This window comes from Oncorhynchus tshawytscha, linkage group LG13, assembly GCF_018296145.1.
Source record: "Oncorhynchus tshawytscha isolate Ot180627B linkage group LG13, Otsh_v2.0, whole genome shotgun sequence".
NCBI classification, from domain to species: Eukaryota; Metazoa; Chordata; class Actinopteri; order Salmoniformes; family Salmonidae; genus Oncorhynchus; species Oncorhynchus tshawytscha.
In genome coordinates, this window is record NC_056441.1 from 66778139 (window position 1) to 66922317 (window position 144179).

Below are 144179 nucleotides of genomic sequence, written 5' to 3' on the forward strand. Positions count from 1 at the left end.
CAGATCTGAACCCAATCAAACACTTATAGGAGATTCTGGAGCGCCTGAGACAGTGTTTTCCACCACCATCAACAAAACATCAAATTATGGAATTTCTCGTGTGAGAATGGTGTCACATTCCTCCAATAGAGTTCCAGACACTTAGAATCTATGCCAAGGGGCACTGAAGCTGTTCTGGCTCATGGTGACCCAACGCCCTATTAAGACACTTTATGTTGGCGTTTCCTTTATTTTGGCAGTTACCTGTATGTGAGTCATGGTTGACTGTGGGTGTTACATGTCTTTTTCATGGATCGTTTGAATGATTTTGCTTAGACTGCCCCGCTGTGTTGTAGCCTACATTAAGAGCAGAGGGTCCTGTACAGTACTGAAGGAAAAGGGGCCACTGTGTATTTGATAGACAATATCATTGTCATGCCCTTACCTGTTCTTAGCCGATTGGTCTAGAGGTGTGTCCACTTCATCTGGGAACATCTCATTGGCCCGAGCCTCCCGGTAGCGTTTTAACCCCCCCCCTTCCTCTGCCTCATCCATCCACTCATCATAGCGCTGGTCTGATCCACCCTTGTTTGATGTGGAATTCAGCTCCTCCTCCTCCTCCGAACCACCACCTGAGGCAGCATCTACTAGGGCTGAGAATTGTATTGCGATTCTCACAATTCTATATGTATTGCGATTAGATACTGTGATTTTATTATGACTCGATGTTACAAACATATTGCTCACTATATGTCTGCTGCAGAGGGACAAGAGACAGCCATGAGAAAACAAGTTTTGTTCAGACATTGAAATAAAAGTGCTGAAAACAAAATTCGCTCCCTATTAAACAAGCTATGAAGGAAATATGCTGGAATTTTGGTGAAAGTACAGCCATCTGGCGTAAAAATAATATTGCGATAATGTCAATACTATATATCGTCAAAAATAATATCCCGACGATATGCAACTGTATCGATCCCCCCCATCACTAGTTTCTACTGTAGAGCTACTGTACATACTACATCATATACACCAGACTTTTTCCACATTTTGTTAGGTTACAGCCTTATTCTAAAATTTATCAAATTTGTTTTTCTTCAATCTACTCACAATATCCCATAACGACAGAGCAAAAATTGGTTTAGAAATGTTTGTTAATTTATTAAAAATAAAAAAAACTTAAATATCACATTTATATAAGTCGTCAGACCCTTTCCTCAGTACTTTGTTGAAGCACCTTTGACAGCGATTACAGCCTCGAGTCTTCTTGGGTATGACGCTACAAGCTTGGCACACCTGTATTTAGGGAGTTTCTTCCATTCTTCTCTGCAGAGCCTCTCAAGCTTTTTCAGGTTGGATGGGAGCGTTGCTGCACAGCTATTTTCAGGTTTCTCCAGAAATGTTCGGTCGGGTTCAAGTCCGGGCTCTGCCTGGGCCACTCAAGGACATTCAGACTTGTCCCGTAGCCACTCCTGCGTTGTCTTGGCTGTGTGCTTAGGGTCGTTGTCATGTTGGAAGGTGAACCTTCGCCCCAGTCTGAGGTTCTGGGCGCTCTGGAGCAGGTTTTCATCAAGGATCTCTATGTATTTTGCTTCGTTCATCTTTGCCTCGATCCTGACTAGTCTCCCAGTCCCTGCCGCTGAAAAATATACCCACAACATGATGCTGCCACCACAATTCTTCACTGTAGGGATGGTGCCAGGTTTGCTCCAGACGTGACACTTAGCATTCAGGCCAAAGAGCTCAATCTTGGTTTCATCAGATAGGAGAATCTTGTTTCTCATGATCTGAAAGTCTTTAGTTGCCTTTTGGCAAACTCCAAGCGGGCTGTCATGTGCCTTTTACTGAGGAGTGGCTTCAGTCTGGTCACTCTACCATAAAGGCCTGATTGGTGGAGTGCTGCACAGATGCACCAAGACCTGCACCAAGACCCCCATTTGGGAAGGGAAAGGGGATACCTAGCCAGTTGTACAACAGAATGCATTCAAATGAAATGTGTCTTCCGCATTTAACCCAACCCCTCAGAGAGGTGCGGGGGGCTACCTTAATCTCAGATTGGCCAGGCTGACAGCTCTAGGAAGAGTCTTGGTGGTTCCAAACTTCTTCCATTTAAGAATGATGGAAGCCATTGTGTTCTTGGGGACCTTCAATGCTGCAGAAATGTTTTGGTACCCTTCCCCTGATCTGTGCCTTGACACAATCCTGTCTCGGAGCTCTAAGGACAATTTCTTCGACCTCATGGCTTGATTTTTGCTCTGACATGCACTGTCAACTGTGGGACCTTATATAGACAGGTGTGTGCCTTTCCAAATCATGTCCAATCAATTGAATTTACCACAGGTGAACTCCAATCAAGTTGTAGAAACATCAAGGATGATGAATGGAAACAGGAGGCACCTGAGCTCAATTTCAAGTCTCATAGCAAAGGGCCTGAGTACTTATGTAAATAAGGCATTTCTGTTTTTTCACTTTGTCATTATGGGGCATTGTGTGTAGATTGCTGAGTATTTTTATTTATTTAATATATTTTAGAATAAGGCTGTAACAAAATGTGGAAAAAGTCAAGGGGTCTGAATCCTTTTCGAAGGCACCGTATGTAATGTGAACTACTGGTGTTAATGAGGTTCAAGCCAAGGGCATTATACTATTTATTAGAGGTCGACTGATTAATCGGAATGGCCGATTTCAAGTTTTCATAACAATCGGAAATCTGTATTTTTGGACACCGATTTGGGCAATTTAAAAAATATATATTTTATTTTTTACACACCTTTATTTAATCTTTATTTAACTAGGCAAGTCAGTTATGAACACATTCTTATTTTCAATGACGGCCTAGGAACAGTGTGTTAACTGCCTCGTTCAGGGGCAGAACGACAGATTTTCACTTTGTCAGCTCGGGGGATTCAATCTTGCAACCTTACAGTTAACTAGTCCAACACTCTAACCACCTGCCTCTCATTGCACTCCGCGATGAGACTGCCTGTTACGCGAATGCAGTAAGCCAAGGTAAGTTGCTAGCAAGCATTAAACTTATCTTATAAAAAACAATCAATCAATCAATCAATCATAATCACTAGTTAACTACACATGGTTGATGATATTACTAGTTTATCTAGCGTGTCCTGCGTTGGATATAATCGATGCGGTGCGTATCATTGCTCCAATGTGTACCCAACCATGAACATCAATGCCTTTCTTAAAATCAATACACAGAAGTGTATATTTTTAAACCTGCATATTTAGCTAAAAGAAATCCAGGTTAGCAGGCAATATTAACCAGGTGAAATTGTGTCACTTCTCTTGCGTTCATTGCACGCAGAGTCAGTATATATGCAACAGTTTGGGCCGCCTAATTTGCCAGAATTTTACGTAATTATGACATAACATTGAAGGTTGTGCAATGTGACAGGAATATTTAGACTAATGGATGCCACCCCTTAGATAAAATACAGAACGGTTCCGTAATTCACTGAAAGAATAAATGTCTTGTTTTCGAGATGATAGTTTCCGGATTTGACCATATTAATGACCTAAGGCTCGTATTTATGTGTGTTATTATGTTATAACTAAGTCTATGATTTGATAGAGCAGTCTGACTGAGCGGGGGTGGGCAGCAGCAGGCTCAAATCAAATCAAATCAAATTTATTTATATAGCCCTTCGTACATCAGCTGATATCTCAAAGTGCTGTACAGAAACCCAGCCTAAAACCCCAAACAGCAAGCAATGCAGGTGTAGAAGCACGGTGGCTAGGAAAAACTCCCTAGAAAGGCCAAAACCTAGGAAGAAACCTAGAGAGGAACCAGGCTATGTGGGGTGGCCAGTCCTCTTCTGGCTGTGCCGGGTGGAGATTATAACAGAACATGGCCAAGATGTTCAAATGCTCGTAAGCATTCATTCAAACAGCACTTTCATGCGTATTGCCAGCAGCTCTTTGTTGTGCATCAAGCATTGCGCTGTTTATGACTTCAAGCCTATCTTGTTCTGCATGGGTAACGCTGCTTCGAGGGTGGCTGTTGTCGTTGTGTTCCTGGTTCAAGCCCAGGGAGGAGCGAGGAGAGGGACGGAAGCTATACTGTTACACTGGCAATACTAAAGTGCCTATAAGAACATCCAATAGTCAAAGGTTAATGAAATACAAATGGTATAGAGAGAAACAGTCCTATAATTCCTATAATAACTACAACCTAAAACTTCTAACCTGGGAATATTGAAGACTCATGTTAAAAGGAACCACCAGCTATCATATGTTCTCATGTTCTGAGCAAGGAACTTAAACGTTAGCTTTCTTACATGGCACATATTACACTTTTACTTTCTTTTCCAACACTTTGTTTTTGCATTTATTTAAACCAAATTGAACATGTTTCATTATTTATTTGAGGCTAAATTGATTTTATTGATGTATTACATTACAAGTTAAAATAAGTGTTCATTCAGTATTGTTGTAATTGTCATTATTACAAATACATTTCAAACTTTTTTTGGTCCTCCAATAATCAGTATCGGCGTTGAAAAATCATAATTGGTCGACCTCTACTATATATAAACCTAATGGTGTTGGCCCAAGGAAGTTAGAAGAAGTGTAAAAGTGGTTCTCACAGAAGTGGCATTACAGTAAGCAAGAGATACATGGGGGGGGATCCACACTGCATGGGGTCGATTCACAACCTTCAGAACAACTCCAGCTGTAATAACAATAATAATCATGATCATCCCCAGCACCCTTTCCTCCATTGTTAACATCTCCTAGTCTAACCCCAACATCAAACACATTCTAATAACGATTAAAGAAAATAAATGGAGCTGAACCTTTTCTCCAAAGACGAATTTCCCCCTTTCTTTCAAGCAAGGCTGTTATAAATAAATGGCCGTCCCTCCCTTGGTCCAGACGGGAAGTTGTGTCCACGGAGCAGGAAATCAGGTGGCTTCTCTCGGGACCCTTGCTCCAAACACTATTGTTGCCACGGTGAGCAGCCTGGCACTACAGCCCAGAGGCAGACACTGAGAAAACAAACAGTGGTGCTGCGCCGCAGACCAACCACGGGTTACGTATACACTGTTTTGTTCCACCCCCAACCACACCGTCCGGCGCCGCAACTTTTTTTCTCCACCAATCACTGTCCTGTCTGAGCTGCTTCCCCCTGCGTTCTTCCGCATCACCCCATATCAGCTCAGACGTCTCAACAATCAACTCAGACTGTAGGATCACCCTCTTCTCCTTACACTACTCTGTCTGCTTACGCTTTCCTTTAGTGGTTTCACTATCGCAACAGACAGAGGGTAAACAAACATGTAAACAAACACCTTAGCAGTGCACCCAATGCCCTGGGACAGGACGAGGTCAGTGTAACAGTTGTCACTCTTTCTTCTGTAGTAATGGCTACACCAACTGAGTTGACCCTCACATTCATTTATGCACTGTCTCTATGAACACTCACAGGACTCCACACACTCACACTGACACCACAACACACACATAACATGCATACACATTTACACTAACAATCTTCATTTACACTGCTACTACTCTGTCATACATCCTGATGCCTAGTCACCTTATCCCTATACATATCTACCTCTATCACTCCAGTATCCCTGCACATTGTTTAAAATGGTACTGGAACTGACCCTGTATATAGCTTCTTACTTTCTCGTGTTCTAATTTCTAGTGTCTTTGCTCTTCCTTATGTTATTGTTTATGAATACTGCATTATTGGGTTTAGAGCTTGCAAGAAAAGCACTGTACTTGGGCACGTAACAATAAAACTTGAAACTGATGTATGTGCTGGAAAAATACATACATAACTATTATTCTGTGCAGACTTTTCCGTTTCCCAGGCTGTGGATTGTATTCAATACACACCACCTGAGAGTCAAGGTCCTCTTCATCTATGGATTCGTCCATCATCGCGTCATCATCCTCCTCATCGTCCGTGCTCACTTCATCCTCCTCACCATTCTCATCCTCCTCATCCACAATCCATGTGGCCTGGTAGTCTGATGTCCCCTTAGGCACCTTCATAGCACGCTTGCTCTTTCTGGCCTCTGAGGGGAGGACGAGGGGGGAAGGAGAACATTTATTAAAGAAGTTCATTACATTGTAAACCCAGAGACAATAATAAACTCAATGTGTTGACATGAACCAGTTCAAAGTACCCATACAATGGATGCCAACAACAGCACTGCAACCATAGTTCTAACATGTAATTCAACATAACGACCCTCTATAACTCTGCCCTCTCTCTCCCTTTACCTTCAGCCTCCAGCAGTTCAGTATCAGTGGGCCAGGTCTGCTCTCCATCCATGGGGCCTACCTCTGCCTCAGCCTGCAGACTCTCCCTGCGAGCTGGGTCTGCCTTCATCAGCACCCGCACTGACTCCATTTCATCAACACCACCATCCTGAAACACATAGAGAGCACAGTTAGCACGTACTGCCAACAAGCAGAAGCAGCACTGATAAATGCCTTCACTATAGTTTGTAAATTATTAATTAAATCACTGTCAATTTTGTATGTAATGATATCAGCCCGTGATAAGCTGTGACCATCTTCGTAACATTGTTAAAATCAGAAATATTGTGCACAAAAATGCAGAATAGCTAAACAATGCCTTTGTCAATTCTAGATTAGACTAGTGCAATGCTATACTCTCCTGCTAAACTGATAAATAAACTTCAGTTAGTGCTAAATACGGCTGCTAGAATCTTGACTTGAACCAAAAAATTGTATCATGTTACTCCAGTAATATTACTGACTTCCTGTTAAGGCTAATTTCAAGGTTTTTCTGTTAACCTACAAAGTATTACATGGACTTGCTCCTACCCATCTCTCCGATTTGGTACATACCTACACGTACGCTACGGTCACAAGATGCAGGCCTCCTTATTGTCCCTAGAATTTCTAAGCAAACAGCTGGAGGCAGGGCTATAGATCTTTGAGGGCTATACTCAGCCTCGTCTGAGGGTAGTAAGTTGGTGGTCTGTTGATATCCCTCTAGAGGTGTGGGGGCTGTGCTTTGGCAAAGTGTGTGGGGTTATATCCTGTCTGGTTGACCCTGTCCAGGGGTATCATTGGACAGGGCCACAGTGTCCCCCAACCCCCGCGTCTCAGCCTCCAGTATCTATGCTGCAATAGTCGACAGTTGAAGTCGGATGTTTACATACACCTTAGCCAAATACATTTAAACTCAGTTCTTCACAATTCCTGACATGTAATCCAAGTAAACATTCCCAGTCTTAGGTCAGTTAGTCTTAGATCAGTTAAGAATGTGAAATGTTAGAATAATAGTAGAGAGAATGATTTATTACAGCTTTTATTTCTTTCATCACATTCCAGTGGGTCAGAAGTTTACATACACTCAATTAGTATTTGGTAGCCTTGCCTTTAAATTGTTTAACTTGGGTCAAACGTTTTGGGTAGCCTTTGTCACACCCTGACCATAGAGAGCTGTTTATTCTCTATGTTGGTTAGGTCGGGGTGTGACTAAGGCTGGGTTATTTAGGGGAATTGTATATCTATGTTGGCCTGGTATGGTTCCCAATCAGAGGCAGCTGTTTATCGTTGTCTCTGATTGGGGATCATATGTAGGTAGCCATTTCCCCATTGTGCTTGGTGGGATCTTGTCTATGCATAGTTGCCTGTGAGCATTATTATAGCTTCACGTTTCGTTTGTTCGCTTTCTTGTTTTGTTCTTTGAAGGTTTCTATTCCAAAATAAAGGATGGAAACATATCACGCTGCATCTTGGTCTACTCCTTATGACGAACGTGACAGAAGATCCCACCACAAACGGACCAAGCTGCGTGGCCAGGAGGAGCAGGTATCCTGGGCCTGGGAGGAGATAATGGCAGGAGACGAAAGCCTTCCATGGAAGCAGACGCAAGAGGTGAAGGAAGGACAACGACGACACCGGGGTTTGCGGCCACGACGGAAGGGAGCCTCAAAAAGTACATTTGGGGGAGGCACACGGAGTGGTCGGCGAAGCCGAGGGGCGAGTCTGAGAGCGAAGAAGAATATTGGGATAGACTGAGCGAGGAGTATTGTGAGATAGTTGAGGGGAGGTAGAGTGGATGGTTTGGTGTCTGGAGCGAGACAGTCGCCGTGAGGAGTGTGGGACCAGTCAGGCACCATGTTTTGCAGAGATACGCAATGTGCCTCCAGTACGCATCCACAGCCCGGTGCGTTCTGTGCCAGCTCCTCGCACTTGCCGTGCGAAAGTGAGCTTCTAGCCGGGACGGGTTGTGCCGGCTCAGCGCTCCTGGTCTCCAGTACCCCTCCTCGGTCCAGGATATCCTGCGCCGGCTCTACGCACTGTGTTGCCAGTGCGCCTCCACAGCCCAGTGCGTCCTGTGCCAGCACCCCGAACTTGCCGGGCTAAAGTGAGCATCCAGCCAGGATGGGTTGTGCCAGCTCTACGCTCTAGACCTCCAGTGCGCCTCCACAGTCCAGCACATCCTGTGCCTCCTCCCCACACTCGCCCTGAGGTGCGTGTCATCAGCCCGGTGCCACCTGTACCGGTCCCACGCATCAGGCCTCCAGTGCGCCTCCACAGTCCAGTACGTCCTGTGCCTCCTCCCCGCACTCGCCCTGAGGTGCATGTCATCAGCCCGGTGCCACCTGTACCGGTCCCACGCATCAGGCCTCCTGTGTGCCTCCACAGTCCAGAGCTTCCGGCGACAGTTCCCAGTCCAGAGCTTCCAGCGACAGTTCCCAGTCCAGAGCTCCCGGCAACAGTTCCCAGTCCAGAGCTTCCGGCGACGTTTCACAGTCCGGAACCTCCAACGACGGTCCACGGTCCGGAACCTCCTGAGACGGTCCACGGTCCGGAACCTCCTGAGACGGTCCACGGTCCGGAACCTCCTGAGACGGTCCACGGTCCGGAACCTTCTGAGATGGTCCACGGTCCGGAACATCCAGCGACGGTCCGCCATCCAGAGCCTCCAGCGACAGTCTGCGGTCCAGAGTCCCCAGCGACAGTCTGCGGTCCAGAGTCCCCGGAGACGAACCGCGGTCCGGAGTCCTTGGCGACGATCTACGGTCCGGAATCCCCGGCGACGATCCACAGTCTGGAGCCTGCGGCAACGATCCACGGTCCAGAACCTCCGGTGACGATCCAAGGTCCGGTGCCTCCGGTGACGATCCAGAGTCCCCGGCGACGATCTACGGTCCAGTTAGTCCGATGACGTATCCACGAGCGGAGTGGGGACTTTGCCCCGCACCGGAGCTGCCCCCGACGGTAGATGGCCAACCGGGCCCTCTCCTATTGAGTCAGGTTTTGCGGTCGGAGTCCGCACCTTTGGGGAGGAGGGGGGTACTGTCACGCTCTGACCATAAAGAGCTGTTTATTCTCTATGTTGGTTAGGTCGGGGTGTGATTAAGGTTGGGTTATCTAGGGGAATTGTATATCTATGTTGGCCTCGTATGGTTCCCAATCAGAGGCAGCTGTTTATTCTGTATGTTGGTTAGGTCGGGGTGTGATTAAGGTTGGGTTATCTAGGGGAATTGTATATCTATGTTGGCCTCGTATGGTTCCCAATTAGAGGCAGCTGTTTATCGTTGTCTCTGATTGGGGATTATATTTAGGTAGCCATTTCCCCATTGTGCTTGGTGGGATCTTGTCTATGTATAGTTGCCTGTGAGCATTATTATAGCTTCACGTTTCCTTTGTTCGCTTTGTTGTTTTGAAGTTTTCTATTCCAAAATAAAGGATGGAAACATACCATGCTGCATCTTGGTCTACTCCTTATGACGAACTTGACAGCCTTCCACAAGCTTCCCACAATAAGTTGGGTGAATTTTGGCCCATTCCTCCTGACAGAGCTGGTGTAACGGAATCAGATTTGTAGGCCTCCCTGCTTGCACACATTTTGAGTTTCCCACAAATTTTCTATAGGATTGAGGTCAGGGCTTTGTCCTTTGTTATCCTTAAGCCATTTTGCCACAACTTTGGAAGTATGCTTGGGGTCATTGTCCATTTGGAAGACCCATTTGCGACCAAGCTTTAACTTACTGATTGATGTCTTGAGACGTTGTTTCAATATATCCACATAATTTTCCTCCCTCATGATGCCATCTATTTTGTGAAGTGCACCGGTCACTCCTGCAGCAAAGTACCCCCACAACATGATGCTGCCACCCCCGTGCTTCACGGTTGTGATGGTGTTCTTCGGCTTGCAAGCCTCCCCCGTTTTCCTCCAAAATAACGATAACCATGTGTAGTTTCAAACCGTATGCTAGCTTTTTTTATGGCGGTTTTGGAGCAGTAGCTTCTTCCTTGCTGATAACCTTTCAGGTTATGCCGATATAGGACTCGTTTTACTGTAGATATAGATACTTTTGTACCTGTTTCCTCCAGCATCTTCACAAGGTCCTTTGCTGTTGTTCTGGGATTGATTTGCACTTTTCACACCAAAGTACGTTCATCTCCAGGAGACAGAACGAGTCTCCTTCCTGAGCGGTATGACGGCTGAGGGCTCCCATGGTGTTTATACTAGCGTACTATTGTTTGTACAGATGAACGTGGTACCTTCAGACGTTTGGAAATTGCTCCCAAGGATGAACCAGGTTTGTGGAGGTCTAAAATTAGTTTTCTGAGGTCTTGGCTGATTTATTTTGATTTTCCCATGATGTCAAGCAAAGAGGCACTGAGTTTGAAGGTAGGCCTCCAATTGACTCAAATGATGTCAATTAACTTATCAGAAGATTCTAAAGCCATGACATCCTTTACTGGAATTTTCCAAGCTGTTTAAAGGCACAGTCAACTAAGTGTATGTAAACTTCTGACCCACTGGAATTGTGATACAGTGAAGTTATTAGTTAAATAATCTGTCAGTAAACAATTGTTGGAAAAATGACTTGTGTCATGCACAAAGTAGATGTCCTAACCTACTTGCCAAAACTATAGTTTGTTAACAAGAAATTTGTGAAGTGGTTGAAAATCTAGTTTTAATGACTCCAACTTGGGTGTATGTAAACTTCCAACTTCACCTGTATGTGCCGGGGAGCTAGGTTCAGTCTATCCTATCTTTTGTCCTGTGTGAACTTAAATACGTTCCCTCTAATCCTCCCATTTCTCTCCCCTCCCGGGGGAACTGAGCCTTAAGAGAGAGAGAGAGGGAGAAACTGACCCACCTGCATGCCTACGTCTCCTTCCTTCCCAGGCTTGGCAGGACGGGCGGTCATAGTTGAGGGGAAGGGGGTCTATGGGTGATTCGATCTGACTGAGCTGGAAGTTTCCAAACCCAGAGATGTGCACCAGCCTGTCCACCTGCAGAGGGCAGCCTCAGACATACCCAGACACACGCAGGGTCCCCAGGCCCGTGGGGGCTTCCCCTCTCTCTTTCTCAGAGCTGTTGGGGGTGTAGGGCCTGCTGACCCAGGAGGTGAGGCCGACGGGAGCAGAAGCCCAACCTCCTCTGCCTCTGTGCTCCCAGGTGTCTGAAGTCAGTGTGGCGTCCTGGTCTGAGTCCAGAGGGAAGAGGCGAGCCCCAGGGAAGCGGATTTTGGATATCTTGGCTAGCGCCTGCCGTGAGTCCACACGCTTCTTCACTGCCAGGTCTGAAACACCCTGACACACCAGAGCTGGGGGAGAGAGAAATGGAGGTTATATAGGATAGAGATGACAGTGGATGCAGAGAAATCGATGGGGTAGTTGAGATTTGGAGTAAAGGAATCAGTATAATATCTACAGTATGTCATCTGCTAAACATTTATCTAATCTGCAAGGGGAGAGGACAAGTTGAAAAAAATCCAGCGCACTGTGAGCATCTTTTTTGGATAGCTTGTATGGAAGCTTACAATGGGCTGGTAGCCCTTGTGCAAAGAGACCAAGGCAGTAGTCTCCATAACTGTCCCAGCCTTCTGTAGAGTCCAGCACAAACACCAGACTATCTGCTACCATCACCACATCCAGTAGAGAGTGCATGTCAACTAGAGAGAGAAGGGAGAGAATAGAGTCAGAGATTATGTTATCGGATTAGTACTAGCATCAGCATCGAATGAAGGCAGGTAGCCTAGCGGATATGAGCGTTAGGCCAGCAACCGAAAGGTAGCTGGTTCGAATCCCCGAGCAGACTAGGTGAAATATCTGTCGATGTGGCCTTGAGCAAGGCACTTAACCCTAATTGCTCCTGTAAAGGAGTCAGCATGCTTCAGTTCGGCTGGTACCTAGCCAAACCCGGCTAGCCGAACCGAATTAGTGCGCTTGCATACTCCCTTAGAAAACCTCTGCTTAATTTTAAAAAAATATAACGACAATAGTACTGTTTGTCCATTTTGAGACAGCATAGCAAGTATACACTTCCTCAAAATAGTCAGAATTGATCTAAGATATCTCAAGGAATCTATAATTAAATGATGTTTTTGCAGAGATCTAATTTAACATCTAACTAAGATGTTTGGTGCAGTATTTTTCAATGAAAAAAATGTACATCAAAGTGAGTTGTCTCTCGTTGAATGACAGAGTTTATAGAATAATCTCTACTGTTGACCAATCACCAACGAAGGAGCGTAGACTTCGGCTCCGAACTTCAGCTTGCCCCCAGAAAATGCACCCCAAGTCCAAAACTAACATAAACGTCATCATAATATATGCACAAACACTTCTAAACTGTTTCAGATGGGAAGCATGCGGACAACTTCAGACGCTCTGTATAAGAGCGTCCCCTAAATGAATAAAAATATCCAATGTAAATGAATGACTCAGAATGCCCCTTATAATTGTTGAGTACATCCAGACATGGATTATACTTTCATTTACGTAAACTATAGTCAGTATCTATATAACTTTAGTTTCGACAACATAAACAAATTGTTGTAGCCAAGTCGGTGAGCTACCTGGGTCTGGGTGGAGGAAGGTGAACCTCTGAAGCGGGCCATGACCAGGCTAAAGCTGTCACTGACCTCATACACACTGTTCTCCTCACACACCAGCCAGCCAGCCTCCTCACACCACAGCAGCCTGGTCACAGCCTCAGCATCTACACCTGCATGGAGGGCCAACCACAGCCACCAGGTGTGGGGGACCATCCCTGCTGCCCAGATGACATTTCTCTGCCAGGACCTGGACAGGACAGACACGTAGCATTTAAGGTAGACTCAGCAATGTACGAAGTAATAGTAATATCGTGCTGATTTCCACAACAACTAGAGAGTGTATTGATGCTGAACTTCTCCTCTGTTATGGTCCCATAGCTACCACATTGTAGCATATACTCTGTGTGACTGCAAAGTCTTGCATCGTGTTCATCTCAATATGTGCGGTGCTGCTCGTTGCAATGTCATAAAGCTGACTCTACTTTTAACTTGCCTGATTTATACCGCTGTGGTTCCAAAGTGACATTGTGTCAAATGCAAGAGCATCTTACCAGGTCCTTCTTATTTTGCCGCAGCTGGTTGGCTTTGTGTCGTCTGTCCAGCTTTCTCGCCTCTTTCTTCTGTTTTTTGGTAAGAGCAGTCATCGACGTCATCGACTGTTGGGGATGACATCATTCAAAGGTGAATACAGATCAGGATGGAAACAAATGAAAGGGCATGGCTACCAACATGTGCACTAGCAGATAGACAATTACAGTTGATGTAAGGGTAATGGACTAAACGCCTCTCCATGGTGAAGGAGGTTTCTGATGATCTACCAAAGGTGAGGGGCAGAGACCAGGCTTTTTTTGGAATCTAGCTCCTACTACATGGACCAAGGTCAATACTTCAAAAATGTAAATTGTGAAACGCCTACCATGTACCCATGTTCGTCCTCTGTAGTTGCGTGCCTTTCATTGTTTGCTGAAATCTATACATTTTCAATAAGCATTCATCAAATACAACCACTGTTTGCTCATTGCTGTTGCTCCCGAGTGGTGTAGCGGTCTAAGTCACTGCATCTCAGTGCAAGAGGTGTCACCTACAGTCCCTGGTTTGAATCCAGGCTGTAGCACATCTGGCTACAGCCATAGCCGGATGTGAACATAGCCGGATGTGAACAAAGAACATTCTTATTTACAATGACGGCAAACCCCGGCCAAACCTGATACTCCGGCCAAACCCAGACAACGCTGGGCCAATTGTGCGCCGCCCTATGGTACTCCCAATCACAGCCGGATGTGATGCAGCCTGGTTCAATGTTTTTTTCATTAATACATGTGACATATTTTACTATTTTCACAGTACCAGTCAAAAGTTTGGACACATCTACTCATCATTCAATGTTTTTTCTTAATTTTTACTATTTTCTACATTGTAGATGTCACGACTTCCGCCGAAGTCGGCTCCTCTCCTTGTTCGGGCAGCATTCGGCGGTCGACGTTGCCGGCTTTCTAGCCATTGCCGCTCCATTTTTCCATTGTTCCATTTGTTTTGTCTTGTTCCCTGCACACCTGGTTTTCATTCCCTAATCACACTGCATGTATTTATTCCTCTGTTCCCCTCCATGTATTTGTGTGAAATTGTTTTTGTTACATGTTCGTGTGTACGCGCCAGGCTGGGTTTTTCCCCGTTATTCCGTGGCTTTTCACGAGGGATGTTTATTGTACAACATTTGCTCAATTTTTGTGACTGTTTCGCGCATAGCACTTTTACCTTTGGCTGGAGGTTTTGACGCAGTGGCGTCTGTCTGTTTTATTGCCTCTGCCTTAATAAAGTGTGCTCCTGTTCACAACTCTGCTCTCCTGCACCTGACTTCTCCACCAGTAGCGTACAGTGTGACAGTAGAATAGTCACCAACTTGTCTAAATTGTCCACTCCTCCTTTTGTGGCATTGTAATCCATTATGATTTCTGGTTTTTGATGTTCCTGGCCACAGATTCTCCCATCCCTATGCAGCGTACTCATGAGTACCACAGTTTTGCCTTTCTTTGGCACGTAGACCACTAGGGATGTGTCGGCCGTGAACACAAACTTAGAGGAATTGATAGGCCTGTTACGTGTATTCAACAGCTAAGGTGGGAGCTCTGGCTTGGTTTTTCACACTGTTCCTATCATCAGCTTCCTCTTGAGGAGCTCCTGTCCCAGCTTGTGCGAAGTAAAAAAATTATCCCATGTGATGTTGTGGCCTCAGAGTCCCTGTGTCAAGTCCAGGACAACCCACATCCCTTGTTTTTTTCTCAGGGCCTCCTCTATATGGCTTCTCTGTATACACTTGCAAGTTCCACCCATATGATGAAGCAGCATCACAGCAGCCCAGATCTTGATTCCATATTTTGCGGGTTTAGACGGTATGTACTGCCTGAAGGGGCAGCAGCCCCTAAATGGCATAAGCTGTTCATCAACAGTAACGTTGGGCCCAGGTGTCACGTCCTGACCTTAGTTCCTTTTTAAGGTCTCTGTTTTAGTTTGGTCAGGGCGTGAGTTGGGGTGGACATTCTATGTTTTGTGTTCTATGTTTTCCATTTCTATGTATTTGGCCTGGTATGGTTCCCAATCAGAGGCAGCTGGCAATCGTTGTCTCTGATTGAGAACCACACTTAGGCAGCCTGTTTTTCCCACTTGAGTTGTGGGTAGTTATTTCCTGTTTAGTGTTTTGTGTGTTTCGTTCACTCTCTTTGTTGTTTTGTTATTCAGTGTTCAGTTGATTTATTAAATATTAACATGGACACATACCACGCTGCGCATTGGTCCGATCTTGACTACTCTTCCTCAGATGACGAGGAGAACCGTTACACCAGGGTTGTAAAACAGGGGAAGGCGGACCACTCACTTGTCCCACACTGACCTGATTGCAGCTAGCTTGTCTCTCTGCAGCCAAGCTGGTCTGGTGTCTCAGTTATCAAAGCAGATAAAAGAAGCAGGAAAAGTTCTCTGCCAGTTTCTTCATCCCACAGGGATTCTGTTGATTCCCTATTGGATCTGAACACCAGCAAGGATAAGAACTCCAAAGTATGCATGTAAATGAGTTTGGTCCATCTCCTTCCATCTCTCTCTCCAAAAACACACCTTCCCTCCAAATTAGTGAAGTCCAGAATGATTTTCTGGATGGTGTCTGGGATGAACAGTTCAAAAGAAGACATGAGGAACCGCCATCCGCATCTGCCCTGGTTGCATCCTTATCACATTGGAAGCCATGCGGGGTGGCTCATTCCTTGGGCAAGAAGACCATTTAATTTCAGAATTCTTTGATGTCCACATTTCTTCTCCTGCAGGCTGTTGATGAGCTGGTTGCCAACGGGTTGGTCCTGGGCTGGCTGCTGACGGGCTGACTGAGGGTCAATCTCATCCTCTTCTTCCAACTCACTGTCAGACTCCGAATTGACAGAGACATGATCCTCATATTCAGAAAATTCTTCATCTTCCAAAATGGAAGATGCTCCTTCCACACTAGCTCACACCAGCTCTCTCTGCAAAAATGATTTCTTAGGCCCTCTGAGGAGAGATTACTTTTGCCATACTGATTGATTGTGGTAAGGAGCCACACATGCAAAGCTATATATTTGTTGTGTCCCTCCCCCAATTTGCACCTGGCTGGTGTAGAGTGTGGGAAAATACTGAATTTTGTACAATGTATCAAAATAATGTACTGTAATAACATTGTGCAGGTTCCCACAAGACATTGTGTAGTTTCACACACTACAAAGGGTAAAGTGTGTGAGAAAAGCAGGAGACAGGTTATTGGTGATATGTTGAAACAGCAGGCCCAGGGAGGAGGAAGACAGAATGAAGGTACACAGCAAACCTTACTTACTGTTTTTCACCCACTTTTATTACCCTCAGGTCCACATATGTAATATACAATAGTAGGGTGTGCACAGCACTCAATGGAAATGTGTTATGTTGTTAGCCTGGTGCGGCAGTGGTAAGGTGTTGGGACAGTACGCCCTAACAGTATGTGGGCACCGTTTGTCACCGTCATAGCGCAATTATTATTGTTATTATTTCACCTTTATTTAACCAGGTAGGCCAGTTGAGAACAAGTTCTCATTTACAACTGTGACCTGTCCAAGATAAAGCAGTGCGACAAAAACAACAACACGGAGTTACACAGAAACAAACGTACAGTCAAAAACACAATAGAACAAATCTGTACAGTGTGTGCAAATGTAGAAGAGTAGGGAGGTGGGCAATAAATATGCCATAGAGGCTAAATAATTACAATTTAGCATTATCACTGGAGGGATAGATGTACAATTAATGTATTATTTAGTGTTGTGCCTTTGCTGTCATGTATTTTTTGTGTGTTTGCCCCACCAAGCTGTACATGCTAAAATCGACCACTGAAAGTATGGAGTTCCCACATCTGATAATATTCATTTGTCACAGCTAACGTTACGTTCGAAACAGAATTTGAAGCACGTGTTTCGGCAGCACAGCAGCAGCACGTCCATGGCTACAACCAGCGACAGAAAGGGACACATTCCTCCGTCACAAACGTACCCTTGTTCTCCCGTTCGATTTCTCCTTTCCTCCGATGCTTGCCACGTTTATGTTCTTTGTTTTTCTGTTTAAAAACACTGGCTCTGTGGCCCTGTTGTTGTTCTCCACCAGACACCATTTTCGCCACGCTCGTGTGACGGCATGCCAACTTTGATGACGTAGTTTACTTGCTATTGAGAAAGGCCGCCGTAGGCAGACATGGCTCTCAAGAGAAGACAGGCTATGTGCACACTGTCCACAAAATGAGGTGGAAATTGAGCTGCACTTCCTTACCTCCTGCCAAATGTATGACCATATTAGAGACACATATTTCCCACAGATTACACAGATCCACAAAGAATTCGAAAACAAACCCCATATCTACTGGGTGAAATACCACAGTGTACAATCACAGCAGCAAGACGTGTGACCTGTTGCCACAATAAAAGGGCAACCAGTGAAGTGAACAAACACCATTGCAAATACAACCCATATTTATGTTTATTTATTTTCCCTTTTGCACTTTAACTATTTGCACATTGTTACAACACTGCATATAGACATAATATGACTTTTGAACTGTGTAATGTTTACTTGTAATTGTTATTGTTTATTTCACTTTCATTTATTATCTACTCACTTGCTTTGGAAATGTTAACATATGTTTCCCATGCCAATAAAGCCCTTAAATAGGGCAGAGGCAGCACACTCAGACCTATCTCAGGAAATGCCTAGAGGCAGAGATAGGATGAAGGAAGTTCTAGGCAGGATAGCACTACTGAGCTCACAGTTTTCTTCTTCTTAGCAAACACTTGAACAGCTTTGGGATAGGCTACATCTAGCGCCCTATCATCCAGCCTCTTTCTAAATGGTGTCCTCTTGTAAAAGGGTACATTTCATAAGATTATCTTTCAAAATCCTCTTTATCTTAATCTGGATGCACCTTTCATATACAGCATTGTATTCTTCATGATCACCTTTTTTTCTTTGGCATCAGAATTTTTACTTGCAGTACAGCACTTTTGTATCTCCCATTCATGACATGGCCTGAAAGGCTTCCTGTTCATTTGGATAAAGAGAGGCTGCAGCCTTATTGGTAGGGCTGGCCATTTGGATGGGAGCCAAACAAGAGTATAAACTGCTTATTTGGAGCACCGATTGGTTCACTGTAGTTTAGAAGAGAAAGTTGTCACCAGCTTTTTTTTACTATTTCACATTCCGTATAATCATGAATTAGTCAAAGGTTTTCTTCATGTAGGATCAACTGGATTAGCCTGTAATGCAATTAATTCTAATTTGCTATGTTATAACTAGTGTGATTACAGTGTTATTACACAAGTCCCTAATATTCCATTAGGGTGTTTTCTTGTAAAATGTTACAGACATTGACTTCACTTTACAAACCTAATTTGTGAAGGCTGATGTTCAAGGATGGAATAATGTGTTATAATATGGTCATATGATCATAACTCATTATAAGTTGTTGTAGACATGTATAAACATGATATGCGCTACACATGAAAAAAAGAGCAGCAAACCAAGAAAAAGTCTTACCTGGGGGTGGCCCGTCAGAAAGTCCAGGACCCAGTTGCATAGGGTGTCCTGACCCAGGGTCTCGAGCTTAATGACGAGTTGTGAGGGTACTATTGTGTTAAATGCTGAGCTGTAATCGATCAACAGCATTCTTACATAGGTATTCCTCTTGTCCAGATGGGTTGGGGCAGTGTGTAGTGTAACTGCAATGGCGTCGTCTGTGGACCTATTGGGGCGGTAAGGAAATTGGAGTGGGTCTAGGGTGTCAGGTAGGGTGGAGGTGATATGGGACTTGACGAGTCTCTCAAAGCACTTCGTATTAGACCTACTAATATCACTGATACAATACATTGTCTGTTTTCCTTTTCTTTGGGTTGTCGAAATAGAATAGTAGGACTCACAATTGGTCAATCTGTAATAGCCTAGTTATGACCATCGGCATAATTTGTTAGATATTCCAATAATGTATCTGTCTGAAACTAAATTGCACTAATTGAACCCAACTTCAGTGATGTTCATGGAAATGCCTTTCCCTTAACATGACTCCAACTGTATCACATTTGGGACCGGCTGTAAACCACCTTTGGTCTGCTTGGGTTCTCGAGAGCTATGCTATGTTGTTGTCTTAGGTCTCTTTATGTAGTGTTGTGGTGTCTCTTTTTAAATTTGATTTAACCTTTATTTAACTAGGCAAGTCATTTAAGAACAAATTCTTATTTACAATGACGGCCTACCAAAAGGCAGTCTCTCTTGTCATTTTTATTTTTAATCCCAGCCCCCGTCCCCGCAGGAAGTCTTTTGCCTTTTGGTAGGCCGTCATTGTAAATAAGAATTTGTTAAATAAAGATGAAATAAAATAAAAATTTAAAAGAGCTACATCATGCTAAGCAATGCTGGGGAAAAGTTGTAAAAACAATGTACATAGCTTCAATAACTTGTTATGCTATATGGGCATGCCATTTTATTTTGTCCATAGTAATTAGAGAAACTATTTAGTCTGCAGACCAGTAACTGCATTGTCACCGCTCATAGGGGTTTTGGTAGCTGTCCCATGCGTTTAGGCCAAAGTATTGGGTCAGAGCAATGACTGTATAATTATGAATGGGTCAGAGGGAGTTTACAGCGATAGGGCGGAACTGGCGTTCCAGAAACAGACTGATTTGAAAGAGGACGGGAGAGAATCCCAGCATAAACACTGTAAAATATTGAACATATTCCTACTCTCATTCAAAGAAAAGGCCTCTCCAATTTTCCGACGATATCAAGGGTGCGGTCGCTTTCAGTGTAGTTGTTTTCGTGGTGCTCCTTGAGCTTCCCTCACATTTTTCCCCACCGTATTTGTCACGGAGGGAGGCGGTGGAAAGCACGGCCGCCATCTTTGGGATCTGCCTGTAGTACGGGATTCGACAATCTGGGCCCCCGTTAGTCCAAGGCAAGGGTGGAGATTTTTTGCCAACTCTACACAGCCAATCTAAATCAACAAATCGGTTGACAACTTTGAAAAACATCAGAAATCAGTGTAAGGAAAATATAATAGAGGAAAAAACACACGTCCAGTACTCTTCCTGTCCACAATTGGTTGAACCACACGACATTCTCTGCTCGGCTCAAACCAGCCAGGCCCGTCGGAAGGGTGAGTTTAAACTGGCTAGCAGCAGCTAATGATAGCTAGCCTCACATTTTTAACGGGTTAAAATGTGAATGATACGGTGGTAAACAGTACTTGCAACGTAGCCCTAAAATACACGTATACCTACAACACTTGTCATATCACCATGTATTGCTTGCACACCACGTAAGAAACTAAGTTGGCTTCTACGGCTAGCTAACGTTACTAGTAACATCGTTAGCTAACAGTAGTACTAGTTAGCTGCTTCACGTTTTCTTGGCTGCATCGACCGAACTAGCTAGGTAACTAGCTACCGGTAACTTTCCAGTTTGTTGACATTAATAAAGCAATTACATAGCTTGCTACTAAAGTTGGCAGCATTGTCTCGTAGTAATGTTATATGTTTTGGGGAGTTCTGACAGAACTTCGAGTAATGTCCTGGCTATAGCTAGCTAGGTATGTGTTAGCTATGCCACTACTAGCATTTGCTGGGCAGCTTGCCAGTGAGCAAGCAAATGGGAGTCTAGGGACGTTTCTCAATGATGAGTTTGCCTTGAACGTCATTCGTCAATTTACAATCTTGCTACTGTACTGTCACATTAACTAGGGTACATATTAGGTGTATGTTGCATCTATTGCAAAGATCAGAAGGTAAACAATAGTGTGTTTTGTTATGTAATCTGTTTCTTTGATCCACACAAAATTGGTTTACAAATGCTGGGTGTTCCAGTCCTTGTGCAATAGGTACACATCATTAATAAGAACAGAACACTACTAAATGCATTTGAATAAACCTACAAGTGCACAAGCCTGGCTATTATTATTTTTAAGAATGAAACGGCACTTGGCAACAGCTTGCATTCCCATCTAGCTGCTATTACCCTAGTTTAGACCCCTCTATGATTGGATTTGTTAGCTGTGACATTCATATGCCCCAATCCGTTAACGTTGGCCTAAAAGGCTCCATGAATGCTGGAAGGCACATTAAATATGATGTCCTCCTTGCATATTGATTAATAATTGTTATTTCCCTGGTTCAGTTTGTGTGTGGGGGGTTGGTCAATTAAGTGGGTGCCACTTCACCGTGTGAACTGAAATGAGTTGGCTATGTGTTCATACTCATTTCATTTGTTTATGGGGCTCTTACATAATCATGAAAACAAAGGGGTTGGGTCAATTCAGTTTTCAAATCAGGAAGTTAATTGAATATTGCTAATTGTTTTCTACTATGAGGATTTATCAATTCATGAATTGCATTTCAATTCACTTCAAAAACAGTGTACTGGATACTCCAGAGAGAGACACAAATAGGTCCCAGGGATAGACAATAAGGATGGCCATGTTTGTATCCACAGCCTTGCATTGTGAATACATGATACATTGATTAGCCTATCACAGACCACATTACACCTCCACAGATAATACAATAGTTTTCCCCTCTAAGAGCTCCAAAGCAACACCATTGCTAGGGCTGTATAAGCTACGATAGAATAGTCTTACTGCCTGAAACAATTCCCAGCAGGGCCTATAGCTGAGCGAACAGGAAATGCTGAGAAATGCAGTGCAGTGACAGCATGCAGAGGGAATTCCATCCCTCCAGCTTTGTTGTCCTGTCCGGTTGTATTCTTGCAGTCCCTCTCTTTCTCCCTCTGTCTCTCTCTCTCTGTGTCTGTCTGTCTGTGTGGCACATCAAAGTGTTTCATTAAATGTATCAGTTACCATCGCTGTCACTGCTCTCACATGCACCCTGCCGTTCAAAACGTCATCATCAAGAGAGATAGGCTACAACAACAAGGCTCATTCATGAACAACAATGTAGTAAACAACAATGGCAATTAAGCCACAGTCCCATGCCGTTAATGAGACTTTATTTCAGGGCTGTGGCTGCATCTGTACAGCAGGGTAGTGAGTGAGTCGTCCAGTGGGACAAAGGATGTCTGCCTGCTGTGCCTGAGGGACTGGAGTCCGGCTGTGCTGTTCCTACCAGGCCGAGAAGGAAAGGAACAGTCTTGTGACTCTGGCGTCAGAGGGAGAGTGTTGCTCAGTGTGTCTGTGTGCAGCTGATCATCTGAGCTGGCTGGGCACAGTCAACCTTCCTCAGATAACTAGTTAGCTATCAACAATTACATCATGTTTAAGAGCCAGAGATAAGTTACATGTTTATTGAGACATACAGACAGTGACATATTGTGTTACTGCCAGAAATGTTTTTGAATTACAAAAACAAATTGGCACTGTAGCCTAGTCAATTTTCTGGTGTTGTCGAGGAGTGGCTATGTTACACAGGCAGCTATGAACCATAGGAGCAACATGTTACTACCACACTTGTTGGTCTTCCTCTGGCAATATTGGAATTGGCCTAGTAAAAACAGTTTCTTTTTTTTCTTTTCTTTTTTGAGGATGGAAAATACCCCCTAAATATATATTTGAATCAATTGACTGAGGAAATGTCTGTCTTGACCATACAGGTCTAACAACTAGCCAGTTTTATGTTATGGATGGTATGGTGCATAGCTCATATCATCCATTCCTTAGTCACCTACTGTGTTGTAATGTTGGGTTTTCTTTGTGTGAGGTTATCAGCTGCAGGGCTATTTTCTTTGTTTCCCCCTTACATCTGTCTGTCTGCATACCTCTGTCTATCAGCCAGGACACAGCCCACTGGCTTTCTTACAGTAGTTGCTGTTTCTATGGAAACAGGAGACTGTGGTCTCTTCCTACTTCGTTTGCCGGAATGGACCGAGAGCTATAACTGGCCACTCTCCAGAGCTCAGCCTGACGTCACTGGCCAGTGTGCCCATCCCTCGCTCCTATTATTAGGCTCTCCTGTGGCAGCCAGGGATGCTCAGAGGGCCATGATCCTACAGTAATGGGCTGGACATGGCAGGAACACTAGTTTCTTTCTCATCGTCTGCCTAAAGCAGCCCATGGCGTGTGTCATATCCGAGGGAGAGAATACTGGACTGAGCCAAAAAAGTTGAAAGCACAGCACTGGTGTTTTTTTTCTTCTCTCAAACCATTGATGACACAACTGAATTTTTACACCTGAGGAAACCTTTGAGACCGAAGACTGCACACAACTCTGCCACTCGAGGGTGTCTCCTTTAGAGGTCGACCTATTATGATTTTTCAATGCCGATACCGATTATTGGAGGACCAAAAAAAGCCGATACTGATTAATCGGCCAATTTTTAAAAATATATTTGTAATAATGATAATTACAACAATACTGAATGAACACTTATTTTAACTTAATATAATACATCAATAAAATCAATTTAGCCTCAAATAAATAATGAAACATGTTCAATTTGGTTTAAATAATGCAAAAACAAAGTGTTGGAAAAGAAAGTAAAAGTGTAATATGTGCCATGTAAGAAAGCTAACGTTTAAGTTCCTTGCTCAGAACATGAGAACATATGAAAGCTGGTGGTTCCTTTTAACATGAGTCTTCAATATTCCCAGGTAAGAAGTTTTAGGTTGTAGTTATTATAGGAATTATAGGACTGTTTCTCTCTATACCATTTGTATTTCATTAACCTTTGACTATTGGATGTTCTTATAGGCACTTTAGTATTACCAGTGTAACATTATAGCTTCCGTCCCTCTCCTCGCTCTTACCTGGGCTCGAACCAGGAACACAACGACAACAGCCACCCTCGAAGCAGCGTTACCCATCACTCCACAAAAGCTGCGGCCCTTGCAGAGCAAGGGGAACAACTACTTCAAGTCTCAGAGCGAGTGACGTTCGAAACGCTATTAGCGTGCACCCCTCTAACTAGCTAGCCATTTCACATCGGTTACACGAGCCTAATCTTGTGAGTTGATAGGCTTGAAGTCATAAACAGCTGCTGGAAAACGCACGAAAGTGCTGTTTGAATGAATGCTTATGAGCCTGCTGGTGCCTACCATCGCTCAGACAGACTGCTCTATCAAATCATAGACTTAGTTATAACATAATAACACACAGAAATACGAGCCTTAGGTCATTAATATGGTCAAATCCGGAAACTATCATCTCAAAAACAAGACGTTTATTCTTTCAGTGAAATACGGAAGCATTCCGTATTTTATCTAACCGGTGGCATCCATAAATCTAAATATTCCTGTTACATTGCACAACCTTCAATGTTATGTCATAATTACGTAAAATTCTGGCAAATTAGGCGGTCCAAACTGTTGCATATACACTGACTCTGCGTGCAATGAACGCAAGAGAAGTGACACAATTTAACCTGGTTAATATTGCCTGCTAACCTGGATTTCTTTTAGCTAAATATGCAGGTAAAAAAATATTTTCTTCTGTGTATTGATTTTAAGAAAGGCATTGATGTTTATGGTTAGGTACACATTGGAGCAACTATATGCAACGCAGGACACGCTAGATAAACTAGTAATATCATCAACCATGTGTAGTGATTATGATGGATGGATTGATTGATTGTTTTTGTAAGATAAGTTTAATGCTAGCTAGTAACTTACCTTGGCTTACTGCATTCGCGTAACAGGCAGTCTCCTCGTTGGACTAGTTAACTGTAAGGTTGCAAGATTGAATCCCCCGAGCTGACAAGGTAAAAATCTGTCGTTCTGCCCCTGAACAAGGCAGTTAAGCCACCATTGAAAATAAGAATGTGTTCTTAACTGACTTGCCTAGTTAAATAAAGATTAAATAAGGGTGTAAAAAAAAATAGGCCAAATTGGTGTCCAAAAATACAGATTTCCAATTGTTATGAAAACATGAAATCGGCCATTCCGATTAATCGGTCGACCTCTAGTCTCCTTTGCACTTCCTCTCCCTCATGCAAAAATAATAATGATATGAACCATGTTTCCATATACAGTTTTTATGCGAGTAAAGTCATACCATATATATAATTATATATTATTTTTACGACAGCTGTGATGGGAACAGGAAGTTTCGGTACAATTTTATAAATGCAGACATAATTTGTTTGTTTGACATGGTGGGATCTTTTTGTGTCAGTGAAATATATTATATGAGAGATGATGGTGGAAACACCTTTTTAAGGGCAATATTAACCATCATATCGAAGTAATCTTGGAGTTGAGCGATGATATGATGTCGAGTCGTAGTTTTTATTAGGCTACAGATGAAAAAATGTATGAACTTCACAGGGTCGTGAAAGTGCACAATGATCTTGATGCTCCTTTCCAATAAGTATCGAGGGTCTGATTCTGGTGACATGAGGATCGATGCATGACTGCAGTTTGACTAATAAATATTCTTGCTTGTATCCCCAATAATCTCATGTAGACTAGCCTACCGTGCTGTATCTGCGAGCTGTTGGTTTAAACACAAGTGACAAGACCAGAGTAACAAAACTATTGGTAGAGTTGAAAATGCGATGGAAACACATTCAACTTTAGATTTTTATTCGGTAGACGAAAACATAAGCAAAAAGTACATTTTGTGTGCATTATCATCACGCACTGATTTTTATCCTCAATAAGTCCGTTGGATGGAGACACCACTGGTGGGAAAATGCATATTTTCTTTATGCAGATTTTAGAATATTCGCATGAAAATCTGTCGCCAATTGGATGGAAGCCTAGCTAGAGACAGTGTTTTTTTTCCAGAATAGTGCCTCTTTAGTTATCATGGTTACATGGCCCGATACTGACTGTGCAGGAAAAGGTTTGAAAGGAGGCTTATTCTGAGCTTAGGGCTGCCCCGTCCCCTATGTAGGCTTTTCAGCATTAGTTAATCAGTATTAAAAGTCCTATTCACTCTCTCTGTTTAGGCTGTTATTCTTCTATGTCCCGGAGAATCAATTTTACCATTCACCCCCTCTCAATATCATAACGTGATTGATTTTGGGTCCCAGTTGGTAGAGCATGTTGCAATGCCAGGGTTGTGGGTTTGATTCCCACAGGGAAAAATAATGAAAAATCTGCTAAATAACTGAAATGGGGGAGTATGATATTGATGTGCTAGTTCTCGCTCTCTGTCCTCTCCATCCCCCCCAGGTGTGTACACGTATGAGGCCACTGTCCTGCAGATGAACCGTCGGTGGGGGCTGTCACGTCGCTGTCGCATATCCAGATAATCCCTGGCCGCGGCGGTGGCGGCACTGGCACGTCCCCCCCTCAGCATGCCCAACACTAGTCGGGCGGGGAGCCTGAAAGACCCCGATGTTGCTGAGCTCTTCTTCAAGGAGGACCCTGAGAAACTGTTCTCAGACCTGCGAGAGATCGGACATGGCAGCTTCGGTGCAGTCTACTTTGTGAGTACTTGGACCCGCCACTCTGTGCTCAGTAACAGAGCTGGACTTACATTCAGAACGGTTTAAGATATAGGGCAGGGTGTTGACTGTATTTTTCTTCAGGCACGAGATGTGCGGACCACTGAGGTGGTGGCCATCAAGAAGATGTCGTACAGTGGAAAACAATCCAACGAGGTAAGAGACTGACTGTGCATCAAATGCCGTTGGTGTTCCATCAAACAGTTATAACCAGTGTTGTACGGTATACCGGTAATATCACTGCACCAAAACGTTATGATACCTCAATTTAGAATACCGTAGTGCTGTTTCATGAGATACTACTAGTCCAATGATATCCACTTCACTTTCAAGCGCATATCACATGTGGCAGCTGTAATCAGCCAGTCACATCCCCTACCAGCCCTGTCACCTGCTTCTCTCAGTCCGCCCTCCATGTACATCTATTCCTCCGTCAGGATTTTCAAATAGAATTTAGCCATGATGGCGAGCGGGGATGCAGACCCAGACCCTGATGAGTCTCCTGTTGTTAGATTTGTACGTTTGTTACATTGGAGCAGTGTGCTAAGCGAGCAATTTTGGCACATTACATAATTTCATCGCATGTTTTGACCAAGAGCACACAGACCAGTCTGAGTAGTCTTTGCAAGTTCACTGTCATGCAGCCTCTGAGTGTCAGAGAGGGGAATGGAGCAGCGCTTCGCCCCAGGCATGGTTGCAGCTTTACAGCAACGAATACGGCTTGTTTCTAGCCTAAACAGTTAAAAAATATCACCCATATTTCCAGTTTTTCTTTCTTTCAGGATTCACGCTCATTTTAAATTATTAAATAAACCATGTCGCGGGCTGTTTACTAATCCTGGGTTTCTAATTATTGGTTTGATAACGAACAACGTTGTTCAGTCATGTTACCTAGCTAGCTAACAACCTGGTAACTTGACTAGGTTTAAGCAAATTTGATTGGCACATGAAGAAAGGGTCTGCTACTCATGAGGTGTGCTTCAAAGGTAGGATTCATATAGGCCTAGTGTAAGAATAAACTATATCAACAATCTATTTCTTTCTGGTGCTCCTTAAATTCTGTTTGGTGCCTAGTGCTTTAAAAGTTGGGAGCAGTGTGTTTGGGAGAGGGAGAGAGTGGTGTGTGTTTTGTTTGGGCTCCAAGTGGCGCAGTGGTCTATGGCACTGTATCTCAGTGCTAGAGGCATCACTACAGACACCCTGGTTCGAATCCAGGCTGTATCACAACCGGACGTGATTTGGAGTCCCGCTCAATTGGCCCAGCGTCGTCCGGGTTTTGCCGTGTAGGCCGTCATTGTAAATAAGAATTTGTTCTTAACTGACTTGCCTAGTTAAAATAAAGGTTAGATAATACAATAAAACAATTACAAGAGTAAGGGAGAGAGAGTGTGTGTGTGTGTTTGTGAGGAAGGGGGAGAGAGAGTGTGTGTGTGTGTTTATGAGAGCGAAGGAGACTGTGAGGAAGGGAGAGAGTGTGTGTGTTTGTGTTAACCGAAGTCTGTGTTAACAGATGCAGTGTTTTCCCCTTACTGACACAATAACAAGCAGATCATTATGCAGTGTTTTCCCCTTACTGACACAGTGACATGCAGATCATTATGCAGTGTTTTCCCCTTACTGACACAGTGACATGCAGATCATTATGCAGTGTTTTCCCCTTACTGACACAGTGACATGCAGATCATTATGCAGTGTTTTCCCCTTACTGACACAGTTACATGCAGATCATTATGCATTTGTATTCCTTCCTCCAGATAAATCACAGGTAGGCCTTTGCAAATATGAGCAAATCAAACAGTCTATGCAGTATTCTATTATACACTGAACGTGTTGACATTAAATTCAATATGTGTTGTATTGAGTAGAAGTGTGCATTTCAGTGAAACCGTGAACAAGGGGCTGGGGTACAGGGGGAAACAGGATGCTAGGCCACAGATTTTTTTTTCTCCACATGGTATCGTCACAACACTAGTTATAACACAACAGATTCAGCCAAAATTGTCACACTTGTTATCAGTTACCACGTTAAGCTTACTTTGTTACAGCACCTTTCATAATTCTAGTTTTGTAAGTTAGCATCTCTCACTTACTTGCAAATAGCATTATTTTTTCTAAAAATACACAGTTAGCTCATAAATATGTAAATCAGATAATTGTGTGACAATGTAGGCATGGAGTACAAACAATATGATCTATTAATCCCATGACATTTGATTTAATCAGTGGTGTGATGATACAACATGTTCTCCAGGAAACGGTTACCTCGTTTTAAAGGTTACCCAATTTCAATGAGTTGAGACAGTGCAGGGCTGTTACAGATGTTTTGTTTGTTGTCTCAATATTGGTTTACAGTGAAAAGGCTCAATAGCATCTAATCTAACAAGGCCTATTCCTTCAAGATCCTTTCCTCATTGAGTTTGGAGCTTTAGGCCTATAGTTTCTCTACATTTTGGTCTTCAAGGGGATTTGTTGTGTTTCTCAGCAGTTAAAACATCTAGCTTATTTGCTTAAAGTAGTGGAATTGCAAATCAGTGGCCTGTTCCCTGAAGCGCAGTCTAAAAACAGTTGATAATCGGATTTGAATCTGGCAAAATGACTGGATTGGGTAATTCATTAACCCAAAGAAGTAGAGTGGAACTCAAAGGGAAGTAACTAAAGTTCCATGTAGAACACATAGTTCCAGCCTGCATCTCTGTCCTTATTGTTTAAAGGGGCAATCTGCAGTTGTTAGATCCATTTTTTTGACTTATAAAGAATGATATACCTATTGATTCTTGAAGAATATAACTTTTATAAATACTTAATGAGCTTAGTTTAACTGTCGTACCCCATCAGAACTCCAAATATAACCTTGTTTTACTCCAGTATTTGTATGCATCGTAATTGTAAACAAACTGTATAGCGTCAAAACATTCTTAAAACTATAAATGTGATATCTTGGATGGTCAGTACATTTCTCCAGGCGCATCCCTCAGCTTTTTACCCAAACAAGAGGATGGGTGAATGCGAATTGCTTCAACTGCAGATTGGCCCTTTTAGAGCTTGTTACGCAAGCATGATGTAGTCGTTCCACTGTTTTACCTTACAGAAATGGCAAGACATAATCAAGGAGGTGAAGTTTCTGCAGAGAATACAGCACCCAAACAGCATAGAGTATAAGGGATGCTATCTGCGAGAGCACACTGCCTGGGTAAGAGTGTTATCTGAATGGAAAATATAAACAATAGGTCAAAATGCTATGGTGAATACTCTGAAACGGGTACATTAGTTAACCCTGTATAACACTCTCTTTCTGTCTCTGTAGCTGGTGATGGAATACTGTCTAGGCTCTGCCTCTGATGTCCTGGAAGGTAAGATGGGAGTTTTTATGACACAGTGATGATTTATAAGATGAGTTCTTCTTTGTGGTTTTTGCCATGATTTGCAGCACTCTCATCCCATCTATCTCTGCATATTCTGTAGTTCACAAGAAACCTCTACAAGAAATGGAAATAGCAGCGATTACCCACGGTGCTCTACAGGGGTTGGCTTACCTTCATTCCCACAACATGATTCACCGGTGAGTAGTGCTAGTAGCTGTATATGTGGATGTGCTAGACTGACTTCTTTGTGCCCTTAGGGGGGAGTTTGCCTGTGCCAGTGGAACAAAGCTCTAATGCCATAATCACTCTCCTCTGTTTGTCTGTCTGACAGAGATATTAAGGCAGGGAACGTCTTGCTGACAGAGCCTGGCCAGGTGAAACTTGCAGATTTTGGTTCTGCCTCCATTGTCTCTCCAGCCAACTCTTTTGTGGGGACGCCATATTGGTGAGTGGCAGAATTCCAATGTACAAGAAAAATGGATGGTGTTTGAAACATGGGGAAGAATTTTGAAATGGGGCACTCTCTATTGTCTCATTCAAAATGTTCCATCAAATCAAAAGCGGTGTAACGGTCATTAAAATGGGTATGTTTCCTCAGGATGGCCCCAGAGGTAATCCTGGCTATGGACGAGGGTCAATATGATGGGAAGATTGACATCTGGTCTTTGGGGATAACTTGCATTGAATTAGGTAAACTCTTTAGTCCATGTACTCTGCTCTGGTTCAACTCTAGCTCTTCTGTTGTTTTAATGTTCTCCTCTGTTCATTCCATATCTCAAACCAATATCTGGCCAGTAAAGAAAGTATACCTATTTTTCATTTTTTCATACTGGTTGAAATAATACATGTGCTAGGTTTTGTCTGTCTTCCTAGTTCTTCTCCTCCCCACTGTCCTCCTTGTTATGTTTGGCTGTTAGTGGATCCTGGTAACCTATTGTTTTCTCTGATCTTTTTTTCTAGCTGAGAGAAAACCTCCACTGTTCAATATGAATGCGATGAGTGCCTTGTATCACATAGCGCAGAATGAAAGCCCCACACTGCAGTCAAGTGAATGGTACGTCATGTAGCTTCATCAGAGTTGATTATTTTAGGAGAAGGAATTTGTCCGCTTTTAAAGTGTGTCATGGTGAGAACGAAACTAACTCTTCCCTCTTTTCCCCCATCTCTCACTTCAGGACGGATTACTTCCGAAACTTTGTAGATTCTTGCCTTCAGAAATTCCCCCAAGACAGGCCCAACTCTGAGGAACTTTTAAATGTAAGACCTCCGATATACACTACATGAACAAAAGTATCTGGACACCTGCTCGTCATTCTAAAAATCATGGGCATTAATATGGAGTTGGTCCCCCCTTTGCTGCTTTAACAGCCTGCACTCTTCTGAGAAGGCTTTCAACTAGATGTTGTAACATTGCTGCAGGGACTTGCTTCTATTCAGCCACAAGAGCATTAGTGAGGTTGGCCACTGATGTTGGGCGATTAGGCCTGGCTTGCAGTCGGTATTCCAATTCATCCCAAAGGTGTTTGATGGGGTTGAAGTTAGGGCTCTGTGCAGGCCTGTCAAGTACTTCCACACCAATCTCGACAAACCATTTCTGTATGGACCTCGCATTGTGCACAGGGGCATTGTCATGCAGAAACAGGTAACGGCCTTACCCAAACTGTTTCCACAAAGTTGGAAGCACAGAATGGTCTAGAATGTCATTGTATGCTGTAGCGTTAAGATTTCCCTTCGTTGGAACTAAGGAACCTAGCCCAAACAATTATTCCTCCTCCACCAGACTTTACAGTTGGCACGATGCATTGGGGCTGGTAGCGTTCTCCTGGCATCTGCCAAACCCAGATTTGTCAGTCGGACTGACAAAGAAAGCGTTTCCACTGCTCCAGAGTCCAATGGCGGTGAGCTTTACGCCACTTCAGCCGACGCTTGACATTGCATATGGGGATGCTGGGCTTGTGTGCAGCTGTTTGGCCATGGAAACACATTTCATGAAGCTACCAATGAACAGTTATCGTGCTGACGTTGCTTCCAGCGGCAGTTTAGAACTCGGTATTGAGTGTTGCAACCGATGACAGACCATTTTTACTCGCTAGTCCTGGCAGTCCCGTTATGTGAGCTTGTGTGTCTTACCACTTCGCGGTTGAGTTGTTGTTGCTTCTAGACGTTTCCACTTCACAATACCTGCACTTATAGTTGACCGGAGCTGCTCTAGCAGGGCAGACATTTTACGAACTGACTTGTTGGAAAGGTAGCAACATGGTACCAACCTATGTTGGTGCCATGTTGAAAGTCACTGAGCTCTTCAGTGAGGCCATTCTATTGCCAATGTTTGTCTGTGAATATTGCATGGCTGTGTGCTCGATTTTATACACCTGTCAGCAACGAGTGTCTGAAATGTCAAAATCCACTAATTTGAAGGGGTGTCCGCATACTTTTGTTTATACAGTGCATTCGGAAACTATTCAGATCCCATGACGTTTTCCAAATTTTGTTACGTTACAGCCTTATTCTGAAATAGATTCAATAGTTTTTTTCCCTCATCAGTCTATATACAATACCCCATAATGACGAAGTGAAAACTGTTTTTTTTCGCCATTTTTACTAACTTATACAAAATTAAAAACAGAAATCAAAGTTTATCATGTCAAATCAAAGTTTATTTGTCACGTGCGCTGAATAGACCTTACAGGGAAATGCTTACTTACAGGCTTTAACCATTCGTGCTAAAAAAGTATTCGGTGAACAATAGGTAGGTAAAGAAATAAAACAACAGTAAAAAGACAGGCTCTATACAGTAGTGAGGCTATAAAAGTAGCGAGGCTACATACAGACACCGGTTAGTCAGGCTGATTGAGGTAGTATGTACATATGGTTAAAGGGACTATGCATATTTGATGAACAGAGAGTAGCAGTTGCGTAAAAGAGGGGGTGGTGGGTGGCGGGACACAATGCAGATAGCCCGGTTTGGAACTGTGCGGGAGCACTGGTTGGTCGGCCCAATTGAGGTATGTACATGAATGTATAGTTAAAGTTACTATGCATATATGATAAACAGAGAGTAGCAGCAGTGTAAAAAGAGGGGTTGGGGGGGGCACACAATGCAAATAGTCCAGGTAAACATTTGGTGACCTGTTCAGTAGTCTTATGGCTTGGGGGTAAAAACTGTTGAAGCCTTTTTGTCCTAGACTTGGCACTCTGGTACCGCTTGCCATGCGGTAGTAGAGAGAACAGTCTATGGCTGGGGTCTTTGACAATTTTTAGGGCCTTCCTCTGTCACCGCCTGGTGTAGAGGTCCTGGATGGCAGGCAGCTTAGCCCCAGTGATGTACTGGGCCGTACGCATTACCCTCTGTAGTGCCTTGCAGTCAGAGGTCGAGCAGTTGCCGTACCAGGCAGTGATGCAACCGGTCAGGATGCTCTCGATGTTGCAGCTGTAGAATCTTTTGAAGATCTTAGGACCCATGCCAAATCTTTTTAGTTTCCTGAGGGGGAATAGGCTTTGTCGTGCCCTCTTCACAACTGTCTTGGTGTGTTTGGACCATTCTAGTTTGTTGTTGATGTGGACACCAAGGAACTTGAAGCTCTCAACCTGCTCTACTACAGCCCCGTCGATGAGAATGGACGCGTGCTCGGTCCTCCTTTTCCTGTAGTCCACAATAATCTCCTTAGTCTTGGTTACGTTGAGGGAGAGGTTGTTATTCTGGCACCACCTGGCCAGGTCTCTGACTTCCTCCCTATAGGCTGTCTCGTCGTTGTCGGTGATCAGGCCTACTACTGTTGTGTCGTCTGCAAACTTAATGATGGTGTTGGAGTCGTGCCTGGCCATGCAGTCTTGGGTGAACAGGGAGTACAGGAGGGGACTGAGCACGCATCCCTGGGGAGCTCCAGCGTTGAGGTTCGGCGTGGCAGATGTGTTGCTACCTACCCTCACCCCCGGGGGGCAGCCCGTCAGGGAGTCCAGGATCCAGTTGCAGAGGCAGGCGTTTAGTCCCAGGATCCTTAGCTTAGTGATGAGCTTTGAGGGTACTATGGTGTTGAACGCTGAGCTGTAGTCAATGAATAGCATTATCACGTAAGTGTTCCTTTTGTCCAGGTGGGAAAGGGCAGTGTGGAGTGCAATAGAGATTGCATCATCTGTGGATCTGTTTGGACGGTATGCAAATTGGAGTGGGTCTAGGGTTTCTGGGATAATGGTGTTGATGTGAGCCATTACCAACCTTTCAAAGCACTTCATGGCTACAGACTTGAGTGCTATGGGTCTGTAGTCATTCAGGCAGGTTGCCTTTGTGTTCTTGGGCACAGGGACTATGGAGGTCTGCTTGAAACATGTTGGTATTACAGACTTAATCAGGGACATGTTGAAAATGTCAGTGAAGACACCTGCCAGTTGGTCAGCACATGCCCGGAGCACACGTCCTGGTAATCCGTCTGGCCCCGCAGCCATGTGTATGTTGACCTGTTTATTAAAGGTCTTACTCACGTCAGCTACGGAGAGCGTGATCACACAGTCGCCTGGAACAGCTGATGCTCTTATGCATGCCTCGGTGTTGCTTGCCTCGAAGCGAGCATAGAAGGGATTTAACTCGTCTGGTAGGCTCGTGTCACTGGGCAGCTCGTGGCTGTGCTTCCCTTTTGTAGTCTGTAATATTTAGACCCTTTGCTTTGAGTCTAGAAACTGAACTCAGGTGCATTTCCATTGATCATTTGGGGCGGCAGGTAGCCTAGTGGTTAGAGCATCGGACCAGTAACCGAAAGGTTGCTAGATTGAATCCCCGAGATCGAATCCCCGAGCTGGCAAGGTAAGAATCTGTCGTTCTGCCCCTGAACAAGGCAGTTAACCCACTGTTCCTAGGCCGTCATTGTAAATAAGAAATTGTTCTTAACTGACTTGCCTAGTTAAATATAGGTTTAAAAAATGTTAAATCATTTATCCTTGATGTTACTACAACTTGATTTGTCCCCAAGAACTGAATGGTCACAATAACAGAGCTCCAGAATTCCTCTTTGGAGATAGGAGAACATTCCAGAAGTACAACCATCTCTGCATCACTCCACCAATCAGGCCTTTATGTTAGAGTGCCCAGATGGAAACCACTCCTCAGTAAAATGACACTCCTCAGGCACATGACAGCCCGCTGACCATGAGAAACAAGATTCTCTGTTCTGATGAAACCAAAATTGAACTTTGGCCTGAATTCCAAGCGTTACTTCTGGAGGAAACCTGGCACCACCCCTACGGTGAAGCATGGTGGTGGCAGCATCATGCTGTGGGGATGTTTGGAAAGATGAACGGAGCAAAGTACAGAGAGATTTTTGGTGAAAACCTGCTCCAGAGCTCTCAGGACCTCAGACTGGGGCGAAGGTTCACCTTCCAACAGGACAACGACCCTAAGCACGCAGCCAAGACAACGCAGGAGTGACTTCGGGACACGTCTCTGAATGTCCTTGAGTGGTCCAGCCAGAGCCTGGACTTGAACCCGATTGAACATCTCTGGAGAGACCTGAAAATAGCTGTGCATCAACGCCATCCATCCAACCTGGCAGAGCTTGAGAGGCTCTGCAGTGAAGAATGAGAGAAACTCCCAAAATACAGGTGTGCCAAGCTTGTCGTGTAATACCCAAGCAGACTCTAGGCTGTAATAGCTTCCAAAGCTGCTTCACCAAAGCACTGCATAAAGGGTCTGAATTCTTATGTAAATGCAATGTTTTATTTTTAATACATTTGCAAAAATATCTTACCCTGTTTTTTCTTTGTCATTATGGGTCTTTGTGTGTAGATTGATGAGAAAAAAAATATATTTAATCAATTTTAGAACAAGGCTGTAATGTAACCACAATGTGGGAAAGCGGTCTAAATACTTCCCCAATTCATTGTATAGGTAGTCTATCTTATTTATGATTATCATGATCTACCAATGCCAAGACAGATACAGAGCTCTGTTCACTTGATTTTGAGTTTACCTTAAATTAACATGAATCATACCCACCCTCAACTCAAAAGAAAATGATTGTCCCTCTGCCTCCCCCTTTTTTAGCATGCGTTTGTGCAGCGCGAGCGGCCCGACTCTGTCCTGATGGACCTGATCCTGAGGACCAAGGTTGCGGTGCGGGAGTTGGACAACCTGCAGTACCGCAAGATGAAGAAGATCCTCTTCCAGGAGGCTCACAACGGCCCTGCAGCCGAGGCACAGGACGGAGACGAGGAGGTCAGTCTCCCAATCTGGCTCTGCTCTCCTGTGGAGCTTAGTTTGAGAGCATGGTTTATACCAGAACCATCGTACTCTTTTGAAAAAAGCCTAGGTAGGATAATAATAATATTAATAATAATTATATTTAATTTGTAAAAGTGTATTTCCCACACTCAATAAGGTAGAAAACAAGACACAAACAAAATTCATCAACAAAAAGAAGAAAAAACAGGAAAAAACATTCACAATACATCAAACCACTTTAAGCGATCAAACATTAAAAACCTGCTTGAATAGTTAGCTCTTCAGTTGTGTTTAAAACAAGTAAATTGTTCAATAGAAGTTTCTCTAAATGCACTCTTAACCTTATAATATTACAGTTAATTATTTTATTAAGGTGGGTCTTTAAAGATTTTCTCAATATTCAGTTGTTCGTTTTTATCTTCTGTTCATAACCTGCTGTAGTTGATGCACTGTCATTCAGAAAGTATTTCACTCACCTGTGTCTTGCTGTTGTTATGATGTTGTCCCCAGGAACCGGAGAACAGTGGCAGGACAGGCACAGTGAGCAGCGTTGGCAGTAACCAGTCTATCCCCAGTATGTCGATCAGCGCCAGCTCCCAGAGCAGCTCTGTCAACAGCTTGACCGACGCCGGAGATGACAAGAGTGAACTGGACATGATGGAGGGAGACCACACGGTCATGTCCAACAGCTCCGTCATTCACCTCAAACCGGTGGGTAGAGATGATCTTAGAGCTGGACCCGCAGGCAATGTTCCCTCAATTTATCTGGGGTACTAAACACATTTCTGGTCTGCTGAGCGCAAACTTGAACGTTGTGAAAATTCTGTGCAACTTCTGGCACACGTTTACTGTGAACACTGAGGCTGTACCCGCATTAAGTTACAGTGATGATAGTGACCAATTAGGCTACTGTGGCTGTTTATCATAATGTAGGCCTATCAGAGTGGCCTGCCATAAAAAAACAGTTGAGAAAATGCATCTTATAACATTTTAACATGGAAATAGCTGTTCCATCATTCAGCCTACAGTAGCAGCTGATGTGTGGTGTTCAATGTAGGCCTACATTCCATGAGATTTATTTAAAAAACAGGTAGGGATTGACAACCTGTTTATCCACTTGTCCTTCACACAAGGAGGTAACTGAAAATGTTGTTTTGATGCAAGAAACCACTTTTCAAAATAAAATGCATTATTATTCTCATACCATTATTAGAGATTCAGACAAATGATGCTACCCTCTGTCTATTGGCTGCTTAGCTTATTCAAGCCTGTCTCAAAATACAACACTGCCCCTTTAACTCCCGAGTGGCTCAGTGCTAGAGGCGTCACTACAGACCCTGGTTCGATCCCGGGCTGTATCACAACCGGCCGTGATTGGTAGTCCCATAGGGCGGCGCACAATTGGCCCAGCGTCATCCGGGTTAGGGGAGGGTTTGGCCGGGGTAGGCCATCATTGTAAATAAGAATTTGTTCTTAACTGACTTGCCTAGTTAAATAAAGGTTAAATACAAATGATTTGCAAATAGGGATACTGCAGCTCTGATTGGTTATGGTGCACCGGTCTGTGTAGAGTATCTCTTGCATAGTTTGTTTTGGGAATGTTGTGTTGAAAGTGGCTAATGTTGCGTTGATTTGATCACATTTCGCACAATAGAGGGAAACGTTGATAGTGTTAACTAAAGGGGAACACCAGAAAGTTGAGTGAAGTTCACTCTTGTGCTTCTCGGTGCAGGCTGATATTTCTTCTGCGCTGCAGGCCCAGGGGATCTTAGAGGGAACATTGCTCGCAGGATAATTGGACACTGCGTTAATAATAGTGAGATGATTCAGTGATATACAAGACATAGTGTTTCCTTGTGCCTTTCACAGATTATTTGTAAGCAGTATTTTTATGCTGTTAATGTGCTATGTTGTATTTGTTTCTTCAGGAGGAGGAGACGACTTATCGCGAAGAGTCGGAACCTAACAGCCGGCCGCCCACTGAGCCCCAGTCTCCCCCTGCACACACTCCACGGCCAAAACACCACCGCAACCGCGAGCACTTTGCCACAATACGCACAGCCTCCCTGGTAAGAGCTCTAGAAATACAATGATACTGTAGATAACATGATTTTAAAATGGATCCTTAAAGGCCAAGTGCAGTCAAAAACATGATTTTTCCTATGAAGATGGAATAATACTGTAGAATTGTAATAATTATTATAATGCCCTTTTAGTGTAAGAGCTGTTTGAAAAGACTGCCTGAAATTTCTGCCTGTTTTGGTGGGATGGGGTTTTGGCATGCCTGGTGACATCACCAGGTGGTAAATTGATTAATAGACCAATAAGAAAGAGTTCCAAACCTCTCTGCCAATAACAGCTAGTTTTTATTTTTCCTCTCCCCACTCAGACCCCTCCCAGACAGTCCTAGCAAAATTCTTGCTTGAGAAATTGATCTTTGCTAAGAAACTGTTTCTTTTTCTTTTTGAGTATTTTAATTGAAAACAATCACGGTAAGGTACTTAATTGTTACCCAGAAATAATTTGATATTGAGATAAAGGCTCAATTCAGCTGTTTTTGAAGTGTCTGCTCCTGTAGGAGAGAATAAGCTGAACCTAGAGTTCTATGATAAGCCCTATGTTTCCCCCAGGTGACCCGTCAGATGAAGGAGCACGAGCAGGACAGTGAGCTGAGAGAGCAGATGTCAGGCTATAAGAGGATGAGGAGGCAGCACCAGAAGCACCTGATGGCCCTGGAGAACAAGCTGAAGGCTGAGATGGACGAACACCGGCTCCGTCTGGACAAAGAGCTGGAGAACCAGAGGAACAGCTTTGCCCAGGAGATGGAGAAACTCATTAAGAAGCACCAGGCCGCCATGGAGAAAGATGTACGGTCGTTTGCTCACTTACGCCATACTTACTTCATAATTCATACTCTGTCTAGATTCTACTACTGTTCCCTAGGTCTCTGTTGAATATTCTTGTTTGAAATGTTCAAGTGTTTAATTTTTGTGTCTCTGCAGGCGAAGACCTTTTCCAATGATGAGAAGAAGTTCCAGCAGCACATTCAGAGCCAGCAGAAGAAAGAGCTTAACAGCTTCCTAGAGTCCCAGAAACGAGAGTACAAACTCCGCAAGGAGCAGCTCAAAGAGGTAGAGAATCACACGCGGTCATACAGATGAACACACATTATACAAAGGCTTCAATCATTGATATATCATTTCAAGAAAAAACACCATATGCACCATTGCTTGCCTAGATACTCCTCTCAGTATGTCAGACAGACTCAATGAATGACAAACCTCTACAGAAAATGTGCAAATATGGACAGCAAGCTCCCATGTCGACTTGCTTAAAGCGGCAATCCGCAGTTGAAACGATAACAAAGCATACTCCCACTGAGGATGAGGGATGTGGCTGGAAAAATTGTAACCACACTTAAGTTCATAGACAGAGTTATGGATGCAAGGACTTTATTTGATTTTTTATTTATTTCACCTTTATTTAACCAGGTAGGCAAGTTGAGAACAAGTTCTCATTTACAATTGCGACCTGGCCAAGATAAAGCAAAGCAGTTCGACACATACAACAACACAGAGTTACACATGGAGTAAAACAAACATACAGTCAATAATACAGTAGAAACAAGTCTATATACGATGTGAGCAAATGAGGTGAGATAAGGGAGGTAAAGGCAAAAAAAAGGCCATGGTGGCAAAGTAAATAAAATATAGCAAGTAAAACACTGGAATGGTAGATTTGCAGTGGAAGAATGTGCAAAGTAAAAATAATGGGGTGCAAAATAAATTAAATAAATACAGTAGGGAAAGAGGTAGTTGTTTGGGCTAAATTATAGCTGGGCTATGTACAGGTGCAGTAATCTGTGAGCTGCTCTGACAGCTGGTGCTTAAAGCTAGTGAGGGAGATAAGTGTTTCCAGTTTCAGATATTTTTGTAGTTCGTTCCAGTCATTGGCATCAGAGACCTGGAAGTAGAGGCGGCCAAAGAAAGAATTGGTTTTGGGGGTGACCAGAGAGATATACCTGCTGGAGCACGTGCTACAGGTGGGTGATTCTATGGTGACCAGCGAGCTGAGATAAGGGGGACTTTACCTAGCAGGGTCTTGTAGATGACATGGAGCCAGTGGGTTTGGCGACGAGTATGAAGCGAGGGCCAGCCAACGAAAGCGTACAGGTTGCAATGGTGGGTAGTATATGGGGCTTTGGTGACAAAACGGATGGCACTGTGATAGACTGCATCCAATTTGTTGAGTAGGGTATTGGAGGCTATTTTGTAAATGACATCGCTGAAGTCGAGGATTGGTAGGATGGTCAGTTTTACAAGGGTATGTTTGGCAGCATGAGTGAAGGATGCTTTGCAAAATAGGAAGCCAATTCTAGATTTAACTTTGTATTGGAGATGTTTGATGTGGGTCTGGAAGAAGAGTTTACAGTCTAACCAGACACGTAGGTATTTGTAGTTGTCCACGTATTCTAAGTCAGAGCCGTCCAGAGTAGTGATGCTGGACAGGCGGGCAGGTGCAGGCAGCAATCGGTTGAAGAGCATGCATTTACTTTTACTTGTATTTAAGAGCAATTGGAGGCCACGGAAGGAGAGTTGTATGGCATTGAAGCTTGCCTGGAGGGTTGTTAACACAGTGTCCAAAGAAGGGCCAGAAGTATACAGAATGGTGTCGTCTGCGTAGAGGTGGATCAGAGACTCACCAGCAGCAAGAGCGACATCATTGATGTATACAGAGAAGAGATTCGGTTCAAGAATTGAACCCTGTGGCACCCCCATAGAGACTACCAGAGGTCCGGACAACAGACCCTCCGATTTGACACACTGAACTCTATCAGAGAAATAGTTGGTGAACCAGGCGATGCAATCATTTGAGAACCCAAGGCTGTCGAGTCTGCCGATGAGGATGAGGTGATTGACAGAGTCGAAAGCCTTGGCCAGATCAATTGATACGGCTGCACAGTAATGTTTCTTATCGATGTCGGTTAAGATATCGTTTAGGACCTTGAGCGTGGCTGAGGTGCACCCATGACCAGCTCTGAAACCAGATTGCATAGCAGAGAGGGTATGGTGAGATTCGAAATGGTCTGTATTCTGTTTGTTGACTTGGCTTTCGAAGACCTTAGAAAGGCAGGGTAGGATAGATATAGGTCTGTAGCAGTTTGTATCAAGAGTGTCCCCCCCTTTGAAGAGGGGGATGACCGCAGTTGCTTTCCAATCTTTGGGAATCTCAGACGACGCGAAAGAGAGGTTGAACAGGCTAGTAAATAGGGATGGCAGCAATTTCGGCAGATAATTTTTAGAAAGAAAAGATTGTCTAGCCCGGCTGATTTGTAGGGGTCCAGATTTTGCAGCTCTTTCAGAACACCAGCTGACTGGATTTGGGAGAAGGAGAAATGGGGAAGGCTTGGGCGAGTTGCTGTGGGGGGTGCAGTGCTGGTGACCGGGGTAGGGGTAGCCAGGTGGAAAGCATGGCCAGCCGTAGAAAAATAGACTGACCATCCATGATATCTAAATGATAGTTTTAACCATGTTTTGAGGCTATACAGTGTTTGAATTTACGTTGTTTGCAAACATTGGAAAAACAAGCTTCTATTTTGGCTACTGATGGGGTACGACAGTTGAACTAAACTAATGTCCGGCCTTGTTCTTCCCCCAGGAGTTGAATGAGAACCAGTCGACCCCTAAGAAGGAGAAGCAGGAGTGGCTCTCCAAGCAGAAGGAGAACTTCCAGCACTTCCAGGCTGAGGAGGAGGCCAACCTGTTGAGGAGACAGAGACAATACCTAGAGCTGGAGTGTCGACGCTTCAAGAGGAGGATCCTCATCGCTCGCCACAACGTGGAGCAGGACCTAGTGAGAGAGGTCAGCTGTAATCACTCAGCTCTCCTCATTCATACAGTCCCTTGTTTCTCTCACTCTCCTCAAAAGAGGGTCCCCTTGCCTGCTCTCGGTCTTCGTTTTGTAACCATGGCTCAGCTGTGTGTTCTGCTCATTTTCCTACTTCTATACATAGTTCAAACATTCCTTTCGAATACTGCCCTTTCTTATAGAATGCAGTTTTCTCCTAACCTGTATGGTTTCTCCTCCCTGCCTGTCCGTCTGTGTGTAGGAGCTGAATAAGCGTCAGACGCAGAAGGACTTGGAGCATGCCATGCTGCTGCGGCACCATGAGTCCATGCAGGAGCTGGAGTTCCGCCAGGTCAACACCATCCAGAAGATGAGGGCTGAGCTGATCCGCCTGCAGCACCAGACAGAACTCACCAACCAGCAGGAATACAACAAGAGGAGGGAGAGAGAGCTCCGACGCAAACACGTCATGGAGGTCCGACAGCAGCCCAAGAGCCTCAAGGTGAGCACACATTGTATACTAACAGACAAATTGTTGTTTTCTGTTACTGTTAACGACCGTTATGTAGGAACCTGACCCCTCACTGTTCTGTTTGTCCTCACTCCTCTGTCCCAGTCCAAAGAGCTCCAGACCTGACCCCTCACTGTTCTGTTTGTCCTCCCTCCTCTGTCCCAGTCCAAAGAGTTCCAGACCTGACCCCTCACTGTTCTGTTTGTCCTCCCTCCTCTGTCCCAGTCCAAAGAGCTCCAGACCTGACCCCTCACTGTTCTGTTTGTCCTCCCTCCTCTGTCCCAGTCCAAAGAGCTCCAGACCTGACCCCTCACTGTTCTGTTTGTCCTCTGTCCCAGTCCAAAGAGTTCCAGACCTGACCCCTCTCTTCCTCCCTCCCTCTGTCCCAGTCCAAAGAGCTCCAGATTAAGAAACAGTTCCAAGACACATGTAAGATCCAGACCAGACAGTACAAGGCCTTGAGAAACCACCTACTGGAGAGCACACCAAAGTCTGACCACAAGGCTGTCCTGAAGCGTCTAAAGGAGGAGCAGACCCGCAAGCTGGCCATCCTGGCTGAGCAGTACGACCACTCTATCAACGAGATGCTCTCCACACAGGCTGTGAGTCACACAGAGACCTTGAAAACACTGCAGGGAGGGAGGCAGGAGAGGGATATGTTTCTAAAAAAGCTGACTACTGATGATGGGCCTTTTGGCAATGAGGTCCTTTATCTACTTCCCCAGAGTCATAGGAACTCATGGATAACATTTTTATGTCTCTGCTTGTAGTTTGAAGGAAGTTGCTAACTAGCACGCTAGCAGATACCATAGGCTTCCAGTCATTGTGCTAATCCTCGTTAGCGAAACTACCTCTATCTTCCTTCATACTGGACACAGAGGCATAAAAATGGTATCCACAAGTTCATCTGACTCTGGGGAAGTAGATAAGGGCCTCATTGCCAAAATCCCGAAGTATCACTTTAACATTGTGCTGACCCCCTGTCTGGCACCCCTCGTCTCTAGTTGCGTCTGGATGAGGCTCAGGAGGCTCAGTGCCAGGTGCTGAGGATGCAGCTGCAGCAGGAGCTGGAGCTACTCAACGCCTACCAGAGCAAGATCAAGATGCAGACGGATGCCCAGCACGACCGTGAGCGGAAGGACCTTGAGCAGAGAGTGTCGCTCCGGAGGGCCCTACTGGAGCAGAAGGTCTGATCTTCCATACTGGGAAAAAATTTTTTACTTGGGGTGCGTCACAAATGGCACTCTATTCCCTGTATAGTGCACTGTGGTCAAAAGTAGTGCATTTTAAGTGGATAGGGTGCCATTTGGGATGTAGTAATGGTGTATTAGTGGCAAAAAGCTTCAATTGAAATTTAGGCCTTATTTAATTTCAAGCTCCAGAGTTTGCTCTTATCATTGCTAAACCAGTGCTATTTTTACATGAAAATATTATGATACTGAGCAGCTGTGTGTACGTGTGTATCTTCAGATTGAGGAGGAGATGCTGGCCCTTCAGAACGAGCGTTCGGAGAGGATCCGTAGCCTGCTGGAGCGCCAGGCCAGGGAGATCGAAGCGTTCGACTCAGAGAGCATGCGTCTAGGCTTCAACAACATGGTGCTGTCCAACCTCTCCCCAGAGGCCTTTAGCCACAGCTTCCCAGGGGCCCCAGGCAGCTGGGCACACCCCCAGACACAGCACCATTCTGGGGGCTCTCAAGGGCCACACTGGGGCAGTGGAGGGTCAGGGCACCCAGGCAGCCATCACCAACCCCACTATCACTCTGGTCAAGGAGGGTCCCCCATGCAGCAAGCCTGGGGCCAAGGCATGCAGGGGGGCGGGGGTCCTCAGCCGTGGGGCCACCCCTCTGCAGTGCCCCTGGGGGCCAGAGGCAGTGGAGGAGTGCAGAACAGCCCCCAGGCACTAAGCAGGACAGCCTCAGGGGGGCGCAGTGAGCAGGCTATGAGCAGGAGCACCAGCGTCAACTCTCAGATATCCAACGGGTCGCACCTGTCCTACACATAGACTCCCAGACCCAGAGTCAGAGTAGGATGCTGCCAAGTCCACAGAGCAGAGTGGGACAGTATGGGCTGAGCTCTACTACACCTCCACCTCTCTTTCACACATTTCTCATCCCCTCTCTCCTATTCCTCTCCTGTCCTGTGTACAGATGTGAATGCGTGTGGAAATAAATGTTGCTCAGGTCAAAAGGGCTGAAAGAGGCACACCCCCCTCTACACAGTTTATTAGCACACATACAGATCAGTTCTTCTGTTTCTATAGAAACCATTCAGTGTCAACACTAAATACTTATTATTTAGTGTTCTCTCTCTTAGAAATCATTTTCATGTACATATATGTGTTATCCATAGCCACTGCTCTCCTTTTGCACCACTGAGACCACTGTCAAAAAGCCTTTTGACATCTGCCAACTGCTTTTAATTTAAAAGTTGCTTAGTGTCTACCAATCACAGCAAACTACGACAGCCCAGGAAATGCCCCTGCTCCAAATTTGATAATATATTGGCCCATCTATCTATCCAGTTACTTTATTATTATTTATTTGTTTACTCTCCTTATGCTAGCCTGCTTTTATGGTCATTTTAAATCGCAGAGATTGTTTCTTTTTCCAAATCTGAAGAAAGTTTTGCGTTCTAAAATGTTTTAACAGGGAGAGGTTTAATAAACTGCTCAGATACCGTATAGAGCTGCTTGACAATACCTGAAACAAATGAAAGTTGTTTTGACATTATCTTTTGGGTTTGAGATTGTGAGGGACACTGGGACACGATGTTGTTGGCTTGTATTTTGGCCAGCTTCCATGAAACTCGCTTTTGTTGTTGTAGCCAAGCCTACTTTTAAGCCAGGCAGTTGTTATTAAACATCTCACAAACTTATTTACTATCAACCCCTGTTGCAGGAATGTGGTGAAATTTTGTGAATAGGATTTTTGAAACGTTTTTACATACAGGAATCTGAGGGTTTTGTAGAATTAGATCAATTATATTTTGGCTGTTATTATTTGTCCTTTTTTTTATTAAGATAGAAAGATAATAGTTGTTTTGTAATTGCAGCTGGTAAGAGCAAGAGAAGTTTGTGTTTTTACCAATGTCATATCATCGAGGTAGGATTTTTGTTGTGAATTTCACAGTTAGACTTGCAGTTTGAAAGATTTAAATGTTTACATTTAATATATTGAAGAAGCAGTAACAGACAGTGAACCTTTTTATATCAATGAGCATTTTGCCAACATTTAGTGATCTGCATTTTATTTTATGCCTCCCTGTGGGAGTTTAAGCTGCTAATTTATCCATTTGCCAATAAGAACACTAAAGCAGAATATGAATGTTTTTAGATGCTATTCTTTGTATTTGTCTGTTTCGAATGCAAAGCTAGGGGTCCAGGCTAACCATAGCTTCAACCATGGCCACATTCAGCTGTTCTGTACTACTGTAGTGTGTGGCATTGGCCACTAGGTTGCAGTCTTCAACCGCTCCTTAGGCCATAATAGCCCACCTACAGTAGATCCAAATCTTCACTGTTGTTTAGGGTTTCCAAGTGGGTCGGTGTCTCTCATAGCATTACTACATCAGCCAAAAGCAGAGGGACATGGCAGATCCATAATAAACTATAGGCTTAGCTAACAGCTAAAAGTGTATATGTATGTTAATACTCAGTAAGATGGTGCCTTTGTATGCCCTGATACTGATCATTTATCTCAGTGTAAAACTGGCATATTTTTTTATGTTTTAGTTCAGCTCAGATTGATTAAATAGTTAACCAAGTTTGTATTACATTTCGCATCATTCAATGAAAATGATGTAATTCAGGAAGAGAGGATCCTAACATCTATCCTCATGTACCTCTGAAAATGAAGTCCATATCAGGAGTTTTGTGAAGTGATCAATTGAACAGAAGTTCTAAAGGTGATAATATCATGCATACAGGCACTTGAGGGCTGGTTCTGGGTGTCTGCTGTGCAGAGGATGACAGATTGTGAGTTCCATCTTAGTTGGCTGAATGATCGAGGAGGGGATCAGTATAATTAATGATGGGCTACATGATTGTCCGATAAATAGCCAAGACTCTGTAATACCTTTTAATAAGAACCCTGACATTTATCAGTTGATTTTATTTTAGTGCCTTTAAATACTGCTGCCTTGTCAAAGCACTTTATACAGTACATACAATGTATACAGTAAAACACATGGTAGTTTGACTTTATTTTAGGCACAGCAACATGAGGGATGAATATTGTGTGTCTGTATTATGTGGTTGAGGTGGGGAAGTTGAAAAGTTTAGCTAATAGTTTACCTTAATGTCAGATACGTAGTGAGGATTAGAATACCTGGGGTTAATTACAAGTAAGTTAGCAGAGTCATACCTGTATCTATGGCTCTATGGAGGATTCATGTTGGACAAGAACGAACCAGATTATGGTGTATGGTGACAGAGATAGTTAAAGGACTATTGTATGCTTGGTTAAAAAACACCTTTTGCACTAAATGTTGCAGGCCAGGTTTAACATGAAGTAAGTGGGCACAGTAGAGCATAGCTTCCATAAGTAGGACAATATATAATATATATATGATTTCAGAATGTGTTTGAAAGGGAAAGATTTAATCTCAATGTAATGGATGTTTTTGACCATGACAGCAGGCTTGGCAAGGAGTACATGTTGTGGGAGCTGGTTAATGTAATGCAGTCCGTGTTTAAAATGATAATGGTCCACAACTTGAGCAACACTAAAAACTCTGCAATCAGGAAAAAAGAGACCATCTCATCACCCTAAAAGTAAAAATGGCAGGTAAATGAAGAGCATATACTTGTTAGTTACTGGTGTTCTGCATGTAAATATAACACTCACACTAAATGAACATTCTACACTTATGTTGGTGAGTGGTTAAAAAGTGGTTAAAGCTGGAATCCTTAATGGTAAAACTGCCACATCCATTTGGGATGTTACAACAACCGAAGTTACTGCAAACAACGAACACTATTTATTTTCCTATCGGACATCAATGCACGCGCTATTTGTTTTACCACACTGCCCTCAACGCACCTCTGTTTCATCCACAAATTAATAACCAAGGTGCTGGGGCGGACAGTGGCACTGTTTCACCTAATGCGGATCTTTTAAAGGTGGCAAAGCACTTATGTAGTTATTTCCTTGGACACCCACAGTGGGTTCTATCTGTGAACTCGTTCTCTCACCCATGAAACTGCTTCTTTCATGGGTGAGTTTATGCCATTGTGGTTCCCCTCTTTATTTTCTCACCCTCCATTCCCTCAATCACCAAGTCTGCATTTACTATGAGGGTAACTATTCTGTATGGAAATCTAAAACACTTTAAAAGCATATATATTGAGGATGCCACAAGGCTTTAAAAGACCTAATGTTGCAGATATCTTAGGAAATTAAAGTGGGGTGAAATGTTCATATTGTGTATATCTACAATTTAAGAGATGAAACGTTTGAACTAAACTTGCTTTGTGACGAAGAACATTTAAAAAAAAAAAAAAATCTATAAGACTAACATTATTTAACTTGACAGACACTAACCAAATATTAAACAACGTTGAGATTGGTATGAGGGTCTGTAAAAGTAACTGATGAAAGGTGAGCTTGGTTGTGTGTACACTGACTCTTACTGCTTCCTGTGCATGCATAGCCTACACTGTCATTCTCCTTTACTGTCACACACTTTGTTAGTCATTGCACCCTTCATGACACCTGTCATTGCAGTAGGTCTGTACTTCCTGTGTTTCCTTCTACTCCACCCTCTCTACATTCACATCCACCAGATTAGTACCTATTCTGATGTTTGTTCTTGTTGAATGTGATGCTACAATTGTGCGGTAAAAACTTTTGATTTTACGGGCACAAAGAGATGCAGGAGAAGTTTGTTTTAAATGGTTGCAGACTAATCCCCCAATACAATTCTCCAATATCTGCCTCAGAATCATATCCAATTGTCCTTTCCAAAAAGCAGGCATGGGTTTCATTATGTTACAGTACGTAGGGCTGTGAGTGTGTCCCAATACTCTCCAAAACCTTCCACCTCATGTTTCCTTTCATTTGTAACCACAGAGATTTGAAACGCCTCAATAGGTTAATTTACCACTATAATGCTTATACCGACCAAGTCTTCTATGATCAGTGGTCAGGGGAAAAAAGGTATTTCTGATTATTGGGACCTAGCCCATGTTCAGGTCAACAGCTTCTTAGGTCAATGGTTAATTCACATGTCAGGCCAATGAAAGGTCCTTGCTATCCATGGTCCTTGGGATGTCCCTACCCCATTGGAGTTGACATTTTCAAATACTTAGTGTTCAGGGTAGGGATGTCCCAAGGATCCCGGATAGCACTAACCGCCAATGAAACCTCATCTCATACGAGATCGATTGCCAACCCATCACACCTTTTTGTTCATGTTTTAAAAAATAAAAAATATAAAAAAATTGTGAGGGAGACTACTTAGATATTTTTATTCATATTTGTTTTAACGATGTACAAGGCTTCTCCACCAACCTGGATAATGTTTTTAATTATAATTTAGCATTGATGGTGTCAGCTAAAGAACAATGGAGGTCCTCCCTCTGGTCAAACACTGTGCCATCCCAGAGCTGCCAAGCCCAGACACCACTGCATTGTTTCATCTCCAGAGTTCCCTTTGGCTTGGCCTGATGGCATGACATTTTAAAAATAGCATGATGTGAGCTATTTGGTTCTGGTCAGATGGTCAATGTAGAGGCTTGAAAAGATTGAGTGGTGATAGGCTACTTATGAAAACAGAGGATCCATTTCTATGAGGATGTCAGTATTCTTCCTTGGCACAGCATTACCACTACAACTCATATATAACCTGTATTAAAATGTATAAATTGTGAAACCTGTTATTGAATGTCTGAAAGATTATGAAGATTATACATACATTTTCACCAAAACAATATACAAAAAAGTTAATTGAAATGTGTAAAAAGATTCATGAAACAGAAGAATAAAACTAGGATCAAATCTACTATTTTGTTTGTATTATAATGACTATTGTGCTGGCAGAGGGATATTGAACAGAAATCAACTGTAATAAAGTAATTTTAGTATATAATTTGTGTCCTGTCTTTTCAATTTGGAGCATAAGAAATTTGAACATTGTGTTAGAAAATGTTCACTTTGTACAGAATCATTGAGCCTGGTTGCCATTATTTGTTCAGTTATTACATTCCACTACCTGTACTGTCATTTGCCAAATTTGGAATATGTATGGCTCAATGGAATATGTATGTATTTCAGTGCCAACAGACATTGCATTTTAATTCCATAATTTTTGAATTTATATATATATATATACACTATATATACAAAGGTATGTGGACACCTTCAAATGAGTGGATTTGGTTATTTCAGCCACACCCGTTGCTGACAGGTGTATAAAATTGACCAACCGCCATGCAATCTCCATAGACAAGCACTGGCAGTAGAATGGCCTTATTGAATAACGCCGTAACTTTAAACGTAGCACCATCATAGGATGCCACCTTTCCAACAAATCAGTTTGTAGGCAAGCAATAAACATTTCAGAACTACTCGTCGAATAAGACATGGGAGAGATTACGAATTTTGGCAAAGAGATTTATTTATAGACTAATACACTTGAAACAAATAGCCAAACCGAAAACTGCAGACATTACTAGTGCCTCCCTGCGATCAAACCGTCATAAAAAAAATACATGAAACGCTGCCTAAAACGCGAAGGGGGCTTTTCGGCACAACACCGGAAATAACTCACTGGTAACGCAGTAACTTTGCTGGTGTATGCAGGCAAAGCTACCCATGAATATTGAAAACATGCATGTTAGCTGGCTAAATAGCGATACAATGTTATATTTGATCAAGTAAAATCATATTAACTTCCCAAATAAGTTATTAAGCAAGCTAGCTAAGTGTTCTAGCTTGCCAACAATACAAAAAACTCAGTCAGCTGGTGCTAATTGCTATCTAGCTGTATGTAGCATTGCGTATAGCTAACGTTAGCTAGCTAGACCAACCAAGTTTAGCTAAACATCTTGCCTGCATGAATGTTATTGATATTCACGGACTTGGATACCATTAAATCTGCTCCCATCACGATTAAAGGTAAGATACTTTATTTCCAATATTTTTTGTTAGCTGGCAATGATGCATGTCACCAAGATTGAGTTAGCTAGCAGCTAGCTACCCTCTCACTGAACACAGCTGATCAACGTTCCTCCCTACTTAGCTAGGACATCTGCTAGTTTGCAAAGACCAACATACTGCTTGTTTGGTTTGGGCTTGAGTTCATGTGCTAGTGTTGATAATCCCTGAAATGTCCTTGCTTTCAAATAAAAAACAAACCGTGTTTGCAATCCAGATCTAAAATTGGCATTGCTTAATATTGTTATCGTTCTTCAGGACTAACAGTTCTCATGTTGCTGCCACCAGTACCTTCACTATTTGTCTGCATAGGACTGTAGTGTTGGTATGTTCCCCTATGGTGTAACTCTCCTCTCTGCTCTGTCTCAATGTAGAAGCCCCAGGATGGTGTGTGAGCTGCTTGTCTCCTCACTATGGTTCCTTTTTGTAATATTTTGGGTGGAGACCATAAGCGTGTGGCTATTCCTATGTATTTTCTACCAGGACCAGGCATTTTATCACTGGGGAGATGGGTATGAGTATCTAATAATATTTTACACACAGGCAACTTGCTGATTTTCAATCATCTTACAAATATCCAGATGAAGTATCAAACAGACCTTCCTTTCTCATTGTGTTACTACAGGGTATTTGCAGATGACCCTGGCCAAATGCTGTACATGTTGAGCAGGTGAGTCCTAATTTTGATTTCTATCTGTTCTTAGATGTGATCAGATTAAATGCAGTACTATAACTTCTATCTGAAATGGGAAACTATACTGTTGTTAGTAGTTATTACCATGTAGCATGTCACAAGAATGTGTTTACAGATACTGACAAGTGAATAGGCATGATCCAGTCAAGTTTTTGACACTTTCATGAATAAAGTCTCCATTGTCCTCTTTCCACAGAGTGGATCCCTCTGGACAGATGCAGACCTGAGATAGGGAAAGAATATGAGGAACAGCACATCATGGATTGTTGGATGGATCTCTCCAGATATAAAATGATGGGAGCTGTATGTTTGAGCCACTCCTATAAAATAATGAGAACAAGTAGTCGTTTTCTACCTCCCTGCTACTGGTTCCCTCTTAGATATAGCGCATGGTCTTTGTCAACATGAACAAACTGCATTGAATGCAGTTGGATTGTTGTTGGATATGGGTAGAGACACCCAGCTTGGCAGGAAGAACCAGGGAGGGGGTCCTGCAGTAACTGGAATTGATTCATAGTAAGGCTGCTAAGTGTTCCCCACCAAAGCATGAACCATGAACATGTTCTATTTCCATTGTCTGTGTTAATATGTGATATAGGTCAAAAAATGTGAAAAACACTTGGCAGATGCTTTGAAAAAAGTTTTTTAACTGCGATTTAGTCCATAGTCAATGTCATTTTTGTGGATTTCGGCAGACTGGCACATTATCATAGTTGTACACGTTTGTTTGTTTTCACAAATGTGTCTATATACATAATCCGCTTCAGTCTGGGCACTTACATGACAGTGTCACTGGATTGTTTTGTTATGTAGAACACAAACATTATTGACATGACACACATATTTAATGAAAAGCTTTACTCTTGGAAATGTTACAACATGAAAATATAATTTGAACTCATCAGTATTTTGCAAGTTTTGAAATTTGCGCTCAAACTAAAATGTTGATTGTAGCTTTTTTTTGATGAAGACCATAAGATCTGGGTTTCCTTGTTTTTTGTTGCTGTTGTAAAGCTCACACCTCAATAATAATGTCATGAATGCTCTAATAGCAAATGAGGAAAATGATTAGAATCCATAGATTAATTCCACATTTCGATTTGTACCTGTTCATAACATGTCAATTGTCTTAATTGAACGATTGTCATTCTGTAATGTCAGGCATAGCCTAAAAAAGTATTGTCTTTAATGTCGACTTCTTGTTTAGGAAAGTGACATGTCAGGTATTAAACTGGGCAGTGACATCAATGGTACGTTTGTTTTTATTTCTTTGCATCCGAAGACAGAATAAATTCTAGCATTTTCCAAGCTTGTTGTTGCACTTCTATTTCAAAACGTTTTATGCTACAGATTGGTTGTCAGGATGTCATTTCTCCATTTTATATTCCAATACAGTAGAGGGCGATGATATTTAATTTTTGTAGCTTGCTTTCCGACGTAGAATCGTTTAAATTGATACTGACCGGTTTAAGGTACAACTGTCTACCACAAATCCACATACGATATATAGCAAATACATGACGGTAGATCTGCTACGCAATTACATTCAGGCCGCTCCGAAGCTACCCATGAAAATATTAGGGGTCCTACTAGTAGTAAGATGCCGCCAGCCAAGACAGAAAAGCAAAAAGAGCGCAAGCTCTGACTACTTTGGAGTAAATAGCTAGGTAGTCAACGGAGGTTCTTATTCTTTCAGGTAAAGTGTTTTAGTAAGGAGTTACTTGATCGGTTGTCTGAATTTACGTGAAGCTGTGTTTCCAGTCGTGATCATTATTTTTAAGAGAATGGCTCCAACTATACAGACACAAGCCCAGCGAGACTCAGACGGTCACAGGTAAATCTTTTCTCCGATGTATTTACTTTGCCGCAACCTAGCTAATGACGGCATGGCTAGTTAGCGATCATCATAATTTACATATGTTCTGACTGTGCCATCATAAGTTACTATTGAAATGGGGGCTGTGTTACTTCCTATTTATTAAGTCTCAGCTGAGTGTGTAGCTAACAACACTTGCTTTTTCTATCAACATGTCTAGGAGTTCATCACACAGAACTGTTCCAGAGAGGTATGCTTGCAGTTTGATGTTTCAACAAAAGAGATTCAGTTACAATTCAAGAAGTGTTTTTTTTTAAATGCAAATGGGGTTGGAGATCTCTATTTTTTTTAACCTTTATTTAACTAGGCAAGTCAGTTAAGAACAAATTCTTATTTACAATGACTGCCTACTGGGGAACAGTGGGTTAACTGCCTTGTTCAGGGGCAGAACGACAGATTTTTACCTTGTCAGCTTGGGGATTCGATCCAGCAACCTTTCGGTTACTGCTCTAACCTCTAGGCTGCCTGCCTGCCACCTGCCCTGTCATTGACAGATCAAAACCCATATGACCATTAGGTAGTCATGAGGATATGTGGCATCAGTGGTTGATAGAACATGATGATGACTTCTTCTTCTCTGTACATTTTTAAAAAATGTGTGCTTCCATGTTTGTCCCAACCATTCTCCCAGGTCCGGCGTGGTCTGTCGGGTAAAGTACTGCAATAGCCTGCCTGACATCCCATTTGATCCCAAATTCATCACATATCCATTTGACCAGCACAGGTAAACACCCTTGTTCCTACCAAGTTCCTTCTGCTATAAAGGACAGTCCAGATGTTGCTATGTCTATTACATGTATTGTTGTTGGAGCCACAGTGTGCAGCTTTTCTTTTCTAAGCCTTCTCCCATAAATACCGATCTGCCATTGACTCTGATGTGACTGGATGTTGCTCTGTCTGGTGTTGACAGGTTTGTGCAGTACAAGGCTACATCGTTAGAGAAGCAACACAAACATGAGCTGCTGACTGAGCCTGACCTTGGCGTCACCATCGACCTCATTAACCCAGACACCTACCGTGTCGACCCTAGCAGTACGTTTCTGAACGACATACTGACTGTGTGGTATAACAGTGTGTATATTTTTGTGGTGGTTACTTGAAGCTTGTGTAGTACTGAATTAGAATCGTCCCATCCTTATTTTTCTAGTTCTTCTTGATCCAGCTGATGAGAAGTTATTGGAGGAAGACATCACAGCTCCATCCAGCTCGAAAAGGTTTGGATACAGACTGTGTACCAGTCAATACAGTATCTGTGTGACAAAATTCAACTAAAATGTTAAGAATGACTTGGAATCTGTGTTATGAGCTCTTTGTTTGTTTTCCTGTAGATCTCAGCAGCACGCCAAGGTGGTCCCGTGGATGAGGAAAACTGAGTACATCTCTACAGAGTTCAACAGATATGGTGTCTCCAATGAGAAAGTGGAAGTCAAGTAAGTGTGACCTAACAGGCTAGTTAACCACCACATTCAGCATACACACTTCCCATCTTGCAATGTTTTCTGTTTGTCCCACCCCTTCTATGACCTATGTGTTCTGTCCTTAGGATTGGTGTGTCTGTCAAACAGCAGTTCACAGAGGAGGAGATATACAAGGATAGGGACAGCCAGATTGCTGCTATTGAAAAGACCTTTGAGGATGCACAGAAACCGGTGAGAGTGCCCCGTGTTTGGCTCTGCACACTTTACTGTGCGATATTCAGTCCAAATAGGTCTTTCAGTAACAACTTCAAAGTCAATGTCCAGCTACACAGAGATGACACAGTTCATTGTATGCTCCTTCTAATATGATTAATTCCATCACAAACAAAGTTAATGTCGGATCTTATTTGTACCTAAATTGTCACAGCAAAATAATTGTGCAGCAACAGGATTTTAATGTTTAGTCCATAATGTTGCTTGATTGGTGGTTAGGCTATTAGCTGGTCAAAATGAGGCTACATGAAAAGTGGTACACTGTTAATGTAGCTGTATAATATAACAGGAAAATTCTCAGCAACAAAAGTGATCAAATTAAGATCCTAGTATCTGTACATCACACGCTGTGTTCCTCCTCTTCCCCCAGATTGCCCAGCACTACAGTAAACCCAGAGTCACTCCTGTGGAGGTGATGCCTGTGTTCCCTGACTTCAAGGTGAGCATCCATAGCACTCATCAGGACATACAGTATCATTGTACTGGTCTTGGCTACCTATCTGGATTTTGCCCATGAACTTTGTTCCTGGGGAGTCATTGGTTCCTGTATCTGTTTCAAGCTGGATGTGTTTAACTGTTGTTGTCTTGCCCTAGTGTGTTGTGGTAAAGAGTAAGCATTTGTATGTTCTGTTCTCTGCTCCCCAGATGTGGATCAACCCGTGTGCTCAGGTAATCTTCGACTCTGATCCTGCGCCTAAAGACATGTCAGCACCCCAGGGTGTGGAGATGATGTCACAGGCCATGATTAGGTGAGGAGAAAAAAAATTCACATTGTGTGTGTGTGTCTGTGATTTTCTGTGACCCTCCTGCACTATGACAATTTACATCATGTTCTGAATTGTTTATTGTTGTGACCTGCAGAGGTATGATGGATGAGGAAGGAAACCAGTTTGTGGCCTACTTCCTGCCCAATGAGGAAACGATTCGCAAGCGCAAGAGAGACGTGGATGAGGAGCTGGACTACATGCCTGATGATCTGTGAGTCATCCAACAAGCATTTACACACTTGAGTAGACGGGACACCAACAATTCTACTGATATCTTAACTGAATATTATTGGGATAGTATAGTTTTCACGTTGTCATTGTCTACTTCCTCACACCTACTTGGTTCACCTTGTCCAAGTACATAACCTTTATGGTGTTGGAATCTCTGAAACACACTTACTGTAACATTGAACTAGATGTGATGAGGATGGTTTCTTTGTGTGTTCTAGGTATGACTATAAGATAGCCAGGGAGTACAATTGGAACGTAAAGAACAAAGCCAGCAAGGGCTATGAGGAGAACTACTTCTTTATCTTCAGAGACGGAGATGGAGTCTACTACAATGAGCTGGAGACCAGGTAACCACTGGCTGGAGTGGGGGGTCTCAAAGTGGGGGTCTGTTGGGTTTACTGTAACAGGAGGTGACATGGGTTTCTCTTGGAAGAAAGAATCGCATTCTGGTAGATTTGTATTTTCTAGGGTGGGTTTAGTTAGTTTGTTTTGGCCTGAGGACACCACCTGTGAAGGTTGTTGTTCTGACTGTGTTGTTCTGACTGTGTTGTCCTGGATTGCAGAGTGAGGCTGAGTAAGAGGAGAGCTAAGGCTGGAGCCCAGTCTACTACAAACGCTGTGCTGGTGTGTAAGCACAGAGACATGAACGACAAGGAGCTGGAAGCACAGGTGAAACTGCTAGTCAGGCCCTCCTTTTGGGGGGGGGGGACGACGACGACATCAGCAGAAAAGTGTACATTTTCAAACATCTAAATAATCAGAGTAATAACCACATCTGTCTTTGTCCATTAGGATGCGCGTAAGGCTCAGCTGGAGAACCATGAACCAGAGGATGAAGAAGAGGACATGGACTTGGGTAAACTGCAGGACTCTGGTCAGTCTCTGTCCTCCCCAATGTTTACTACTGTGTCTGAAGAGTCTCTGTTTACGACTGCTTCTTAGATCCATATGAACTAATTGTCTGTATCTGTTTGTCTCCACCCCAGGTGATGAGAAGGAGAAAGGCAGTGAGAGTGAGGCAGACAACTCTGACAGTGACTCTGACAGGGAGGATGAGGATGGAAAGCGTAGTGGAGCTGAGAATGATGACGAGGAGGGAGCGAAACGGAGGAGGAAGGCCAGTGGTAGCGGCAGTGAGAGTGGCGAGGAGGAGGTCAAGCTGGCGGATGAGGTGGAGATCTTCGGTAGCGATGACGACAGTGATAACGATGATAACGAGCCCAAGAATGGAGCAGCCCGGAGCAGTGGGGAGGAGGGCAGTGGGAGTGAGGAGGAGAAGGAGAGCCATAGGGAGAGGAGTAGGAGCGTGTCTCCGGCTCACAGTAGCGGTAGTGACCACTCAGAGGGTGGCCGTGCCCAGAGCGGGAGTGGCAGTGAGCAGGCCTCAGATTCCAGCGATGGCAGTGACAGTGAATAAGAGCCTAGGCCTTCTTACTGTGATAACGCTGGCACTCCATGCCTTACCACCGAGCTCCAGCCAGCCCAGTCTCACGAGTCCCACCCGCAGAACAGCCCTGTCTTTACAGAGGCCAGCATCTCATTCCTGTTGAGAGTTGGTCTGCTACTTTTTTTTTAGGAGAGACAGAATCTCTAAGGGACTACTACAAGGCTTTTGGGTAGCTGTAAGTGCCAGTTACTCAAATGTCAGACTTTTGCTCATAGATATAGTTGGAGCCACTATCTTAGTAGTTTTGTGTACGGGACATGCTTCATTGAATACAATTGTTTCCTACCAACAACATATTTAGTTTCTTCTTTTAAGCCTGGGTTTCTTTTATTTTTTGTCTCACTCAATATGAGGCACTTAGTGGTGTGAAGCAGATCTAAAAAAAAATACATTCTGTAGACTTTTCTTGTGCATAAATCTATTAAATGTTTTTTTTGTCCTCAGTGTTTGAGGATTCAATGCATTATAAATGTAATTGGAGCAGCCAATAAAATGTGGGCTACTTTTGTAAGGAAAAGTTGTTGTTTTTTAAATGTTTTTGAGTTAACTTTCTAAAGAACATTTATTTTTCTGCCCATTTCTTGTTTCCCCCTCAAACTATTACAATGAACCTGAATAAGTTCAGTTGTGACGGAAACTTCTTAACATTTAGACATTGTAAATAAATGGTAGTAGCTGACTTCACAACATTTATGCCTGTATGCTTCTTATCCTCCTAACAGTTACCCTCTCCAAAGTCCCCTGTTTTTAGATGAACATGTATTCCTTGAAACATTTTCCTTCTGACGTAGTAATAATGTAGCCTGATCCTAGATCTGTTTGGCCCATCAGCAACTCCTTCTCACTCATTGGCATGACAATTCCACGAGGAGTTGTTAAGAGAGCAGAAACTGGCAACCGGGCTAGTAGTAATGGTTTGAGTATAGCTAAGGAATAAGAATGCAATAACACAAGTGACAATAAAAGCAATTTATTGCAAACTGGTAATGAAGTTCATGTTGCACTTTTGCCAACATGGACACTGTTCAGCGAAAGAAAGACAGTTTGTTTATCAGCCACTCTTCAGACAAGTCCTCTATGTTTCGTGTCTCAAAAACCTATTGAGAAAAAGGGGTAGGAGGATCAGGCTTAACATGCTTATTTTCTGAACATTTTCTATTAAAACTTCTCTATTTTGTGAGTTTAGTGTTGGGCTTATGTTCAGATCATTATTATCAGTCAATACTCGAAACGGACAATAGTCCTGACCTTTGTGAGCTCTGCTGCGGAGACTAGTTGGTTCTTGCTTCCTGCGTACATCATTTGCTGCTCAGGCTTGCACCCTGTTGAGATGAGGGTGCATAAGCTACAGATGTCTGTCCACTGAACCTTTTTGATCTCCATATGGTAAACACTGATTGAATCTCATTTCTACTTTCAATTATCAACCCTTACTACCTTTAAAAAGTTATTTTGTTCAAAGGGATGTTGCAGTACAGTAATGCTAATCCTTCACTTAATTGGCTGTTCACTGAATTAGGGTGGTTTACTCACCCACTGGACTTGAGAATATGAAACACAGCGGGTAGGACACCCTGCCATCTGTATGGACGTATTTGTAGCTGTAAACAATGAATGTACACTATATTGTCAAGGAGATCCAATCACTGGTCAATGATGCAACTGTAACACTGGCAGTTCTGGTGAATATGAGGTTAACAGATTCTGTATCACTCCAACATGTTATAAAAGGATATCTTGGCTGCCGTTCGGGAAGTTCATTCCTCAGGTCATCCAGGGAGATGTCCTAAAATGTGTGAGCATGTTTTGAGTTGAACTGGTATTGATACAGGCGTGGATGGATTTGAGTAATTATTAACTCAGTATGGGATATTCAACATCTCAGGTAGACATTGTGACTTGCCTCATACTCTTCCTCCAGGATCACAAGCTGTTTTGCCATGTCAATTTTCACTGAGGGAATAGGATCATTATTCTATTATTATTCTATTATATTATTATTCTTTAACATATGGTCTTCTGTTTCTGGGTTTATTGTGTTTTTTTTTTAAATTAGGTGAAACAGGACAATTACTCACTCAAGATGGCTGCATTGTTGGTCTCTTTTCGAAATCTGAACTTCTTCAGTTTTTCTTTCAGACTCTCATCCACCTCGCACACAACCAAAGAGCTTGACTAGAATGTAAATGTGAAACAAGTTCATCAACCGTGGGAAGTTTTGACACATTGTAATTGTATATGTTGGTCATATTGCTACTGTCAGGCTACATCATTGAAAGTTCTGTCATATTTCACTCAGTGAGAGAGAGAGAGAGAGGAGAGAGAAAGACAGGGGAGAGAGAAAGAGGGAAGGAACCAGAGAAAGAGGTTTTAGAGCAACTTGTTTTGATATATAAAGTGCAAGATTCCATGAACGCATAGCTCATAACAAAATCTTAAAGTGACATATTGAGACCAGGAAGTGCTTTTGTTGCATCATGGAACGACATAACTTCCTGTGTCAAGATGGTATGGGGTAAGGGAGGGAAGTAGCAAAAATACATTTACGCCAGCCTAAAAACCTTTACAACATAAACTAGGACATCACCGTCCATGCCAAAATACATTTTCCAGGTAAAGTGCAATGTCGTAAAAAATAAACGGCCTCCCATACCATTCTAGAAGAGGTCTTGTTTTGGTTTCTTGTCTGCAAAGATATTGTCTTCTTGTTGAGGTTGTTACTCCTCTGCCAACTGCTTGTGACAGGATGCTGTCTTACTCTCAAGATCCTCCTTTTATGTAGTAGCACATACAGTAGGGGAGGGCAGACATGTACACATATGAGCATCCCCAGTACCCCCTCACCGCACTGTGTCAGATCTAGCCTTCTTGTTAGGGATATCGTTAGTTCTATCTGCAATCCTTTGTCGCTGTACCCGACAGCAAATTGTGCCTTTTTAATAATACAATGTTGTATACAGGGCGGCAGGTAGCCTAGTTGTTAGAGCAATGGGCTTGTAATCAGAAGGTTGCTAGATCCTTAGCTGACAAGGTAAAAGTCTGTCGTTCTACCCCTGAACAAGGCAGTTAACCCACTGTTCCTAGGCCATCACTGTAAACAAAAATGTGTTCTTAACCGACTTGCCTAGTTAAATACAAAAATAACCAAAATATTTAGTGTTGCAACAAGATAAAATAACAAAGTGATATTCTCTTTTCAAATTTGTTTAATGGGTGCAGTCAAAGCTGAGCATTCTTTGATATTGTGATTAATTCTACATCAGTGTTTTCAGCCTTTATTTCAAGAAACGGCAAATTTGCCAAGGCACTGTCTGTGTCCTCTGTCATTTCTATCTTCATTCCTCAAACGTTAATCTAACAGATCAAATGCAATCAATCCAAATATGTTTGAGACTAAGGAGTTGAATTTGAATGTGCGGGGTGCTTGGTTTGACAGCAGCTATGCATCATATCAAAGAGGAAGAGAAGAAGCGAGAGAGATAATGGGCCCAAAATCTCTCTTCTCCCGCAGGTGGTGTTTTTGTATGGAGGTCATGAGGATGTTGAATTTGGGCAACAAACATTGCATGGATTATTTGCTACGTGTGGCTTATTTGATCGAATAGAAGTTTCGTAATGCTTAGGTTGTTACAACTGTACTGAAATAAGTAGGACACGTAACATGCCGGCAACTTTGAGAAAAAACACTTTATATCGGAGTTGTGCCTGTTGTTTACACGCGTCTGCCCTCTCACGCCGCCAAGCTTACCCTAGTAAAACTGACTATCCTTCCGATCCTCGACTTCGGCGATGTCATCTACAAAATGGCTTCCAACACTCTACTCAGCAAACTGGATGCAGTCTATCACAGTGCCATCCGTTTTGTCACTAAAGCACCTTATACCACCCACCACTGCGACCTGTATGCTCTAGTCGGCTGGCCCTCATTACATATTCGTCGCCAGACCCACTGGCTCCAGGTCATCTACAAGTCCATGCTAGGTAAAGCTCCGCCTTATCTCAGTTCACTGGTCACGATGGCAACACCCATCCGTAGCACACGCTCCAGCAGGTGTATCTCACTGATCATCCCTAAAGCCAACACCTCATTTGGCCGCCTTTCGTTCCAGTACTCTGCTGCCTGTGACTGGAACGAATTGCAAAAATCGCTGAAGTTGGAGACTTTTATCTCCCTCACCAACTTCAAACATCAGCTATCTGAGCAGCTAACCGATCGCTGCTGCTGTACATAGTCTATTGGTAAATAGCCCACCCATTTTCACCTACCTCATCCCCATACTGTTTTTATTTATTTACTTGCTCTTTTGCACACCAATATCTCTACCTGTACATGACCATCTGATCATTTATCACTCCAGTGTTAATCTGCAAAATTGTAATTATTCGCCTACCTCCTCATGCATTTTGCACACATTGTATATAGACTCCCCCCTTTGTTTTCTACTGTGTTATTGACTTGTTAATTGTTTACTCCATGTGTAACTCTGTGTTGTCTGCTCACACTGCTATGCTTTATCTTGGCCAGGTCGCAGTTGCAAATGAGAACTTGTTCTCAACTGGCCTACCTGGTTAAATAAAGGTGAAATAAAAAAAATATTTAAAAAATTGGCTAGAATCGTCCCACCTGATCTTGCCTCCTCCCGACTGCCTTCCATTTTTTAAGACATTTATTTCCATTGTTAGAGTGGCCACTTGAGTATCTGGTCAATATAATGTATACTCTGTGATCATATCGATCAACTTCAGTTTAGTAGTGGTGTGGGTGTTTGCGTTTAATCCACTAGATGGGGGACTTTTCTCTTTGTTTACCCCGCCCAAACGCCATTACGTTGGTCTCCGACGTTGCGTCAAATCTGAATCGAAGTTGGCTAGCTAGATTGAGCCAAGCGTACTTTCCCTATTTCTCTGTGCTCAAATAAACATGGTGTACATAGCTAGACTGTTTTAAATGTTATCTTTGAAATAATCAGAAAATCATTATTTTCAAAGCAACCAACGACAACTGTTGGATCGAAATCTTCGTCTCATCCAGCGTTTATAAAGGAAGCAATAGCTGCCTGCTACTTTAGCTAACAAGTGACAATTTACAAAGAAGGTAAACAAACCAACCGCTAGAGGTTGGAGAATGGGATGTGGATATAATGTAAGTAATCTGACGTGTTTTTTTCTAAATGGGCCATGGAGGACCTTTGCAACGCGAGGACTCAAATGTCGTTTTACGAGATGAAAAATAGAGAGACATTCCAACAGCAACGTCGCTACTGAAAAACAGTAACGTTACCATTCCTGAATCTCCCATCAATTTACACGGTGAAGGCCTGGTGCTAGTTTTTTAGCTAGCTAACTGCCCCCCAGCCCATCAAATACACCCTGGCAAAAGCCGTACCCTGGAAACGTCACCGTTGTCACACAGGTTTGTTTTTACGTTTTCTGACCAACTAGCTTAGCTAACTACACGTATGACCTGGTCAAACGTAGCTAGCAAGCTAACTTGCATAGGTAAGGCTGCGAGTTGACGTTAGCTAGCTACGTTTGACATAGTTACTGATAAACTTGCTACGTCTACCAACAAACTAGCTAACGTAGATGAGTAACGTTAGCTCTGTAGACAGGCCCTTGTTTCTGGACTGTCTTACGCAAACGTTAGCCTAGTTAGAATAGCATACACCTTCTGTTTGGGAGCTAGTTACTACTAATACAGACCATCCTGGCCAGAATTTAGCTACTAACGTTACGTTCTGTTTAAAAAAAAAAACTTGGACAAATATCTATAGGATGCTGGCTGGTCTCAGAACGCTTCGTATTATTCTGTACGTAAATCCGAGACACTCCATTTAGTATGATATGTCACGTTTCGTATGGTATGTATTAATTTGTGGATGTCTAACATCCATTTCGTATGATACGTTACGAATTACAATTTGTATATATTTTACGAATTTGCAAAAACGTACAATATCTTATTAATTCTGGTTAGGTGGCTAACGTTAGCTAGGGTTTAGGAGTTAGTTAAAGGGTTAAGATTAGGGGAAGGGTTAGCTAAGTAGTTACAAAGTAGCTAAAAAGTTGTCAGGGAAGAGATTCCAACTTGTAACCTTTGGGTTGCTAGACGTTCTCGTTATACGCCCACCCCACGACAACCACCCTACTTTCGTTTTTACCATAAATTAACATCTGTCTGGTGTAACCAAACATAACATATTATGGTAGTTTGAGTGCCCGGATTTAAGTTTACTATGTTAAGTCTAGCCTATGAGACCAGGCTAGTTATATTTATGTAAATGAAACATAACAACTAGGCATTGCAAGTTCTATACCCACAACTAAAGGTGGTCATTGCAATACTGGGATGGTTGGATGACTGTTTCAGATTTGATTGATCATGCCATGGCCTATTGGCAACCTGTGACATCATTACTTTACCCTGTAACAAGCTGTATTGCAAGTCATCACTTAGTATTTATTGTTCTAAGAATATATAACAGCCATGTAGATTGCATGGAGATCATGTAGTCTTTGTTTTTTTGCTTCAAGTCAAACAAACTCATGCATTGACTGGGCAGTTAGGCCTAGATGTTGGCTTTATCAAACATTCATAGATGTTGGCTGAATGGTCAATAGAAATGTGCATGCATACTGCATGGAAGTTCTCTGTGTTGATGCTGAAGTGATGATGCTGGCAATAATGTGCTCTACTTTCACTGCACCATGAAGCTGATTATCCTGCATTATGATTAGCTGGCCTAAATATTAGTGTGTTGTACAGAGACCATCTTTACTCTGGCAATTCCACTGTAACAGAGTGACACTAGCTAGCTTTCCATCCAATTGGAAAAAGTTTCATGTGAATATTCTAAAGTGAGCATAAAAACTATGCACATTTTACCAGATGTTTCCATCAAATTGACTTGTTGCAGATTAAAAGCACTACGTGATGAGGTAGTGCACATAATTTTACCACAAAAGTTAATTTATTCACGTAAGGAATAAAAAATACAAGATAAATGTGTTTCCATCATATTTTCAACTTTACTGATTATTTTCCTCACAAATTTGTTATGCTTTATATAGCATGTGCCCACGCTGGTATTGGCTCGTGCACTCTAGCTAATAGCGCCTTCTGCGAGCTGTTGGCTAGAGCACACGTGTAGCCTAGATCAGGGATGGGCAACTGGTGCGCATGGCCCCCCCTGTTTGTAGGCCTGCAGACCAATTTAAATAATAAAATAAAATGAGTTACTCAGTCGGGGTCTCAACTTACTGTTGGAAGAATAATATAATTCACAAGGTGCAATTTTGAAATTTGGTTGTGCATCAGCAGTCACTCAATTAGCCCGCCCATGTCAACAAAATGTTTTTAGCTAGCCACTAGACTAATTTACCAATCTATCTAAACTTGTAGTAAGCGTTGTCGAAATACCGACCGGGGTAGGGCCCATTAGTTATCATATTAAAAACGGCAAACATTTGCCTCCACCCTATGGCAACATGTTTAGAATTGCAGTGAGTTAGTTGTAAAACTGCACATTTTTCTCTCCGCCCTAGGGCATAATAAGTAGAATTACAAGTTATAAAATTGCTAAACCTTTGTGCCCCATGGCAAAATGTGTAGGATTGCAACAAACTTGCTTTAAAATGGCATCTTTTTCTCTGCCCCATGGAAAATTTTTACAGAATTGCCGGAAATTAACTTTTCACCTTCTTTCTTTTTTAAAATCTTCGCTGTCACGAGAGGGCCGCAGTTTCTTTTGATGAAGAATCGTGCATATGCAACATTTGTTAACATAATGACTGTGCCGTCGTTCTATTCTTCAAGTAATTGTGTTTTAGTAACATTTTCTGTTGAAATTGTAAAAGTTGTCATTGTGTATGGTTTGTTTTACTTTGCAATCATTGTTTTATGTTTGACATACATTTTAAAGTGAACAGTAGCTAGGCTTCCATCCAATTTGTGACAGATTTTCATGTGAATATTATAAATTATGCATAAAAAATATGCACTTTTTCCCACCAGTTTGTTTCCATCAAAACTGACTTGTGGATGAAAGGCTGTGCGTGATGACTTAGTGCACATGAACACTTTTGCGTAATAATTCTCATGTACTGAATTTAAAAAACATACAGTGGGGCAAAAAAGTATTTAGTCAGCCACCAATTGTGCAAGTTCTCCCACTTAAAAAGATGAGAGAGGCCTGTAATGTTCATCATAGGTACACTTCAACTATGACAGACAGAATGAACATGAGAAAAAAAATCCAGAAAATCACATTGTAGGATTTTTAATGAATTATTTGCAAATTATGGTGGAAAATATGTATTTGGTCAATAACAAAAGTTTCTCAATACTTTTATATACCCTTTGTTGGCAATGACAGAGGTCAAACGTTTTCTGTAAGTCTTCACAAGGTTTTCACACACTGTTGCTGGTATTTTGGCCCATTCCTCCATGCAGATCTCCTCTAGAGCAGTGATGTTTTGGGGCTGTTGCTGGGCAACACAGACTTTCAACTCCCTCCAAAGACTTTCTATGGGGTTGAGATCTGGAGACTGGCTAGGGCACTCCAGGACCTTGAAATGCTTCTTACGAAGCCACACCTTCGTTGCCCGGGCGGTGTGTTTGGGATCATTGTCATGCTGAAAGACCCAGCCACGTTTCATCTTCAATGCCCTTGCTGATGGAAGGAGGGTTTCACTCAAAATCTCACGATACATGGCCCCATTCATTCTTTCCTTTAGTCAGTCGTCCTGGTCCCTTTGCAGAAAAACAGCCCCAAAGCATGATGTTTCCACCCCCATGCTTCACAGTAGGTATGGTGTTCTTTGGATGCAACTCAGCATTCTTTGTCCTCCAAACACGACGAGTTGAGGCACTGCAGGATTTGAGTCCCTGGCGGTGTAGTGTGTTACTGATGGTAGTCTTTGTTACTTTGGTCCCAGCTCTCTGCAGGTCATTCACTAGGTCCCCCCGTGTGGTTCTGGGATTTTTGCTCACCGTTCTTGTGATCATTTTGACCCAACGGGGTGAGATCTTGCCTGGAGCCCTAGATTGAGGTGAGATTATCAGTGTTCTTGTATGTCTTCCATTTCCTAATAATAGCTCCCACAGTTGATTCTTCAAACCAAGCTGCTTACCTATTGCAGATTCAGTCTTCCCAGCCGGGTGCAGGTCTACAATTTTGTTTCTGGTGTCCTTTGACAGCTCTTTGGTCTTGGCCATAGTGGAGTTTGGAGTGTGACTGTTTGAGGTTGTGGACAGGTGTCTTTTATACTGATAACAAGTTCAAACAGGTGCCATTAATACAGGTAACTCTGGTGGAGGACAGAGGAGCCTCTTAAAGAATAAGTTACAGATCTGTGAGAGCCAGAAGTCTTGCTTGTTTGTAGGTGACCAAATACTTACTTTCCTCCATAATTTTCAAATAAATTCATTTTTTTTTAAATCATCTTTTTGTCTGTCATAGTTGAAGTGTACCTATGATGAAAATTACAGGCATCTCATCTTTTTAAGTGGGAGAACTTGCACAATTGGTGGCTGACTAAATACTTTTTTGCCCCACTGTACAATTAATGTTTTTCCATTGCATTTTACACTCTATCAATGGTTTATTTTAAGTAATAATAATTTTAAATAGTTTGTCACACAAGCAAACTGTTACGATAAATGGCAAATGTGCCCGAACTTGTTTCTGTGCATGTTCTCTAGACAACAGTTCGCTGATAAATTGAACTGGTTAGGTTGTATTATGAGGGATATGAGTAAGATCATTCTTATTTGTTAATTGGTAGCTAAGCGGCGATCATTATTTCACAGCATACACACATACACTCATTCAAGGGTTTTTCTTTGTTTTTAGTATTTTCTACATTGTAGAAAATGTGTGAAGACATCAAAACTATGAAATCATGTAGTAAGCAAAAAGGTTTTAAACAAATCAAAATATGAGATTCTTCACCGTAAAGCATGGAGGTGGTGTTATGGTGTGGAGATGCGTTGCTCGTGACACTGTCTGTGATTTATTTAGAATTCAAGGCACACTTCACCAGCACGGCTACCACAGCATTCTGCAGCAATATGCCATCCCAGCTGGTTTGGTCTTAGTGGAACTATCATTTGTTTTTCAACAGCCTCCAGGCTGGGTAAGAGCTATTTTACAGAGAAGGAGAGTGATGGAGTGCTGCATCAGATGACCTGGCCTCAACAATCCTCCGACCTCAACTTGGGATGAGTCGGAACGCGGAGTGAAGGACAAGTGCTCAGCATATGTGGGAACCCTGTTGGAAAAGCATTCCAGTTTAATCTGGTTGAGAGAATGCCAAGAGTGTGCAAAGCTGTCATCAAGGCAAAGGGTGGATACTTTAAAGTATCTCAAATATAAAATATAATTTCATTTAACGCTTTTTGTTGGTTACTACATGATTCCATATGTGTTATTTCATAGTTTGATGTCTTCACTATTATTGTTCAATGTAGAAAAGAGTAAAAAATAAAAACCCTTGAATGAGTAGTTCTAAAACTTTGGACCGGTAGTGTACAAATGAAGACCCTCAATATTTATTGAAAAGGAGCGTCACGCTCACCACCGTGCACTTTCACCACCCTGTTAAGTTCATTATAACTTATTGCATCTGTAGCCTAATAAACGGAATGCTTTTTTAAGTATTGGGAAGACCACACAACATAGCATCGCGTGACTGCAAATATACCTCGACATGGTTGTTGAATCAACAAATGCGCAATAAATAGTTTCCACCGCTATTTGTCCCATCATTCATTTTACCGACCCAGAAAGATCCCACCATGCTGGACAAACATTCTGTCAACATTTCTGAAACTGGATGGAAACGTGGTTAGTGTCAGATTTTGTGATTGGCCCCTGGTGTAAGTTTGTTTGTCTCACGTTATGGTTATTATATTATATTATATTGGAGCCACAGCCTATACCATAACCCCACCGCCACCATGAGGCACTCTGTTCACAATGTTGACAGCAAACCGTTTGCCCACAAGACATACATGTGGTCTGCAGTTGTGAGGCTGGTTGGATGTACTGCCAAATTTTCTAAAACAACGTTGGAGGCTGCTTATGGTAGAGAAATGAACATTAAATTCTCTGGCACCAACAGCTCTGATAGACATTCCTGCAATCTGCATGTCAATCAACTTGAGACATCTGTGGCATTGTATTGTGACAACTGCACATTTTTAGTGGCCTTTCATTGTCCCCAGCATAAGGTGCACCAGTGTAATGATCATGCTGTTTAATCAGATTCTTGATATGCCACACCGGTCAGGTGGGTGGATTATCTTGGCAGGACAAAGGAGGACAAATGCTCATTAACAGGAATGTAAACAAATGTGTGCACAATCTGAGAGAAATACTCTTTTTGTGAGTATGAACAATTTCTGGGATCTTTTATTTCAACTCATGAAACACGGGACCAACATTTTACATGTTTATATTTTTGTTCAGTGTATCTTATGTAGTTTTCCTTTCCGTTGATTTGTTAGGATTTGGATGATGCTGATACTGATGCACCTGAGAGAGAACCCTCCTGTCTAAGACACAACCAGCTGGTTTAACACACCCTCTCCCAGCCCTCCCCTCAGCACCCCCATCTCCTGCATCTGAACCATGTGAGGGCCCCTCGCTCCACTTTGAGGGGATCCCAGGACTGTTGTGTAAAAGCAGCCACTGAGCGGGGCCAGATTGAACCTGTGTGTGAGCAAGCAGTCTTCCCCCTAACCCCCACCCACATATTCCCACCCCCCTTCCTGTTGGCAACTCGCCATGATGTTCCGAGACCAGGTGGGCATCCTGACGGACTGGTTCAAGGGCTGGAACGAGTGTGAGCAGACGGTGGCGCTGTTGTCCCTGCTGAAGAGAGCATCTCGTACCCAGGCCCGCTTCCTGCACATCTGCCTGGAGCACTGGCTGGCAGACTGCACTGAGATCCACATCCTGGAGGCTGAGGCCAACAATGCAGGTAGCTAATAACTGCAGATTTCTGAAGAACACATTTGAAACCCTATTGGATTAGTCATATTGTATTACCGGTATACCCTATCTTATGGTGTAAAAACCATGTAGCAAATAGACCTACAACCTGTAAAAATTTATTTTACTTGTAAACAATTGCCCCGCTGTCCTTCACCTCTCCAGACATTGTGAGCCAGTGGCACCTGGAACCCATGGAAAAGGCGGTGTCCCTGCTGCTGTCCCACCTGCCCCTGCTGCAGCCCCGCAACAGTGAGGCCAAGTGTGAGTACATGAAGCTGCTGCAGAAGGTGCTGAGCCACACCATCGAGAGCAGTCTGTTTGTGGAAGAGAGTAGACAGCTGCTGTCCTACGCCCTCATCCACCCGGCCACCACCCTGGACGACCGCACCTCGTTGGCCATGTGGCTCAACCACCTGGAGGAGCACCTCTCCGCGGGCTACCCAGCGCCTTCCCGGCCCCCCTCTGGCCCCTACCACCCCCGCCAGGGCTCAGATGAGTGGCCGGGCTCAGCAGAGGTCCTGGACCCTGGCCATGGCTGGCTGGACAAGCCCCCCTCCTCTAGCTCCTCCCCTGCAGGGCAGAACGGACACATGTCTTTCCAGGGTGGGATGCCCTCGCCCATAAATAGCAACAACGCAGGTCAGTGGCTCACATCTCCTACCAAGACAGACTGAGGGAGAGCAAGGATGTGTTGTTGGGGTGAATAGGAATATGCTAAACATAACTGAGATACAATACAACTTTTTCTTCATGTGGTTATGTAATCATGCTATTAATCAACTATTTAGTCTGTGATCTTTGTAATATTGTCACATCTAAAGAATCTCTCTGTTTAGGCCTAGCCTTCATTAAAGGGATGGCTTACTGTGATTGTCTCTAACATCCTGACCCTACTCTGTCCCCTGCCAGGCATGGGTCAGATGGGCCAGCCCAGTCCTCTGAAGAGGTCCTCGTCCCTAATCCCCTCCAGTTCCCAGGTCTGTGGCGCAGATTGGCTGAGCCAGGACGACCTGGGGGGGCGACAGGCCTTTGACCACGCCCCCCTGTCCCCCCAGAGTAGTGTGGCATCCTCAGGCAGCGAGCAGACTGAGGACCAGGGCTCCAGAAACACCTTCCAGGAGGATGGCAGTGGCATGAAAGGTCAGGAGGTCAACCATAATACGCCAGGGGTTTAAAGCCAACAACAGGCCAGGGTCGGTCACATTGTTGTTGGTATTTCACTCTGGCAAAAGCCATGACATGCCAATGGCTACTGCACTTGGCGATGGTTGAATTGCCCAGTCAGTGGGATGTTATTTTTTTGGTCTCCCCTCGTGTTTGTTTTTTTTTGTTTGCGTGTGCTCCAGATGTCCATGAAAATGAAGTAGGACAGCGTTCTCCAACTAATAGATCTAAAGTGTTTATTTTGACATGCACTGCACAGATACGTCAAGCATTCCAGAGCAGTATCTATTTAAGTGATAATACCTGAGAAGCCGCTGTTTGGAGGATATATTGGCACAGGTGTTGTTAGTCTCCAAACACCGGCTTTGAGGGCATTCTCACTTTTATACAACGTGTTACCAACATATTCAAATAATGATTGACATTTTAATGAAAAACATTATTTTGATTAATTTATTCATACTATTTCATCCTTCCACAATATATAGTCCCGACACAAATCTATGGTTGCTGAAGACGCGACCCAGTCATTCAGTCTTTTTGGTCTGTATCAATGGACGCGACCCAGTTGTTCGTTCTAAATGTTCCATTGCCATACTGGCTGGCAACGTACTTATCCCTTGCTTGCTAGCTAGCCAACTACGGCTAACGTAGTCAGCCAGAATAACAGCAAAGTATTTGCATTTGTTTAAGCTGTTTAATAGTGACATTTATTTGGATACATCCATAACAATGAGCTAATGAGGCACAATTTCGCCTGGCATAGAAAATGTGCTCACTCGTCAGGACACTGTTGTTCAGAGGAGCTAGCCAACAACACAGCTACAGTAACACAATCACTTCAAACTGAAGCCGGAAAGACTGCAAATTAGCTGCGTTTTGTTTTACCTTTTTTCAATTGACATTTTTTTGTATATATCCATAGAAATGATGCCAGCTGATTCATAATTTCGACTGGCTGAGAAACTCTGCCTGCCTGTTTGTCTCGTCGACTCCCGACTCGTTCATTACTATGGGACAACAGGAGATTCAATTTGAATATTGAAACAATGTCGTAAATGTCGGAGAGACAGACTGCAAGGTTTATACAAATCTCCGCTGTGGAAAACTACATGTTAGTCTTACAGAAATGTGAGATAAGGTCTTGATACTTTTTATAGTGGAGGTCAAGTTTCTAAGTTGCCTGGCTGGGCTGATGACACATTGGATTAGTCAGGTGGAACAGAGTAAATAGGCATTTTGATGTCATAGATTTTAGCCGGTGGCGACTTGTGGAATAGACACTGCCTGGAATGCTGTTTTAACCAATCAGCATTCAGGATTAGACCCACCTGTTGTATAATATTCGTTAGAGTTCTATCCTTCTCAATGTTCATGGACTAGAGTTACAAGGACTCAGCAGGAGAAGAATAACTTCTGAGCATGTTGTTTTTCTACTTTCTGTTTCAGATGTGCCCATGTGGCTGAAGAGCCTCCGTCTTCATAAGTACGCAGCACTTTTCTCCCAGATGACTTATGAGGAGATGATGATTCTGACAGAGCACCACCTGGAGTCACAGGTTTGTCATCGTTTGTCACAGGTTGGTCAGCTTCTCTCGTTAGTCCTCTCTTTCCCCTGCCCTCCTCATCAGTGTTGAATAGATACGGCCCACTTTTTGTCCAGCATAGTGATACCTCAATGAGCCATGAAATGAATCATCGCTGCATAGAGTTATACAGTTATACACAGCCTCCCCAGCACAGATAAACGTCTTGGCTCTGCTCCATAGCTTTAATGAAACAGATGGTGATCAGAAGTGTTATTTAGTAACTGGATATCTGGATGTCCATGTTTCTGTGAGCAATGATTCCTCCTTTTGTTAACTCTTTGTCGTCTTCCAGAATGTGACCAAAGGTGCGCGGCACAAGATAGCCCTGAGTGTCCAGAAGCTACGGGAGAGGCCAAGCGTTCTCAAATCTTTAGAGAAGGTAAATCACATACTGTCATCACTATTATTTTAAAACCATTTCAGATTCACTTTTATCTCATGATAGGCATGCTGTTCTGAACAACTTAACTGTTTCCATTTGGATCCCTGTGGCTTATATGAAGAAATCCAATTAAATGTGAATGAACATATCCACTATAATTATCACCAATATTTTAGATATGATACGACTCACATTTTCTTTCAATTAAATGTTAACCAGCAAGTTCCGTGAATTTCCTATCATACTTCAAGACCGCTTTGCTAATAAGATAATGCTATGATTGATCCAACAGGATATATTGGAGGGGGGCAACCTGCGTAATGCCCTACAGGAACTACAGCAGATTATCACCACCCCTATCAAGGTCTACAGCTACAGCCCTCCCAGTGTTTCCCACAGAGATATGGAGGGGAGTGGATCCCCCTCAGACCACACCAACCCTGGGGAGGACAAGGACCTGGCCCAGGAGGGCTTCCAGCCCCACAACCCCCCTCCCTGCGACGGAGAGTCCTCAGTCACACCCATCTCAGACGGCGACATTGCTGGGCAGTTCACGCGTGTCATGGGTAAAGGTAAGAGAGGAAAAAGGCTTTTACAGGGCTGAGTACGTTTACAGTCGTGGCCAAAAGTTTTGAGAATGACACATATTCATTTCCACAAAGTTTGCTGCTTCAGTGTCTTTTGTCAGTTTCTTTTGTCAGATGTTACTATGGAATACTGAAGTATAATTACAAGCATTTCATAAGTGTCAAAGGCTTTTATTGACAATTACATTAAGTTGATGCAAAGAGTCAATATTTGCAGTGTCGATCCTTCTTTTTCAAGACCTCTGCAATCCGCCCTGGCATGCTGTCAATTAACTTCTGGGCCACATACTGACTGATGGAAGCCCATTCTTGCATAATCAATGCTTGGAGCTTGTCAGAATTTGTGGGGTTTTGTTTGTCCACCCACCTCTTGAGGATTGACCACAAGTTCTCAATGGGATTAAGGTCTGGGGAGTTTCCTGGCCATGGACCCAAAATATCAATGTTTTGTTCCCCGAGCCACTTAGTTATCACATTTGCCTTATGGCAAGGTGCTCCATCATGCTGGAAAAGGCATTGTTCATCACCAAACTTCCTGGATGGTTGGGAGAAGTTGCTCTCGGAGGATGTGTTGGTACCATTCTTTATTAATGGCTGTGTTCTTAGGCAAAATTGTGAGTGAGCCCACTCCCTTGCCTGAGAAGCAACCTCACACATGAATGATCTCAGGATGCTTTACTGTTGGCATGACACAGGACTGATGGTAGTGCTCACCTTGTCTTCTCCGGACAAGCATTTTTCCAGATGCCCCAAACAATCATAAAGGGGATTCATCAGAGAACATGACTTTACCCCAGTCCTCAGCAGTACAATCACTGTACCTTTTGCAGAATATCAGTCTGTCCCTGATGTTTTTCCTGGAGAGAAGTGGATTCTTTGCTGCCATTCTTGACTCCAGGCCATCCTCCAAAAGTCTTCGCCTCACTGTGCCTGCAGATGCACTCACACCTGCCTGCTGCCACTCCTGAGCAGGCTCTGCACTGGTGGTGCCCCGATCCTGCAGCTGAATCAACTTTAGGAGACGGTCCTGGCGCTTGCTGGACTTTCTTGGGTGCCCTGAAGCCTTCACAACAATTGAACCGCTCTCCTTGAAGTTCTTGATGATCTGATAAATGGTTGATTCAGGTGCAATCTTACTGGCAGCAATATCCTTGCCTGTGAAGCCCTTTTTGTTCAAAGCAATGATGACAGCATGTGTTTCCTTGCAGGTAACCATGGTTGACAGAGGAAGAACAATGATTCCAATCACCACCCTCCTTTTGAAGCTTCCATTCTGTTATTCGAACTCAATCAGCATGACAGAGTGATCTCCAGCCTTGTCCTCGTCAACACTCACACCTGTGTTAACGAGAGAATCACTGACATGTCAGCTGGTCCTTTTGTGGCAGGGCTGAAATGCAGTGGAAATGTTTTTTGGGGATTCAGTTAATTTGCATGGCAAAGAGGGACTTTGCAATGAATTGCAATTAATCTGATCACTCATCATAACATTCTGGAGTATGTGCACATTGCCATCATACAAACTGAGGCAGCAGACTGTGAAAATTAATATATGTGTCATTCTCAATCTTTTCCCACGACTGTACAGTGCATTCAGAAAGTATTCAGACCCCTTGACTGTTCCACATTTTGTTACGTTACATCCTTATTCTAAAATGGATTAAATAAAAATGTTCCTCATCAATCTACACACAATAGCCCAAAGCGAAAAGAGGTTTTATACGTTTTAGCAACTATATTAATAATAAAGAAACACACCTTATTTATGTAAGTATTCAGACACTTTGTTATGAGACTCGAAGTTGAGCTCAGGTGCATCCTGTTGCCATTGATCTTCCTTGATGTTTCTACAGCTTGATTGGAGTCGACCTATGGTAAATTGAGTTGATTGAACATGATTTCCCTTCACTCACGCCGCCAAACTTACCCTAGTAAATCTGACTATCCTACCGATCCTCGACTTCGGCGATGTCATCTACAAAATTGCTTCCAACACTCTACTCAGCAAACTGGATGCAGTTTATCACAGTGCCATCCGTTTTGTCACTAAAGCACCTTATACCACCCACCACTGCGACTTGTATGCTCTAGTCGGCTGGCCCTCGCTACATATTCATCGCCAGACCCACTGGCTCCAGGTCATCTACAAGTCCATGCTAGGTAAAGCCCCGCCTTATCTCAGTTCACTGGTCACGATGGCAACACCCATCCGTAGCACGCGCTCCAGCAGGTGTATCTCACTGATCATCCCTAAAGCCAACACCTCATTTGGCCGCCTTTCGTTCCAGTTCCAGTGACTGCAAAAATCGCTGAAGTTGGAGACTTTTATCTCCCTCACCAACTTCAAACATCAGCTATCTGAGCAGCTAAACCGATCGCTGCTGCTGTACATAGTCTATTGGTAAATAGCCCACCCATTTTACCTACCTCATCCCCATACTGTTTTTATTTATTTACTTTTCTGCTCTTTTGCACACCAATATCTCTACCTGTACATGACCATCTGATCATTTATCACTCCAGTGTTATTAATCTGCAAAATTGTAATTATTCGCCTACCTCCTCATGCCTTTTGCACACAATGTATATAGACTCCCCCTTTTTTTTCTACTGTGTTATTGACTTGTTAATTGTTTACTCCATGTGTAACTCTGTGTTGTCTGTTCACACTGCTATGCTTTATCTTGACCAGGTCGCAGTTGCAAATGATAACTTGTTCTCAACTAGCCTACCTGGTTAAATAAAGGTGAAATAAAACAATTTGGAAAGGCACACACCTGTCTATATAAGGTCCCGCAGTTGAGAGTTCATGTCAGAGCAAAAACTAAGCCATGAAGTCGGAAGAATTGTTCGTAGAGCTCTGAGACAGGATTGTTTTGAGGGACAGATCTGGAGAAGGGTTCCAAAAAAATGTCTGCAGCATTAACGGTCCCCAAGAACACATTGGCTTCCATCATTCTTAAATGGAAGAAGTATAGAACAACCAAGACCCCTTCCTAGAGCTGGCTGCCTGGCCAAACTGAGCAATTGGGAGAGAAGGGCCTTGGTCTGGGAGGTGACCAAGAACCTGATGGTCAGTCTGACAGAGCTCCTCTGTGGAGATGGGAGAACTTTCCAAAAGGACAACCATCTCTGCACCACTCCACCAATCAGGCCTTTATGGTAGAGTGGCCAGACGGAAGACACTCCTCAGTAAAAGGCACATGACAGCCCGCTTTGAGTTTGCCAAAAGACACCTAAAAGACTCTGACCATGACAAACAAGATTCTCTGGTCTGATGAAACCAAGATTGAACTCTTTGTCCTGAATGCCACGTGTCACATCTGGGGGAAACCAGGCACAATTCCAATGGTGAAGCATGGTGGTTGCAGCATCATGCTGTGGCAATGTTTTTCAGCGGCAGCGACTGGGAGTTTAGTCAGGATTGAGGGGGAAAATGAACGGCGCAAAGTACAGAGATCCTTGATGAAAACCTGCTCCAGAGCGCTCAAGACCTCATACTAGGGTGAAGGTTCACCTTCCAACAGGACAACAACCCTAAGCACACAGCCAAGACAACGCAGGAGTGGCTTTGGGACTAGTCTCTGAATGTCCTTGAGTGGCCCAGCCAGAGCCCGGACTCTAACATCTCTGGAGAAAATAGCTTTGCAGCAACGCTTCCCATCCAACCTGACAGAGCTTGAGAGCATCTGCAGAGAAGAATGGAAGAAACTCCCCAAATACAGGTGTGCCAAGCTTGTAGCGTCATACCCAAGAAGACTCGAGGCTGTAATCGCTGCCAAAGGTGCTTCAACAAAGTACTGAGGAAAGGGTCTGACTACTTACAGTTGAAGTCGGAAGTTTACATACACCTTGGCCAAATACATTTAAACTCAGTTTTTCAGAATTCCTGACATTTAATCCTAGTACAAATTCCTTGTCTTAGATCAGCTAGGAACACCACTTTATTTTAAGAATGTGAAATGTCATAATAATAGTAGAGAGAATGATTTATTTCATCTTTTATTTCTTTCATCACATTCCCAGTCGGTCAGAAGTTTACATACGCTCAATTAGTATTTGGTAGCATTGCCTTTAAATGGTTTAACTTTGATCAAATGTTTCGGGTAGCCTTCCACAAGCTTCCCACAATAAGTTGGGTGAATTTTGGCCCATTCCTCCTGACAAAGCTGGTGTAACTGAGTCATGTTTGTAGGCCTCCTTGCTCGCACATGCTTTTTCAGTTCTGCCCACAAATCTTCTATAGGATTGAGGTCAGGGCTTTGTGATGGCCACCCCAATACCCAATACCTTTGTTGTCCTTAAGCCATTTTGCCATAACTTTGTGTATGCTTGGGATCATTGTCCATTTGGAAGACCTATTTGCGACCAAGCTTTAACTTCCTGAGTCATGTCTTGAGGTGTTTCTTCAACAAATCCACATAATTTTCTTTCCTCATGATGCCATCTATTTTGTGATGTGTACCAGTCCCTCCTGGAGCAAAGCACCCCCACAACATGATGCTGTCACACCTGTGCTTCACGGTTGGGAGGGTGTTCCTCGGCTTGCAAATCTCCCCCTTTTTCCTCCAAACATAACGATGGTCATTATTGCCAAACAGTTACATTTTTGTTTCATCAGACCAGAGGACATTTCTCCAAAAAGTGCAATCTTCGTCCCCATGTGCAGTTTCAAACCGTAGTCTGGCTTTTTTATGGCGGTTTTGGAGCAGTGGCTTCTTCCTTGCTGAGCGGCCTTTCAGGTTATGTCGGATATAGATACTTTTGTACTGGTTCCCTCCAGCATCGTCACAAGGTCCTTTGCTGTTGTTCTGGGATTGATGTGCATTTTTCGCACCAACGTACGTTCATCTCTAGGAGACAGAACGCTTCTCCTTCCTGAGCAGTGTGACGGCTGCGTGATCCCATGGTGCTTATACTTGCGTACTATTGTTTGTACAGATGAACATGGTACCTTCAGGCATTTGGAAATTGCTCCCAAGGATGAACCAGACTTGTGGAGGTCTGTTTTTTCTGAGGTCTTGGCTGATTTCTTTTGATTTTCCCATGATGTCAAGCAAAGAGGCAGTGAGTTTGATGGTAGGCCTTGAAATGCATCCACAGGTTCACCTCCAATTGTCTCAAATGATGTCGATTAGCCTATCAGAAGCTTCTAAAGCCATGACATCCTTTTCTGGAATTTTCCAAGCTGTTTAAAGGCACAGTCAACTTAGTGTATGTAAACTTCTGACCCACTGGAATTGTGATAGTGAAATAATCTGTCTGTAACAATTGTTTGAAAAATGACTTGTGTCATGCACAAAGTAGATGTCCTAATCGACTTGCCAAAACTATAGTTCGTTAACAATACATTTGTGGAGTGGTTGGAAAAACTTCCTACTTCAACTGTATGTAAAGGTAATATTTTTTTGTGGGAGGGTGTGTGTCTTCATAATTTTGCTAAGATTTCTAAACCTGTTTTTGCTTTGTCATTATGGGATATTTTGTTTAGATTGAGGGGGAAAAAACATGTAATCCATTTTAGAATAAGGCTGTAACGTAACAAAATGTGGAAAACGTCAAGGAGTCTGAATACTTTCCGAATGCACTGTATATAGTGCATTTGGACAAATGTTGCTCTTGGTTGTTGTGGATGTGAGATGTGTGCTGGTGTGTTTTATTTTGAATTAGTTTTGGAGGGTTTGTGTGTGTTGGTGTTGTGTTGCATTGTGTGAACCTCCTGTCCATGTGTTGCAGTGTGCACTCAGCTACTGGTGTCCAGGCCGGACGAGGAGAATATCAGCTGTTACCTGCAGCTTATTGAGAAATGTCTGACACATGAGGTGAGACTGCTCAAAACCACATCTATAAAATAAATACATTTAAACTTTGTCACATTCAGCCAGCTGGTAGTTTAAAATGTGACAAGGCTGCAAACAACGTGTAACAACACGTAATGCTACTCTCAGCGGTATGTTGTAAAGATAACTTTCACTGCACTAAGAAAGTAATGGAATGGGTTTTGTTTTTTGCTGCTATGTGCTCTCTCTCCCTCTCTCACCCTCTCTCTCTCTCGCTCACCATCTCTCACCCTCTCTCTATCACTATCTCTGTCTGTCTCTTACCTCTCCCTCTCTCACTATCTCTGTCTGTCTCTCACCATTTCTCACCTTGTCTCCTATCACTATCTCAGGCTTTCTCAGAGACTCAGAGTCTCAGGCTGGTCTCCTGGACCATCTCTCAGGTTCTCATCACTATCTCTGTCTGTCTCAAGGAAAGCCATGTCTCACATGCCTGTCTACCGACTCACCAGGGTAAGACCACTGAACTTCTCTTCTCACCATCTTCAATCTTTCACTATCTCTGTCTGTCAGCTGAGTTTTTGTCTCATGCTCTCTCTGCTCACCTTTAGTATGCAGTTTGTCTTACCTCTCTCTCTCTCTCTGCCTCCTCTAGCTCACCATTTCCCCCAGGGCTCTGTCTCGCTCACCATCTCTTTCTCTCTATCACTATCTCTGTCTGTCTCTTACCTCTCCCTGTCTCACCCTCTCTCTCTCCACTCACCATCTCTCACCCTCTCTCTATCACTGAGTGCTGGGGGTCTGTCTCTTACCTCTCCCTGTCTCAGGGCATTCTCACCATCTCTCCCCTCTCTATCACTATCTCTGTCTGTCTCTACCCCTGCCGGGCGCATGGGGCTCCTGCTCACCATCTCTCAGGTGGCACTATCTCTGTCTGTCTCTTACCTCTCCCTGTCTCACCAGCCCCACACTGCCAGGCCAGGGCAGACAGGTCAGTCATCAGGATGGGATCATCTGTCTGTAGCCTTTGGCCTGTACACCCACTGAAGTTAATTTATAGGAAAGTCACCATCATTCACAAGATCTCTATCAATCTCTTTTCTAGAAGTCTTTTTCATTCACCATTACAGCTAGTTAGCCACCATTAGATTTAACATTATCTCTGTCTGTCTCTTACGTTCCCTTATACCCTCAGGGTCTCTCTCGCTCACCAGATCTCTCACCCTCTCTCTATCACTATCTTTGTCTTTGACCTCTCCCAGATTAACAAGTGCAACCATCAGAAAGTCTATCAGTTTAATCTCTGTCTGTCTCTTACCTCTGGGTTAGGCACTGCTTTTGATATGCATTGGTTCATTATCACTATCTCTGTCTGTCTCTTTGTTTCATCTTGTCTGGGAAGTCTCTCAGGCTTTCACAGAGACTCAGAGGAAGAGGCTGGTCTGTTTGTGATGCAGCAGGTTCTGTTGTCCCTTAGAACCTGTGGCCATGCTGGACATGCCTGTGTACCGACAGAAAGGGTAAGACCACTGAACTTCTCTTCTCCTTTTAATCTTTCACTCTCCTGTCATGGCAGCTGAGTTTTTGTGCCATGCTCTCTCTGCTACTTTAGTATGCAGTTTGTCCAGGTTCTCTCTCTCTCTGCCTCCTCTAGCTGGATTTCCCCCAGGGCTCTGTCTTACGACTTTTCTCTCTGCCTCCTCTAGCTGGGCATATGGTTCCAACTCCCTCCCCACAGCAGGCTCTGTGAGTGCTGGGGGTCTGGCACGTAGGGGGCAGAGGGCATTCCAGATGCCCCCTCGTGGCCTCCCTGCCGGGCGCATGGGGCTCCTGAGTCCAGGTGGCATTGGGGTTGCCTCCCCACGCCACACCCTCACCAGCCCCACACTGCCAGGCCAGGGCAGACAGGTCAGTCATAGGATGGGATCATATGTCATATAGCCTGTTGGCATGGGATACACCCACTGAAGTTAATTTATAGGAAAGTCAGATTCATTCACAAGAGAAATTATTTTCTAAGAAGTCTTTTTCATTGAGGGTTACAGCTAGTTAGCCAACATTAGATTTAACATTATTCTATTGATCTACACGTTATTATACCCACAGGGTGATGAACTTTCCTTAGACAACATTTGTTTTGACAGATTAACAAGTGCAACCACAGAAAGTGCTGACAGTTTAATCAATGCAATACCCAGGGAAACACTTGGGTTAGGCACTGCATTTTGATATGCATTGGTTCATTATCATAGCTGGAAGAGTCTCTTTGTAGTCATCGTGCTGGGAAGACTAACACGGTGTAGAACATATAGGATGAGTGGCATGTTTGTGATTCCCAGATGTTCTTTGTCCCAGAATGGGGGCAGCACACCATGCTTCAATCTGTATTCCACTGTCCTTGCAACACATACTCCCTGTCCACACTAGCTTCGCAAACCATGCTCCTGTTCCAGCAGCACGGTAGGAACCTAGCACCCCCTTCCCAAACATTACCACAACCTCTTCTAAACGTCATATACACTGTTTTACACATACCATCCACACCTAGCTTCAATCTGTATTCCCACTGTCCTTTTACACATACTAGACACACCTAGCTTCAATCTCTATTCCCACTGTCTTTTTACACATACCATCCACACCTAGCTTCAATCTCTATTCCCACTGTCCTTTTACACATACTAGACACACCTAGCTTCAATCTCTATTCCCACTGTCCTTTTACACATACTAGACACACCTAGCTTCAATCTCTATTCCCACTGTCCTTTTACACATACTAGACACACCTAGCTTCAATCTGTATTCCCACTGTCCTTTTACACATACTAGACACACCTAGCTTAAATCTCTATTCCCACTGTCGTTTTACACATACTAGACACACCTAGCTTCAATCTCTATTCCCACTGTCTTTTTACACATACTAGACACACCTAGCTTCAATCTGTATTCCCACTGTCCTTTTACACATACTAGACACACCTAGCTTCAATCTCTATTCCCACTGTCGTTTTACACATACTAGACACACCTAGCTTCAATCTGTATTCCCACTGTCCTTTTACACATACTAGACACACCTAGCTTCAATCTCTATTCCCACTGTCGTTTTACACATACTAGACACACCTAGCTTCAATCTGTATTCCCACTGTCCTTTTACACATACTAGACACACCTAGCTTCAATCTCTATTCCCACTGTCTTTTTACACATACACGTGTCACTACAACCTTCATTCACATTTCCTTTTATATCCCAGCAATATCTCCTTCCAAACCCAATCATACATGGTCTTTATGCATTTCACCCACATAGCCTTCTAAACCCAATTTTACGGCAGCTTACACATCCCACACACATCGCCCTACAAACCGCATTCACACGGCTCCATATCTAATGCATCTGTCAGTTTTTTAAAAATAAGTGATTTATGGTCCAGATATAGTACACACACAAGCGGGGTAACTGAATGACCTGTGTCTCGTCTTCCAGAATGCCAAGTTCCAGGTGCAGACCTGGAGATCAACCCCACGCTGGAGTCACTGTGCCTCAGTATGACAGAGCATGCCTTAGGAGGTGAGTCAAAACACACGTCTTACACTCCCACATCCAACTTCTTGGAAGTGTTATGAGACTGATATTTAAAACCACATTTAGGTTAACTGGAATTTTCTGATGTTGTTGAATAGTTTGTATGTGGCAGAGAGTGAAATAAAGTTATGATATGAAATCAAAATGAAAAAAGAATACATTTTGTATCTATTATAAATTTCTTCACAATCCTCCTTCCTGTAGATGGAATTGACCGAACATCAACAATTTGAAAATAAAAGCAGTGAAAAGAAGAAACCAAACCGACACTTCACTACAACTGAGGCCTGTTCAGTTTCTCTTGCCCAGCACAAAAATATATGCTTAAAAAACAAAGCAAAATGGTCACTACAAAACGACAACTGTATATGTTCTCTGATATTTTTCTACTTTATTATACTTAAGTATGTTTATTATAAATGGAATACAGATGATTATTATATTACAGGAGGGAGAAGAGGTTACTTGTGCAACATGCTCAATGTCTTCTGCAGGACTGTGACATTAAAACGAGCAAAATGAGGCTCAGATTGTTGAGCTTTGAGAGGAAAATGGAGGATTGGTGCTGTCTTAAGGGTGTTCTTACAGGTTTCTCTCCTTTTCCTCCCAGAAACACGCAGAGCCACGCCTCTCACCCCCAGATACTGTAACTGTACCGCCAGGGTCTCCCGACCAGGAGTAAGGCACTTGGCCTCCCACACACTCTGTGGAATTGGGAACTAGAACAGCGATTAATCACACACGACCAGCCTGTAGCGCTGTTCTGATCCTAAAACACAACTACAGCTGTCTACACAACCACCCTACCTAGCTACAGCCAGAGCTAGTTAGGCCCTATACGTAGAGACACCCAACACCCTGGCTCATTCCCCTCACGTACCCAGCATGGGTTTACACCCAACATGGGTATTACTGGCTCTGACACCTCTCCACCTCTACTAGGCCAAAGAGAAAGGCTCTGTGTGAATCCCTATGTTAGAATGATTTTTGGAGTGGCCAATGCGACAGTATACATGGTAATTGTTTAAAGAATGGCGGTTTGAAGGTAACGTGTCGGCTGGAACTTGTCTGCATTGATATTTTGTTCCCTACTACAAAAATGATGATGAATCTCATTTGCAAGTTAAGCGCCGAGGCAAACCCCACAGGGTTGAATAAGGGCTGATGAGGTTTGTTCTATGTGGGGCCTGAGTGAGAAATTGCATTGGTAAAGAAAATGAAAAAAACAATTCCAAGAGGGGAGCTGTTGGTGCATCTGTTTTCAAGTAGTTACCTCACTATGTTATGCTGTGTGAGGAACCTTAATGAATTCCGTTTCTACCCTGAGGTCCCATTTATGATTGGCTCTGAAAAATGCAACGGAAGCGCTGTCTCTGCCTCTCAGAATGAACCAGTACCCACCTCACCCTGCCCCTCTCCTCACCATGGCCAGTGTAGAGATTTGATGAATCATAATTTTTAAGTAGCCAGAATAGATTCGACCCTACGCTTACTTACAGTTTAAGATGACAGATTAAGACATCTATAGCTCGGAAAACGTACCTCAATCCAGGGATGAGAAATGCGTTTGTACTCCGAATTGGCCCATTATCTCAAATGTTACATCTAGAATATTGAACAACTGCTAGTTTTTAAGTAAACTGAAGTTTTCGCCCTCAGTAGCCCAAACAGCCATTATGGACTGGCATGTCGCGTTGAACAACAATGGAGCTGATTGGCTGACACTGCCATTCCAAACTGGCTGCTGTGGCTTCTGCTACCTACCACGAGGATGAAACTAGCAGTCGTTCAATATTCTCGGTGTAACAGTTGGGATAATGGGACAATTCGGTGTACAACGCATTTCTCATCCCTGGATTGAGGTACGTTTTCCAAGCAACATCTCACACCGGCTCCGCAGTGTCTTAATCTAAACAGGAAGCCTGTCCGACCCCGGTGCAACTGTAAGAAAGCGTAGGGTGGGAATCTATTCTGGCTAACTTTTTAAGGTGCTTGAAATATGTCCTGTTTGGATCTCTTTGTGTTCCAATTGTAAAACCCTAACATTTATTTTGTGGTATCAGTGTTGAATCAGAAACTCCTATACAACCTCTGTCTTTGAATGTGGCAGAGCGGAGGTGCATGTATGTATATGGTCTTAACGTTTGGATCACCTTTTGGTTGCATCACGAGGCAGGGATATCCATTCGCATTTTATTTCTGCAGAGCCATGGCTGGTCTATTTGTTTAGTAAACATGGTTATTTACAAGCTTGACTTTTCCACTTTTTTTGTTTTACTACTCTCCCTTAATATTTATAACTTGTCCTTTTTTCCTAGAATTGCATGTTTTCCCCCACACTAATTGAACGATTGTTGTAGATATTGAGAGAGGGCAGTGTTGCACAGTCACAGTAGTGCTCAATGTCTACAAATCCTCCAGAGAGCAGAGATGATGGGACTGGAGTTCAATGTTGATACCTCCTAATAGCACTGTTTACCTCCCTCTGGCAGTGCCCATTTCATGTTCTGTGATGTGTAATGATGGGTCTGAAAATGACTGTTGGCACTTCAGTGCTCATTAATATACTGTCTCAATATGTAAGGCCTAAAGCGCGTAGCTAAGCCTTCTAACACGTGAGCTAGCTAGAATGACAGATGCCTTTTACCCCCTCAGCTGCTTATCTACTTGCTGTAATCATCATTCTCACTAGACTAGATACTAGTGTCTAGTGAGTGAGACCTGTATGAGGGTATGTTGTTGTACCCTCTGCTCTGTGCTCCTGAAGTTTTTGAGTGACGAGAAGACTGATATTGCCTGGCCTTGTGTTTGAACTGTCAGATGCAGCAGGCTGATAGGCCGTTGATATCACCTGAATTGCACAGTGACAGCTTCTCCTCTCTCTCTCTCTGATTGGCTATTGAGCCAGAGTAGTGTCCTAGTCGTCATGATTTTCCTCTGAGCTGGCTCTTGGATAGATCTGACTTTATGAATAGATTCATGCTCACTAAGAGAGTCGAATGGTTTAAAAAATGTTCCCAAATTTCAGATTCAGATAGGCAACCAATGATCTCAATCTAAGCTTAAACTGATAATACATTCATACTAGCATGACATGTAATATGGCTCAGGTTGTAATTTCTCTCAATGCATACAATGGCACCTGAAGTAAGTCCTCCATTTAGGAGGTAGCCAGTCCACTTGTAGAAAAGGCTTAGTTCTTTAGGCCAGGCTAAATTGAGTCTGTTCATGCCAGGGGTTTAGGATGCAGAGAGGGATGAAATGGCCAATCTGAGCCATAATATGTGAGTTTGAGTCTAGCCTAACACTAACAACTGGCCAAGGAATATGTTTACATTCCAGTGAAATGGGTTAGAAAGTGCACTTCATGAGTCTGGCTTTATTTTCACATGCCACGCAGAATTATGAGGTACATAGCCAGCCTGTCATACATGAGACTCCTTCTCTCCAGTGGTCTGTCAGATGTGGTCAATGTCCCTGCCTGACATAATAAATAAGCAGTACGTTGTAGGCTTTTTTTTTGCATCTCTGTCTTGTACAATTTATATTTAATTCGGACTCCCCAAACATTTTTCGAATGTTTTATGAATGAACATTTTGCATCCCATGCTTACACACTCTACTTTTTTACTGTCACACATTGTTTGAATAATCTGAAATACAGCATTGATCAGATAGACAGTCCAAATAAAGGAGTTACATTTTTTTGCTACGTGACTCATGTTTGTGGTATCATCAGTGTTTTCTTTTATTCACAGTATTAGTGTGTGTATATATTTATTTATTACATACACAGTTGAAGTCGGAAGTTTACATACACTTAGGTCAGAGTCATTCAACTTTCAACCACTCCACAAATGTATCAATGGAAATCAGCCAAGACCTATATCAATGGAAATCAGCCAAGACCTCAGGGGGGAAAAAGGAGACGACAAGTCTGGTTCATCCTTGGGAGCAATTTCCAAATGCCTGAAGGTACCATATTCATCTGTACAAACAATAGTTTGCAAGTATAAACACCATGGGACCACGCAGCCATCATATCGCTCAGGAAGGAGGCGCGTTCTGTCCTAGAGATGAATGTACTTCGGTGCGAAAAGTGCAAATAAATCACAGAACAACAGCAAAGGACCTTGTGAAGATTCTGGAGGAAACAGGTACAAAAGTATCTATATCCACAGTAAAACGAGTCCTATATTGACATAACCTGAGAGGCCGCTCAGCAAGGAAGAAGCCACTGCTCCAAAACCGCCATAAAAAAGCCAGACTACGGTTTGAAACTGCACATGGGGACGAAGATTGTACTTTTTGGAGAAATGTCCTCCGGTCTGATGAAACAAAAATAAAACTGTTTGGTCATAATGACCATCGTTATGTTTGGAGGAAAAAGGGGGAGGCTTGCAAGCTGAAGAACACCATCCCAACCGTGAAGCACGGGGATGGCAGCATGTTGTGGGTGCACTTCACAAAATAGATGGCATCATGTGGAAAGAAAATTATGTGGATATATTGAAGCAACATCTCAAGACATTGGTCAGGAAGTTAAAGCTTGGTCGCCAATGGGTCTTCCAAATGGACAATGACCTCAAGCATACTTCCAAAGTTATGGCAAAATGGCTTAAGGACAACAAAGTCAAGGTATTGGGGTGGCTATCACAAAGCTCTGACCTCAATCCTATAGAAAATGTGTGGGCAGAACTGAAAAAGCGTGTGCGAGCAAGGAGCCCTACAAACCTGACTCTGTTACACCAGCTCTTGTCAGGAGGAATGGGCCAAAATTCACCCAACTTATTGTGGGAAGCGTGTGGAAGGCTACCCGGAACGTTTGACCCAATTTATACAATTTAAAGGCAATGCTATCAAATACTAATTGAGTGTATGTAAACCTCTGACCCACTGGGAATGTGATGAAAGAAATAAAAGCTGAAATAAATAATTATCTCTACTATTATTCTGACATTTCAAATTCTTAAAATAAAGTGGTGATCCTAGCTGACCTAAAACAGGGAATTTTTACTAGGATTAAATGTCATTAATTGTGAAAACTGAGTTTAAATGTATTTGGCTAAGGTGTATGTAAACTTCTGACTTCAACTGGATTATATAAGAAACTTTGCAACAGTTACATACAGCGTTATCATAGGTCATTCTGATTTATCATACCTATGAGTATGAATTACAAGTGTGTATGTTTTGCATGTAATGGTGCCATCAGTACATTCCATTCCAGTACACTACATGCCTAGTCAGTTAGTCAACAACATCAGGAGACTCAGTCAATATTTACAAACTACAATATATGAACTGCATGTACATTCATACATTTCGTCTGGATAATACACCAATCCATTTTCAATACGTTTGCTTTGAAATGTCCTGTGTTATAGATTACAGAGTTACTTTGATTTTTGTTTTTACTTCCGGGTTGTGCACTTTTCCTGGTTTTATTCACTAGCTTTTGGAGAGAACAACAACGAAGTTTTTATGGTAAGTAAATTGATCTGATCAAAATTATATCACATTTTCATTACAGTATAACAGTACGGTCAAATAAGGAGACTTCACGAACATTCCTTTGTAATACTTTTGAGTGAACCTTTTTTTCCCCTTGATGTTGCCTTCTGTGTTAGCTCAACTAGCAAACTTGCTTCCGTTATCATGAACTATTTTAGTTCGTTTTTAGCACATTGACAAAGGGTTTTTGTTATGAAACAAATATATATTGTTTTTGTCTAAGGTAAGCTAACGCATCTTGCTAAAGAAAATAGTGATTCCTGAGACGTTTCAGAAGATGCTAGGCTAATGCTACATAGCCATTTAGCTAGCTAACGTTAACTGGCTAGCCAGGGGCACCGCTTCAATCGCATCCAGCTATAAAATAACTCTTGCGTCATCTCCGTTATCAAGGAAGGAAGGAAGGGAGTAAGTCAGTTATCTTCTTGGGTTCTCAAGCATTTTGGAGCCAGGAATTCCATTTGTCATAGCAAATTCATCAGGAACCGCCACATAATCAGAACACAACTGGAGTGAGAAAAAATAGCATACAATGAGATTTACTATGACTTTGGCATTGCATGTTCGGATGAACCAAGTCTCTACCCCTGGGAAGGAACTTTTTTAGCAGTTATATTTTTTTTTATTAACACATTTTCTAGGCTTAAAGCACATTTTCTGCAATTCTACATATTTTGTCATGGAGCGGAGCGACTTTTTGTTGTTGCAGCTTTAAACCTCAAATACAGCAATTCTACACATTTTCCCAGGAGGCAGTCTCATGGCAAAATTTACAATGAACATTTTATTGGTCACATACACATATTTAGCAGATGTTATTGCAGGTGTAGCGAAATGCTTCTGCTCCTACAGTGTAGTGGTATCTAACAATACACATAAATCTAAAAGTTAAATAATAGAATTAAGAAATATATAAATATTAGGATGAGCAATGTCAGAGTGACATTGACTAAAATACAGTATAGACATATGAAATTAGTTAAACAGTATGTAAACCTTATTAAAGTGATAAGTGATTCCATGTCTATGTACATAGGGCAGCAGCCTCTAAGGTGCAGTGTTGAGTAATCGGGTGGCAGCTGGCTAGTTAGTGATGGCTATTTAACAGTCTGATGGCCTTGAGACAGAGAGACTGAAAAACACCTTCTGTCTCAGCTTTGATGCACCTATATGGACCTCGTCTTTGAATGATAGCGGGGTGAACAGGCCGTGGCTCGGTGGTTGATGTCCTTTGTGGCCTTCCTGTGATATCAGGTGCTGTAGGTGTTTTTTTATTTTATTTTTATTGAACCTTTATTTAACTAGGCAAGTCAGTTAAGAACACATTCTTATTTTCAATGACGGCCTGGGAAAAGTGGGTTAACTGCCTGTTCAGGGGCAGAACGACAGATTTGTACCTTGTCAGCTCGGGGATTTGAACTCACAACCTTCCGGTTACTAGTCCAACGCTCTAACCACTAGGGTACCCTGCCGCCCCGTGTCCTAGAGGGCAGGCAGTGTGCCCCCGGGGATGCGTTGTGCAGACCACACCACCCTCTGGAGAGCCCTGTGGTTGCAGGGCGATGCAGTTGCCTTACCAGGCGGTGATACAGCCCGACAGGATGCTCTCAATTCTGCATCTATTAAAGTTTGTGAGGGTCTTAGGAGCCAAGCTGAGTTTCTTCAGCCTCCTAAGGTTGACGAAGCACTATTGTGCCTTCTTCATCACATTGTCTGTGCGGGTGGACCATTTCAGGTTGTCAGTGATGTGTACGCAGAGGAACTTGAAGCATTTCACCTTCTCCACTGCGATCTCATCGATCTGGATAGGGGTGTGCTCCCTCTGCTCGCTCCCACGATCAGCTCCTTTGTATTGTTGAGGGAGAGATTATTTTCCTGGCACCACTCTGTCAGGGCCCTTACCTCCTCCCTGTAGGCTGTCTCATCATTGTTGATAATCGGGCTACTACTGTTGTCGTCTGCAAACTTGATCAGGATCAGCATAGTGGAGGTGTTGTATCCTACCTTTACCACCTGGGAGCAGGAAGTCCATGACCCAGTTGCACAGGGCGGGGGTCAGACCCAGGGCCCGAGCTTAATGATGAGCTTGGAGGGTACATTGGTGTTGAAGGCTGAGCTATAGTCAAAGAACAGCATTTTTACATTGTCCAGATGGGATAGGGCAGTGTGCAGTACGATGGTGATTGCATCATCTGTGGCTCTATTGGGGTGCAAATTGCAGTGGGTCTAGGGTGTCAGGTAAAGTGGAGGTCAAATTATCCTTAGCTAGTCTCTCAAAGCACTTCATGATGACAGATGTGAGTGCCACAATGCGATAGTCATTTAGTTCAGTTACCTTTGCTTTCTTGGGAACAGGAACAATGGTGGACATCTTAAAGCAAGTGGGGACAGCAGACTGCGATAGGGAGAGATTGAATATGTCCGTAAACACACCAGCCAGCTGGTCTGCGCATGCTCTGAGGACGTGGCTAGGGATGCCGTCTGGGTCAGGAGCCCTGCAAGGGTTAACTCTTAAATGTCTTACTCATGTCGGCCACGTAGAACGAGAGCCCACAGTCCTTGGGAGTGGGTTGCGTCGGTGGCACTGTGTTATCCACGTGATTGCCTTACAGAGAGGATAACTACACTGTTTGTATTCAACCATATTCCCAGCACCTTGCCGTGGTTAAATGCGGCGGTTCACATTTGCGTAAATGCTGTCATCTATATACGGTTTTTGGTTTGGGTAGGTTTTAATAGTCACAGTGGGAACAACATCCCCTATACACTTCCTGATGAACTCAGTGTCCATGTATACGTCAATGTTATTCTCAGAGGCAACCCGGAACATATCCCAGTCTGCGGTTGCATGACGTCGGTGTCCGCAACGTGGCTGGTTTTCCCTTTGTAATCCATGATTGTCTGTAGACCCTGCCACATATGTCTCATGTCTGAGCCGTTGAAATGCGACTCCACTTTGTCTCTTCTGATGTTTTGCCAGTTTGATTGCCTTACAGAGGGAATAACCACACTATTCAACCATATTCCCAGTCACCTTGCCGTGGTTAAATGCGGCGGTTCACATTTGTGCGAATGCTGCCATCTATCCACGGTTTTTGGTTTGGGTAGGTTTTCATAGTCACAGTGGGAACAACATCCCCTATACACTTCCTGATGAACTCAGTGTCAATGTAATTCTCTGAGGCAACCCGGAACATATCCCAGCCGCGTGATCAAAACAATATTGAAGTGTGGATTTCGATTGGTCAGATGAGCTGTGATAGACCTTAGCACGGGTACTTCCTGTTGGAGTTTCTGCCTTTAGGAAGGGAGGAGCAGAATGGAGTCCTGATCTGATTTGCCGACGGGAGGGCGGGGGAGGGCCTTGTAGCCATCCTGGAAGGTAGAGTAACAATGGTCTGTAGTTTTTGAAGTGCGATTACTACAGACAATGTGTTGATAGAACATCGGTAGCGTTTTCCTTCAATTGGATTTGTTAAAATCCCCAGCTACAATATATGCGGCCTCAGGATTTGTGGTTTCTTGTTAGCACAAAGTCCAGTGTAGTTCCTTGAAGGCTGTCACGGTATCGGCTTGAGGGGGAATATACACAGCTGTGGCTATAACCGAAGAGAATTCTCTTGGGACGGTCGGCATTTGATTGTGAGGTATTCTAGTGCGTTTATGTTCAAAAACATTGTAAGGGGAATACAAGAAGTGTTGAGTTGAAAAATGTTTAAATGGTGGAGTACTGTGGATACCAATATCCCTGTGAGCCTTCCAGGCCCATGTTGCCCAGCGTAAATTGTAGATTAAAGGAGCTGTACTGTAATTCCAGGAAATGACCTTGTACTTTATCTACAGTAATAGTGGAATGAAATTACAAAGCAAAAAATATTACACCCTCAACTTATTCCACTGATCCTTGGCCAAAATTAATTTAATCTGTGAGTAATATTCATTTCAGATCTGGTCCCGGACCCCACTTTGAGAACCCCTGATCTACTAGATGGGTTATTGACAATGAATATAATTTATTGACTGTACCAACCGATAGTCTTTGCTGTCAGGGTGCAGCAAAAATACCTTTTCAATGTTTGAAAAAAGTTGACATCATGTTTTGTTAATTTAAAGACATTTTATGAATTTTATCCTAGTTTTTTTTTTTAAATGACATCCCCTCGTTCTTGTAGAAATCAGTTGACAAGTCTAGTGTGATCAAATCTTTTCTGGCATGCTTTAAAAAAAATCTTGCTTATATGCCTTAGTTATATTTAATGTACATATGATCGTTTACCCCTAATTGCTGCAGCTAAGAGAAATTCTGTTTTTTGTTTCTCTTGTAGCCCCAAGTGACTGACAGTGATTCATGGGACATGCTATTGACAGCCTTTGGGAAGATTCTGAATGGGAGGGCTTGCTGCTGAGAACTGACTACAGCCACAAATCACCTTTTCCCTGCAGCTGACCCCGACTGCAACTACCATTATTCCAGCCCATAATTAACCTGTCATGTCTGAACCGAAGGAGTCGGGTGATCGTGGGAAAGACAGGGAGCGGGGCGCCCGTCCCAAGGTGAGACAGAGCCGGTCTGAGGAGAGAAGAGATGCCGGCGGGGGGCAAAAGGGAGGAAGAGGAAAAAAGAAAGGCCAGACATCCAATGAGCAAGCTGGGGAGCGGCCTGTCAGCGATGGGTTTGAGTATGGGGACCTGCTGACTGGTCTGGAGCCCAGGGACCGCTGCTCCTCCTCTCCACTGAAGGAGGGCAGGAGATGGCAGGGCCTGGAGGGGGTCACTTCACTCAGCCAGGACAGGGGGACAGCCAGGCTGGCACAGGGGACAGCTGAGCCACCAACCAGTGAGGCTGAGGGCAGGGGGGCAGGTGGCAGTCGCACACTCCGCCAAAAGATCCAGGATGCCATGGGGCAGTGTTTCCCCATAAAGACCAACACTCCGTCGTCCAGTTCCACTCAGCATGTCTTTATGCCACAAGCTGCTGCTGCTGGGGCTGGGTCCTCCTCGCGCCGCAAGATCCACCTTACTGAACTCATGCTGGATGACTGTCCCTTCGCTGCAGGCACCGAGCTGGCTCAGAAGTGGTACCTCATCAAGCAGCACACAGCCCCCATCTCCACACCTCCCGTAGTGGACACCTTGGTGGTCTGCGCTAGTGCCTCTGCCTCAAACTTGGCCGCCGTCGTGGAGGATGTGGATGACCGGTTGCGAGAGCGCAGGCGCATCAGCATCGAGCAAGGCGTGGAGCCGCCGCCCAACGCAGAGATCCACACGTTTGAGGTGACGGCCCAGATCAACCCTCTGTACAAGCTGGGGCCCAAACTGGCCCATGGTATGAATGAGCTTGCAGGGGATGACAGAGCTACCATTCACCAGCAACAGCAGCTGCTTCTCCAGAGGCAACAGCAGCACCAGCTCTTGCTGCAGAGCTGTCTGGACACTCTGGATGAGGTGGTGGCCGTGGCCTCCTCCTCTTCTGCCTCAGCATCTGCCTTGGTCCCTGTCTGTGAAGCTGCTTCTGTGCCTGACCCCATGGTTGACCCTGAGGTCACAGCCAGCCTCCAGCCAACCAAAATTGTTGTGCCCCAGGTTGAGGGTCCCCCTACTCAGGACGGCTATCGCATCCACACCCAGATCGACTACATCCACTGTCTGGTGCCTGACCTGCTGCAGATCACTAACCTACCCTGCTACTGGGGTGTGATGGACCGCTATGAGGCCGAGACACTGCTGGAGGGTAAGCCAGAGGGCACCTTCCTGCTCCGCGACTCAGCCCAGGAAGACTACCTCTTCTCCGTCAGCTTCCGCCGCTACGGCCGCTCGCTGCACGCCCGCATCGAGCAGTGGAACCACAACTTCAGCTTCGACGTGCACGACCCCAGTGTTTTCCATGCGCCCACCGTCACGGGTCTGCTGGAGCACTACAAGGACCCCAACTCCTGCATGTTCTTCGAGCCTCTGCTGTCCAACCCCATCCACCGCACCCTGCCCTTCAGCCTGCAGCACGTGTGCAGGGCGGTGATCAGCAGCTGCACCACCTACGACGGCATCAACGTGCTGCCCATCCCCAACACCCTGAAGAAACACCTGAAGGAGTACCATTACAAGCAGAGGGTGAGGGTACGGAGGATGGACACCTGGTGGGAATAACAAAGACCTTCTGGTGGAAGTGAACCACAACTAGGCTACTAACTTAACACTATGGAGGCAGGCCTCACTCAGTGGACAACCAGTTGACTCACTCCATTTTCTTCCATTTCGCTCTATTAACATATACCTACCTACTGCATTCACTGTATACCTAGCTACCTGTTTTATCTATTTATAATTTACAATATAAGACCAATGTCTTAAACTCTGTGGATACTATGTTATTTCAATTCTGATGCACATTCACCCATTTTTCTCTGCTCACAATAAACTTCGGATTCATGGTAATGATACACCATGTGTGTAGAGGTGTATCAATTCTTTGGATTGAAGTGAACAGAGTCGAGGCTGGTTTGGTGACAATATGGAACACATACAGGTCTAATAATGGGTCAATGAATTACCATTGCCAAATGTAGGGTACTGGAGACGAACAGATGTGACTTCTAGTAGATAATGTGGATGGCAACCTGCTGGCAAGCTGCTGAGGACCTAGCTGGTGGTATAAACCATTTGCAAATTCATTTTTTATATATTTTGTGTCATTCCTTTGAAGGTGAAAGAAAGGTACTTGAAAGGGAATTTTTGACTCGTCCTAATTACTTGAATAATCCAATACTTTCCTGTATAGCCTATAGTTTTCAGAGATACACTAAAACTATGGGGTATAAGGCAGGTAAATGTCTCAAGCTTCTATCCATGTGAGATTTTACCGTTGTGTTACTTCCTATCAAATTAGAGAACATTGAAGCCATTGCTGAATGCCTAACACAAAATGAATCCAATTGCATGCGAGTTGAAGCCGTTTGTCAGTGTTAGAGCAAACAGACAGTGAGGGACGATAATAGAGCTGTTTTTTGTGGTGCTGAGAACAGAACATGAAGCAGCACCTACTGAGAAGAGCTCTATCTCTGTCTAGCTTTGGTCTATTGATCTTCTCAGCCTACCACTGAGCCTGTGTTGGAATCAGAGTAATGATGATGGAAGCACATTTAGGCTACCCTTACGGTTTGATTATTGAGTCAATGCGCCTTGTGCTTTGAGGCTATTGCTGTAGCCTGGTCCAATATACACATTCCAGCATGATGGGGATTTTCGGAAGGCCTCCATTTTGTATTGAGAAGTAATCTCAATATCATGTTTCAGTAGTGGCTATATCAAAGGGAGCATTGTATTATCAGAAAATAAAACTCCCTTTTTAGTACCTTGTCCTCACATGACCTGAAAACCTTACCAAGCTGTTGTTGAATTTATGCCATCTCTCTGTTGATGATGCTTGCGCCTGGAAGGCTGATGAAATGATACAGTTATTTGTACATTTACACATCCCTTCTGCTGGGACTAAAAGCAGATCTGGAAGAATTCAATAAAGCAGACCTCTAATGTGACAGACAGGAAATTGTATTTGCATATATAAATAGAAACTATCCCTTTAGTAAATTAATTGAATGGAGGACCCATTCATGGATTAATTAAAGAAATACATTTTTGTATTTATTTAACCTTTTTTAACTAGGCAAATTAAAGAAATGAATGCCTTTGTAAATGTTCCCAAACAAGACACGGAGAACAAAAAGCACTTAATGCAAGGACTTTCATTTGACAGTTATTTTGGGGACCCATTCATGGATTAATTGCATAATTTAGCTATGCAGTGAAGTGATTGACCACTTTGTGTGAACACAATTTGGTATTAATGGGAACACACAAAAGAGAGGCCTCTGTGCTAATTGATGTGTGCAGTAATACAGTGGAGAGTACAGTGGACAGCCGTCCTGATATTGAGTGAGCATGGAGAATGGATCACTTCTGTCAGCAGTCACCTTAGGAATCATCACTGTGGTATGTCTTCAGATGGATGCTTTGATTTCATCTAGAGTGTTTCTTTTATTATGCTACTGTTTGTATTGAACCTTTTGTCCACTAAGGAGGATGTCGCCATACTTTCTGAAAAGTTCCATGGCAGCACTCAAAATGCACAGTGTTAGGGAGACATCCCACTGGGCACAGACTTCATTTCAACGACTAGTTTTGATTGTATATTTGGTTGTTTTCAACTAACGTTAAAACCACAAAAAAATATAATGTAATTGGATTTAGGTTAAAAGTTGGGTGAAAAAATGACAAAATTCCCTTATGTTTATGGCTTTTTTCAAATCCAGTCAGTTTTCCACATTGATTCAACATCACAGATTTTTTTTGTAGACATGATGTGGAAACTATGTTGATTCAACCATTTTTTGCTCAGTTGGATGACCTTGTATATTTCCACAAGTCTAATGTTAAAATGTTTTCTATGTTGGAGGACACATTTAACCCACAAAACCATTCTTGGGCACATATAACTATTCAAGTGTAGTGTTGGAATGTAACAGTGGATGTGAACATGAATGCCTTTGCCTGGCTAGAGATTCCTCCAGCTTCATATGGGTACAGTAAACTCATTCAACATTCAACTTTAGATTTTCTTTCTTGAGTACTCTCTCTGTAGCTCTCCTCTAGAGTTGATAAACATTGGCTATAGGGGGCTGCAGGGTTGGGCAATGCCCACCCAAAATGTCATGTTGCCCACCCAATGGATTATGCCTGAGTTAATGTTAAACATATACAATTGCAGTAAGCAATCTTTGAAACAGCCAAAAGATTTCTGACTGCCCACTAAGGCATAATCTTAGAACTTGCCCTTGAGTTGATCTCCAAGTCCCGTATGTCTTACTGTCTTTGCCCTTCCTCTGACTTGTTACATTTTCCACCAAGTGTTTTTATGATGTGTGATTGATATAATCAGTTTCCACAGTGGGAACTACAGTATCACATCATGCTATTAGGGAGGGATGATTGCTCACTATGCTGCTGTGAAGAAGAGCATAGTTATCCCAATGGAAAGCAATCTTGTTTGGCTGAGTACCAACTATGTTTTTGCATGGTACATTTTTTATTCAGATATCTGTCCAAACAACCTTAATTGGATTTAGAGTGCTGAACAAAGAGTGCTGTTCTGGTTGATTAGGTTTAGATGTTGTTGTGGGAAACTGGGAATACTTTCATTGAGTTTCCCAGAATCAGCAATCCTCCCAGACACGGTAACAATTGCCTTTGTACCCAAAATACACTAAAGTGGACTTTCAAATGAGTAAGGAAAGTAACACTTTTTGGTTTATGACTGGGTCTAAAATTAGTCACCATACTATGTTTAGCTTCAGTCTAATTAGAATCATCCCATCTGCCATAGTGTTTATTAGATGCCTCAATCAACTCCTACGATTGCAATCTCTCATGTTGTTCTAAACATCACTCTCAGTACAACCCACAGAGCAGAGAAGCAGTAGTAACACTGCTGTACAGTCAGGAATGCAGTAGGTGGCTCTAAAGAGCTTCAGCAGACTGTGTGTGTGCGCAGTAGATGGGAGGGTGGTTGGGGGCGGGGTGCTGTGGGGGGAGTGTGACTGCTGCAGCTGCCAGCGCCCTGGCTCTCATCATGCAGGTATTACAGGCGTCGGGGGAGAAGGAGGACTTCACTGCGCCTGGATCAACGTGCCCAGAGGGACACAAGGCACAGCAAGGCACAAAGTTGATTGGCCACACATACTTAGTCTGTTTGGGTCTTTCCCTTCTTCCTTTGAGGGAGAATATTTTCCCTCTCAGCCTAATCTGTAGAATAAGAAATTGGGGATGGAGAACACGCTTGGAATGTTCACAACACCTGAAGACAATATGTTCCCAAATAATATGTGGTTTAGAATCATAAAAATCAGTGAAATGGCTCATCGTTGGGGTATGAGTCTCTCAGGGGTGGTAATGTTGTCTGTGTCTGTATGTGTTGGGTCCTGAGCAGGAATATAATCATGAGAATCATCCACTCTGTATCTAGGACATGAATTCAGAGGAGGGTGTATCCAACTGATTCCAGATTCATGCCGGATGGATAAGGCTTGACGAGAGATTCCTCTTGTCCACCCAGGGAGTAGGAATACATTTCAGCGAGCAAGCAGGAGTTGTGCTGGCAGAGGAAACTCTGCAGCTGACAAGTTCTTTCACTGTTACTAAATTAATGCCACAGGAGGCCGGTGGCACCTGAATTGGGGAGAATGGGCTCATAGTAATGGCTGGAATGGAATAAATGGAATGGCATTGAACACCTTAAACACATGGTTTCTATGTGTTTGATACCATTCCATTTACTTCAATCCAGCTGTTATTATGAGCCGTCCTCCCCTCTGCAGCCTCCTGTGAATGAATCCCACTGAAATTCAGCCTTGAGTATGGATTGCATTATGAATCATCAAAACTACAGGACTTTTTCAAAGATTTTTTTTCCTTTTACCAAATAAATACACTTACTTGTGTTGTTAAAGCAGTACTCATAACAATTTTGAAATATTGCTGAATTGGGTAACTTGTGTTCCCTGTGAACAGCATTTGGTGAATATATTGGATACCACTATCAGTGATAAGCCCACAGTATTCTACTGTAGATATTTCCCTGTATACAAGCTTTAACTTAGTACATGCACACAGCTTATTTTTTGTCATCCAATATTTTCTTGTTTGCTTAGGGCTTTTTGTATGTCCTTACACCACAAAGAAACAGTATGTTGTATTTACAGTATATTTCCAGTGCATTACTTCTTCTTTGTACTTCTGTTTTCCCCGTGGCATACTGTATCTTCATGGCAGAGAGTTTCCTGCCTGTCTCATAACCCCTCCCTCTCTCCTGCAGTGGCAAATCCTTGTTGCCACAATGGGAGGCGTGTACAAGAGCCAGCGGATGGCGCACACTTTTGATGGAAAGGCATAGCAAAGAACGCCAGACATAGCCCAGAAATGCATTTGCCACAAATGACATATTTATGTTAGAGCCAAGGACTCCTAGCAGTGTTATTATTTTACTTTGACTGTTGGGTTTTTGTATGACTTTATCAATTCATATAACATCTAGCATGTAACGTGTGGATTATGACAGTATCTTAAGGAAGTGATTTGAATGTGCTAATTATTGATGCTGTGATATGGTACTTCAGAGAAAGTGCAGCTCAATCTCCAGAACTAATTAGTAACATCGCTCTCCTTGATGAATAGGCTATAATCCACTATGTAGAACTGTTAAAGCTCTCCTTGATTCACCTGGAAATAGAAAACAATCCAGACTCAAAGTAAACAATATATTTTGTTTGTCTTCTTCCATTATAAAAGTGAAAAGTATGAGCCACGTAAATATAAATCTCTCTTCTACAATCTTTCCTCTTATAACAAATCCAAAATATCTATATGGTCCAAAAAAAAAAACGATGGCTGATGGCCTTGAGATAGAATCAAATTAAACATATTGGTCACATTCATGTGTTTAGCAGATGTTATTATGGGTGTATCGAAATGCTTGTGTTTTTAGCTCCCACATTGCAGTAATATCTCACAACATATTTCACAACATATACCCAATACACACAAATCTAAGTAAAGGAATGGAATTAAGAATATATAAATATATGGACGAGCAATGTCAGAGCGGCATAGACTAAGATACAGTAGAATAGTATAGAATACAGTATATACATATGAGATGAGTAATGCAAGATAGGTAAACATTATTAAAGTGACTAGTGTTCCGTTTATTAAAGTGGCCAGTGATTTCAAGTCTATGTATATAGGCAGCAGCCTCTAATGTGCTAGTGATAGCTATTTAACAGTCTGATGGCCTTGAGATAGAAGCTGTTTTTAAGTCTCTCGGTCCCAGCTTTGATGCACCTGTACTGACCTCGCCTTCTGGATGATAGCGGGTGAACAGGCAGTGGCTCGGGTGGTTGTTGTCCTTGATGATCTTTTTGACCTTCCTGTGACATCTTCCTGTGACCCATTGTTTGTGGTTCAAAATGTTTAATGCATATACAGTATCCCCACACTACAGTACTGTGCACTGAGTGAACAACATTAGGACCACCTCATAGACCTCATGACCAGGTGAATCCAGCTGAAATGCTATGATCCCTTATGTCACTTGTTAAATCAACCAATCAGTGTAGATGAAGGGGAGGAGACAGGTTAAATATTACTTTTTAAGCCTTGAGACAATTGAGACATGGATTGTGTATTGTTCCGTTCATAGGGTGAATGGGCAAGACAAAATATTGAAGTGCTTTTCAACAGGGTATGGTAGTAGGTGCATGGCGCACCGGTTTCGGTGTGTCAAGAACTGCAACACTGCTAGGTACTTTATGCTCAACAGTTTCCTGTGTATCAAGAATGGTACACCACCCAAAGGACATCCAGCCAACTTTACACAACTGTGGGAAGCATTGGAGTCAACATGGGCCAGCATCCCTGTGGAACACTTTAAAAACCTTGTAGAGTCCATGCCCCGACGAACATTTGGCTGTTCTGAGGGCAAAATGGGGTGCAACTCAATATTAGGAGGGTGTTCCTAATGTTTTCTACACTAGGTGTATATCAAACACTTGTTCTCATTAAGTGTAGCTTTAATTAACAATATTGTCTCCATACAAATGTCATGATGATGTGACTCACAGATCAGTTCATAAACATGCATACTGACAATATGCAATTTCACTGCCTGCCAACTGTCTTGTGCAATGATGCTGGAATTAAGATACAGTTTAATTTAGACAGAAAGGGAGCGTGTCTGTCAAATGGACATGGTGAACTTAGAATCAGTTCTCAACAGTGGAAGCCATTATCTCCACAGAAACACAGTTGAGGACCTTGTAGCTTTGGTCACTTTCAATATTATTAACAACAGAAGATTTGCTTCTCGCTGCAGCACCAAGCAGCTGCAATCAGGAGCACTGCTCTTTCAGGCTCTTGCTCAATAATTAGAAACAGGGTGAATGCAGGGAAGAGAATGTATTTAACCTTCATGTCTCCTTGTTTTCTTCTCAGTGAATTTGCCACATCTTCCAATGTTCCTTCCTGTTTTCTGTTAGCATCCTGTTTTTGGTGCGAACCCCAGTAATCCAGATGTTTATGAATATATTTGTAGTCCCCTTTCTGTTGTCACGTGTGTTTCAGATGACCAGTGCAGTAAATGTTGTAACTGTTTTTATTTCATTTTAAATGTATAATGGTATAAACTTTGGCTCTGATTGTGACATTTCAGTGCTCGTTCTCTTGACATTTCATGCACAAAGACACCTTGGCGTCCTGCAGGCAAGCTATTTTTACCTTTTGTAAATTGCTTTCTCTGCTTAGGAGGGTAGAAGGAGAAACCTTTCACAGGTAGGGATTTGGGATCTTATTTCTCAAAAAGGTGCTTTTCCATTCTTATCCAAAAAATAGACAAAATTCTGAAATGGTGAATTGCAAAAAGAGTGTAGGATTAGGAGTTGTGAGGACATGCTTTGCTCTGCATCCATAGCTCATTTTGTATTCCAACCAGGATGCTTGGCTTTCAGCCCCTGACTGCCAGAGTAGAGGCGATCCCAAATTCCTGTCAGAAAAGCACAGGAAGCTGTGACCTCCTTTGAAAGGCTATGAATCATCCTGTTATCTTCAGCACTTCACCAAGAGGAACTCTCATTTGAACATATCAGAGTCCAGTCATGACTGGGTAAATGAACGGTGCAGGGGATTATTCATACCACAATGATAGCCAGCCCACAGTTTAAATCTGGGAATCAAATTGGAATGGCTTTTAGAAATACCATTTCTCTAATGCACCAACACCAGATTAAAAAACAGTTCCTTTTGGATAGTGAGAGTGATTGAGAATAGATGTGTGTGAGAGAGATTTATTGAATTATACTCCTTCAGCACTGCAAGAGCAGACTAAGGTAATGAAGCAGGAAAGCCATTAGTTTGGCCTATGTGTGTCTATTCAAATGAACTCTCGGCCTTTCAACTGGCGACTCAAAACAACCACCTCTTCAAGTCCACTGATTAAATGCAGTGCATCCCAACACTGGTTGATTTCCCTCTTATTACCAGTGAAAGCTCAGGCAACCCAAGTCAAGTACCTGGTCTAAAATTCATTCTTGGGTTGCCCTTTCAAAGTGTACAGTATATCCTGTCAGCAGGGAACTCATTTGTTCATTAATTATTTTCAATTAAATGGGAAATCGTGGGAGGCCATTGCAAATGAAATGGGCTCCATGCAGTTTCCAGGGCAGGCAGGTGGAGTGATTCAATTTATTCATGTTTATAGTTCAGCTCAAACTGGGAAAAATATCACTGTGGAACTAAAACATGTATTGTCGATTTGTGCTAAAAATAACATCTTATGTTTGGCTTTGTCCATTTTGTCATCCACATTAGATTCAGCTGTTTGAATCCAATGTTTTCAGGTTCACTGGACATCTCGGTAACTTCAAATGCATATACTGCAGTTGAGATGTTTTAGATAATAGTATTTACTCTTGGGATTAATTATAATGTGATGAACTTTTTAGATCAGTTATTAAAGGCTTATGAATATGAATGTTTAGGGCAGATCATTGTGCTGCTGGGGATGGAGCAGTTACTTTAGTGAAGACCTAGATGGATTTATTGGTATTGCATTGTGGCATTAATCCCCTAGTCCCATTATGCAGCTCTGAGTGTGAGAGAGAGAGAGCATTCACTAATGCAAAGGACTTACTCTATGAGTTGATAAGAGATGGACTCCCGCTTGTTCTGTTGTAGCTTTGCAGAGTTTGCCAGACAACATTGTAGACAACATTGTGTTTTTAAAGGTCACTACTTCTCCCACACACAGACTTGATGATGAATATGTTGTCGCAACATCATCATATCTCCTGGGAGCTTGGAGACCACAGCGACGTCCGTCGCACCACCCACTGGTTTCACATACAGTAGCTGTGACGTTGTAATCCTGACAATAGTTGCCCTCTGACGATTTGAGAGATGTGTAGTCGTGGAAGGGGAGGTGAGAGAACAGTGGGGAACACCACTGATGGTTGATTGCGTCAGCAGGGGAGAGTGAATGCTGCTCTGTTCTTATTTGCCTGTCTTACAGTAGCTCTAAATTAAATAAACAATCAGCATTAGAGCACAAATTTATGCTCACGGGCAGAAATTTAACAAATGAGCCCCAATTGCAGGTATAAATGATGGTGTTCATGCCAAATTGAATGATTCAGTGTAATTACAGTGCCTTCAGAGAAGTATTCACACCCCTTGACTTTTTCCACCTGAATTTAAAATGGATTGAATTGGAGTACAATTTTTACAAATTAATACATAATGAAAAGCTGAAATGTCTTGAGTCAATAAGTAATCAACCCCTTTGTAATGGCAAGCCTAAATACGTTCCGGAGTAAACATTTGCTTAACAAGTCACATAATAAGTTGCATGGACTCACTCTGTGTACAATACTAGTGTTTAACATGATTTTTTAATGATTTTCATGTATGTACGCCACACATACAATTATCTGTAAGGTCCCTCAGTCGAGCAGTGCATTTTAAACACAGATTGAACCACAAAGACCAGTGAGATTTTCCAATGTCTTGCAAAAAAGGGCACCTATTGGTAGATGGGGGGAAAAACAGACATTGAATATCCTTTTGAGCATGGTGAAGTTATTAATTGCACTTTGGATGGTGTATCAATATACCCAGTCACTGCAAAGGTACAGGCCCCCTTCCTAACTCATTTGCCGGAGAGGAAGGAAATGGCTTAAGGATTTTACCATGGTGACTTTATGGCTGTGATAGGAGGAAATTGAGGATGGATCAACAACATTGTAGTTACTCCACAATCAGTGTTGATTTTAGCATGTAAAATCTTGCGGGCAAAAAAAATAATTTGTGGGATGCATGTCAGCTAAGCCACAGCACAACACTAAATAATACATTAATTAGACTATAACTGTCACGCCTGCTCCTTCTCCCCCTCCCTGACGCTCAAGGGCGCCAGACTGCCCATCATTACGCACACCTGTCACCCTCATTATGAGCATCAGCGCAATATTGGACTCACCTGGAATCCTTCACTTTGTTGATTGCCCCTTCTATATCTGTGTGTTCCTCAGTTTGTTCCCCGTGTCAGCACTAATGTTGTTTTTGTTTCGCCTCTCCAGACGCTGTCTGTGTTCTGTTTCATGTCCGTATTTATTAAATGTTCACTCCCTGTACTTGCTTCTCGTCTCCCAGCATCTGTCCTTACAGAATGCTGACACCACAATTTGAACCATCAGTGAGTTTTAGTTTTTAGTTTTTGTTGGTGATGATGGGTCCAGGTGCCACTGCCGGAGGAACTGGGGGTGCCTCAGCTGGCTCGTCGGGCTTCCATGTCTTAGCTGGCTAGAGAGGCTTCCTTGCCTCAGTTGGCTCGGCAGGCTCTGATCCCACGTCATGCCTCAGCCGGCTCGTCAGGCAGCAGAAAATACGGAGCGTAGCGCTGTGATTGGCTCAGTGTTCTGTCACTCATAGGGACACTATTTCACCAAGAAGTCTAAGGGTAGAGCTTAAAAATTCATACCAGACATTGTTGGATACCAGACATTGTTGGACTCTGTGCTCACTTGGACTGGAAGGTGGCACGGCGGTCCTTCGTGGGCAAATTTTGTCATCAAAGTCTGGCATTCTCTGGATTTATGGTGCTTTCAAGACAACTGGGAACTCAGGAAAAAAAAGTTTGAATCATCATGATGTCAGTGATCTTCAGGTCCTAGATTTGACGTCATTATATCTGTAGCCAGTGACCTTGAGCCGTCTTGGATGGGCACTTCTAATGTAACTCTTTGGCAGCACCCAAGGGGCTTGAATTTTCAAGCTCTACTCTTAGACTTGGCGGTGAAATAGTGTCCCCATGAGTGAAAGAACACTGAGCCAATGACAGCGCTACGATCCGTATTTTCTGCTGGCTTGCCCCAACACCACAGAAAGCACTGAGCTAGGCTGAAACACCTGCATTTTGGAGCTGCCTAACTTTTACTGTTTGTATGCGGCTTTATTAACTCAATTGTATATATTGTTTTTTTTGCATTGTTTTGACACTGATATGTGACACGTATTGCCAAAAATAACATGCAAAACAGGGGAGCCCCCCAAAACAATTTATTTAAAAAAGTGTTTTGCTAAAAATGTGGGGCTCAAAACAGGAGGCATTTTCCTGTAAAAACTGCAAGAAAAATGGCAAGCATTTAACTTTTTGTTCTGAATACAAAGTGCTATGTTTGGGGCAAATCCAATACAACACATTACTGAGTACCACTCTCCATATCTTTAAGCATAGTGGTGGCTGCAACATGTTATGAGTATGCTTGTGATCGTTAAGGACTGGGGAGTTTTTCAGGATAAAAAAGAAACGGAATGAAGCTAAGCGCAGACAAAATTCTAGAAGAAAACCTGCTTCAGTCTGCTTTCCATCAGACACTTGAATTACTTACTAAGAAGACAGTGAATGTTGCTGAGTGGTCGAGTTACAGTTTTGACTTAAATCTGCTTGAAAATATATGGCAAGACCTGAAATTGGTTGTCTAGCGATGATAAACAACTAATTTGACAGAGCTTGAATAATTTTGAAAATAATAAAGGGCAAATGTTGTGTGTGGAAAGCTCTTAGAGACATACCCAGAAAGACTCACAGCTGTACTCACTACCAAAGGTGATTCTAACATGTATTGATTGATAAATTACTTTTATTTTTCATAGATTTTTTTATATATTTTTTTACAAATGTTAGAATTGTTGTTCCACTTTTACATTAAATTGTATTTTGTGTAGATCGCTGACAAAAAAAACACAATTAAATCAATTTTAAACCCACTTTGTAACACAACATAATGTGGAAAAAGTCAAGGGGTGTGAATACTTTCTGAAGGCACTGTAGGTTTAAGATGGCAGGCAGCCAGGAACTCTGTGTAAAGCATGCCCAGGCTCTATTACAGCTGCATCTGAGGCGACTTTGATATGGCTTATGTTGTGTAAAGATGGCTAATAATCGCTATTACACATACATACATTAGAAGTTTGAGGGTTATCAGTTAGCTAAGGGAATTTTTTGAGCTACAGATACTATAATGACCACTCATTGTGCAGGGCAACTCATTTAAATCCAGGTTAGGGATGCTTTTTGACTGTTAATGCCTGTGACATTTCTAAATGTCTAGTTACATAAGGCACAGGGCTGCTAGCCCCAAAGAGGGAGACAGCGGACCCCGGGTGAGCAGGCAGAGGCCAGGGGCCCAAGAGGTGGAAAAAAGGATAACCTTTTAAAATAAAATGAGATTAGGTCATTCATCCTTGTCTCAGTGTTTTCACTGTTTCCTCCAGAGAGAAAACGTATAGCCACGCTGGTACAATCTGAGAACTTCACATACAGCCTGAGTAATCGAAAAGCATTCCACTGTACATCCTCGTGTCTCCTGGAAATGTCCTCCACATGACTGCTGGAATAATAGCACAGTTGGCTAAATACAGGACTTCATAGCCAGTTCAATGGAATGAATATTTAATGTGTAACTGGGATATGACTGTTATAACTGATATGACTTATAAGACTATAGCCATTCATTTTCACCTGCACAATTACATGAGGTCACTGTTCATTAGTTTCACGTAGAAGACATGAGCTTTGGGGTAAATTTGATTTACTTTGAGGTACATTTGGTTTGCTTTAGATACATTTAGAAAATGTAATGGCCGGTCTAATGCATGACATTGGAATGGTCTGTCTGGCTTTATAAAGGCTTAATAAGTAGTACATTAATAACCATGAATTATTCTTATTTAATTACATCCTTTCCTCAAAGCATATAGTTAGTAAATAACTTTATTTTTGAAAATGCACTTGCAATTTTCAGAGGTTCTGCTCTGCTGTTCATTGAACATCAAACAGCATTGAGCCACACCTGTTTAGCTACAACAACAAAAAATAATATACACTACCGTTCAAACTTTTGGGGTCACTTATAAATGTCCTTGTTTTTGAAAGAAAAGCACATTTGTTGTCCATTAAAATAACACCAAATTGATCAGAAATACAGTGTAGACATTGTTAATGTTGTAAATGACTATTGTAGCTGGAAACGGCTGGTTTTAATGGAATATCTACATAGACTTACAGAGGCCCATTATCAGCAACCATCACTCCTGTGTTCCAATAGCACGTTGTGTTAGCTAATCCAAATGTATAATTTTAAACGGCTAATTGATCATTACAAAACCCTTTTGCAATTATGTTTTTATGTTAGCACAGCTGAAACTGTTGTTCTGATTAAATAAGCAATAAAACTGGCCTTCTTTAGACTAGTTGAGTATCTGGAGCATCATCATTTGTGGGTTCGAATACAGGCTCAAAATGGACAGAAACAAAGGACTTTCTTCTGAAACTCGTCAGTCTATTCTTGTTCTGAGAAATTAAGGCTATTCCATGCGAGAAATTGCATAAAACTGAGGATCTCATACAACGCTGTGCACTACTCCCTTCACAGAACAGAGCAAACTGTCTCTAACCAGAATAGAAAGAGGAGTGGTAGGCCCCGGTGCACAACTGAGCAAGAGTACATTAGAGTGTCTAGTTTGAGAAACATACTCCTCACAAATCCTCAGCTGGCAGCTTAATTAAATAGTACCCGCACAACAGCAGTCTCAAAGTCAACAGTGAAGAGGCGACTCCAGGATGCTGGCTTTCAAGCCCTCAGTCCAGCCTCTCTCAGCCTATTGCGGACAGCCTGAGCACTGATGGAGGGATTGTGCGTTCCTGGTGTAACTCGGGCAGTTGTTGTTGCTATCCTGTACCTGTCCCGCAGCTGTGATGTTCAGATGTACCGATCCTGTGCAGGTGTTGTTACACGTGGTCTGCCACTCGAGGACGATGTCCGTTCAGTCTCCCTGTAGTGCTGTCTTAGGCGTCTCACAATACGGACATTGCAATTTATTGCCCTGGTCACATCTGCAGTCCACATGCCTCCTTGCAGCATGCCTTAGGCACATTCACGCAGGTGAGCAGGGACCCTGGGCATCTTTCTTTTGGTATTTGTCAGTAGTTAGGCCTCTTTAGTGTCCTAAGTTTTCAGAACTGTGACCTTAATTGCCTACCGTATGAAGCAAGCACCAGCTAGCCTTGAGCTAGCCTCGAGCTAGGCCCATATATCAGCTAATTCTAGAGCTACAATACCTCCTTTGCCAATTGGCCTGGACCCTTTCTTGTCGACACGGAGACCCGCCGATCCATTATGACTGGACTGAAGACGTGATCGCCCGATGTGGTTTCAACATGCTATTCTGTTACGATGTTGCTGAACGACCATCTACTAGCCCCAGTCCGCTAGCTTTTCTGAACGCTGTGTCCCCTGCTCGCCTAGCGTAGTAGTGCCTACCAACGGCACCCTGACTCACCTATTGCTGCTCTTTTGACCCTATGATCACTCGGCTACACAGACGATGCACCCTGGACTGTTTCAATAACACGGTACCTCATTTTGTTTACCTGTCGGTCCCAGCCTCGTACTCAGGTCCTGTATGTACCTAACTGACCAGCTCTGCCCATTCATCGCAATTTACCCGTTGTTGTCTTAGCTCTCCTGATCAACACCTGTGATTGCTTTATGCCTCTTTCTAATGTCTAATGTCTAATTTTTTAACATTTATTTATTATTTTTTATTTTTTTCTCACCTTTATTTAACCAGGTAGGCCAGTTGAGAACAAGTTCTCATTTACAACTGTGACCTGGCCAAGATAAAGAAAAGCAGTGCGACACAAACAACACAGAGTTACACATAGGATAAACAAATTGTACAGTCAATAACACAATAGAAAAATCTATATACAGTGTGTGCAAATGTAGTAAGATTAGGGAGGTAAGGCAATAAATAGGCCATAGCTGCAAAATAATTACAATTTAGCAATTAAACACTGGAGTGATATATGTGCAGAAGATGAATGTGCAAGTAGAGATACTGGAGTGCAAAGGAGAAAAAAACAATATGGGGATGAGGTAGTTGGGGGGGGATATTTACAGATGGGCTGTGTACAGGTGCAATAATCGGTAAGCTGCTCTAACAGCTGATGCTTAAAGTTTGTGAGGGAGATATAAGACTCCAGCTTCAGTGATTTTTGCAATTTGTTCCAGTCATTGGCAGCAGAGAACTGGAAGGAAAGGCAGCCAAAGGAGGAGTTGGCTTTGGGGATGACCAGTGAAATATACCTGCTGGAGCGCATGTAACGGGTGGGTGCTGTTATGGTGACCAGTCAGCTGAGATAAGGCTGGGCTTTACCTAGCAAAGACTTATAGATGACCTGGAGCCAGTGGGTTTGGCGACGAATATGAAGCGAGGGCCAGCCAACGAAGCATACAGGTCGCAGTGGTGGTGTCACGCCCTGACCATAGTTTGCTTTGTATGTTTATATGTTTTGTTTGGTCAGGGTGTGATCTGAGTGGGCATTCTATGTTGTATGTCTAGTTTGTCTGTTTCTGTGTTTGGCCTGATATGGTTCTCAATCAAAGGCAGGTGTTAGTCATTGTCTCTGATTGGGAACCTTATTTAGGTAGCCTGTTTTGTCATTGTGGGTTGTGGGTGATTGTCTATGTTATGTTGCACGTTAGCACAGTGTTCATTAGCGTCACGGTTGTCACTTTGTTGTTTTGTAGTGTTCAGTTTTTCCATTTAAATGACGAACACTTACCATGCCGCATCTTGGTCCGATCCTTACTCCTCTTCAGACGAAGAGGAGGAAATCTGCCTTGACAGGTGGTAAGTATATGGGGTTTTGGTGACAAAATGGATGGCGCTGTAATAGACTACATCCAATTTGCTGAGTAGAGTGTTAGAAGCTATTTTGTAAATGACATCGCCGAAGTCAAGGATCGGTAGGATAGTCAGTTTTACAAGGGTATGTTTGGCAGCATGAGTGAAGGATGCTTTGTTGCGAAATAGGAAGCCGATTCTATATTTAATTTTTGATTTGAGATGCTTAATGTGGGTCTGGAAGGAGAGTTTACAGTCTAACCAGACACCTAGGGATTTGTAGTTGTCCACATATTCTAAGTCAGAACCGTCCAGAGTAGTGATGCTAGATGGGCGGGCAGGTGCGGGCAGCGATTGGTTGAAGAGCATGCATTTAGTTTTACTAGCATTTAAGAGCAGTTGGAGGCCACGGAAGGAGAGTTGTATGGCATTGAAGCTTGTCTGGGCCGTTTGTTAACACAGGATCCAAAGAAGGGCCAGAAGTATACAGAAGGGTGTTGTCTGCGTAGAGGTGGATCAGAGAATCACCAGCAGCAAGAGCAACATCATTGATGTATACAGAGAAAATAGTCGGCCCAAGAATTGAACTCTTTGGCACCCTCATAGAGACTGCCAGAGATCCGGACAACAGGCCCTCCAATTTGACACACTAAACTCAATCTGAGAAGTAGTTGGTGAACCAGGCGAGGCAGTCATTTGAGAAACCAAGGCTGTTGAGTCTCCCAATAAGAATGCAGTGATTGACAGAGTAGAAAGCTTTGGCCAGGTCGATGAAGATGGCTGCACAGTATTGTCTTTTATCGATGGCGGTCATGATATCGTTTACGAACTTGAATGTGGCTGAGGTGCAGCCATGACCAGCTCGGAAACCAGCTTGTATAGCGTAGAAGGTATGTGGGTGTCGAAATTGTCTGAGATAATTTTGTTAACTTGGCTTTCGAAGACTTTAGAAAGGCAGGGTAGGATAGATATAGGTCTGTAACAGTTTGGGTCTAGAGTGTCTCCCCCTTTGAAGAGTTGGGATGACCGCGGCAGCTTTCCAATCTTTAGGAATCTCAGTCTATACGAAAGAGAGGTTGAACAGGTTAGTAATAGGGGTTGCAACAACTGCGGTGGATAATTTTAGAAAGAGAGGGTCCAGATTGTCTTGCCCAGCTGATTTGTAGGGGTCCAGATTTTGCAGCTCTTTCAGAACATCAGCTATCTGGATTTGGGTGAAGGAGAAATGGGGGGGCTTGGGCAAGTTGCTGTGGGTGGTGCAGAGCTGTTGACCGGGGCAGGGGTAGCCAGATGAATAGCATGGCCAGCTGTAGAAAAATAATAATTGAAATTCTCGATTATAATAGATTTATCAGTGGTGACAGTGTTTCCTAGCCTCAATGCAGTGGGCAGCTGCAAATTTCTGTTTGAAAAAGCTAGCCTTTGCTCTCCTAACTGCCTGTGTATATTGGTTCCTAACTTCCCTGAAAAGTTGCATATTGTGGGGGCTATTCGATGTTAATGCAGTACGCCACAAGATGTTTTTGTGCTGGTCAAGGGCAGTCAAGTCTGGAGTGAACCAAGGGCTATATCTGCTCTTAGTTCTACATTTTTTGAATGGGGCATGCTTATTTAAGTTGGTGAGGAAAGCACTTTTAACGAATAACCAGGCATCCTCTACTGATGGAATGTGGTCAATATCCTTCCAGGATACCCAGGCCAGGTCGATTAGAAAGGCCTGCTTGCTGAAGTGTTTTAAGGAACATATGACAGTGATGAGGTTTTTTTGACCACGGACCCATTACAGATGCAGGCAATGAGGCAGTGATCACTGTGATCCTGGTTGAAGACAGCAGAGGTGTATTTAGAGGGCAGATTGGTCAGGATGATATCTATGAGGGTGCCCTTGTTTACGGATTTAGGGTTGTACCTGGCTACAGGGCCTGGGTTAACCTCTACATCACCAGTGGCGCAGAGGAGAGGTAGGATAAGGGTACGGCTAAAGGCCATAATAACTGGTCGTCTAGATCGTTGGGACAGAGATTAAAAGGAGCAGATTTCTGGGTGTTGTAGAATAGATTCAGGGCATAATGTACAATGGTATGGTAGGATGTGAGTACAGTAGAGGTAAACCAGGGAGTTGAGTGATGATGAGAGAGGTTTTGTCTCTGGAGGCACCAGTTAAGCCAGGTGAGGTCTCCGCATTTGTGTGGGGTGGAACAAAAGAGCAATCTAAGGCATTTTGAGCGGGATTGAGGGCTCTGCAGTGAAATAAAACAATAAGAACTAGTCAAGACAGCAGTAGACATGGCATATTTATTTTGCTCCTTTGCACCCCATTATTTTGTATTTCTACTGTGCACATTCTTCCACTGCAAATCTACCATTCCAGTGTTTTACTGGCTATATTGTATTTACTTTGCCACCATAGCATTTTTTTACCTTTACCTCCCTTATCTCACCTCATTTGCTCACATCGTATATAGACTTGTTTCTACTGTATTATTGACTGTATGTTTGTTTTACTCCATGTGTAACTCTGTGTCATTGTATGTGTCGAACTGCTTTGCTTTATCTTGGCCAGGTCGCAATTGTAAATGAGAACTTGCCTACCTAGTAAAATAAAGGTGCAGCCATTGGTGAGCCTGAGAGGGCATAGGCCCACCCACTTGGGAGCCAGGTCCACCCACTGGGCAGCCAGGCCCAGCTAATTAGAACATTTTATTTCTTCCCCAGAAGGGCTTTATTAAATACAGAATCCCTCCTCAGAAGATCCTGCAGGTAAATAAGCCGGATGTGAAGGTCCTGAGCTGGTGTGGTTACACATGGCCGGTTGGATGTACTGCCAAATTCTCTAAAGCGACGCTGGAGGCGGCTTATGGTAGAGAAATTAACATAAATGTATTTGGCAACAGCTCTGTTGGACATTCCTGCAGTTAGCATGCTAATTGCACTTCCCCCTTTAACTTGAGCCATCTGTGGCATTGTGTTGTGTGACAAAACTGTACATTTCAGGAGTGGCCTGTTTTTTAAAATTTTCTATTTAACTAGGCAAGTCAGTTAAGAACAAATTCTTATTTACAATGACAGCGGGTTAACTGCCTTGTTCAGGGGTAGAACAACAGACTTTTACCTTGTGAGCTCAGAGATTCGATCAAGCAGCCTTTCGGTTACTGGCCCAACGCTCTAACCACTAGGCTACCTGTCGCCCCAATTATTTAATGTTCATGCTGTTTAATCAGCTTCTTGATATGCCACCCCTGTCAGGTGGATGGATTATCTTGGAAAAGGAGAAATGCTCACTAACAGGGAAGTAAACAACATTTTAGCACAACATTGAGAGAAATAAGCGTTTTGTGCATATGGAAAATTTCTGGGGTCTTTTATTTCAACTCATGAAAAATGGGTGCCAACAATTTTGTTGCGTTCATATTTTTGATCAGTATACATTTTGGATCATTTAGCAGACATTCTTACCCAGAGTGACTTTTATTTAACTAAGGTAGATAAACAACAACATATCACACTCATAGCAAGTAAAACATTTCTTTAATTGTTTCTGAGAATGTTGTTGCTGTTCGGGTCAGCTACTCGCAAATGTATTTCTGTATTTTAAAATACAAAATACATGTATTTTAATTAAACATATATATAGTATATTTTGATACATTGGTCTTTAAGGTATTTGTATTTTGTCATTGTATTTTTATTATGTCATTTTAGGCCATCACTGGCTGCAGGGAGTCAGAGCCCTTTACCACCCAACATCCATTGGTTGGCATTGGTGAGTCAGAGAGGCAACACTCAGCCCGCAGCTCCAGAGCTCTTGTCACTCCTCCTTAATACTTTCATTAAAGTAATTATACATAACTCTTTTGTTTCAGCTCTTGTCATTGTTGTGGCAATATAACTTCCTGCACCAAGGAAATGAATTGGCTGGCGTTAACCTGTGGGGTGACAAAGACAAATCCTCTGACTTATGGGACACTTAGTCAGCATGCCCTAAAGGCCCCTCATCATCATACTGAAATAGTGAAGAGGTCTTGAGTGCTACTAAAATAATCTCTTTAGTATGTGGTACTTCAGGCCTTTCCTCTGTATTCTGTTCACTCACACAGCATGGCCTGCTGCTAGGGCAGAAGGCATGTCTCCGGATGAAGGATCAAAAGCACCAGCCTGATTTAGTTAGTGGAGAACTTCCAAGAAACTTTCGTACAGCGGCTATATGATTAGTCAGATCACGATTGCTGGTTTCGAAGATGTTATGCATTCTGAACATTAGTTTTACAATGATGCAGCATCAGCACCGTCCTCTCAATATATCCCCTTCCACTTCATTGGAAAAGTTTATTATGGCTGGAAATTACTTCCTGGCAATATTCCTTTAAACTGTGTGCTGTATGTAACATTTTTCCTCTGTGGCTTCCTCTAGGAGACATGACAATAGGGACAGTGACGGTGACAACCTGCCTTGCACACATTGTTTCTTCTATTCCAGGACAACACAAATTGGTGACATCATTACAGAAGTCATGACACTTCATTCTTCAAATCTGAATGGATAAAAGGTTTTATGAAGCTAGCTACACTGGTATTTTCAGCCTTGTTCTAGTTTTGCGTGACACTAGTTATATTAACCTTGTTCTAACTTTGTATGAGACTAGTTATATTAACCTTGTTCTAACTTTGTATGACACTAGTTATATTAACCTTGTTTTAGCTTTGTATGACACTAGTTATATTAACCTTGTTTTAGCTTTGTATGACACTAGTTATATTAACCTTGTTTTAGCTTTGTATGACACTAGTTATATTAACCTTGTTTTAGCTTTGTATGACACTAGTTATATTAACCTTGTTTTAGCTTTGTATGACACTAGTTATATTAACCTTGTTTTAGCTTTGTATGACACTAGTTATATTAACCTTGTTTTAGCTTTGTATGACACTAGTTATATTAACCTTGTTTTAACTTTGTATGAGACTAGTTATATTAACCTTGTTTTAACTTTGTATGACACTAGTTATATTAACCTTGTTCTAACTTTGTATGAGACTAGTTATATTAACCTTGTTCTAGTTTTGTATGAGACTAGTTATATTAACCTTGTTCTAACTTTGTATGAGACTAGTTATATTAACCTTGTTCTAACTTTGTATGAGACTAGTTATATTAACCTTGTTTTAACTTTGAGACTAGTTAAATTGACCTTGTTTTAGATTTTTATGACACTAGTTATATTAACCTTGTTCTAACTTTGTATGAGACTAGTTATATTAACCTTGTTTTAACTTTGAGACTAGTTAAATTGACATTGTTTTAGATTTTTATGACACTAGTTATATTAACCTTGTTCTAACTTTGTATTTGACTAGTTATGTTACCTTGTTCTAACTTTGTATGAGACTAGTTATATTAAAATGGTTTTAGTTTGGTATGAGACTAGTTAAATTAACCTTGTTCTAACTTTGTATGAGACTAGTTAAATTAACCTTGTTCTAACTTTGTATGAGACTAGTTATATTAACCTTGTTCTAACTTTGTATGACACTAGTTATATTAACCTTGTTCTAACTTTGTATGAGACTAGTTATATTAACCTTGTTCTAACTTTGTATGAGACTAGTTATATTAACCTTGTTCTAACTTTGTATGAGACTAGTTATATTAACCTTGTTCTAACTTTGTATGACACTAGTTATATTAACCTTGTTCTAGTTTTGTATTTGACTAGTTATATTAACCTTGTTCTAACTTTGTATGAGACTAGTTATATTAACCTTGTTCTAAGCTTTGTATGACACTAGTTATATTAACCTTGTTCTAACTTTGTATGAGACTAGTTATATTAACCTTGTTCTAGTTTTGTTTGACACTAGTTATATTAACCTTGTTCTAACTTTGTATGAGACTAGTTATATTAACCTTGTTCTAGTTTTGTTTGACACTAGTTATATTAACCTTGTTCTAACTTTGTATGAGACTAGTTATATTAACCTTGTTTTAGTTTGGTATGACACTAGTTATATTAACCTTGTTTTAGTTTGTATGACACTAGTTATATTAACCTTGTTTTAGTTTTGTATGACACTAGTTATATTAACCTTGTTTTAGTTTGGTATGACACTAGTTATATTAACATTGTTATAACTTTGTATAAGACTAGTTATATTAACCTTGTTCCAACATTGTATGAGACTAGTTATATTAACCTTGTTCCAACTTTGTATGAGACTAGTTATATTTACCTTGTTCCAACTTTGTATGAGACTAGTTATATTAACCTTGTTCCAACTTTGTATGAGACTAGTTATATTAACCTTGTTCCAACTTTGTATGAGACTAGTTATATTAACCTTGTTCCAACTTTGTATGAGACTAGTTATATTAACCTTGTTCCAACTTTGTATGAGACTAGTTATATTTACCTTGTTCTAACTTTATATGACACTAGTTATATTAACCTTGTTCTAACTTTGAGACTAGTTAAATTGACCTTGTTTTAGATTTTTATGACACTAGTTATATTAACCTTGTTCTAACTTTGTATGAGACTAGTTATATTTACCTTGTTCTAACTTTATATGACACTAGTTATATTAACCTTGTTCTAACTTTGAGACTAGTTAAATTGACCTTGTTTTAGATTTTTATGACACTAGTTATATTAACCTTGTTCTAACTTTGTATGAGACTAGTTATATTAACCTTGTTCTAACTTTGTATGAGACTAGTTATATTAACCTTGTTCTAACTTTGTATGAGACTAGTCATATTAACTTTGTTTGACACTAGTTATATTAACCTTGTTCTAACTTTGTATGACACTAGTTATATTAACCTTGTTTTAAGCTTTGTATGACACTAGTTATATTAACCTTGTTTTAGTTTGGTATGACACTAGTTATATTAACCTTGTTTTAGTTTTGTATGACACTAGTTATATTAACATTGTTATAACTTTGTATGACACTAGTTATATTAACCTTGTTCTAACTTTGTATGACACTAGTTATATTAACCTTGTTTTAGTTTTGTATGACACTAGTTATATTAACCTTGTTCTAACTTTGTATGACACTAGTTATATTAACCTTGTTTTAGTTTTGTATGACACTAGTTATATTAACCTTGTTTTGTTTTTTAGTTATATTAACTTGTTTTAAATTTTTGTATGACACTAGTTATATTAACCTTGTTTTAGTTTGGTATGACACTAGTTATATTAACCTTGTTTTAGTTTTGTATGACACTAGTTATATTAACCTTGTTTTAGTTTTGTATGACACTAGTTATATTAACCTTGTTTTAGTTTTGTATGACACTAGTTATATTAACCTTGTTTTAGTTTTGTTTGACACTAGTTATATTAACCTTGTTCTAACTTTGTATGACACTAGTTATATTAACCTTGTTCTAGTTTTGTTTGACACTAGTTATATTAACCTTGTTCTAACTTTGTATGAGACTAGTTATATTTACCTTGTTCTAACTTTATATGACACTAGTTATAATAACCTTGTTCTAACTTTGAGACTAGCTAAATTGACCTTGTTTTAGATTTTTATGACACTAGTTATATTAACCTTGTTCTAACTTTGTATGACACTAGTTATATTAACCTTGTTTTAACTTTGTATGAGACTAGTTATATTAACCTTGTTCTAGTTTTGTATGACACTAGTTATATTAACCTTGTTCTAACTTTGTATGACACTAGTTATATTAACCTTGTTCTAACTTTGTATGAGACTAGTTATATTAACCTTGTTCTAACTTTGTATGAGACTAGTTATATTAACCTTGTTCTAACTTTGTATGAGACTAGTTATATTAACCTTGTTCTAACTTTGTATGAGACTAGTTATATTAACCTTGTTCTAACTTTGTATGAGACTAGTTATATTAACCTTGTTTTAGTTTTGTATGACACTAGTTATATTAACCTTGTTCTAGTTTTGTATGACACTAGTTATATTAACCTTGTTATAACTTTGTATAAGACTAGTTATATTAACCTTGTTCTAGTTTTGTTTGACACTAGTTATATTAACCTTGTTCTAACTTTGTATGACACTAGTCATATTAACTTTGTATGACACTAGTTATATTAACCTTGTTCTAACTTTGTATGAGACTAGTTATATTAACCTTGTTCTAACTTTGTATGAGACTAGTTATATTAACTTTGTATGACACTAGTTATATTAACCTTGTTCTAACTTTGTATGAGACTAGTTATATTAACCTTGTTTTAGTTTTGTATGACACTAGTTATATTAACCTTGTTCTAACTTTGTATGAGACTAGTTATATTAACCTTGTTCCAACTTTGTATGAGACTAGTTATATTAACCTTGTTTTAGTTTGGTATGACACTAGTTATATTAACTTTGTATGACACTAGTTATATTAACATTGTTATAACTTTGTATAAGACTAGTTATATTAACCTTGTTCCAACATTGTATGAGACTAGTTATATTAACCTTGTTCTAACTTTGTATGAGACTAGTTATATTAACTTTGTTCTAACTTTGTATGAGACTAGTTATATTAACCTTGTTCTAACTTTGTATGAGACTAGTTATATTAACCTTGTTCTAACTTTGTATGAGACTAGTTATATTAACCTTGTTCTAACTTTGTATGAGACTAGTTATATTAACTTTGTTCTAACTTTGTATGAGACTAGTTATATTAACCTTGTTCTAACTTTGTATGACACTAGTCATATTAACTTTGTATGAGACTAGTTATATGAACCTTGTTCTAACTTTGTATGAGACTAGTTATATGAACCTTGTTCTAACTTTGTATGAGACTAGTTATATTAACCTTGTTCTAACTTTGTATGAGACTAGTTATATTAACCTTGTTCTAACTTTGTATGAGACTAGTTATATTAACCTTGTTTTAGTTTGGTATGACACTAGTTATATTAACCTTGTTTTAGTTTTGTATGACACTAGTTATATTAACATTGTTATAGTTTTGTATGAGACTAGTTATATTAACCTTGTTCTAACTTTGTATGAGACTAGTTATATTAACCTTGTTCTAACTTTGTATGAGACTAGTTATATTAACCTTGTTTTAGTTTGGTATGACACTAGTTATATTAACATTGTTTTAGTTTGGTATGACACTAGTTATATTAACCTTGTTTTAGTTTGGTATGACACTAGTTATATTAACCTTGTTTTAGTTTTGTATGACACTAGTTATATTAACATTGTTATAACTTTGTATAAGACTAGTTATATTAACCTTGTTCCAACATTGTATGAGACTAGTCATATTAACCTTGTTCCAACTTTGTATGAGACTAGTTATATTAACCTTGTTTTAGTTTTGTATGACACTAGTTATATTAACCTTGTTCTAACTTTGTATGAGACTAGTTATATTAACCTTGTTCCAACATTGTATGAGACTAGTTATATTAACCTTGTTTTAGTTTGGTATGACACTAGTTATATTAACCTTGTTTTAGTTTGGTATGACACTAGTTATATTAACCTTGTTCTAACTTTGTATGAGACTAGTTATATTAACCTTGTTTTAGTTTTGTATGACACTAGTTATATTAACCTTGTTCTAACTTTGTATGAGACTAGTTATATTAACCTTGTTTTAGTTTGGTATGACACTAGTTATATTAACCTTGTTTTAGTTTGGTATGACACTAGTTATATTAACCTTGTTTTAGTTTTGTATGACACTAGTTATATTAACATTGTTATAACTTTGTATAAGACTAGTTATATTAACCTTGTTCCAACATTGTATGAGACTAGTTATATTAACCTTGTTCTAGTTTTGTTTGACACTAGTTATATTAACCTTGTTCTAACTTTGTATGAGACTAGTTATATTAACTTTGTATGACACTAGTTATATTAACCTTGTTCTAGTTTTGTTTGACACTAGTTATATTAACCTTGTTCTAACTTTGTATGAGACTAGTTATATTAACCTTGTTTTAGTTTTGTATGACACTAGTTATATTAACCTTGTTCTAACTTTGTATGAGACTAGTTATATTAACCTTGTTCTAGTTTTGTATGACACTAGTTATATTAACCTTGTTTTAGTTTTGTATGACACTAGTTATATTAACCTTGTTCTAACTTTGTATGACACTAGTTATATTAACATTGTTATAACTTTGTATGACACTAGTTATATTAACCTTGTTCTAACTTTGTATGACACTAGTTATATTAACCTTGTTTTAGTTTTGTATGACACTAGTTATATTAACATTGTTATAACTTTGTATAAGACTAGTTATATTAACCTTGTTTTAGTTTTGTATGACACTAGTTATATTAACCTTGTTATAACTTTGTATGAGACTAGTTATATTAACCTTGTTCTAACTTTGTATGACACTAGTTATATTAACCTTGTTTTAGTTTTGTATGACACTAGTTATATTAACCTTGTTCTAACTTTGTATGACACTAGTTATATTAACCTTGTTCTAACTTTGTATGAGACTAGTTATATTAACCTTGTTCTAACTTTGTATGAGACTAGTTATATTAACCTTGTTTTAGTTTTGTATGACACTAGTTATATTAACCTTGTTCTAGTTTTGTATGACACTAGTTATACTTTGTATGAGACTAGTTATATTAACCTTGTTCTAGTTTTGTATGAGACTAGTTATATTAACCTTGTTTTAGTTTGGTATGACACTAGTTATATTAACCTTGTTTTAGCTTTGTATGACACTAGTTATATTAACCTTGTTTTAGTTTGGTATGACACTAGTTATATTAACTTTGTATGACACTAGTTATATTAACCTTGTTCTAACTTTGTATGAGACTAGTTATATTAACCTTGTTCTAACTTTGTATGACACTAGTTATATTAACCTTGTTTTAGTTTTGTTTGGCACTAGTTATATTAACCTTGTTCTAGTTTTGTTTGACACTAGTTATATTAACCTTGTTCTAACTTTGTATGACACTAGTCATATTAACTTTGTATGACACTAGTTATATTAACCTTGTTCTAACTTTGTATGAGACTAGTTATATTAACCTTGTTCTAACTTTGTATGAGACTAGTTATATTAACTTTGTATGACACTAGTTATATTAACCTTGTTCTAACTTTGTATGAGACTAGTTATATTAACCTTGTTTTAGTTTTGTATGACACTAGTTATATTAACCTTGTTTTAACTTTGTATGAGACTAGTTATATTAACCTTGTTCTAGTTTTGTTTGACACTAGTTATATTAACCTTGTTCTAACTTTGTATGAGACTAGTTATATTAACCTTGTTCCAACTTTGTATGAGACTAGTTATATTAACTTTGTATGACACTAGTTATATTAACCTTGTTCTAACTTTGTATGAGACTAGTTATATTAACCTTGTTTTAGTTTGGTATGACACTAGTTATATTAACCTTGTTTTAGTTTGGTATGACACTAGTTATATTAACCTTGTTTTAGCTTTGTATGAGACTAGTTATATTAACTTTGTATGAGACTAGTTATATTAACTTTGTATGAGACTAGTTATATTAACTTTGTATGAGACTAGTTATATTAACTTTGTATGAGACTAGTTATTTTAACTTTGTATGAGACTAGTTATATTAACTTTGTATGAGACTAGTTATATTAACTTTGTATGAGACTAGTTATATTAACTTTGTATGAGACTAGTTATATTAACTTTGTATGACACTAGTTATATTAACCTTGTTCTAACTTTGTATGAGACTAGTTATATTTACCTTGTTCTAACTTTGTGTGAGACTAGTTATATTTACCTTGTTCTAACTTTGTGTGAGACTAGTTATATTTACCTTGTTCTAACTTTGTATGAGTCTAGTTATATTTACCTTGTTCTAACTTTATATGACACTAGTTATATTAACTTTGCATGACACTAGTTATATTAACCTTGTTTTAGTTTGGTATGAGACTAGTTATATTAACCTTGTTCTAACTTTGTATGAGACTAGTTATATTTACCTTGTTCTAACTTTGTGTGAGACTAGTTATATTTACCTTGTTCTAACTTTGTATGAGTCTAGTTATATTTACCTTGTTCTAACTTTATATGACACTAGTTATATTAACTTTGCATGACACTAGTTATATTAACCTTGTTTTAGTTTGGTATGAGACTAGTTATATTAACCTTGTTCTAACTTTGTATGAGACTAGTTATATTTACCTTGTTCTAACTTTGTATGAGACTAGTTATATTTACCTTGTTCTAACTTTGTGTGAGACTAGTTATATTTACCTTGTTCTAACTTTGTGTGAGACTAGTTATATTTACCTTGTTCTAACTTTGTGTGAGACTAGTTATATTTACCTTGTTCTAACTTTGTATGAGTCTAGTTATATTTACCTTGTTCTAACTTTATATGACACTAGTTATATTAACATTGTTATAACTTTGTATAAGACTAGTTATATTAACCTTGTTCCAACATTGTATGAGACTAGTTATATTAACCTTGTTCTAGTTTTGTTTGACACTAGTTATATTAACCTTGTTCTAACTTTGTATGAGACTAGTTATATTAACTTTGTATGACACTAGTTATATTAACCTTGTTCTAGTTTTGTTTGACACTAGTTATATTAACCTTGTTCTAACTTTGTATGAGACTAGTTATATTAACTTTGTATGACACTAGTTATATTAACCTTGTTCTAACTTTGTATGAGACTAGTTATATTAACCTTGTTCTAACTTTGTATGAGACTAGTTATATTAACCTTGTTCCAACATTGTATGAGACTAGTTATATTAACCTTGTTCTAGTTTTGTTTGACACTAGTTATATTAACCTTGTTCTAACTTTGTATGAGACTAGTTATATTAACCTTGTTCCAACTTTGTATGAGACTAGTTATATTAACTTTGTATGACACTAGTTATATTAACCTTGTTCTAACTTTGTATGAGACTAGTTATATTAACCTTGTTTTAGTTTGGTATGACACTAGTTATATTAACCTTGTTTTAGTTTTGTATGACACTAGTTATATTAACCTTGTTATAACTTTGTATGAGACTAGTTATATTAACTTTGTATGAGACTAGTTATATTAACTTTGTATGAGACTAGTTATATTAACTTTGTATGAGACTAGTTATATTAACTTTGTATGAGACTAGTTATATTAACTTTGTATGAGACTAGTTATATTAACTTTGTATGAGACTAGTTATATTAACTTTGTATGAGACTAGTTATATTAACTTTGTATGAGACTAGTTATATTAACTTTGTATGACACTAGTTATATTAACCTTGTTCTAACTTTGTATGAGACTAGTTATATTTACCTTGTTCTAACTTTGTGTGAGACTAGTTATATTTACCTTGTTCTAACTTTGTATGAGACTAGTTATATTTACCTTGTTCTAACTTTGTATGAGACTAGTTATATTTACCTTGTTCTAACTTTATATGACACTAGTTATATTAACTTTGCATGACACTAGTTATATTAACCTTGTTTTAGTTTGTATGAGACTAGTTATATTAACCTTGTTCTAACTTTGTGTGAGACTAGTTATATTTACCTTGTTCTAACTTTGTGTGAGACTAGTTATATTTACCTTGTTCTAACTTTGTATGAGTCTAGTTATATTTACCTTGTTCTAACTTTATATGACACTAGTTATATTAACTTTGCATGACACTAGTTATATTAACCTTGTTTTAGTTTGGTATGAGACTAGTTATATTAACCTTGTTCTAACTTTGTATGAGACTAGTTATATTTACCTTGTTCTAACTTTGTGTGAGACTAGTTATATTTACCTTGTTCTAACTTTGTGTGAGACTAGTTATATTTACCTTGTTCTAACTTTGTATGAGTCTAGTTATATTTACCTTGTTCTAACTTTATATGACACTAGTTATATTAACTTTGCATGACACTAGTTATATTAACCTTGTTTTAGTTTGGTATGAGACTAGTTATATTAACCTTGTTCTAACTTTGTATGAGACTAGTTATATTAACTTTGTATGACACTAGTTATATTAACCTTGTTCTAGTTTTGTTTGACACTAGTTATATTAACCTTGTTCTAACATTGTATGAGACTAGTCATATTAACTTTGTATGAGACTAGTTATATGAACCTTGTTCTAACTTTGTGTGAGACTAGTTATATTAACCTTGTTCTAACTTTGTATGATACTAGTTATATTAACCTTGTAACATTGTATGAGACTAGTTATCTTAACCTTGTTCTAACTTTGTGTGAGACTAGTTATTTTAACCTTGTTCTAACTTTGTATGAGACTAGTATATTAACTTTGTATGACACTAGTTATATTAACCTTGTTCTAGTTTTGTTTGACACTAGTTATATTAACCTTGTTCTAACTTTGTATGAGACTAGTTATATTAACCTTGTTCTAACATTGTATGAGACTAGTCATATTAACTTTGTATGAGACTAGTTATATTAACCTTGTTCTAACTTTGTATGAGACTAGTTATATTAACCTTGTTCTAACTTTGTGTGAGACTAGTTATATGAACCTTGTTTAGTTTGGTATGAAACTAGTTATATTTACCTTGTTCTAACTTTGTATGAGACTAGTTATATTAACCTTGTTTAGTTTGGTATGAAACTAGTTATATTTACCTTGTTCTAACTTTGTATGAGACTAGTTATATTAACCTTGTAACATTGTATGAGACTAGTTATCTTAACCTTGTTCTAACTTTGTGTGACACTAGTTATATTAACTTTGTTGTAGATTTACATGCTAGTTATATTCCCGTGACTGTGGAACTTATTTGTGTGTTATGGGAATATTGTTTTGCTATTTCTTTGTTTGTTTTCACCATTGATACCGTAAAATGAGATTAAGCCCACATCATTTATCATTCATAAGCACATCTAGTTTGGGTCTTTCTTTTTACAATTAGGGTGTCCTTAGCAATGGGACTCATTAAAGAGTAATGCTTAAAGCATGCATTATTTATGAAGCCCAACTTTGATGCAACAGAAACCAAATTCCCTTGGACAATACGCTTGAACCCACTAATCTGGTGATCTTCCAGGGGAGGTGCATTGAGAGCGTGAGATCAATGATTTGGATAGAAATAACAGGGCTGCACTGGTGGCTCCTCTCTGCCACTGGGATTACTGAGGTCTTCAATCAGAAATGTGCATCACCAAATGCAACATCTCAAGTGACTCTTTACAGTCTGTCAAAGCTGCCCCGCCTCACTGCTTTAATGTCAATCATAGGTAAACAAGTTGCAGCTGTTGCAATGTCTGTTCTACAGGTATTACTTTCAAGCAGATTTATAGCCACTAATTCAAAGCCTCATTCCCTCTGTCCTGCATCACCAGAGGATTTTATAGAAACAAAGAGACCATTTAAAAAATACAAATAAAGCAAGCAGACAACACGATGGCAAAGTGCAAAGAAAGGGATGTCTGGTTGGAAGACAATGGAAGATAATTACATTAATGATATAGAATATTCTCTCGCTCCATTCAAAAATATATTAAGATGCATCAGCTTTATCATTTGAAAAATGCTGAAATGTAAACCCTTTTTATAGTCATTTGTACCAATTAGCTTTGAAAATGTCCAACTTTCAACTATTATCAATTATTCTACATAAATGCAATGATAGGCTCGTTACTGGATTGAAATGTTATAAGTTTAAATAAATGTCATTATAATTACTACTGATACATTATTTACAAGGTAGTTATAAATAAATACAATTATAAATATTCATTAGCTATTCAATAACTTGCTCTAAGCCCATACACTGGATTTTGAATATCTTATTTTATGGGTGCTTCTTCGGTCTACAAGAGTGATATCTCAAATGGAACTCCCTTCCATCTGAAATCAATCATGCAAAAAGCTAAACCAGCTTTAAAAAACAAGTATCACAAGAACTCACAGCACAACGCCTCTCTCCTATCTGACCTAATTAACTGATAGGCATACAGTACCAGTCAAAAGTTTGGACACAGCTAATCATTCAAGGGTTTTTTTAATACTATTTTCTACATTATAGAATAATAGTGAATACATCAACACTATGAAATAACACATGGAATCATGTACTGTAGTAACCAAAAAAGTGTTAAATGTATCAAAATATATTTATATTTTATATTATAGATTCGTCAAAGTAGCCACACTTGACTTGATGACAGCTTTGCACACTCTTGGCATTCTCTCAACCAGCTTCACCTGGAATGCTTTTCCAAAAGTCTTCAGAGAGTTCCCACATATGCTGAGCACTTGTTGGCTACTTTTCCTGTTGTCTGCAGTCCAACTCATCCCAAATCATCTCAATTGGGTTGAGGTCGGGTGATTGTGGAGGCCAGGTCATCTGATGAAGCACTCCATTACTCTCCTTCTTTGTAAAATAGCCCTTACACCGCCTGGAGGTGTGTTGGGTCATTGTCCTGTTGAAAAACAAATGATACTCCCACTAAATGCAAAACAGATGGGATGGTGTATTGCTGTAGAATGATGTGGTAGCCATGCTGGTTAAGTGTGCCTTGAATTCTAAATAGATCACAGACCGTGTCACCAGCAAATCACCAATCACACCATCACATATCCTCCTCCTTGCTTCACGGTAGGAACTACACATGCGGAGATCATCCTTCACACACTCAAAATCTCACAAAGACATGACGTTGGAACCAAAAATCAGACCAAAGGACAGATTTCCACCAGCTAATGTCCATTGCTCGTACAAGCAATTCTCTTCTTCTTATTCGTGTCCTTTAGTGGTGGTTTCTTTGCAGCAATTTGACCATGAAGGCCTGATTCACCCAGTCTCCTCCAAACAGTTGATATTGAGATGTGTCTGTTACTTTCTGAGGCTGGTAACTCTAATGAACTTATCCTCTGCAGCAGATGTAACTCTGGGTCTTCCTTTCTGTGGTGGTCCTCACGAGAGCCAGTTTCATCATAGCGCTTGATGTTTTTTTGTGACTGCACCTGAAGAAACTTTCGAAGTTCACAATATACAATATCTGTCTTAAAGTAATGATCTACTGCTGTTTCTCTGTGCTTATTTGAGCTGTTCTTTTTCCAAATAGAGCTATCTTCTGTATACCACCCCTACCTTGTCACAATGCAGCTGATTGGCTCAAATGCATTAAGAAGGAAAGAAATTCCACAAATGAACTTTTAACAAGGCACACCTGTTAATTGAAACACATTCCAGGTGACTACCTCATGAAGCTGGTTGAGAGAATGCCAAGAGTGTGCAAAGCTGTCTTCAAGGCAAAGGGTTGCTACTTTGAAGAATCTCAAAGAAAATCTAATTGATTTGTATAACACGTTTTTGGTTACTACATGATTCCATATGTGTTATTTCATAGTTTTGATGTCTTCACTATTATTGTATAATGTAAAATATAGTAAAAATAAAGAAAAACCCTTGAATGAGTAGGTGTGTCCAAACTTTTGACTGGTACTCTACATCTTGTTCAATTAAAGCAATTACCACGATTGTCTTCGAAATTTGTATTTATTTACACAAAGATTAACTGTAAATATTGCCTCTTTCCCCTTCACTATAATGGGGGATCCTGTTTGCTGAAAACAATGTGTGCAGTATCGCAATCATCCTTGAACTTCGTGGCTTCAATGAGAGGGGGCAGTCATTCTCCCTTGGTTAGCACAAGCATCCTGCCCCACCATAGCTGGGTTAGTGAGGCTGGATTCTCTGCTATCTTTAACCCCTGCTGCAGTGACCTGCTCCTTTTTCTCAGACTAGATAAGCCATGGTCCATACACCATTACCACAGTCCAGGGAGGTAGACCAAGGGAATAAATGATGATACATGTTCTGCGGGTCATTACACCCTAGTTGTACCACGAACCATCCTCTTGTCCCTACCGCTATTGTTTCCTGTTTCCAAATGTGACCAACAATCATCTATTTGTAGGCAGCAACATGCCTTCAGCTTTGGTGATGATAGCACAGCAGCATAAGGGAGTCTCAAAGACCTCAAACAGTGACCATATCACAATGGGCTGAAAAGACTGTGTGGCTCTAACAACCACAGCCCTGGGCGGACACATTCTGTTTGCAGTTGACTGTGAATCACGACACCTAAGGAAGCAACATTAAGGAGGCACAAAAAACTCAGTGATGAGAAACTTATTGAAAATAGACATTCAAGGAGACATGGTAGTGTGGTTTGTAATGGACTGACATCTTTGGAACCACTGCATCATTTAAAATTGACTAGATGTTGAGTTACTGCACTAGTACAACAGCTAGCTAAGTATATTACACATACAAATCATCAATGACACATTTTCATTAAGACTTAAAGAAGGGGGTGTTTTTGGAAGAAAGGCACTTGTTAAATGTAATGATGCTTCTATGCATATGAAGAGAGACTGCTGTGCTAACAACAATAGATATTACTTGGATGGCAACCGGAACGCTAGAAAAATACGTATATTCCCTGTGCTCATTTGTTAAGATGACCCAAATTGCGGGAAAATATTTGGCTGCATGTTTGGTAGGCTACAGCTGCAACCATATGGAGGCTCCTCAGAGGAGGAAGGGGAGGACCATCCTCCTCAGTGAATTTCCTAAAAATAGAAATGGTAAAACATTGAAAAAGTTATCCTTTGTAGATAAAACTATTCTAAATATATTCACATCACCAAATAATTTATTAAAACACACTGTTTTGAAATGATGGTCTAAAGTAGCCTCAGCAGCACTCTGTAGGGTAGCACCATGGTGTAGCCGGAGGGCAGCTATCTTCCATCCTCCTCTTGGTACATTGACTTTAATACAACACCTAGGAGGATCTTGGTTCTCACCCCCTTCCATAGACTTACACAGTATTTATGACAACTCCAGGAGGACGTCCTCCAAACTGTCAGAGCTCTTGCAGCATGAACTGACATGTTGTCCACCCAATCAAAGGATCAGAAGATTTATCTAGTACTGAACATTTTCAACAAATTAATTTCTTCAAAAATGAAGGAGAAGCAAGAGAGAGAGAGATTGTCATTTGTTTCACTTTCAGTTTTGTTTACTTAGCTAGAAAATGTAGCTAGCTAGCTTAGTTATTCAAACAGCCGGCTCAAACATGTTAGCTAGCTGGCTATGACATTCCAACACAACACTGGAACTCTTCCAAGTTAAGGTAAGCTTTTAGTTTTATTAATTTGTTGCCACCTGGGCCCGTCAGTGTAACTGCTTACTGACTATACACTGTAACGTTACTGCATGATTGTAGCATGTTTACTAATGCATTAGTTCTATTAGCTATGTTGACTATGACGTTACTTTAGCTAATATGGGAACAACGATGTAGGCTGTGTGTAGCGGTTATGACATAGTTTGGCTTAGAAAGTTATTTTGGCCTGGTCACATATAGCTGATGTGTTCTTCATTAAAGTCCACAAGCGAAGGGAAAAGGTGAGAGGAGGAGAGTGCATAGAGACTAGAATGAATACAACATGGCTGCTATGATCAGGGGTGTATTCATTCCGCCGATTCTGTTTAAAAACGTTTCTTAAACGGAAGCAAACTAAACAGGAATATAAATACCTGAATTTGTCCAATATACACTCTTGTTTGCAAATGTTGGACTAATGATTACACCCTAGATTAGCTAGATGCAGGCAAGAGTTTGAAAGGCGGTATTGAATGTGTCACTGTCTGTCACCTCAAATTGATATCTCGACCTGTGTGCACCTACGTTGTAAACTTTCATTAATAGACTAGGTTGTAGCAACTTCATGATGGGTACAGGGAAAATTTTAGTATAATGTAGTAGCCTAAACCTAAAGCTGTTACTTTGAACTGGGTGAATGGAATATGAACGACAGTCATCCAACATGCTGTAATAGAAATAAGGCCATGCTCATGAAAAACATAATCGTCCTCCCTCATCATAAACGGCACTGACCGCCACTGCAACCATGGCCACTAAAATCTTATTTTACAGTGGGCTGCAGGACACATCTGACATTTCTAAAGGTTGAGGTTTACAGGACACACAATAATAAGTGAAAGAGTTCAGGGTGGGGAAAGTAAGACCTCTGAAAGTCAAACTTGGGCCATTTTTGTTGATTCTAAATAATGTTCATGTTTTAGTTTGGCTGTTATTATTTTACTGCTTCTGACCATTTGTCTATTGTGCCAGTATGCTGATATCTACAGTACTTGGTTGTAGACGATCCGTGGAAAAGATACGTAGCTTGGAGCATTAAAAGGAACACATATTTGTGCAAGGTATCAAACACACTGAAGGTGAAGACAACAACAAAGTGTTCTACCATTCAGTTCATTCATAGTAGGTCTAGACATAATGCACACCGCAATTACACTTCATCAAATGTAAAAGTACATCTGTGTTTTTCTCAGTGCCATGCAGAATAGTCAGTTACTGCATTTAGCCTTCACCCCAAAACACAATAAATGGCTATATTATCTTCCATAATGGCTGTCTTCAGGGAGATCAAAAAGTGTACAATTTGCACCATCTGCCTAATAAGGAACCCTACTTTACACTTTAATAATGTTTACATATCTTGTATTACTCATCTCATATGTATATACTGTATTCTATATTATTCTACTCTCTTAGTTTATGCTGCTCTGACATTGCTCATCCATATATTTATATACTCTTAATTCCATTCCTTTACTTAGATTTGTGTGTATTGGGTATATGTTGTGAAATTGTTAGATATTACTTGTTAGATATTACTGGACTGTTGGAGTGTAACGGTTTTCTTCCTGGGAAGGAGAGGAGGACCAAAATGCAGCGTGGTTATTGTTAAGCATCTTTAATAAAAGATGAAAACGTGAACACTATACAAAATAAGAAACCGTGGAAAAACCAAAACAGTCCTAACTGGTGCAAAACACAGAGACCGGAACAATCACCCACAAGATACCTAAAGAATATGGCTGCCTAAATATGGTTCGCAATCAAAGACAACGAATAAAACCTGCCTCTGATTGAGAACCACTCCAGGCAACCATAGACTTACCTAGAACACTCAACTGAACACAACCCCATAGACTACAAAACCCCTAGACAAAACAAGACACATAAATCACCCATGTCACACCCTGGCCTAACCAACATAATAAAGAAAACACAGAATACTAAGGCCAGGGCGTGACCTGGAGTTAGAAACACAAACATTTCGCTACACCTGCAATAACATCTGCTAAACACGTGGATGTGGCCATTTAATTTTTATTTTATTTGAGTGATGGAATTTCGGGTTCCCACTGGGCAGTCCTGAACAGTGGCTATGTGTGGTAATGTAACCTATAAATTATGGTATCTTGTCTTCCTACAGTTTGAGAAGAGCACCTCATGGTCTGATAAGACTTGTGTTTGTAATAACAAAAATTGTTGGTTGCCATCACTGTGTTTTCTATGCTAAAATAACTCCTATTAACTATCAGATAAGGCATTCAGGATCGTTATTCTATTCTGAGGCATCTGAATGTGTTGTTTGCAGTTCTACTGAAGAACAAGATAGCTACTCTAGTGCTTTAAGTAGTGTGTCACGTTCTGACCTTAGTTCTTTTGTTATGTCTTTGTTTTAGTATGGTCAGGGCGTGAGTTGGGTGGGTTGTCTATGTTAGTTTTCTATGATTTGCTATTTCTGTGTTTGGCCTGGTATGGTTCTCAATCAGAGGCAGCTGTCAATCGTTGTCCCTGATTGAGAACCATATTTAGGTAGCCTGTTTTCTATTGTGTTTCGTGGGTGATTATTTTCTGTTTTCTGTTGTGTGTCTTCACCAGCCAGAACTGTTTTCGGTCATTTCTCTTTGTTATTTTGTATTTTCTGTGTTCATCTATTAAATATGGACACATACCACGCTACACCTTGGTCCTCACCTTCTTCCACCGACGACGACCGTTACATAGTGGCTTTCTTTATTATAGTTTAGTTTAGTTTATTAATTCGACCATTTAAAAAAACAAGCACACATAAAAGAAGAACATAGAAGAAGAACATCTATCTCATCATTCCAGTTACATCATAGGGGTTATACTTCTACTGTTGCATCACAAACACGAGTCCAATGGTCATTTGCATAATTCTCCCTTGTAAAGTTAATATACTGAACCAGTATTTGGCCGCTAGTGTTTTGTACTGTATAGATATGCTAATAGTAAACAATTATTTTCCAGTGTCCATGCCATTGTTAGATGGCCACGGGTACTGTAATTTATAACATTGTTTTCACAAGTATTTGAGAACCACCGTCTATACTGTTCTTCTGTTGCATATGAACAAGATGTAACAGTTACAAGGAGGATGTTCGTCTTTTCTCAATTCACTAGGGCTCACACACAAACACAGTTCTGTAAAGTACTTAAGTAAACATACTTTAAAGTACTACTTAATTCGTTTTTTTTTTTTTACTATTTATATTTTTGACAACTTTTGCTTTTACTTCACTATATTCCTGAATAAAATCATGTACTTTTTACTCCATACATTTTCCCGGACACTCAAAAGTACTCTGAACATATTGAATACTTAGTGAGAAATGGTACAATTCACACACTTATCAAGAGAACATCCCTGGTCATCCCTGTTGCCTATGATCAGATGGCTCACTAAACACACATGCTTAATTTGTAAATTATGTCTGAGTGTTGTAGTGTGCTCCTGTCTACCTGTAAATAAATAAAAACATGAAAATGTAATGTTACCATCTGCCATCTGGTTTGCTTTTTATAGATTATTTGAAATTATTTATAATTTTACTTTTAATACAGTACTTAAGTATATTTTAGCAATTACATTTACTTTTGATACTTAAGTATACTTAAAACCAAATATTTTTTGACTTTTACTCAAGCAGTATTTTACTGGGTGCCTTTCACTTTTACTTGAGTCATTTTCTATTAAAGTAGCTTTGCTTTAACTCAAGTATGACAATTGGGTACTTTTTCCACCACTGCACAAGCGGCTGCAAACTGCGGTCAATATCTCATGTATAGTGTATTAGATGTCAGGTCTTGTTTTTACCTGCTTAGTGGTTATACGTCAGCTCCCGCCAGGGCTGGCCGTCATTTGAAGACCACAGCATGGCCTCTGGGACAGGCTGCTTAATGATAATACATCTTACTATTCAAGAAGACTGCTAACTGTTAATGCAGTGTATGGCATGCCACACAGATATCCCCTAGACCAAAGGCATTCAAACTTTTTCAGTGGGGACCCAATCTTATTTCCGTCAGAATTTCTGGGGACCCCATTTTATCCCAAAGAATTTCTCGCGACCCCAACCTCCAACCCAAATACAATGACACAATCTTAATATCAGTAAATGTAGATTTGTACATCAACAAGTAACCTTCAATTAATTGTATTTTCCTCTCTTTAAAAATGAAAAGAAACCAATAAATAGAATTTTGTATATTGTCCCATACAATAATATCTACTCTTAGTAATTATATACACAGTTCATTCAGAAAGTATTCAGACCGCTTGACCTTTTCCACATTTCTTTACATTACAGCATTATTCTAAAATTGACTTTTTTTTATTCTCACCAATCTACACACAATACCCCAGAATGACAAAGCAAAAACAGGTTTTTAGACATAAAAAATATAATACTAAAATGAAATATCACATTTACATAAGTATTCAAACCCTTTACTCAGTTCTTTGTTGAAGCACCTTTGGCAGTGATTGTAGCCTCAAGTCTTCTTGGGTATAACACTACATGCTTGTTCGATCAGGTTCAAGTCCAGGCTCTGGCTGGGCCACTCAAGGACATTCAGAGACTTGTCCTGAAATTATCTTGGCTGTGTGTTTAAGGTTGTTGTCCTGTTGGAAGGTGAACCTTCGCCCCAGTCTGAAATCCTGAGTGCTCTGGAGCAGGTTTTCATCAATGATCTCTCTGTACTTTGCTCCATTAATCTTTCGCTCAATCCTGACTAGTCTTCCCTGTGGCTGAAAACAACCCCATAGCATGATGCTACCACCACCATGCTTTACAGTAGGGATGGTGAAAGGTTTCTTCCAGGCGTGACACTTGGCAGACAAGAGAATCTTGCTTCTCATGATCTGAGAGTCCTTTAGGTGCCTTTTGGCAAAACATTTTTTTTTTTTTTATTGCTTCTACACCTGCATTGCTTGCTGTTTGGGGTTTTAGGCTGGGTTTCTGTACAGCACTTTGAGATATCAGCTGATGTACGAAGGGCTATATAAATACATTTGATTTGATTTGATTTGATTATTATCATACATTTCTAGGGGGGACACCACCACAGTTCCCCAGCGACCCCTAGACAGAGGGAATAATTCCATATCACACTTGTGGACAATAAGTACTGCAATTTTGGCACCCAAATGCTAAGGGATAGCATTTTGTATTGTACCTTTTTCCAATCTAAGTAGATGCCTGCCACCGGATTGGACACAAATAAATGCAATTTAGATTATATGCTAATTGAATTCAGATTTGTCTACATGAATGTCAACAATCATTTTAGCCGTAAGAAATATGATACATGATATGCTACAAAATTGGGAGTCTACAAAATAGTCTCACCATAAACAAACTCTTGGCTATCCTGCTGAATCCAATTGCTATTCAAAATATGGGTATACCTCTTTGAGGTTAGAATATTTTTTGGTCAATAGGACATTTCATTATGTTATGCAATTTAAATTATGTTTCATATCTAATCAGCGCTACAGGGCAATTTGTCATGTCATTAAATATTTTAATTGGACACCAGATTTTGTCCAAGTAAATGTTACACTAAATTAACATGTATCATATTTTGTTTCTGAATAATGCTTCACAAATGCCAATCACATGTAGGCTACATGTACTACTCATGTTCTGCTAATAAGATAAAGTTGTGAGATGGCAGAAACAGCTGTATGCATGTGGCATTACAGCATCACATTAATAACTCTATATGTCATTTTAGATGATCCCAACCAATAAACTAACACGGTTTGTGGCGATGTTCTCATTTTCCTACTGTTTTGTTGCAGTGTATTGGACTTTGGCCAGCAGATAGTAGTAATACCCCTGTCATAACTAGTCAAGCAAGTAAGCAGCATAACTTAAACTGGTTTACTGTTTCTCAGGGGTAAATGTTAATTAGATAGAGCACAGTGTCGAAACTGGTTGAGAATAAAAGGTTATACAGACCCTTTTAAAACATAACAGAGTCTATTGCTTTATTGGTTTACATTGTAAGGAATCTTTTGGGACAACACTCTGCCTTAAATAAATAACATATTTAGTGAGTTTTTTTACTTGATCACGACAAAAAGTTAACCTGATCTATAGTAATACAATACATTCCTTGTTGTCCATGGTTTTTCAAATGTAGCCTACACCTGTTGGGCATGTGGACGTTTACTGGTAAGATGTTCAGATTGAAAGTTGTTTGACTTGTAAAACCACTCACCTCCTCTATGACCTTTCCTAAATTAGATAAAAGTGTAACCACACTTGTTAGACACACTGCTCACCACTGTTTTCTCAGTCATTCAAAACAACCAGAGCTGGAGGGAGATGTCTTGCTGCCAATTCGCTTTAAAACCCTTTCAAACCATGCACATTCAAATGCAAATGTATCAAGTGCAGCTGTTGAAGCGAGCTAACAATTTCGCCCGCATTGCGCTGTAGGAATGGAGTTTGACCCTAGTGGTTTACACAGTGCTGTTAGAAAGCTTGTACAAGTAGTGGTGCTGAGGATTTGATGAAAGTAGAGACAGGGAGTTAGGGGGAATGAGGGTTGAGGAAGAAAGCCTGTTTGATCTCATACTCCTTGAATGAATGCTGGCATTAACCACCGCGTTCAGTATCAGCCCTGAAAATCACAAGATCATATAGTGAGGTATTGGCAGGGGTCACTGAGATAGTATTAGCATCAGTGTAGCTTGAAGAGACAGAGAAAGATTGACAGGTTGCACACACCAGATAGCTGACTGTTTACTACTGTAAATTCAGTGTGGGTAGGACAATGGCAATGTGGGTAGGAGATGGCTGCCGCTTTATGGGCTCCTAACCAATTATGCTATTGGGTGTGTTTTTTGTGTGTTATTTGTAACTTATTTTCTACATAATGTCTCTTATGACCGAAAAGAGCTTCTGGATATCAGAACTCACCTCGTACTGGACAAATATTTTTTCATCAAGAAGTCGGATGCGAAGTATTTACTTCATGCACTGGACAAGGCCCAAATCCCTGTCATTCGCATAAAGAAGAGACAGAGACAGAGGGGACGTAGGTTGAGGTGCCTTGTGAGTAACCCACCTCTACCATCAGTCCTATTAGGCAATGTGCATTCATTGGATAATAAACTGGATGAGCTCCGATCAAGCCTATCCTACCAACGGGACATTAAAAACTGTAATATCTTTTGTTTCACCGAGTCGTGGCTCAATGACGAAATTAATAACATACAGCTGGCAGAGTTGACTGGATTCTTACAATGGCATTGAGGAGTACACCACATCAGTCACCGGCTTTATCAATAAGTGCATTGACGACGTCATCCCCACAGTGACCGTACGTACATACCCCAACCAGAAGCCATGGATTACAGGCAACATCCGCACTGAGCTAAAGGGTAGAGCTGCCACTTCAAGGAGCAGTACTCTAACTCAGATGCTTATAAGAAATCCCGCAGTCCACCATAGTCCCTGTGCCAAAGAACACCAAGGTAACCTGCCTAAATTACTTCTGACCCGTAGCACTCACATCTGTAGCCATGAAGTGCTTTGAAAAGCTGGTCATGGCTCATATCATCACCATTATCCCAGAAATCCTAGACCCACTACAATTTGCATACCGCCCCAACAGACCCACAGATGACACAATCTACATTGCACTCAATACTGCACTTTCCCCCCTGGACAAAAGGAACACCTACGTGAGAATGCTATTCATTGACTACAGCTCAGCGTTCAACACCATATTGCCCTCAAAACTCATCACTAATCTAAGGACCCTGGGACAAAACACCTCCTTCTGCAACTCGATCCTGGCCTTCCTGATGGGCCGCCTCCAGGTGGTAAGGGTAGGTAACAACGCATCTGCCCTGCTGATCCTCAACACAGGGGCCCCACAGGGGTGGGTGCTCAGTCCCCTCCTGTACTCCCTGTTCACCCATGACTGCGTGGCCAAGCATGACCCAACACCATCATTAAGTTTGCCAACAACACAACAGTGGTAGGCCTGATCGTCCACAATGATGAGACAGCCTATAGGGAGGAGGTCAGAGACCTGGCAAACAACCTGTCCCTCAACGTGATCAAGATAAAGGAAATGATTGTGGACTACAGGAAAAAGGAGAGCCGAGCACATCCCATTCTCATCGACGGAGCTTTAGCAGGTTGAGATCTTCAAGTTCCTTGGTGTCCACATCAACAACGAACTATCATGGTCCAAACACACCAAGACAGTCGTGAAGAGGACACAACAACGCATATTCCCCCCCAGGAGACTGAAAAGATTTGGCATTGGTCCTCAGATCCTCAAAAGTTGTACTGGACCATCGAGAGCATGACTGGTTGCATCACCGCCTGGTATGGCAACTGCTCAGCTTCTGACCGCAAGGCACTACAGAGGGTATTGCGTACAACCCAGTACATCACTGGGGTCAAGCTTCCTGCTATCCAGGACCTCCAGAGCTTCTATACCAGGCGGTGTCAGAAGAAGGCCCTAAAAATTGCCAAAGACTCCAGCCACCCTAGTCATAGACTGTTCTCTCTGCTACCGCACCGCAAGCGCTACCGGAGCGCCAAGTCTAGGTCCAAAAGGCTTCTTAACAGCTTCTACCCCCAAGACATAAGACTCCTGAACAGCTAATCAAATAGCTACCTGGACTATTTGCATTCAGTGCTTGTAAGTAAGCATTTCACAGTAAGGTCTACAACACCTGTTGTATTCGGGCATGTGATAAATACAATTTGATTTGGTTTGATTTGACAATACCAATGTGTTTGGCAGGTACTTCTAAAACTACACACCAAAATTAGCCTAACTGTTTAACAAACCAGCAAGTCTAATTAAGCAATAAGGGCTGACGGGGTGTGGTATATGGCCAATATACCACGGCTAAGGGCTGTTCTTAAGCACGATGCAATGCGAAGTGCCAGGATAGAGCCCTTAGACGTGGTATATTGGCCATATACTACAAACCCCCAGTGTGCCTTTTTTGCTATTTGAAACTGGTAACCAACAGAATTAGAGCAGTAAAGAAATTATGTTTTGTCATGCCCGTGGTTTACGGTCTGATATACAACGGCTGTCAGCCAATCAACATTCAGGACTCAAACCACCCAGTTTAGAATTACATATAAATCACTGTCTCCTTCAGCAAAATAATGTTGCGCTGGCGACTCAATAGTTCATGTTTTCTTGCAAAGTCTCAGAGCACGTATACAGATACACACCTATTTTCTTCATAGCAGACAGTGATTTTTCATTAAGAAATCCATTATGTGGGTATCTTGTCAAGAGAACGAATTATCTTTGGTGTCATTCTAACCTCCTTAAGCCCTTGTGTGGAATCCACAGTAGTAGCAGACTGGTATTACCTTTTTCTGATGATAAGATCATATTTTGTTTGTCACACTGAAATTTGATTTGGGATTTGCAGCCTACCTGTGTGTGTGCTGGACATACACATCAATTCTGCCACATTGTCTATTTGAAATATACTGAATAGTCAAAGGTGGCTAGCAGAGAAGTAGTGTCATTCATCAACCATTGTCTTCTTTGACATCTCTGGTAGCAAGGGTCAGTAGAATACTTTTAGTCAAGGGAGATTATAAACCAGACCTACCTTTCACTATTAGAAATGGTTTCAGACCTAAAAACACATGATCAACAAACCATCAATTCTTTAAAAGTATTTCGCCACAACCTGTAACAGTCTTTCGATTTATATTGTGACTGCATGGTGTGACCCCATTTCTCTTCATCAGACTGGTAACAATTTCTTTGCTGTCGACAATGATTACATCAGTATGCCGTTTTATCTGTTAGGCTAGTTTCATTCCCTTTTTTAAATTTCCTGCTCATCTATTTTTTTTCTCCTATTGCAGACATGAATATTCAAAACCTGTTTAATCACAACAGAAGACGCAACATAGTTTCCACTGTATATACCCCTGCATGAATTACTACAGACGAAGCTACCTAGTTCATATATACAGTACTCCTTTATATAGGCTACGTAAGGGAGCCCTTAATGTGGGTAAACTGGCAGCGTTTCTACGACACATGAATGATGCCTCTGTTCTCCTGGCAGAGGGAACACTTTGACACTGTCTGCTTCTGCATTGACATTCTGCTGCTGAAAAAGAAGCAAACGTGGCAAGCAAAGATAACAAGCTCACTCTTAATCTCCCCATATGTGTTTTTGGGCAGGTGCTTTCATTAAAACCAGTTGAACACACCAAGATCAAAGCACACAAACAGTCTTAAAACGCTGTCATCTCATATCGTATTCATAGAAAGATGACCCAAAAGCTATTTCTATGTGGGTTGGTGTAAAATCAGGCACACAGGGATGTATTTGTGTTTTGACAGGGCTGAAAGCCATCAAGACATCATGAGACTGCTCTGACCTTAATAAAATTGGATTATTGTCATAAATACATCAAAACGCCCTCAAAGTGTGTTTATCTAGTCCTCAATCAGACAGTTTTACTCAGTGACTCAACAGCTGAAAATAAAATCAAGTGCTCTGTTGTTAAAGATTTGACAATTACTTACGGTGGAAAGAACCTTCATTTTTGTATTTCAATAGGAAAATTAGGCTTCTACATTCACTGTTATACCTCTCGCTCTCATTTACCCCCCTCTCTCTCTCTCACCCTCCCTCTCTCTCTCTCTCTCTCACCCTCCCGCTCTCTCTCTCTCTCTCACCCTCCCTCTCTCTCTCTCTCTCTCTCTCTCATCCTCTCTCTCTCTCTCTCTCTCACCATCTCTCTCTCACCATCTCTCTTACTCTCTCTCTCTCTCTCTCTCTCTTACCCTCTCTCCATCTCTCCCTCTCTCTCTGTCTCTCTCACACCATCTCTCTCACACTTGCTCTCATACCCCCTCTATCTCTTCTCTCTATCACTCTCTTACCCTCTCTCTCTCTTTCTCTCTCACACATCTCCCTCTCTCACCCTCTTGCTCTCGTAACCCCCTCTCTCTTCTCCTTCTCTCTCTCTCTCTCTCTCTCTCTCTCTTTCTCTCACTAGCTCTCTCTCACCCTCTTGCTCTCGTAACCCCCTCTCTCTCTTATCCTTCTCACTCTCTCTCTCTCTCTTTCTCTCTCTTTCTCTCACTAGCTCTCTCTCACCCTCTCTCTTTTACCCCTTTTTCACCGTCTCTTGCTCACACTCTCTTTCTTTAACCTCTCTCTCTCTTTCTCTCACCATCTTGCTCTCTCTGTCTCTCTGTGCTCTCTCGCTCTTTCCACAGTATAAACAGACAGAATATACTGTCCTTGATAAAAAATACAATACCAATATTCCTCTAACTCATTAAATTATTTTGAATTCATTAGAACTTGTCTCAGTGCCAACAGAGGAGAAATTCTGAGAGAGCTTAAAAGTTATCAAATGGGAAGCATATCATGACAGATATCTCCACGGTTCAAAAGGAGCTTTTATCTCCTCTTTCTTGCGTAGTTTCACCTCAAATCTGGTGTTAATGTAAAGAAACATCCAATGATTTGTATTTAAATATGGGAAATAACAGAGGAAATAAACATCCATTTTAATAATATATAAGCTGTGGTTTTCAGGTATGAAGGTAAGACCCAGATGCAGACAATGTTGAATTAACAATGGTTTAATAATGCAACAGGGGCAGGCGATAGACAGGTCAAGGTAGGCAGGGGTCAGTAAACCAGAGGTGGGGCAACGGTACCGGACGGCAGGCAGGCTCAGGGGCAGGCAGGATGGCCAGGCAGGCGGGCTCAGAGTCAGGACAGGCAAGGGTCAAAACCAGGAGGGCGAGAAAAAGAGAGGCTGGGAAAAGCAGGAGCTGAGACATAAAAACGCATTTTTGACAACTTTTCCTTTTACTTCACTGCATTCCTAAAGAAAAGAATGTACTTTTTACTCCATATATTTTCCCTGACATCTTAAAGTATTTTGAATGCTTAGTAGGGCAGGAATTCAAACACTTATCAAGAGAACACCCCTGGTCATCCCTACACCCCTGGTCATCCCTGGTAAACACTATCCTCTGATCTGGTGGACTCACTAAACAAGCTTCGTTTGTAAATGATGTCTGAGTTTTGGAGTGTGCCCCTGGCTATCCGTAAAAAAATGTAATGTTACAATTTGTGTCGTCTGGTTTGTTTAATAAAAGGAATGTGAAATTACTTACACTTTTACTTTTGATACTCAAGTATATTTGAGTAATTAATTTGACTTTTGATACTTATGTATATTTAAAACCAAATACTTTTAGACTTTTACTGATGTAGTATTTTACTGGGTGACTTTCACTTTTACTTGAGTAATTTTCTATTAAAGTAACTTTGCTTTTACTCAAGTATGACAATTGGGTACTTTTTCCACCACTGCAAGAATGGCTACAAACTGCGGTCAGGTCTTGTTTTTATTTGCTTAGTGTTTATATGTCAGCTCCCACCAGGGTTAGTCGTCATGGGTCAGGCTGCTTAATGATAATACATCTTACTGTTCAGGAAGACCACCAAGACTACTAACTGTTAATGCAGTGTATGGCATGCCACACAGATATCCCCTAGACCAGAGGCATTCAAACTTTTTCAGCGAGTACCCAATTTTTCTATGAAAGTATTTTTACTTTAACTCAAGTATGACAATTGGGTCCTTTTCCCACCACTGTATGTAAGCATAGAGTGCAAAGAGTACCCAGATTGGTGTTTAAACCACTTTGGAAAGGGAGCTTGACTTAATGAGCCAGTAACTTTTGAAAAATCTGTCTAAGAAACCTGCATCATTGGCAGTGTCCCATCGAAACATGATACTCCTCTTAAACACAGCCTGGGTAATCAGAAATAGATTTGATTCCACAACACTGAAAATTACCTCTCTCTTGATGAGAAAAAATGACCATTTGCCTCCTAAACTTTTCTCAAATGAGCAGAATCAAATGGATTCCTGCTTGTCATTACAAGTGTCAGACTCCCAAAAGCAATCACTTGTGTGTGAGGTATCTGCCAAGCATTGACTGGTGGTGGGTTTGTAATGCAGGTTGTATCCCGACAGAAAACAAATCAGAGGGATGGCCATATGCTCCTGTCTGCATTGATTACCTGCAGCAGGGTGGCTGATTACTTTGAATAATAACTTCTGTATAAAGAGAGCTACTGTCATATCTGCAATGCAGTCATCCCTGCCTCTTTGCAGTGCAGTCATCTCTCACCACATAGCTGTCTCTTCTTAGTTATTGTTCACACATTTCCCAATCAACCGATATACTGTACAGGACATTCAGTAGATTTAACATGGGGTTGTAATGGGGTGCATTGGGCATTCTCATGTCACCACAGCAAAGCCATCTCCTGAGGAATTGTCCATCTAGAGATGTCATGTCATACAGTATGACTATGTGATAAAATATAATAGTGCAATCTGTTTTCATTCTTTGCTTTCTCTCACATTTGATTGTGTGATTCTATTGGCAGCTTGTACTTTGTTGACCAATTTATCTCACCTACTTGATTTCATAGCAACGCGTTGAACATCAAAGCAACATCAAAAGCATTCCATAGCCTTTTAGAGTAAACTACTTATCAGCATATAAATGTATTGTTGCAGCTCTGAATATAGACACACGCACATTGTTGGATGCAAGAAGGACTCAGAATGTGGCTTTCTATAAACATTCCAATGAAATCATTTTCTGTGAAATTGCCATTTGATATGCAAGGCCTGTATTTGTCATCTATGTGACTTCAAAGAGGCCCCGTGTTTTGTCTGGTAAAGGATGATGCAGTGATGTGTTTTGTCTGGTAAAGGATGATGCAGTGATGTGTTTTGTCTGGTAAAGGATGATGCAGTGATGTGTTTTGTCTGGTAAAGGATGATGCAGTGATGTGTTTTGAACCTTTCTTCTGTAATGAAATGAAGTGAGGTATGGTGAACTGCATCCAACGGCTTTAATGAAGTGAGGTATGGTGAACTGCATCCAACGGCTTTAATGAAGTGAGGTATGGTGAACTGCATCCAACGGCTTTAATGAAGTGAGGTATGGTGAACTGCATCCAACGGCTTTAATGAAGTGAGGTATGGTGAACTGCATCCAACAGCTTTAATGAAGTGAGGTATGGTGAACTGCATCCAACGGCTTTAATGAAGTGAGGTATGGTGAACTGCATCCAACGGCTTTAATGAAGTGAGGTATGGTGAACTGCATCCAACGGCTTTAATGAAGTGAGGTATGGTGAACTGCATCAATGAAGTGGCAGCTAAATTCATGTAGATGATGTCGCCATGGTCTAGGACCGGTAGGAACATCGATTGAATGACCTGCTTTCTACTATTAAGTGAGAGGTAGGACCTACAGTTTATTCGGAAAGTATTCAGACCCCTCAACGTTTTCCACATTTTTTACGTTGCCGCCTTACTCAAAAATAGATTCAATTGTTTTTTTCCCCCTCGTCAATCTACACACAATACCCCATAATGACAAAGCAAAAACAGGTTGAAATGTTTGAAAATGTATTAACAATAAAAAACTGAAATGTCACATTTACACAAGTATTCAGACCCTTTACTCCGTACCAGCAATTACAGCCTTGAGCATTTTTGGGTATGACGCTACAAGTTTGGCACACCTGTATTTGGGGAGTTTCTCCCATTCTTCTTTGCAGATTCTCTCAATCTCTGTCAGGTTGGATGGGGAGGGTTGCTGCACAGCTATTTTCAGGTCTCTCCAGAGATGTTCGATCGGGTTGAAGTCCAGGCTCTGGCTGGGCCACTAAAGGACATTCAAAGACTTGCCCTGAAGCCTCTCCTGCTTTATCTTGGCTGTGTGCTTTGGGTCGTTGTCCTGTTGGAAGGTGTACCTTCAACCCAGTCTGAGGTGCTGAGTGCTCTAGATCAGGTTTTCATCAAGGATCTCTCTGTACTTTTCTCTGTTCATCTTTCCCTCGATCCAGACTAATCTCTGAGTCCCTGCCGCTGAAAAACATCCCCACAGCATGATGCTGCCACCACCATGCTTCATCGTAGTGATGGTGCCAGGTTTCCTCCAGATTTTACGCTTGGCATTCAGGACA

The 144179-nt window shown here is 41.5% G+C and overlaps 5 protein-coding genes and 1 pseudogene across 9 annotated transcripts; 4 read left to right on the forward strand and 2 right to left on the reverse strand.

The window, feature by feature from the left end:
• LOC112265535 overlaps window positions 1-13983 on the reverse strand; it is a 20647-nt pseudogene extending 6664 nt beyond the window's left edge.
• A 5917-nt stretch (window positions 13984-19900) lies between these two features.
• Window positions 19901-49742, forward strand: LOC112265537 (serine/threonine-protein kinase TAO1). Its single transcript, XM_024442911.2, has 20 exons — window positions 19901-20484; window positions 26449-26705; window positions 26808-26879; window positions 29812-29913; window positions 30028-30073; window positions 30186-30282; window positions 30417-30530; window positions 30684-30775; window positions 31046-31139; window positions 31261-31342; window positions 36120-36290; window positions 36807-37007; window positions 38225-38365; window positions 38927-39163; window positions 39299-39427; window positions 41955-42158; window positions 42406-42645; window positions 43044-43256; window positions 43659-43841; window positions 44125-49742. Exons 2-20 carry the CDS (start codon window positions 26574-26576, stop codon window positions 44656-44658), a joined length of 3084 nt encoding a protein of 1027 aa, XP_024298679.1. The 5' UTR covers window positions 19901-20484; window positions 26449-26573; the 3' UTR covers window positions 44659-49742.
• Window positions 49743-52949: 3207 nt separating this feature from the next.
• Window positions 52950-58199, forward strand: LOC112265538 (RNA polymerase II-associated factor 1 homolog). Of its 4 annotated transcripts, none has more exons than XM_024442914.2 (14): window positions 52950-53337; window positions 53534-53569; window positions 54011-54103; window positions 54290-54411; window positions 54527-54593; window positions 54708-54809; window positions 54923-55028; window positions 55441-55509; window positions 55716-55819; window positions 55932-56048; window positions 56287-56415; window positions 56632-56737; window positions 56861-56924; window positions 57055-58199. In XM_024442914.2, the coding sequence occupies exons 1-14, from the start codon at window positions 53288-53290 to the stop codon at window positions 57483-57485; spliced, it is 1596 nt and encodes a 531-aa protein (XP_024298682.1). In that variant the 5' UTR covers window positions 52950-53287; the 3' UTR covers window positions 57486-58199. The 4 variants fall into 4 exon arrangements, with proteins under 4 accessions (XP_024298682.1, XP_024298683.1, XP_024298680.1 ...); XM_024442915.2 differs by having other exon boundaries at window positions 53540-53569; XM_024442912.2 differs by having other exon boundaries at window positions 52953-53337; window positions 56861-56942.
• Window positions 58200-58469: 270 nt separating this feature from the next.
• Window positions 58470-60284, reverse strand: LOC112265539 (glia maturation factor gamma). The gene is made up of 7 exons (XM_024442916.2): window positions 60169-60284; window positions 59594-59690; window positions 59419-59468; window positions 59252-59301; window positions 59049-59131; window positions 58764-58837; window positions 58470-58612 (listed from the first exon to the last, which is right to left on the reverse strand). The coding sequence occupies exons 1-7, from the start codon at window positions 60169-60171 to the stop codon at window positions 58541-58543; spliced, it is 429 nt and encodes a 142-aa protein (XP_024298684.1). The 5' UTR covers window positions 60172-60284; the 3' UTR covers window positions 58470-58540.
• A 2060-nt stretch (window positions 60285-62344) lies between these two features.
• LOC112265540 (protein Smaug homolog 2) lies at window positions 62345-86330 on the forward strand. The gene is made up of 14 exons (XM_042294946.1): window positions 62345-62928; window positions 69025-69500; window positions 69677-70153; window positions 70424-70654; window positions 72128-72237; window positions 72560-72646; window positions 72942-73221; window positions 78973-79058; window positions 80427-80456; window positions 80499-80536; window positions 80723-80948; window positions 81356-81476; window positions 82515-82598; window positions 82818-86330. Exons 2-14 carry the CDS (start codon window positions 69305-69307, stop codon window positions 82844-82846), a joined length of 1995 nt encoding a protein of 664 aa, XP_042150880.1. The 5' UTR covers window positions 62345-62928; window positions 69025-69304; the 3' UTR covers window positions 82847-86330.
• A 1480-nt stretch (window positions 86331-87810) lies between these two features.
• LOC112265542 (suppressor of cytokine signaling 5) lies at window positions 87811-94564 on the forward strand. 2 transcript variants are annotated; one of them, XM_024442920.2, is made up of 2 exons: window positions 87811-88100; window positions 92453-94564. In XM_024442920.2, the coding sequence occupies exon 2, from the start codon at window positions 92619-92621 to the stop codon at window positions 94269-94271; it is 1653 nt and encodes a 550-aa protein (XP_024298688.1). In that variant the 5' UTR covers window positions 87811-88100; window positions 92453-92618; the 3' UTR covers window positions 94272-94564. The 2 variants fall into 2 exon arrangements, with proteins under 2 accessions (XP_024298688.1, XP_024298689.1); XM_024442921.2 differs by lacking the exon at window positions 87811-88100 and adding an exon at window positions 88551-88639.
• The last annotated feature ends 49615 nt before the right edge of the window (window positions 94565-144179 follow it).

Coding starts and splice junctions, on each gene's coding strand:
- LOC112265539 (XM_024442916.2), bottom strand. Junction 59,132..59,251: donor CTTCCCGAACGGCAGCCAAG/ATATCCTTTTAT, acceptor AATATAGTGTAC/ATTCATTGTTTACAGCTACA. Junction 58,613..58,763: donor CCGCAGCAGAGCTCACAAAG/GTCAGGACTATT, acceptor TTTTCTCAATAG/GTTTTTGAGACACGAAACAT.
- LOC112265542 (XM_024442920.2), top strand. CDS start 92,619: ATGTCTGAACCGAAGGAGTCGGGTGATCGTGGGAAAGACAGGGAGCGG.
- LOC112265537 (XM_024442911.2), top strand. CDS start 26,574: ATGCCCAACACTAGTCGGGCGGGGAGCCTGAAAGACCCCGATGTTGCT. Junction 30,531..30,683: donor TTTGTGGGGACGCCATATTG/GTGAGTGGCAGA, acceptor ATGTTTCCTCAG/GATGGCCCCAGAGGTAATCC. Junction 38,366..38,926: donor CAATACGCACAGCCTCCCTG/GTAAGAGCTCTA, acceptor TGTTTCCCCCAG/GTGACCCGTCAGATGAAGGA.
- LOC112265540 (XM_042294946.1), top strand. CDS start 69,305: ATGATGTTCCGAGACCAGGTGGGCATCCTGACGGACTGGTTCAAGGGC. Junction 70,154..70,423: donor CATAAATAGCAACAACGCAG/GTCAGTGGCTCA, acceptor GTCCCCTGCCAG/GCATGGGTCAGATGGGCCAG. Junction 73,222..78,972: donor CACGCGTGTCATGGGTAAAG/GTAAGAGAGGAA, acceptor CATGTGTTGCAG/TGTGCACTCAGCTACTGGTG.
- LOC112265538 (XM_024442912.2), top strand. CDS start 53,288: ATGGCTCCAACTATACAGACACAAGCCCAGCGAGACTCAGACGGTCAC. Junction 55,029..55,440: donor TTGAGGATGCACAGAAACCG/GTGAGAGTGCCC, acceptor CTCTTCCCCCAG/ATTGCCCAGCACTACAGTAA. Junction 56,943..57,054: donor GGGTAAACTGCAGGACTCTG/GTCAGTCTCTGT, acceptor TCTCCACCCCAG/GTGATGAGAAGGAGAAAGGC.